General features: G+C 49.4%; 2 protein-coding genes and 2 long non-coding RNA genes across 4 annotated transcripts in view; 2 read left to right on the top strand and 2 right to left on the bottom strand.

Annotated features, from left to right (window-relative positions):
• The window catches only part of LOC128101911 (uncharacterized), a 7,045-nt gene extending 6,439 nt beyond the window's left edge, over window positions 1–606 (top strand). Inside the window, exon 6 of the long non-coding RNA XR_008215225.1 lies at window positions 328–606. This is a non-coding gene — a long non-coding RNA (uncharacterized LOC128101911). The remainder of the gene's footprint in view (window positions 1–327) is intronic.
• Window positions 607–33,554: 32,948 nt separating this feature from the next.
• Window positions 33,555–57,028, bottom strand: Lbp (lipopolysaccharide binding protein). Its single transcript, XM_052723747.1, is given in 16 exon segments — window positions 33,555–33,941; window positions 37,420–37,496; window positions 38,282–38,345; window positions 39,496–39,538; window positions 39,983–40,050; window positions 41,041–41,208; window positions 43,263–43,322; window positions 43,778–43,954; window positions 44,440–44,531; window positions 47,320–47,383; window positions 50,620–50,683; window positions 51,248–51,324; window positions 51,326–51,404; window positions 53,001–53,129; window positions 54,080–54,194; window positions 56,738–57,028. Coding segments are annotated over 16 exon segments (1,446 nt in total). The 5' UTR covers window positions 56,862–57,028; the 3' UTR covers window positions 33,555–33,896.
• A 7,689-nt stretch (window positions 57,029–64,717) lies between these two features.
• On the bottom strand, window positions 64,718–90,116 carry Bpi (bactericidal permeability increasing protein). Its single transcript, XM_052725379.1, has 15 exons — window positions 88,917–90,116; window positions 85,929–86,043; window positions 84,735–84,863; window positions 83,459–83,617; window positions 82,471–82,534; window positions 79,022–79,085; window positions 77,597–77,685; window positions 74,381–74,557; window positions 73,480–73,539; window positions 72,364–72,531; window positions 71,181–71,248; window positions 70,275–70,317; window positions 67,567–67,630; window positions 66,752–66,828; window positions 64,718–64,756 (listed from the first exon to the last, which is right to left on the bottom strand). The coding sequence occupies exons 1-15, from the start codon at window positions 89,296–89,298 to the stop codon at window positions 64,718–64,720; spliced, it is 1,698 nt and encodes a 565-aa protein (XP_052581339.1). The 5' UTR covers window positions 89,299–90,116.
• Window positions 90,117–94,968: 4,852 nt separating this feature from the next.
• LOC128101919 (uncharacterized) lies at window positions 94,969–105,663 on the top strand. Its single transcript, XR_008215231.1, has 3 exons — window positions 94,969–97,299; window positions 97,598–97,759; window positions 104,620–105,663. It is a non-coding gene; the product is annotated as an uncharacterized LOC128101919 (long non-coding RNA).
• The last annotated feature ends 14,083 nt before the right edge of the window (window positions 105,664–119,746 follow it).

The raw sequence follows: 119,746 nt of genomic DNA, 5'->3' as shown, positions 1-119,746 counted from the left end.
CAGGACTCTACCTTGAGGGGTTTTATTCTGGCTCAGTTTTGCAAGTATCCCATGAGCCGCAGTCACATCCTCTTGTGGAACAGTGTTTCCTGCCTTCCATGGCTGCAGAAGGGAATCTTCCAGAAGCCTGTGTGGTAGAAGGCTGGCTGTACTGTTCACTGTCAGGAAATGGGTAAACTTGGGCTCAGGGACTCTGGTCCCCTCTGAGCCTGTCTCTCTCTGACCTGCTTTTAGCCTCCAGTTAGCTAACAGTGAGAGGCTCAGTGGTTACGTAGGTAGTGATTCAAAGCATTGTTCTCATTTTTTTTTTAATTTTTAATTCTCTAGGTGTGGACACCAGAGGGCCAGGGAGTAGACAGCAAGACTACCACTTGAAGTGAAACTAGAGACTGCCCATTCGGAGCATCATGAAACATCTTTTTATTATGTTTAGTAATTGGCTCAGGCATGGGAGACTCCAGCATACAAGGTCTTAACACCAACACCTCAGAGGACTGTGTCCTGTCTCCAAGTCCATCTGCTAGTGCCTGGAAGGACTAGTGACAAGAGCTTTTCTGTTGAACTTGTTGCCAACTGTGCAATAAATAAACCTGATAGATGAATTCATCCTGCCTTTTAAATCTGTGTCAACCCCAGGAGCTTACAGGGCTGGGTGTGGAAAAGGAGGGCTGAAGGGCAGCTCCTATCACTCCTTTCCTGTTCTTGATGTTCTCATGAGGCTTGGCTTTGGGGTGTTGGAAGTGGATAGGTAGGGCTGGTAGCCTTTATACATTTAGGACTTGTGAGAGTTGAGAGGTTGCTGAACAGTCAAGGTCAGGGCTTTGGGAAGGTGCCTGTGTCAGGGTGCTTTATGGCGTGAGGTTGGTCCTGTGTCAGTAAAGAAGGCTAGGGTGTCCCAGAGCTCTAAGACCAGTTGAGGGGCATCCTAGGAAGTGAGACCTCGTTGCTAAAATTAGGGAGGTGAATGGGCAAACAGACTGGGATGTAAAATGCATGGCATCCTGACATCAATTACTGTAGAAAGGTGGGAGTGGTTGCCATGGCAACTGGGGTATGCTTGCTTGGAGGCCCTTAAGGTACCAAAGTGCTCCCACTGGGTGAAATGCCAGGTGGGATGGAGGAGGAGAAGCCCTTTTGATAACCATTGGGTACCAACAGGGCCAAAAGAACAACAATGGCAAAAAATGGAAGGGTGTAATTGCTGATAGGTTGTGACTAGGTCTTTACTGTTTAAGAAGTTAGGGACCCGTGGGATGGCTTACTGGATGATCGTGCTTGCTGAGTTTGATTCCCAGAACACAAACATGCAAACAAATAGTAAATTTAAAAAGTTGTACATTTTTCTTATTTGAAGAGAATTTCTTTTTTTTTTTTTTCTTTTGCAATACAATTTAGTTCTACATATCAGCCACGGATTCCCTTGTTCTCCCCACTCCCGTCCCCCTCACCTTCCCCCCAGCCCCCCCCCATTCCCATCTCCTCCAGGGCAAAGCCTTCCCCACAGACTGAGATCAACCTGGTAGACTCAGTCCAGGTAGGTCCAGTCCCCTCCTCCCAGGCCAAGCCAAGCAATCCTGCATAGGCCCCAGGTTTCAAACAGCCAACTCATGCAATGAGCACAGGACCCAGTCCCACTGCCTGGATGCCCCCCAAACAGATCAAGCCAATCAACTGTCTCACCCATTCAGAGGGCCTGATCCAGTGGGGACCCCTCAGCCATTGGTTCATAGTTCATGTGTTTCCATTCATTTGGCTATTTGTCCCTGTGCTTTATCCAACCTTGGTCTCAACAATTCTCGCTCATATAAACCCTCCTCATTCTCGCTAATTGGACTCCCAGAGATCCACCCAGGGCCTAGTCATGGATCTCTGCATCCAGATCCCTCAGTAGTTGGATGAGGTTTCTAGCACGACAATTAGGGTGTTTGGCCATCCCATCACCAGAGTAGGTCAGTTCGGGCTGTCTCTCAACCATTGCCAGCAGTCTGTTGTGTGGGTGTCTTTGTGGATTTCTGTGGGCCTCTCTAGCACTTTGCTTCTTCCTATTCTCATGTGGTCTTCATTTACCATGGTCTCCTATTCCTTGTTCTCCCTCTCTGTTGTTGATCCAGCTGGGATCTCCCGCTCCCCCAAGCTCTCTTTCCCTCGACCCTCACCTTTCACTACCCCCACTCATGTCCAGGCTGTTCATGTAGATCTCATTCCATTTCTCTGTCATTGGGCGATCCCCATGTCTTTCTTGGGGTCCTGTTTTCCAGGTAGCCTCCCTGGTGATGTGATGAAGAGAATTTCTAAATACTGATTTTAGCTTTTAAATTATATCTATGGATGGAGATCTGCCTGTGAATGCAGTTGCTCACAGAGACTTGAAGAGGGCATATGATGTCCTAGACTGGCTTTATAGGTGGTCTGTCATGAATGCTAGGAACTGAACTTGGGTCCTCTGCAAGAGCAGTACTCACTCTTAACTAATGAGGCATCTGTCCAGGCTCACCATGAAGAGAGTTTATAAGTCTCAGCCTGTTTTCAGTCTGTAGGTGTGGACGGTTAAGATGCTCCAGGGGTTGTGGGAACACAAAAGGTAAATATTCTTATTTTAGAAAGTAATTTTGTTATTCAGTCTGCGTGGGTGTCAGAGGAGCAGCATGTGGCAATTGACTTTAAGAGGTTCTGCCCACCAGAATGCAGGACACTGATGGGTGAATCTTGAATAGCTGAGGCCCCGAGGGCTTTGGCTCCAGGTTGTCCCTTTCTACTGCTGTGCCTTTACATGTTTGCCGCTGCCATTTTCCTCTGGTATCTGGCATAGTGCGAATGGGTGTGGGAGAAGCCCCACTGCCTTTAATGTAGTGTGGTTATCTCATGGAACTATCCATTCTAGTGGGCGTTTATACCTATGGATTATTATGAAGATGATTTCCTCTTGAGCTGTACTGTTTAACTGAAGCAATGATTTTATACAATAATAGTGTTAGTTTAGATAGAATTTTCATGATTAAGAGTTTTTAATAAATATAGTAAGGGATTATGATAGAGGTTAGTTTAGTGGGAAAATTAATACAGGTAAAGGTAGGATGTAGTGTTGCCCCTGCCCCTGATAAAGCAGGGGGTGCAGAGGATAGAGAATAGTACCAAGGAAGTGCCACACAGCTAGGACCTGGGAGTTCTCTTGAGGAGCCGTATAGAGTGTGGTTTAGGGTAATGATTAAGGAAAACTCCTGAGTCCCAGGAGTTAGCTCAAGTTCTTTTTGATATTGGGAAATGTCTTCACAGGTTTCAGTATGCTTCATAGCTAAAAAAAAACTTTCAATAATTGACTTCATGTAACTAGAAAACAGAACTGGATGGTTAAGATAATTGGATAGGACCCTAAAATATGGAAAGTGAAACTAGTAACCTGTTTTTCTAGCAATTATAAAAACTATTGCCTATGTAAGTGGTTATGGCTGAAAGGCTCCTGAACTATGAGGAGTCTAAAAGATAAATGTTTAACTGTATGTGGGTTCTGGGGGATAATTTGTTTTTCACCTGTAATACGTAAAATGTTTAATCATTTAAGGGCTATGGAAAACATGTTTTTTACTTGTATTCATTATAATCATTCACTTAAAAAATAGAATGTAACTAACATTGTAATTTTTATATTATGTTGTAGGTATTTAGGAGAGTCACTGTATATGGGGTAGATACTAGAATGAACAGCTGTTTTTTAGAAGTACTTTGACCTTGAATTCTTGTGGAAAACAGTGACTGTTTTCCTGAAGGGGCTTTGCAGCCATCATTACTTACCCATAATTGTATGATTTCAACATTGGTATAAGGTACTACAGTCTCAATTGGATCCATTCTTGACAGTTGACAAAAAGAAGAACAGAAAATACAGAATGCCTGTATACATAAATTAGATCTCACAGCTGAATGTATTTTGGTAATTTTACCTTCTACTCATTCCCGTACTGGACTTACTATGCAAAGGGAAGATAACGTTTTAGAATGGATATTTTATCTCATGAACAGTAAAAAGTTAAAAACATATATAGGAAAGGTTTCTGAATTGATTATGAGAGAATAAGACTCCGTCAATCCTTGCGTTCCAGGAGCAGCAGTGCCTGGTGGAAACAGACATCTTGCCACCAGCAGATTGTTTTTCAGAGGTCTTCATTTCTATTTGAAGAATAGACAATGGCAGGGCAAGAGCCGGAGCAAGGTAACTAGGGAATAGCCTTCGGCCATTGTGTGAGAGGCATCGCGACTTGGGTTATAGAGGTGGAGACAAGACAGGAGTTCTTGGTACAAATATGGAAGGATGGGGCGTAATGGAAGCCAGAGTCAGAGAAGTACGAAAAACAATACCATATGTGTGCTGAAAATGGGTATATATCTGCTTACGTATATAGATCTATAAAATGGAGAGGTATTTTATACATGTATATAATATACACATTTCTGTATTATACAGTTACATATGTTTTAGTGCTTTTCTATTTTGCTTTTCCTAGTATGTAATCTTTATTCTAGTATGTCGTAGGCTTTTTTTTTTTTCTTTTCTTTTCTTTTCTTTTTTTGGCCAGAAGGAGATCTGAATGCCAAAGGAGACCATAATGTCCATTTTTGACTTTCAAACAGGACATGCGACAAGAAATAGCAAGATGGGCTTCTTTAGGCCTGTTTACTGCTCCTTAATACTGAGGAACAGACCCGGATGACCTGTCCCATGGAATGTTCCAGATATGTGGGGGAGAAGCTTTTGTCCACTATGAAGGCTTAGCTGGGACCAGGAAGAATGTGGATATAATTATGGGCCACAAGAGAGAAGTATATCACTTTCCTGACCTTGAAGGACTGAGGAAGGAGGAGAACAGAGAACTATGTGTCAGGAAGCTAAGCAGAGTTTCCTAGCAGGAGAGCAGAGAGCATGAAGGCTCCGCTTCCCTTGTCTGGACTCTGGCTTGGAGGGTGCAGGTCTGTGGCTGGAACTCTGAAGAAGGAAATTGCAGACGCTGCTTGTCACTTAACATTTGTAAGAAGCCGCCTCTTACACTGTCCACCACCTCAACCTGAAGAATAGCCAGGACAACAGGACACTGGTGTGGGGCAGAGGTCGGTGTATCAGTCAGCTAGAGATGCAGTAGCAAATGCCACAGCCTGGGTGGCTTAGGTTGGTGGAGTTATTCTCTCACAGTTTTGGAGATCAAGTCCAGGGTCAAGGTGCCAGCTGGTTCGGTGTTTGTGGGTGTTTTCTACGTGGCATGCAAAAGGTCACCTCCTTGCTATATCCTCACACGATGGGGAGAGAGAATGGCCTCCCTGGGGCCTTTGTAGTAAGGACACCTATTCTACCAGTTGGCCTCATAGAACCTTCCTTACCTCCCTAATCCTCCTATCCCCAAACTCGGTCCCATTGGAGGTTAGGATTGAACATACAAATTGGGGAGGTAGTGACACTATTTGGTCCAGAGCAAGAGGGTACCTGCAACATTGTCAGCAGGAGCTGAGGAGCCAAAGGTCTGCAGGAGAGCTGGCTAAAAGAGGCCATAGTACCAGATCTGCCTTCTGCTTAGGATCTGGCACTGGCCATGGTGAATGGCACTTGACAAAGACTTATCAAAAGAATCTGTGTGTCATGCAGGGGCTTCCCTAGTTCTCCAGACTCTGGATGTCACAGTTTCCTTGGGTAGCTAGTGTGATAGCTCTTCCCAAAGCTGTTCTTTTCCAGTGCCGTTTTGTTCCAAGCCTCCTTAGGGTCCTGGGCAGTAAGGACCTGCTCTGGCTGGTTCCTACCTCTGCTTCCGCTTTGCATGTGGAGTCCTGGTATAGGATAGCATCAAGATGTCTTCCTGCTCAGAGAGACAGAGTAGATCACAGGGGTTCAGCAGAAAGAAAACAAGATGGGCTGGAGACCAACAGTCTTCTGTCTTGGTGATCAGTAACAGGTCACACAGCTGTAAGTGCAAGGAAGAATTGAAACACGGAGAGGAAGACAGGCAGCAGGGGGCACACTACTTCACATCAGGCACTAAAGCAAGCCACCGCTGATCAGGTGACATTCAAGACACTTGAGGTAAACATGGCTCTATCTACTTAGCTGTGTAGAGGAAGAATGTGCCAGGCAGAGGAAACAGATCAAGGTCTGCCAGGCAGAAGCCTTCTCACGAACTTGGAGCAGTTAGACTGAATCTCAGGGGTATTGCTGTTTTGTGGGGGAGCAAGGGTGTGAGAAGACAGGAGGCCAAGAGCACGGTAGGAACTGAAAGAAGAAAAGGGGCAGGTATTACAGCTTAAGCCATCGGTGTGAACTTGACTTTGCATCAAACCCTGGAAGGCCTGTTAAAGCAAGATCATGGCGCTCCAGCCAGTTCTGGATCGGGAGGTGTGGAGTGTGGACGAGAGTTCTTCCTTCCAAGGATTTATTTCATTTTTGATTATGTGTATGTGTGTATCTAGGTGCACATTAGTGCACGTGCCTGTAGAGGCTAGAGGACAGTGTTAAATCCCCTGGAGATGGAGTCACAGGTGGTTGTGAGCACCTGATGTGGGTGCTGGGATCCAAACCTGGGTCCTCTGGAAGAGCAGCAAGTGTTCTTACCCACCTAGCTGTATTTCTAGCCCCAAGAGTTCATTTCTAATAAGTTCTTGTGGCCGCTCAGGGACCACACTTTGACCTCATTCCAAGCTAGCCAGGAGATGACTCTCCGCCTACCCTGGAGTATCCTTCACAATGGACAGGCGGGCCTGCTCCTTTCAGAAGAGCATGCATCCAGCTGCCTACTCCATCTGTACCATGGCAAAATGTCCACAAATCTCTCAGGAAACACTGATAAGCAACTTGGATCCAGTCCTTCACTGTCTTGTCAGAGGAAAAGAATCCATGCTTGGTAACAAGCCTTTGGCCCTCTGTGTTTTGTTATCTAGTTGACAAATACCTCATCCTATGGTATCGGGCAGACAGCCTAACCAGGTTCCATCTACCCAAACAGCACACAACTGACCCACCACACTGGGGGAGAGTGAGTGAACTTGACCCTCTGAAACCCATCTATTTCTGTCACGATACGAGGTGTGTGGGTCTACATTGTGCATAGGACACAATGGCTACTTCTTCCACTTGCCTATCCCACAGCACTTTGTAGCCACCCCGCACAGCCTCACCCTATACTGAGCATTCTAAGTGGAAGGATGTGGGGGAGACAATAGCAAACACATTGTGACATGCTTCAAGCTGGGCCGGTCACAGTTATAGCCCAGGCCAGAATGAAGGCTAGAGAAATGTCAGCGGTGCCCATTGTGATTAAGAAGAGAGAGACCCCATTTGGGTCTGGGATGGAATTCTCTCTTCTGACACAACTCACAGCCTCCTGTAAGAGGCCATTTACTATTCCTGGTGAGTGCTTAAGCAATTTTCTGATAAACTTTAACAGGATTAGAACCTCTAGGGAAATCAACTACTCAAACACCCAGTGATTTCAGAAGCCCTTTGTCTTGTATTCAGTTTAATAAGGGTTATTCAACCATTATTATTTTTTTTTCCAAGAACCCTCCTTCACAAAAGGAAGCTGTCGACTTGGTTCTGTGGCAAGCTAGAAATATAACTTGGACATATGCTCATAACCAGTTTATCTGGAAAAAGATGTAAAATAGACACCGTTAGAGAACACGAGAACAGTAGCTAAGGCTTGAGTACTGCTGCTTGCCAGACAGTGTAGTGACTCTCCCGGCTCTGTGTAATGAATTGAGTTGTAATAGTGGTTTTGTTTCTGAGGTGCACTCACGGTCACACAACCAGCAGCAGAAGACTCCAGGTTTGGAATCTAAGCTTTCGGGTCCAGGGCTGGGGCCTGCTATGGAGTCGCTCTTCTGCCTTTGCTCAAGGAATTATAGCAAGAGACAGAAAGCAGGATGGTTCCTGTGAGAGGACGGGTGTTGTGCTGTGAACTGTAGAGGAGACAGGGACCTCCTCAGTAGGGGGCTTGGGGAAAAGATGGCCGGTCCCAGAAGAGGATGTAGGGGAAGGCCTTATGGAGGAGACAGAGAGCAGAGCATGCCACAGATCGCGACAGCCTGAGCATGTTGTGAGGAGACTGCAGATCCACAGACAGCCATGCGCAAGGACCCCATCCTTTTAGCACTGGGAGCCCTGTCACCTGGGGGAGTGGACCTTCTGTGTTCCTACCTCTTTTACTTTTTATTCCTCTGGATTCAAAGAGCCCATCCCAGTCCCATCCTTCATCAGCAAGGTGACCCTGGCATCTCCCCGCTGGACTAACGGTTTTCTCACCTGCAAATGAAGGGCAACATCAGCACCTCCTTCATGGTCTGCTGAGAATTCAAGGATGCAGACCTGAAAAGGCAATTAGCAGCTGGGTGGCACCTACTAAGGCCTCCATGAAAGGGAAGCTGTTACTGCTTGAGTGTGACAGGATCCAGAGTGGCATTAGAACACCGTTTATTTTTCATCTTTGAGGGGAAAATTAGCTTGTCATCTTGCCTAATTTCAGACTTTTTGAAAAGTTGCAAAAGCTAGTACAAAGAATTCCTGTACAAGGATTACACAGAGTCAAGACTGTCTACTCGGTTCAAGGGTAGAGTGCTTGTCTCATGTGCATGAAGCCCTGGGCTCCACCCCCACGAGTCTCATAAGTTGGATGTGGATGTGGGGGTTCCCACCTGTAATCTCAGCACTTAGGAGGTGGAGGCAGGAGGATCAGGAGCTCAAGGTCATACTCGACCATATAGTGAGTTTGAGGCAAGCCTGGGCTACCTGAGACCCTATCTCAAGGTAAATATATGTAGAAATACATACAGAATGGCAGGTGGTGGTGGTGCACACTTTTAATCCTAACATTTAGGAGACAGAGGCAGGCAGATCTTTGTGGGTTTGAAGTCAGTCTGGTCTACAGAGCAAGTTCCAGGACAGCCAAGGCTACACAAAGAAACCCTGTCTCAAAAACAAACAAGAAAGGAAGGAAGGAGGGGAGGAAGAGAGAGAGAGAGAGAGAGAGAGAGAGAGAGAGAGAGAGAGAGAGAGAGAGAGAGAGAGAGAGAGAGAAAGGAAGGAAGGAAGGAAGAAAGAAAGAAAGAAAGAAAGAAAGAAAGAAAGAAAGAAAGAAAGAAAGAAAGAAAGGAAAAGAAAACTATGGCCACCATAGACCTTGAGAACCTGGTTCACATCTCTCTTGGCCTGGTCCTCCGAGACCACCTGAACTTGCTTCCCTATCAGATCTGACCAGTTGTCCATTGTGCCTGAAGCAATAAGAGGAGGGGAGCCTTATCATTCCCAGTCATTATTTGCTTGGAACCATGTGGGAACGCCCCCATACCTGGTTTAGTGGGGAGTGAGTGAAGGAGGTGAGGTGCCTCCCATTCCTGGCTGGAGATCCCTTCTTGCTTCTTGGGGGGGCCTCCCCTCCTGGGGCTCCCTTTGTGTGTCCCTGGGTTGTTGCAACAGCTTGTCTGTAGGGCCAAGGCCTGAGCTCCACTCCCGCCCTGGTGTGTTTACATACTCCCAGTATCTTTGCACAAACAGTAGCGAAGGGGGATCTCTAGCTTGTTCAGAATCCTATTTTATATTTTCTTACAGCCAGTCTAGGTAATAAATTTTATTATGAAGGATGGATGACATAGTGCATTTATTTGTCCCATCTCTTTAATCTCCCTGAGTCACTCTGAGTCCCCACCCTTTCTCACATATCTCATGGCTTGAACATTTTGTTTCAAGGTTATAGATCTCAGATGTTTGGGGCAAAGCTTCCAACTACCAGGGGGGCCACATTTTTCTGCACATTTTGTTGAAAACCTTACAATAGGGTCCCAGAATGGGAATAGGTAGGGAACACTGGACCACATGCATGAGGGCTACTATAACTATCCTCTAGAATCTCTGCAAGTGGCCTGGGGTGCTCCAGGTTGACCATCACCCCCAAATTGACTAATTTCTTCCAGATGGGACATTCCAAACACCGCCAGCAGATGACTCTGCTGCCCACATTTTTTGATGCGACTCCACAGGTTTGGAAAGCAACCCCCTGGGCTTCTGGGGATTCAGGTGACTGGTCTGCCCAGAGCCCAGGGCTCCAACACAACCCATTTCCTCCTGTTGCTTCCCTAGAAAGGGAATTCACACGATCCATCTCTTGTGTCTTCAAAGTGACTTTCTGTGGATGCCTTGGGACTTTTACAGGGCCAGAACTGACTTGGGGTTCCTAAGCTAGAGTTGATCAACCCCCCAAAGTGGGACCCTTCTCTGGTATTCCATAGAGCAAGCTGCTAGCTGCTCAAGGAATAGTCCACTTACTGGGGACTCATGGCATTCGAGACACTGTGGCAAATTTCCCATTTACATCCTCATTTAACGCTGAGACTCAGTTAAAGAACTGCCGAGAAGGGCCATCACAGAGAAAGTAACTTACCCAGGGTCACATAGCCAGAATTCTCTGTAGCCAGAATTTGCTTGAGTTGGAGCTGATGAGAACAGTAATGTCCACTTGCTGCCTTGTGCTTCGAGAGCTCTGGGGTGTCTTGAGAAAGGACAGTCTTCCTCCCTGCTGTGGGTCTGGGCGACTGGTAGGAGGTGGTAAGTGACCCACACTGAGCCAGCCTCCTGTTAAAGGGCGGGTTCATATGGTCAGGGGGGCAGCATTGCATGGTCACAGCCAGACTGATGTCTAGCATGCCAAAAGCCTGGAGGACTAAGGTGCTTTGAAAGAAGGGGACAGGGGGGACAATGGGGGACATTCATTCTCTGTGACGTCTAATACCACAGAGCAAGTCATCTTTACTGAGTTTGTTCCCATGTACTCAACCCTTTGCCAACAGATTCTGCATGTAGAGGGCTTTGAAAACAAAACACGCTGTTCTACCACCCAGGGCCATGGTGTTGTCCAGGCCCTGGTGTTTTCTCACTGAGGCTGAGATGCTGCAGGCTTTGGGGGAGAGTGACATGCCTGTGGGTCACTGGATGGTGGAGTCACTGTGGCCTGTGCTGGTGGAACTCGCTAGAATCTCTCTTGAACTTGCCCCTAAATGTTCCTGCATCACTGGCTAACAGCAGTTCCACTGGCTGCTTCCGCGCCCCCAAATCCCCACAGTGCATGCTAGGACAAAAGGCTGGCTTCCTTTGGCTGGTGGCTGCACAGCAGTACTGCACCCGGGGAGCCTAAGGTGCTGAGGCAGGCTGCTGAGTAAGCACCCCTGAGCCAGTCATGGTTGGACTTCTGGGAAACCAACCAAACAAAAAACGTAAAAGAGACTGTGTTCTCGATGTGAACCGATGTACGAACCGCGCTATAAAAGTTGCCTTAAAAATCCCAGCACTCGGGAGGTGCGTCTGATGGTTCCCGAGAGCTCTGCAGCTAATGAACATAAAGCTTCCCACAAACGTGAAATCACCTTTTATCATAGACACACTTTGGCTTTTCTAAATGGCAGGTAGACAATGATTATAAGAATTAAAAAAGAAAATGCTTAGTTTAGGCGGTGGTGGTGCACGCCTTTAATCCCAGCACTTGGGAGGCAGAGGCAGGCGAATCTCTGAGTTGAGGCCAGCCTGGGCTACAGAGTGAGATCCAGGACAGCCAGGGCTACACAGGGAAACCCTGTCTCGGAAAAAAAACAAAAACAAAAAAAAACCAAAACCCAAAAACCAAAAAACAAAAGCAAAACAAAAAAAAAGTTTAAATTGAACAAAAACAGCAAAAAGATTTGCGGATATGGGAATCGCTTGTGCAAAAGCAGGAGAACCTTAAAAACGTGTGGATCAGATGCAGGGGAATGGTTTTGTTGGTAAAGTGCTTGACCTTCAAGCATGAGTTCAAGTCCCAGAACCCCTGTAAAACTCCGGGCCCAGTGATGTAATCTCAGTGCTGGGGAGGCAGAGACAGGCAGATTCTTGCGGCTCCTGGCCAGACAGCCTGGCCTAAAATCAGCCCTCGTCTCAGGAAAACAACTCTGTCTTTAAAAAGAATTAGGTGGGTGGCTCCTCAGAAATGGCACCCGAGGTTAACCTCCGGCCTTCATGTACACACGTGCACCCGTGTGCATGTGAACACACATATACACACATGCCAAAATCGGGGGAGAGGGTAAGATGGCTCCACAGGTAAAGGGGCTACCACACAAACCTGACAACTTTACTCTGGAACCCACATAGAGGTGGAAGGAAAGAACTGACGCCACAAAGTTGACCTCTGACCCCAGGAATGCTGTGACTCATATTCACACCTCTCTCTCTCTCTCTCTCTCTCTCTCTCTCTCTCACACACACACACACACACACACACACACACACAAATGATAAAGGTATTTATTTATTTATTCATTTATTTATTTACTTACTTACTTACTTACTTGAGACAGGGTTTCACTAAGTAGACCAGGCTAGCGTCAAACTCATAGTAGTCCATCTGCCTCTGCTTCCCAAGTGCTGGGGATTAAAGGCCAACACACTTTTAAAACGTAAAATGTGATCGAGTAATGGGGGACTAGCCTGGAGACCAGGTGGGAGATCCTGGCAACAAAATGCACCAATCTTAGGCTGTACAGTGCTAAACATTTTCACAAGGTGGACAGGCACACATAGCTGCTGGGACACGGAAACATGATTGACATGCGTCCTAGAAGCCCCCCTCATTCTCTGCTCAGTCACCACTGAGGGAACTGTGTCCCAACTTCTGACTGCGTAGATTGCTTTGTCTGTTTTGAAAGTTACACAAATGGCCCCACACAGCAGGAGGCCTTTTGTGTCTGCCTTCTTTCTCGGAACATTGTACGGGTGAATTCATCCATGTTGTTGCCCTGGGAACACTTATGCCAATCCCCAATCTCAAGGAGCAGCTGGAGGGAAACGGTGCGTGAGATGGACAGACATTGGGAGAGAGCCTAGCTGGACAGGGCTGAGGGAGCAGGTGTCCATGACCAGGCCACGCAGCTGCTAGCCTATCACATTCATGTTGGAATCTGAATTCTAACACACAAGGCCAAGGTTCTGGGGACAGATGGAGAGCTAATATTCCCTAGATAGCAGCCATCTTTGAACTCATATGTCTTTCAATTTATGTACCCAACAGTCCTTTCACTGTCCACTGCCCCTTACCATACATTGTATATGTCTTAAAACAAATTATTTTATTTATTTATTTATTTATTTATTTATTTATTTTGATACAAGGTTTCACTATGTATCTTAGCTGGCCTAGAACTCACTATGTAGACCAGGCTGGAATTGAACTCATAGAGATCCACCTGATACTGCTTCCTGAGTGCTGGAATTAAAGTTATGTGTCACCATGCCTGGCCAGATAATTACTCTTTAAATATTCATAGACAGGTAAACATCCTTCCTTCTCACAGGTCTCCATGAATCCACAGTCTACAACTCAAGTGACATCACTGAGAACATTTGAGTGAAGTTTTTCCTACACTCCTCTTGCTGCGACATATTTATTTTGTGGCTTCTTATCCAGAATCATCATCTTGTTTTCTTTCTTTTTTCCAATACGGGGTTTCTCTTTGTATCCCTGGCTGTCCTGGAACTTGCTTTGTAGACCAGGCTGGCCTCAAACTCAGAGATCTGCCTGGCTCTGCCTCCTGAGTGCTGGGATTAAAGATGTGTGCCACCACACCCAGCTTTGAGGATATATATATATATATATATATATATATATATATATATATATATATATATCTTCCATTGATGTTTTGCCTGCGTTCATATCTGTGTCAGAGTGTTGGATCCCCTGGAACTGGAGTTAAAGACAGTTGTGAAGTTGTGAGTTGCCATGGGGGTGCTGGGAATTGAACCTGGGTCCTCTAGAAGAGCAGCCAGTAATCTTAACTGCTGAGCCATCTCTCCATCCCCAATTATCCCATTTTCTAAATGCTACTTTCTAAATGGAAGAAGTGAGGCTGGACCTGGATCCTGTCACCACAATGGAAGAGGCTGTGTGTGTGTTTGAAGTGACCCAGGTGAACAAAAGAAAAAGAAAAAGGGACCTTCCTCTGAGTTCTTGACCCAAGCCTGAAGTCTGAGCTCATTTTGGCCTTATCAGTTCCATGGCTGCCGGGTCTCTTTCATGTCACAACTGAACTTGCTGGTTTTCTGGGGCCCAGGGAACAAACCCTGTCAGATCTATTGAGTGAAGAGACCTCGAAGGTCAAGAGAAGTGGCAAATCCCTAGAATCCCAGAGCCCCAGACGTGGTCCCCATATCTGACAGTTTGGCCGTTTGCAAGTCATTATTTCTGGATCTCATTTGCTCACAGAGAGGCCCCAGGACAGTCAGTCAGTGGGCCCAACTCTTTATGTGAGTTTCTTTGAATGAAACCAGCCTGGAGCGGTTGATGCGTAGCTGTGTGAGCATCTGTGTCTGTCACTGCTGAGCCTTCTGGAAATGATGACTTGTTTAGGAAAAACTCATTGGGAAGGATTTGGCTGCCACAGTCGGAAGGTGTTGAGAGACTGAGGAAAGTTGGACAAACCCAAGATTTCACAGGGATTATAGGGACTACAGACTGTGTCATGTCTTGGGCAGCAATGACACAGGAAAGTTCCTCCCCCTGTGCAGGAGAAGGAATCTGTGCCCTAAGGTAGACAAAGATCAGCCTCAGCCAACCGGCGTGCAGCTAGGCTTTCTCAAAAGGATGAATGTGTCAGATGTCAGTCAAGAAACACCTGGAGTCAGTGACTGGCACAAAAGGCAGGGCTGACTATATTAATGACTTTGCTTATTTTATGGGGTTTGGAATGTGGCCATAGTCACCTGGCTGGCAAAATGGCAGTTAGGACCAAGATGGCTTCAGTCACGTCAGGCTGAGACCTTAACATCAACTCTCCATGGTAAGGCCAACAAGCCCATATTGGGTCAAGGGTGACTGAGGACTTACTATGAGCCGCAGTCACAGGTCAGGTGGGGGATCTGAGCTGAATAGCAGCCAGGCCAGTGTACAAGGTAGTGGCACAGTGAGTGATCTGCACACAGAGGCCGTGTTTCTACAGAGACACACACAGAAGCATTTACAAAACAGCCTGGCTGTGGTGACTCAGGTTGCATATTGTCAACTTGACAGGATCTAGAATCATCTAGAAAACAAGCCTCTGGGCTTGGCTGTGAGGGGGGTATCTAGATTAGGTTCATAAAGGTGGGAAGACTCACTTTACCTGTGGGAGCATCGTTTCATAGCCTGGGGTACCAGGCTGAATAAAAAGGAGATAGCAAGCTGAACACCAGCTTCTCTTTTCTGACTGCACACACAATGTGACCAGCTTCTTCAGGTTCCCAGTGTATGACTTCTAAATCATGATGACTGTACCCTCGGACTGTGAGCCAAAACAAACCTGTCTTATGTAAGCTATTTTTTAAAGTCATTTTTTAATTTTATGTGTATGAGTGTTTTGCTTGCAAGGATGTACGTGCACCATATTCATGCCTGGTGCCTGCTAAGGTCAGGAGAGGGTGTTGGATTCCCTGTAACTAGAGTAACAGACAATTGTGAGCCACCATGTGGGTGCTGGAAATTGAACCATGGTCCTCCGCAAGAGCTACAAGTGCTCTTAATCACAAAGCCAACTCCTCAGTCCCCTGGCAGCCACTTCTATCAAGGTATTTTGTCACAGCAATGAGACAAGTGATTTACACGGTGACTAATACAGCGTGTTCCTGTGATAGTAATAAAAGAGACATTGTTAATTAGCAATCAGTCAACCAGAAATTAAAACTAAAATAGAAACGACACAAAGCCCAAACACCTGTAACATTTGATACCCCCTTCTGATCCATTTGAAAACAAAGGGAAGTCAAAATTACAAGTTCAAACTCAAATGAAGAAAAACAGAAACACTGTATCAAAAGTGATGAGGTCCAGGGGCTGGGGAGATGGCTCAGTGGTTACAGAGCATTGGCTCTTCGTGTTCCCAGCATCCATATGGCAGCTAACAACTGTCTGTAACTCCAGTTCCAGGGGATCTGACACCCTTTTTTGGCCTCTGAAGACACCAGACATGCATGCGATGCATAGACATACATGTAGGCAAACAGTCATACACATAGAATAAAAATAATTTTTTAAGTGACGAGATCCAACTAAGATCGAATTGAAAGGAAAACCGTCATTTCTGAAAAAGAAAAAGGGAAACACAGGTGAATGAGTGAAATATTCAACTCGAGAAGACATAAAAAGAGCAAGAAAACAGATGTAGGAAAAGACAGAGTGAAGACAGAAATGAATGAATCTGAGCCCTTAACGGAAATAAACGCGATCAACTCAAGAGCTAGCTGCAGGATGGGCAAAAGGCCTCTAGAGGGAGCTCCGAGCCAGTCTAACAACAGTGAAAAGACGCTACTCAGAGGAAGCGCAATTAGCAGGAGAACAGAAAAAAAAAGCACAGGACACTTAATATGCATTTTAATTGCATAAATAATGCATGGGCGCATGTTTATTGGAGATAGGAGTCAAATAAAAAGAATAGAAGAGCACAATGCCGAGGTCCTCGTCACGCTCATCAGGGCCGCCATGGCAGATTGCCACAGGCTGGGTGTCTGACACTAGCGAAAACGATTTTCTCAGCGTTCTGGAGATTGAAAGCAGGGACAAAGGCCTTGGAAGGCTCCCACTTTTCTGAGGCCTCTCTCCTTGGCTGTCCCTCTTTACACTGTTGTACCTCTGTACGTAAGCACCCTGGTGTCTCCGCACACCTGACTTCTGCTGCTACTCGAGGTCAGTGAGATAGGACCAGGTGCTCCCGATTGCCACATTGTAATACAGTCACTTTCCAAAGGTCATGTCTCCAATCACAGTCCCATTCTGAGGTGCAGGGTGGAAGTGGGCACAGGGGTGAGGCCAGGGCTTCTACACACATTTGGAAGGTCACAGCTCAGCTCGTGACACTCTTTTTCACCTGCACCCCCTCAAATTCTAGGTTTCTTTCCAGGAGTCACATGACTGCCCATGTTTAGCAGGGCCAGCACAGAGTCAGACTAAGGCTAGGTAGGCTCAGCATCACTCCTTCCTGGGTCTACATTCTGTGGTCAAATCCCCTTAGGCAGGAGCAATTCTCTTAGCTGAGCAAGCACGCTACGATAGAGAAGTATTGTAAACTAGAATTCCCAGGCTCCCCTAGAGTTCCCAGTCCACTTGTGGTAGTGAGTCCTAACTCCCCTGCCAACTCCATCCAGCACATTCTGGATCCTCTACAGTGTAAAGTCTACACCCTTGGCCGCTGGTCAAGCCTGGCAGGGGTCACACAGTGGTGTGCTCTCCACCCCAGAGGACATGCCTGGGGTGGGGCCCTCACAGGCTCTGGGGAGTTCCAGGGTCCCAGGCACACAAAGCCTGATCTGGAGGAGGGCTTGGGTTCTACGGCAGTGTGTCCTTTTGCTACATCTGTAGGACAAGTGCCTCTGGAGGGAAGCAGGAGCAGACCCCTACTGGAGCAAGGCTAAGGTTATTGGCTTGGCTTTAACGACAACCCTGCTGTTGGTTAGTATGCAACTTTGCAGATCTGTTGATACCTATTCTATAGGAATAGTATGGAGTTCTATTGACATAGGAATGAGTCAAGTTCCAGGAGAACGTTTTATACAAAAAAAGAATTCTCCATTTTTCTGAAGCTGACTGTATTTCATCATAGCCTGAAGATCTTTCCATCTGTAGCATCTCCAGGTCTCTACAGGTCTACTTTCTTCTCTTCAGTTATGGTATGCTATTATACAGTATTATTTCAGAGGGAAGAAAAAGAAGTATATGAGAGTGCTTACTTAACACAATGCAATACTAATTTCCTTAAACAGTAAGGTCATTTAGTTAAAAAAAAGCTTAAAAATAAAAATTGCCAAAATTGACTTAAAAAAAAGATCTAAACAAGACTGATTAAGATCTAGGAACCAACTGGAAGTGGTTGGAATTAGCCATTGGTCCACCCAAGAGGATAATGTCTTAGTTTCTTCTGATGCTCTCAAAAGGCCAATGAGGAGCATGAGACCCTGGAAGACTTGGGGGAAGAACTCAGCCAAACAGCTCTGAAAACCGCGTTTTGACTAGCGAATATAAGCCTATATATTAAAGGATCTCACACACGTACATTCTATTTTGTACATCTGTGTATATGGCAATCGAGCTTTTAAAAAAAATGAGCACTGAATAATGAAAGCCAGGGGTCTCTGCTAAGAAAAAGAAGTCACAAGGAAGGAGGGTGGGGGGTAGTTAAGTGGTAGGGCACTTGCCTAGCACTTGTGAGGCCCTGGGCTCAATCCCCGGTGTAGCCGGACTTTCTTGTTGGACTTTCTCTTGGGGACCTCCAGCTCCCAAATAATGACATGGAGACTTATTATTAATTTTGAAAGCTTGGCCTTTAGCTTAGGCCTGTTCTCAACTACCTCTTATAACTTAATTAACCTGCTTTCTATTAATCTACGTTTTGCCAAGTGGCTTTTTACTTCTTTTCCATTCTCTGTGTCCGACTTCCTCAGTGTCTTGCTGGCATCTCCCGAATGCCTACATTCATCCCGAGTTCCAATCTCTTTCTGGAAGTCCTGCCTATTCTCTCCGGCCTAGCTATTGACCATTTAGCTCTTTATTAAACCAACCAGAAGGCACCTTAGCAAAGACCCATCTTCACAGTGTACGAAAAGATTATCTCACAACACCCTGGCAGTGCAAAAACAGGTCAGTAAGAAAGAACTAGAGTGGACTCCGTGTAGTCTCAGTTTGTAATCAGGAGTGGTAGTAGAAACCAAGATTTGTAGTAAATAAATATACATACATGTATTATACACAGAGGTAGACAAATCCAAATGCAAACACATGTTTGAAAGCCCTTGCTCTGTCCTCTCAGAATCCCCACAGGCAATGACACCCCAGCAACACCGGGTGCATCGAGACAGCTTGTGGTTGGATCTTGGCCTCTCAGGCCCACTTGGCAGTAAAAGCAGACACAATTGTCTGTGGAAATGAGTGGACCTGGGATGTGGCAAGGCAAGATCCAGGTAAGCCTGGCTCTGGTTATGGTGCTGTCATTGGCACTCTAACCAATGCACACTTGTGTTTATTGCCAGTCTCCTGCCCATGAAAATCTAAAGTTTTTGAAAGTGGGGAGTCAGGGGTCTCTTTTGCTCATTCACATGCCCTAACCATGCAGGACTGTATCAGTGCTGACACAAGCATCTGGCCTGCAGGGTACACTCAATACAAATGTACATCTTGATGGAATTTCCTCTTCCTTTATCACACAGATCGGGACACTAACTCTTCCAACGAAAACAAAAATAGAACCTTCCGGACCACTGAGCACTAAACAGAAGCCCCCTGAACCTCTGCCTCAGAGCATCTGAGACTCACATAGGTGGGCTGGGAGAGTCCCAGGGAAGCCTAACAACCTAGAACATTCCCCCAAGAAGGGTGGCAGCCATCAGCCTGGTAAAGTTTCGGGTGGTTTTTCTCGCAAGGGATGCTCTCTCTGCATGCCTGTGGTTACTTTGGAAACCCCATGAGAAGGTGACTTTCGAGAGGTCAGCTGAAACCCACAGGATTGTTTTAATCTCAGCCGAATCCCTCCCACTCTAGTGAGGTCACTCTGTGGCCACCTGTGGGTACAGAAAAGGAACAAGGACAGCACATCCATGTAACTGGAGTTTTCCTACCTGGCCCACAATCAGGACAAATCTCTGTCACCCACCAGTCCCACAGCCACTCAGACTCAACCAAGTAAACACAGAGACTTATATTGCTTACAAACTGTATGGCCATGGCAGGCTTCTTGCTAACTGTTCTTACAGCTTAAATTAATCCATTTCTATAAATCTATACCTTGCCACATGGCTTGTGGCTTACCGGCATCTTCACATGCTGCTTGTTATGGTGGTGGCTGGCAGTGTCTTCCCCCCTCAGCCTTCCACTTCCCAGAATTCTCTGCTTGTCCCGCCTATACTTCCTGCCTGGCCACTGGCCAATCAGCATTTTATTTATACAGAACGATATCCACAGAACTTTCCCTTTTCTTTTTTTTGAAAAGGAAGGTTTTAACTTTCATATAGTAAAATTACACATGACAAAACAGTTATCTAGCAAGAATTACAGTTACAATATCTAGTCTATTTGTATTTGGCAAAATTAAAGAAGATATCCTATCTCTTCTATATTTGTGAGTCTAAGGTTTCATATCTAACTTATCTTTTATCATAACTGGGGAACAATCTAGTCTTCAACTACGTCAAAGACCTCAGAAGGATATAATACTACCTGAGAAATGGGAGAAGGATGCAAGTAACTTTTGGGAGTCTTGCAGGGTAGACAGAGACAGCTGGCAGCCTGGACAGTCATCCAAAATTCTCTTGTAGTTGGGGCATCTGTCTTTAGCCCACAGGGCTAGAGTCTCTCAGTCATTTTTCTCTGTGTCCTGTAGAATGTCTGGCAGTTTCCTCTATGAAGCAGGAACCTAAAGGACCATTTTGCCAAGCAAAGTTCAGTGGTCACCTTTCCATGGGTCCTGCATGTCCAGTTGATCAAGCAGTCCAGGCAAGAACAGTTTCTTGCCCAAATGGCTATTTTTGCCAAGGCGAAGATAAACTTCATATGGAGTGTCTTCGATGCCCATCCTCCTCTCTGAAGTAAATCCGGTGCTGCCAGGAGCAGACATGTCTTACTGTCCAGATAGTCTAAATTTTTAAAAATATTTTAAATGCCATATTCTGTAGGTCTTTGAAGTGTTTGAAGATTACCTGTCTATCTGAAATATATCTATATATACCTAGAAAACTTAACTAACATGGTACAAGTTTGACTATCATAGAAGACTAATTATTAATTTGTATTTTTAATTATCCATTACAATCTAAATGAATTACATAAACATAATACCTCAAACGAGAATAGAAATATATATACAGTATAACAAAATTAAACTTAAACTTGCATCAATAAACTAAAATCTACACCAATGTAAAACATTTTAAACAAGTTGTTGTTCTTTAAAAGTAGGTTCATTAAGCCGGGCGGTGGTGGTGCACGCCTTTAATCCCAGCACTCGGGAGGCAGAGCCAGGCGGATTTCTGTGAGTTCGAGGCCAGCCTGGACTACCAAGTGAGTCCCAGGAAAGGCGCAAAGCTACACAGAGAAACCCTGTCTCGAAAAACCAAAAAAAAAAAAAAAAAAAAAAAAGTAGGTTCATTAATCTACCCTTTTATCCTATCATTTCTATATCCTATATATCTGTATCATATCCCCTTTTCTTTTTTAGAAAGAGATCGCATTTATAATCAACCTGTTTTAAATAAAAATATTGGTTTTTCTCTGTCCCACACCAGAGGGCTTTTCTGATTTGAGACATAAGAATCTCTGAAACTTTCTTTTTTTTTTTTTTTTTTTTTTTTTTTTTTTTTTTAGCAATATGCCTGGGTTTAGAGAGGGAATGAGCCAATTCCATCTCCAAAGCCAGCTTGGTATATTTGGGAATTTGGGCGTAGCTTCTCTTACTATTTCCTGCTGGAAGGGGGTGCTGTATCTTATGGGGACACAAAGAAAATTTTAGGATTATGGAATAGTCCGTGAGGGTGTATCATCTGAGCCAGTTGCCTTGAAACGGTTCTGGATGTTGGATCATTTGGGCCTTGGTGTCATCGGAGACCTTTCAGGGGGTCTTGGCTGGTCAAACCTGATGTATCTTAATCTGGAACAAATCCATAGCTTCTTGCTTTCTGTGGAAACAAAAGCAGAGCCTCCTTTCCAAAGCAACATATCCTTACATCCAAACTTTGAAGTCAAGGTACCTTTAAAATATACATTTTTGTTTAACTAAACAACTTTTATGATCAAATGTTTTTCTGCAGTTAAAAATCCCAAAGACAACACAATCCAGATTCTCTGTGTAATATTTATCTTTATGTGGCTTATTTTTTTTATATTAATTTTACTGTCTCTTTAAAGACTTTATTTTTTTTTTTATTTTTTTTTTTTTTTTTTGGTTTTTCGAGACAGGGTTTCTCTGTGTAGCTTTGCGCCTTTCCTGGAACTCGCTTTGGAGACCAGGCTGGCCTCGAACTCACAGAGATCCGCCTGGCTCTGCCTCCCAAGTGCTGGGATTAAAGGCGTGCGCCACCACCGCCCGGCAAAAGACTTTATTTTTTAAAACTATGTATTTGTTTATATAACTGTATATATCACCTTTTTTTCTCTTTCAAGCCTACATATATTTTACATACATTGTAAACTATTCCATCTGAATCAGTCTTATTGTGAACCTATTGCTTTAAACTGCAGCATTCTAAGACTGAAATGGCGCTGTGGCTGCTGGCTCCGCCCACTTCAGCTTCCCAACATGGCGGTGGTACATTTTCTGCCAGCTCTGGGAGCCATCAACTCTCAGAAATAGTGGGTCTATGTTTTTATCAAAGCAGCATGTAGCCCAGAAACCTCTTTTTGTTTTGTACTAGCAAAGGCTAAATCCACCACGCAGCTTAATGTGCCACTTGCTGAGGCCTCATTCCCGCCATAGTGCAGGTCGAGTGCGCACGCTAGGAACCCATAGTAGCTCAAATACTCAGGCTGCCGCTAGCTTGAAAGAGACAACTAGGAACTGTTTTCAGCTCCGTTTTAGAATCCTTTTACTCAGGTTTTAGGTGGAAACTCTTGCCAACACGTTGGGCGCCATTTGTAGCTGGAGTTTTCCTGCCTGGCCCACAGTCAGGACAAATCTCTGTCACCCACCAGTCCTACAGCCACTCAGACCCAACCAAGTAAACACAGAGACTTATATTGCTTACAAACTGTATGGCCGTGCCAGGCTTCTTGCTAACTGTTCTTACAGCTTAAATTAATCCATTTCTATAAATCTATACCTTGCCATGTGGCTCGTGGCTTACTGGCATCTTCACATGCTGCTTGTCATGGTGGTGGCTGGCAGTGTCTCCCCCCTCAGCCTTCCACTTCCCACAATTCTCTTCTCTGCTTGTCATCCATATCCTAGGGCTGCTGGATAATGGTGCCACTCACCAAGGGGATTAAAACAACACATTGTCACAGACTTCTGAAGACCAGAATTTAGAAATCTAGGTGTGTCCCTAGGTCACGGACCTTATGTGATGCCCTTGAGGCCCCCTCCTTGCCTCTAGGACTCAAGCATCAGTGCCCGCCTCCAGCATCACACAGTTGTGTCCAAGCCACCTGTCTGTATGTACCTCTAAGTGCCCCAACATAACACTACCAGTCTGATTGGATGAGGGCCCATCCTAGTAACTCCATCTTAGCTTGGCAACTTCTCCCAAGACCTTCTTTTTAAATTGTATCACACTCTGGGGAATTAAAGTGGATCACACATTTGGGAGATCCTGGGGATTGAGGCATCAACATATCTTTGGGGATAGGGGTAACAAACCAACTTGTATCTGTAACTACAACTCATGAGGCTAAAAGAGAGTTTTTCTATTTCATCTTTGCTCTCTCTCTCTCTCTCTCTCTCTCTCTCTCTCTCTCTCTCTTTCTGTGTGTGCACACGCGTGTCTGTGTGTATGCGTATATGTGTGTGTGTTTGTCTGAGCCATGTCCAGACTTTCCTGAAATGGGACATTGTCACAGAAATTCACCAACAGGCCAGCTCTGATAAAGGTCACCTCAACCTTCCAGGCCTCTGGTTCCTTAGTCACCCTCTGCTACTTTTTTTCTTCTTAATGTGCATTGGTGTTTTGCCATGGGTGTCGGGTCCCCTGGAACTGGAGTAACAGACAGTTGTGGGCTGCCATGTGGGTGCTGGGAATTGAATCTGGATCCTTTGAAAGAGCAGTCAGTGCTCTTAACTGCTGAGCCATCTCTCCAGACCTTCAGGGTCACCCTCTGAAATGTTCTTATTTCCTTTGGTTCCACCTCTGGACTAGATAGTTCCAATCCTGTAGACTTCCCAAGATATCTCCTAAAGTCTCTGGAGGCAGTTCAGAGCCTCTGGAAAGACCATGGAGTGGCTAATCCTTCTGTGGTGGTGTCTGTGCTCTGAGCAGGAGCCGTGTGAGGGATAATCAGGGTGGCTGAGTATGTGCAATGTGAACACGCCAGGGATTTGAGATCATTAGCAGCTGACAAGAAATGGGAGGAGTATGAGATGATGGCCCGGAGCAGTCCCATACCACGGGAGGATTGGAGTGTTGAATTAAATGAGAAGAGACTCAAATCAACAGGACACACGAAGGGCCCAACCAGCCCTGCATTGTGTCACAGATGATACAAAGTGCCTGCTTCCTGCCCTCAAGGCAATTATAATCTATTTAGGACTTAGACATAAAACACGGGAGAAATGAGATGGCAAAGTGTTTAAGAAGCAATTCACCACACTGCCACCTCCATTAGCTGTCAAATGAACTGCAGAGGCAATGACAAACAATACTGAATTGTGAACTAGGAGAGGTTATTTGGTTGTTTGTGGCATCAATGGGTGCCTACTTTCTTGCTGGGGGAAATGAAGGGTTAACAAACATGGCAGTTTGGAGAGCACTGAGCATCTGGGCCTCCATTTATTGAGCACTTACTACAGAAGGCTGTAGCCGCAAGTTTCTCCAGTCTAGCCTGGCCCCACGGTCAATCAGGATGACCCTCTTCCACCTGTGTCCCTCAGCCACTTGGTCCCAAGTAAACACACAGAGCCTTATATTATTTACAAACTGTACGGCCTACGGGTCAGGCTTCTTGCTAGCTAGCTCTTATAACTTAACTCAACCCATTTCTATTAAACTATATGTTGCCACGTGGCCGTGGCATTACCAGTTTGCTGGCATCTTATTGCTCCTTGGGCAGCAGGCTGGGGTCTCCTCTCCCTCTCCTTCTCCCATCTCTTCAGTTCGAATGTCCTGCCTAACCTTATTCCGCCTCACCATTGGCCAAACAGCTTTATTTATCAACCAATCAGAACAACACATAGTCACAGCGTACAGAAAGATATCCCACAGCAGAAGACAGCAATTCACATACCTTAATTAATGCCCTTGCCTCCAAGTCTCTGTCCAGTGTATTCTACATTCTGTATGAACTAAAGCCAATGCTCCTGAAACAGACCTGTCTCCGTCTCAGCTCCTAACTGTATCAGAGGTTTATTGGCACACACAGCATGACATGGTACTGGAAATCTGACTAGGGTGATGAAGGAAGGACAGACACATAGACACATGCACAGAAAGTCTGGGATCGGGTGGGCCATGCTGGCTCTGATGGAGTGGTACCAACTATACAACAACCCAGAACCTCACTCAGCGCATTTATTATGCACAGCAGAGAAGGCAGAGCTAGCTAGTCTTGATGGGTGGTCTCTGTCCCGGATCATTCTCAGGCTGTAAACATCCTGGAAGAGGAAGCTGCCATCATGATTTCTGTGAACTCTGTCAATATTCCCATACAGCCTAGAGGAAGGCTTTGCCAATTCCCGTGGGTCTTCAGTATCCATCCTTGTCAATAAATAATACACCTTCTGCTCCCCACAGTTTATTTTTGCTGGTATAATGAAGTCCAAATGACAGTGGCTGTCACCATGGGGCTGGCAAGCAGGAGGTAACAGGGATGAATGAGGGTCAGCATGGAGGGGAGCGATATAAGACTGGAGATGGAGGTCAGGGTGGGGGGAGCAGATCTAGATTGCTGGCTTTGAAGGTGGGAGGAATGGCCATAGTGAGGAGTGGGCAGCCTGCAGGATCTGGGAGAGCTGTTCTCTGCTTCCTCCACCTCCAGAAGATAAGAAGTTCACAGTGTTTTCAGTTAATGAGTTTGTGGCACTTTGTTACAGCAGCTACAGGAGACATACATCAGTTAAAAGAAAAAAAGGTTTATTTTTATGTGTGTGCACTCACACGCATGCCTGAGAAGGCCAGAAGAGGGCAGCAGATCCCGAGAAACTGATGGTTGTGAGCCACCATGTGAGTGCTGGGTACTGACCCTGGGTTCTCTGGAAGAGGAACTAATGTCTTAACCATTGGGCCATCTCCCCAGTCCCTCCACCTTATTATTTTGCTACAGTCTCAGTTAAAGCCAGAGCTCACTGATTAGGCCACTCTAGCCACCACCCAGACTGCCCCAGGAATCCTCTATTTTCACCTTCCAAGGCTGGAATTGCAGGTGAGCTGCCACAAACACCTGACATTTGGATGGCAATGCCTCCTCCCATTCCGTGTTTCTCTCTCTCAGCACCCGAGTCTGTGCTTGTCTTGTTGCCGTGGTTACAGTTCATTTATGCTCATTGCTATCTAATATCCCCGTGTGTGAATAATTTACAACTTGCTTGCCCATTGGTGATGATATTCAGATTATTTCCAGTATAAAGTTGTTATAAAAATTTTATGAAGGCCGGGCAGTGGTGGTGCATGCCTTTATCCCAGCACTCGGGAGGCAGAGCCAGGGGGATCTCTGTGAGTTCGAGGACAGCCTGGTCTACAGAGTGAGTTCCAGGACAGGCACCAAAATTACACAGAGAAACCATCTCGAAAAAAAACAAAACAAAAGTTTTATGAATTGTCGTAGTTACTTTTCTATTTAGTGACAATTTATAAGAGAAAGCATTTAATTTGGGTCTTGATTACAGTTTCAGAGGGTGAGTCCATGACCAACATGGGAGGGAGAATGGCAGTGGGTAGGCAGGCATAGTGCTGGAACAGTAGCTGGGAGGTCACATGTTGAGACAACAATCACAAGGTAGAGAGGGAGAGTGCTAACCTAACCAGGAATGGTTCGGGCTTTTAAAACATCAAAGCCCACCCCCAGTGATGCTCCTCTCCCAATAAGACCACACCTCCTAATCCTTCCCAAACAGTTCTACCAACTGTAGACTAAGCGTTCAACTATATGAGCCCATGGGGCTCGTTCTCATTTAAATCATCACATGAGGATGTTGGCATGTGACTTGTCGAACACATGCAGGCATTCCTGTTGAGTGTGTACTGAGAAGTGAACTTGCTGGGTCATGGGGTGGGTGCATGTTCAATCTCAGCATCTGACCCTGTGCCCATTCTCCCTTTGCCATGGATTGACTGTCTGTGACCCCAACTCATATGTGGATGGTGTCTGAAAATGGGGCCTTTGCAAGGTAATTAGGTCAGGAGGATGGAGCCCTCAACATGGAGTTACTGCCCTTACAAGAAGAGAGAGAGACTGACTTTCTGCCTCTTTGCCCTCTACCATGGGAGGGTTCCACGAAAAGACAGCCACCTTTTAACCAGGCAGACACCCACACAGGGCACTGGGTCTGTCAGCACCTTAACCTTGACTGCCCAGCCTTCCCAACCGTGAGAAATCGCTTATTTCTTAAGCCGGGTACCCAGTCTGGTAATTCTTTAGTGCCGCCGCTGCTGGCTGGACCAGCTGCGATCAGCAGTGCGTGGCTTCCCCACTCATTGCGTTCTTTCCATTTGTGGGAGCCCTTTCTTGACAGCTGTTTTGTGTTGACTCTTAGCACAAGCAGTATGGCTTTCAGAGCCCTGATCTCCCTAGGAAGCCAGCTGAGGGAGAGGGTGGCATTGAAAGAAGGCTAGCCTTGATTGGGTCTGGGGGGTGCAGGTGCTTCAGGGCTGAGACGGGCGCAGCGAGAGCATCCTCCTGCTGCAGCTCACCTGTGCCTGGGGTTTCTGGTGCACAGGCAATGCTTATGGCCCCGTGAGATCACTCACGATGAGGCATACCTTCTTGAGGGAGAGCAGAGCAGGGAGACTTGGATTCTGTAGTGGCCTCAGGTGGGAAGTCATTTTCTTCTGGCTCATAAGGCAGCCATCTGTTCCGCTGTGTTTTACTACCTGCATTCCTTGGAGGGCCAAGAGAGGCAGGCCCAGGCCCAGGTAGACATGCTGCAGGGGATTGATGCTCTGGGCTCCAGCAGAAACCCACAGTGCCTTTACCTTTCCAACACATTTGGCCTGCTGCAGCCTTTCAAATCCAGTGAGAAAAAGGGGTTTGCCAAGCCCACAGTCAGGAGACAGCTGGGCAGTTCAAGGATCTCCCTTCCATTGGGCCAGAAACCGGGCCAGGAACACTGTGATGGCTAACTTTGGTTAGGAACTTGGCACACCTGGGCTGACGGAACCTCAACTGAGAAATTACTTTCATCAGATTGGCCTGTGATCGCATCTCTGGGGAATTTTCTCGATTGCCCATTGATGCAGGAGGGCCCTGCCGAGTATGGGCAAAATCATTCTGAAACACATAGCCCAGGCTGTGGAACAGACATTGCTGAAAGTGAGTCTGGGAGCAACCCGGAAAGCATGGTTTTCCTGGGGCCTCTGCTGTGCCCTTCTGCCCTCAGCCCCTGCCTTGGTTTCCCTAAATCATGGGCTACAACCTGTAAGCTAACCTGTAACCTTTCCTCCTCAAGTTACTTTTGGTCATGGTGTTCATCTCAACCACAGAAAGCATATCAAGACAGCCAGTTTTGAGTCTTAGAGGCTGGTGTCCTTTGGGAGGAGGCAGAGAAGAGAGCAGAGGCTTGATGCCTCAGAGAGGTGCACATGGGAGGCACAGGAGGAGGCATCGAGAGCAGAAGGCAAAGTGGCCGGCCCCGGAGGTGGCCGGGAAGAAGGCAGTGGAAGGAATCTGGGCATAGCTTGGGGAAGACGGCTTCTTTGTTTTGTTGTTTTTGACGGGACCTCGTGTAGACTGGCCTCAAACTCCCTAAGTAGCCAAGGATGACCTTGAACATCTATCCCTCTGCCTCCACCTCCCGTGTGCTGGGATTATAGGCCTGCATGGCCATGCCCAGTTTTATGTGCTGCTGGGGATTGAACCAATCATGCATGCTAGACAAGCACTCTACCAGCTGAGCTGCAGACCTAGCCTGGGGCTGTTGTTATTGTGGGGAGACTTGTGTTGGAGGGGTTTCTCTGAGGGATTTGAGTTCTCCAGAGTTCAGATACTTCTCATTAACACTGAAGAGCACCCGCAACCTAGGAACATGTGGCCACACATTGAGAAGTCTGTTCCTAAGACATGTGCACCAGGTTGGACCCCACACTTCTGAGTTACAGTCGCTCCAGAAGGACAATAGAAACTCCGTTATGCAAATTCTCTGTTCTATAGCTCAGCACAGCTAATCAATGACCAACACCCTGTATGTGGGGAAGGCTGACCTGCAGACTTCTCTAGTCCCTCTTTCCTCAGTGATGATAGTGGACTGAACCTCTGAACTATAAGTGAGCCACCCAATTCAATGTTTTCCTTTATAAGAGTTTTCATGGCCATGGTATCTCTTCACAGCATTAGAAACCCTAAGTAAGACACAAGGCTTAAAAATTATTTTTAAACATGTAGACCCATGTGTGGTGGCTCATATCTGTAACTATAGCTCTTTAGGAGGCTGAGGCAGGAGGATCAATGATATTGCTGGGAGTTGAAGACCAGCCTGGGCACAAAACAAAGACAAAAAAAATGGATATAGCTGGGAAGTGGTGGTGTATGCCTTTAATGCCAGCATCCGGGCTTAGTCCTCAATGCCTGCAGAGAATGAGTTCCTTCCCTGTGAACAAAAGTCCCCATCACAGGTCCCACTGTCAGATTGCATGGCATGGTCCAATTCTCACAGGTTAACAGAAGCGCTTATCAGACAAAGCATCCCAAGGACTTAAAAGATGATTTCTCAGGGTTCAAAAATTACTATGATGGCGTGGGCAGGGACTTCCCTAAACATAGCCAGACCTCTGTATCTAAGGGCTTCACACCCATGGATTTAACCAATTTATGATTGAAAATACTAATACAGTATGACTATTGCCAAAGGTGTTTGTACTGTACTAGGTATAAAAAGTCTAGAGGTGGTTTTAAGAATACAGGATGATGTGTGTAGGTCATATGCAAACACTATGTTATTTCATACATGGACCCCGCAAAGCTGCAGAGTTTGGTATCCATGGGGACAGAGGTCCCTGGAAACCATTCTCCAGGGATGCTGAAGGATGACTATATGCGGGTACCACCTCTTTGATGGTTAATTCTCACCATCAACTTGACTGGTTTTAGAATTACCTAGGAGACTGATGAGGGTATTTCTAACAAGGATCAACTGAGCTGGGAGACCACCCCTGAATATTGGCAGCACTGTCCCATGTGTTGGGGGCCATGATGGGGAAAAAAAGGGAAGAGAAAGTGAAGTGAAAATGGACTGAATATTAGTTTTTTGGTCAACTTGACACAAGCTGGAGTCACTGGGGGAGAGTGACTTTAACGGAAGAAGTCCAATCGCCACCAGATTGGTCTGTGGGCAAGTCTGTGGGCCATTTTGTTAACTGATGATTGATGCGGGAGGTCCCATGCCTGGGCAGGTGATACTGAGGTGTATAAGAAGCTAGCTGAGCAAGCTGTGGGGAGCATGTGAGCAAGCAGTGTTCCTCCATGATTTCTGCTTCAGTTCCTGCCTCCTAGTGCTTCCCTTGGGCTCCTGCCCTGATTTCCCTTCATGATGGACTGTGATCAGAACATGGGAGCCAAATAGACCCTTTTCTCCCCAAGTTACTTTTGGTCATGGTGTTTTATCACAGCAATAGAAAGCAAACGGAGACACTGAGAACCAGTTTTCTCCTCCGTTTTGCTTCTTGGCCCCAAGACACAAACTGCTCAGCTCTGCCATATACAGACAGGTTTAAAAACCGCGTGCCAGAATGAACATTTCCTTTATTTTAAGCAGTTCTGCCAGTTATTTGGTTCTAGTGACAATGAAAAGAATGCAGAGACTTTTACAAAGGGGACTGAGGGAGGGGTCTGCTGAGGGGTGATCTACAGGGCTGTTTCCTCAAGGGCTTGAACTGCAGTCACTGTGGAGGCAGCCAGCTTGCTCAAGCCCTGTATAGCTTGCCCTCTCTTCTCCCTCTTGTTCCCCATTCCCCTCTATACTTCCTGGGGTCATCTTTCAAATACACAACTCAGACTTTCTCTTTGTCTTGGGGTCTGCTTCTAGGAAGCCCTGGGTAAAACAGGTGACAGCCATGTCTGCCATTTACAGGACTTGGCGGTGCCCTGGGCATTCATGGGAACTTGACATGAACCCTCAAAGGCTGTTGTCACCTCCCCAGGGAATGAGCTCTTCACAGCCTCATTTGACAGGTGAGGATACAGAGGCTCGGAGAAACTTTGCCAAAGGCCCAGGGCAGGGCAGGCCAGGCCAGTCGCTGTCCAGACTGACTCTTTCCTGAAGGTCCAAGGCAGCGCTTTCAGAAGTAGAGATCAGAGCTGGGTCTGTGCTGCCTGGTCCTTCTCAGCCAAGGAATATCAAATCTTCATCGTGGCTAAGTAGTCCTTCTGACAGGGGACAGGGAGCGCGGGTAGGCTGTTGTTGTTAGAATTTTACTCTTTTGTTGGGGGGGGGCACCACCCAGCTCACAAATAAATCACACACAGAGGCTTATTCTTTTTTTTTTTTTTTTGGTTTTTCGAGACAGGGTTTCTCTGTGTAGCTTTGCGCCTTTCCTGGAACTCACTTGGTAGCCCAGGCTGGCCTCGAACTCACAGAGATCCGCCTGGCTCTGCCTCCCGAGTGCTGGGATTAAAGGCGTGCGCCACCACCGCCCGGCTTTATTCTTAATTATGAATGCCTGGCCTTAGCTTGGCTTAGTTTCTTGCCAGCTTTCCTTAACTTATCCTGTCTACCTTTTGCCTCTGGGCTTTTCCCATTCTCTTACTTCTGCAAATCTTACTCCCTTGCTGGTTGGGTGGCTGGGTGGCTGGGTGGCTGGGTGGCTGGCCCCTGATGTCCTCCTTCTCTGGCTTCTCCTCGATCCCTTTCTTCCAGTTTTCTCCTTCTATATGTTCTCTCTGCCTGCCAGCCCCGCCTGTCCTTTCTCCTGCCTTGCTATTGGCCATTTCTTTATTAGACCATCAGGTGTTTAGACAGCACAGTAACACAGCTTCACAGAGTTAAACAAATGCAACATAAACAAAAGTAACACACCCTAAAATAATATTCTACTACATTAGGCCACTTTCCTTTCCATAAGGACACAGTTATACTTCATATGGTAGAAATAGTTCATACACACCATTAAGTGTTTGCTTGTTCTGAGTTAAGCTCCAGCCAGGGTGGCATTTCGAGGGATGCTGGATTGATTATGGCAGACACTTAACCAAACTCAGCATGGTTACGAGTGTCTGAACACTCTGCTCTCTCCTTGAAGCCCCTACGGCAAGCACCCACAGAAAAAGGGATGTGGCCAAGGTCCAGCCTTGGAGACCACAGTTGGGGCTGAACAACCGATACTAGCTAAGGCTAGACCAGTGTGTGTGTGAGGGCAATAAAAAGGGTCAGCCAGAGACATAATGAGGGAGAAGTTGTAGAGATAAGAGAGGCACGACACCATGACTCTCGGGGACTCAGCTGACCACCTGACCAGAGGGGCGACACTCAGCTCTGAGATGACCGGCTGCCTTTGCTTCCTGTTCCTGTGTGACCTGCTGACTGGAGATGGAATGCAAAGGAGTTTATTTCTCCTACAAAGTACCTGCCACCTTCTTGGGTCACCAGCCCCCCTGAATACAGTGCAGCTTGAAGACTCAATTCCTGTGTCTGCTCACTGGTGCTAGAGGTGGCAGGCAGCAGGAATTCCAGAATTCTGGTCAGTCTTATACAGATATGACCTAATGATGTGACCATGCAGCCCTAGGATGTGACTCCTGTCACCATTATCGTCATACAAATAGTACGAGGAGGGAGTGACCTGCCCAGGGCCATAGGCAGAAGCCTGGGCCCCTCCCACTCTTCCCAGGGGTGGCAAAGAGGGAGGAGAAGACGCGTGTCACCCTGCCACCAGTCTCAGAGCTCATCTCTGTCATACACGGAGTAAATGGGTCTATTCCCCATGAGTTATCTGCTAGCCAGCAGCGCTATCCATCTGCTCATTAAGACAATTAACAAAAAACAACTCCAGTGAGCCTTCTGACTCCCAGCCTGGGGGCCTAACCATATAACGTGGGAATGACTCTTTATTAAGTCTGATCAAAGGCTTATTGTTCGGTAGTTAGAAATCATGGCCTCTCCTCGAAGGCATGTGGCTTGTGAACAATAGTCAGATGAGCTTTTGATTTGGGTCCAGCCAAAACCTTCCTCGGATCCCTCTCTTCCTCACTTGCACGATGGGGACAGCAGTGAAGGGCTGTGATTTTGCTTTGGCTCTGGGTCTGTTGTTGTGGCAAGCAGGAAGCAAGAAAGTGGTGTCTGTGGGAATGAGGCTGGGAGCCTAGACAGGACAGGGGCTTTTGTGCTGGACACCAGACCAAGTGTGGGCAAGGGGGCGTGTGGAGTCCTCCACTCTCTTGTTGAGACTCTTATAGCAGGGACATCAACAGGAGAGAGACAGAAGCCAAGGTCTAGCCTTGGAGACCACAGCTGGAGCCGAGCATCAAAGACTGGCTGAGTTGCCGGGCGGTGGTGGCGCACGCCTTTAATCCCAGTACTCGGGAGGCAGAGCCAGGAGGATCTCTGTGAGTTCGAGGCCAGCCTGGGCTACCAAGCGAGTCCCAGGAAAGGCGCAAAGCTACACAGAGAAACCCTGTCTCGAAAAACCAAAAAAAAAAAAAAGACTGGCTGAGACCAGACCGGAGGCGAGGAGGAAGCAATAAAGAGATTCAGCTGGAATGTCATGTCATTCTATAAATATTTATTGAGGACCTACTAAGTGCCAGCACTCTGCCAGATACCAAATGATGAATTCAAAACCACAGTGTCTGCTCTTAACCACAGTGCCTGCTTTTAAAGCTCTTCCAGGTCAGTGTGGGGAGAGGACCCTTCCTGGAAGAGAGAGTCAAGTCCAGACTAAGAGGGTGCATATGGTGAAGAAGAGACCTGTGGGGACAGGGTCTACCGGAGCCAGGAACAGAAACATCTCTGTGTTTGGGGACTCTCCAGAGATGTGCTGCCCATCTGGAATTGCAGATGACAGGTCCAGCTGTGGTCTCCTGGGTCCATCTTTCTTCTTGTCCTCAGACTCTTATGTACTGGACATTGGCACCCAAGTATAGGAAGTCCTAGGAAAAAACAGTCAAGAGATGCTTCTGAGTCAGGCATTGTGATATGCACTTGCAGGCCCAGCCCTTGGGAGACTGAGGCAAGAGCATCACGAATTTGAGAGGCCAGACCTTGTTAAGAGAGAGAGGGAGGGAGAGAGGGAGAGAGGGAAAGAGGGAGGGGAGACAGACAGACGACAGACAGACAGAGAATATGAATCCATTACTCCAAAAAGGTAGCTCTGCTGTAAAGAACACAAGCTCCACTAGAAATAAGAGTCAGGTCAGTGTGTAAATCTCCAGCTTCGGTTCCCAGGCTCCCTACCATAGCCTTTGCCAGCTCCCTTCTTCCAGATGGGTCCCTATCTGTCATGTCCCAAGCTGCAGCTTGCTGGCAGGCCCTCATAAATGTCCTTTGTATCATCTAAATTTCCTCTCCTTGGCAAAGGACATGAATTCGTGAGCTCCTGGGCTTCACTTTCTTGTTGTTCTTAAGTTTGCATCATCTGGATGGGGTGGGAACTCAGCCCTCAAGGCCAGCTCGGACTCTTTTCCACAGTGATTCACCATGGTCTTTGGTGGTCAAAGGGCCATAGTTGATCTCAAATTTTTTTTTTTGTTTGTTTTGTTTTGTTTTTCAAGACAGGGTTTCTCTGTGCAGTTTTGGTGCCTGTCCTGGATCTCACTCTGTAGACCAGGCTGGCCTTGAACTCACAGAAATCCGCCTACCTCTGCCTCCCGAGTGCTGGGATTAAAGGTATGCACCACCACCGCCTGGCTTTTGATCTCAAAATTCTAATGAATATGATAATGTGTGATAACTCTGATAGTCTCTTCCCAGGTGTCAGACGTAAATGAAAAGCTTCCGTTCTTGGCCCCTGACTCTCACAAAAACTCAAGGAAGTTTGAGCTATACCCCATGTACAGGGGAGAGAACTGGGGACCAGCTGTGAATGGTCACCTAGCCTTTATTCTGAGCATTGATCAGATGGATTTTGACCGCGGACCATAGCATCTCCAGTGAGGTTCACACATCTGCCAGCCCCATTATCTCATCTTGGAGATGCTGCTTAGAGAGGTAACCGGGACTCGGTGCAGATGGACCACAGAAATGGGTCATCACAATAATAGTCAGGAGAGTGAAAAGCAGGTATATTTCTTGCTGTATTGATGGAGTCAGTCACCATCCTTGTGTCGAATGGGACTGTATCCAACTATCTATCACTGGGCTGGAGAAGCTAGATAAGAGAAGGAACAAGCCCGAGGAATGACCTTTTTTTTAAGGAAAAGAAATGAATCTCGATACTAGGCAGGAAGCTGTCAGAGATGAGGTCACTGAGGAAAACTGCAGACACATCCTGGTAGCTGTGTCTCCTGATGGTTAGGCTGCCCTCTGCAGTTAGGTTGTTTTCTGTGTCAGAAACTGAGGCCCCAGGGTATCTTCTCAGACAAGTGCACTAATGAAGGGTCTGTATCACGTACTAACCCAAGATGAGTCTGTTATCACTTGGTTTTGCCTCCCCCTTTGGTGAGGATCTTGGGAAGAAATGCCCTAAAATGGAGATCTGGTCCACCATGATTTGGGAGGGAGAAAGGTTTACCTTAGTCTAGGAATATGTCACCTATTTCATATTTATAAAAGCTTTCAAAGGCCAGGCGGTGGTGGCGCACGCCTTTAATCCCAGCACTTGGGAGGCAGAGCCAGGCGGATCTCTGTGAGTTCAAGGCTAGCCTGGACTACCAAGTGAGTTCCAGGAAAGGCGCAAAGCTACACAGAGAAACTCTGTCTCAAAAAACCAAAATAAATAAATAAATAAATAAATAAATAAATAAATAAATAAATAAATAAATAATAAAAAAAAAGCTTTCAAATCCACAAAGTAGGTTCTCCTGGTAGCTGGGTACCTTGGGGAAGCCCACTTCAGTTTCCTTGGAGTGTTTATCTAGCCTTTTAAATCACATTGACATCTATCTATCTATCTATCTATCTATCTATCTATCTATCTATCATCTACTTATTTATTTAGTGTGTGTGTGTGTGTGTGTGTGTGTGTGTGTGAGCACCCACATGTGACACGTACACACACCTCATGGTGCATGCCTGGAGGTCAGAGGACAACTTGTGGGAATTGATGGGAGTCAGTTGTCTCTTTCTATCATGTGGGTCCTGGGGATCCAACTCAGGTCATCAGACTTGGGGGCAAGTACCTTCACCCCCTGACCCATCTCGCCAGCCCCTACTAAATAAACTTCTCCTTGAACTCTCTGTCTCTTGACCGAATTCAAACCGCTCCGAACTGAGAGACCCCTGGACCAACACGAGAGCTAAACTGCCCGTGTCTGAAACAAAAATTAAGAAAACCTTAGGGAAAGAAAAAAACAAACAAACCCTAAACCCCCAGGGTCCTGGAGACAGGTCTACCAAATTCCAAACGTGCATGTGGGTGGCAATGGGCCTGCCTTCAGACAATGAAAAACAATGTGTATAAGCTATACCATTGTTTAAAATAGGGTGCTCTCAGCTGCATTTGGGGTACAACTCTTCCACTTACGAATCAAGATGGGGACTGAGGCTGTGGCTCAGTGTTGGAGTGTTTCTCAGCACGTGTGAAACCCAGGACAGCAGAAAATTAAACAAACAAAAACCAAACCAACCTGGGGAATCATAAAACTTACCAGTGACCTTGAAACATGACCTGTTGGCAAGGCTGGGATTTTCAAAATGAGCCTTTTGGGGCCTCGGGCTGTGTCAAATACCTCCTGCCCAATAGTGACAAAATCTGTGTGTTTTATTATTAATTGTGTGTATGCATATATAATTAATATGTTTATTATGTCTGGCACCTGGGAAGTGACTATACAATTTATCATACATTATCATGTTTATTAGAATTTGGAGGTCAACTATGGCCATCTGACTGCTAAAGACCGTGGTGGATCCCGGGGGAAGAACTGAACTTGACCCAGTTCCTACCCGTCTAGATGATGGAAACGTAAGAACAGCAAGAAAGGGAAGCCCAGGAGCGCTTTGTGTCCTCTGTCAAGAAGAAAAATTTAGGTGGTACAAAGGACATTCATGAGGCTGCCAGGAAGCTGCAGTGTGTGCATGCATCTGTGTGTGAGTTTGTGCATGTGAGCCCAGGTACCCACATAGACCAGAGGTATCAGATCCCCTGGAGCTGGAATTACATTACAGGCAGCTAGCTGTGAGTCACCCATTATGGGGGCTGGAAACAGTCTATGGTCCTCTGAAGGAGCAAAACTTGCTCTCAACCCTGAGCCATCTGTACTGTCCCGGACCCCAACCTTGGCTTCAGCCTCATATAACTTCTAAAAGACACTCAGATGGCTTCCTGGCATATTTTAACTCAGGGGGACACTGTGTCCTCATGAGTCTTCCCAGCTGCAGGACTGAACTGGGCCCGACCTCTGAGTGGTAGCTTCCAGACCTGGTAGGCTGCCCAGCTCCCACCCCTCACACCCCCAGAGTCCCACTGACCTTGTGGATCTGGAGGTCAAGGTCGTGGAGCTGAATATTCCTTGGAAGAGGGAGGGGGAAGCCCTTGGCCAGCTCACCTGTGGGTTGACAACACCATTGAAGAGATGTGTTGATAACTGACATCAACAGACAAATTTTTACCAAAGGCTCAGCACTCTACATACGCTTGATGCAGTGTGCTCCCCTTCAGTGATTGCCTAAGATTGTGAGGTAGGTGTTATCACTATTCCCATTTTACAGATATGGAAACTGAGGCACAGAGTGACCAAGTAACTTGTTCTAGGTTCCAAAGCAAGAAAACTGTAGATTTGAACCCAGAATGGCTAGCAGGGTACCTAAGCCACCAGACATGGTCTGATGGAGGAAGTGGCAGGTATGGGGTAGCAGAAGAGTGTGATGAGCAGCGGGGAGCCCTCTGGCCTCCACCACCTGCTTCCTGTTGTAGCCTGCTGAAGCTGTATGTCACAGAACTGGCCTTGGGTCTTACAACAATTTATCTGACTATGGAGTTGGGCAGTTGACTAGAAAATACACATTCAAGGTGGTTGCCTTGTCCACTATGACCCAATCCCTGGTCTTTCACCTGTCACCTCTGGAAGTATGGGCATTTCCGGAAGTCTCTCCTTCCCCATAGGAGTTAACTGTGAGTCAAAGAACTGTCTCAATCCCAAATCCCCACTGGGGCCCTGGAAGAACATGAGGCTGCCTTTAATATTCCATCCCACAGCAGCCATCAAAGCTCTGACAAGTGACTTCTCAGGTCACTCAGCTCTCAGGAGTCCCTGGCTTCCAATCCATGGCAAAGACTCTCCCCAGAAGTGGTGTCTACTCCAGACCTGGGAAGTCCTAGAGCCATTCTTACCATTGACATCAGGGTAGAGGGTGTTAAGAAGGTAGTAGTTGAGGAATGCCTGAAACAGGTTCACCTGGGGGAGAAAAGGTGCACAGTGACCACGCTGCCATTTTGTGCCCCAAATAAACAGTTACATGTAGTTTACCTCAGCTCATGTGGTAATGGTGGAGCTGACTACAAATCTTTGCTCCTTTAATCCCAGTACTTGGGAGGCAGAGGCAGGTGGATCTATGAGTTCGAGGCCAGCCTGGTCTACAAGTGAGTTCCAGGACAACCAGGGCTACATAGTGAGACCCTGTCTCTAAATAAAACAAAACCCACAACTAACCTTAAACTAATGAGAGCTAGTTTAGGAAATTTTTTTCTCCAGAAAAATTAAACTACAGGAGATTCTCGGGTTTGCTACCCATGGAAAGCACCTGAATGAAGCCAAGATGGATGAAATTAGACCTGAGGGATGGGCAGAGGCTCTTGATGCACAGACCTGAGCTCCTGGATCCAGCTCTACTTGAAATGCTCACCCTTAGTTCTTATGCTGGTAGTTGTCTTGTGTGTGTGTGCATGCAGGTGTGCGTGCATGTTTGTATGGGTAAGTACATGTGTGTGGGTGTGTGCATGTGTGTGCATGCGTGTGTGTGTGTGTGTGTGTGTGTGTGTGTGTGTGTGTGTGTGTGTGTGTGTGTGCTTATGAAGGACAGAGGTCAGCTTCAGATGTCATGCCTCAGGAGCCATCTACCTTATTTTCTGAGCCAGGCTCTCTTACTGGTCCTGGGGCTCACTGATTAGGCTGGCCTCTGGGCTCCAGGGGTCCACCTGTTCCTCCCTAGCACTGCAATTACCATGCTTGGCTTTTTACTTGTGTGTTGGGGATTTGAACTTAGGTCCTCATAAATGGCAAGCACTTTGCCAACTGAGCCATCTCTCAAGCCTTGCGTTTTATTTTTAGTTACATGACCCTCTGAATCCCACCTCTCTGCTCAAGACAGTCTGAGGTGGATTTCTTTTCATTGCAGTTAAAAATAATTCTGACCAACAGCTAGTCTTATATTGGGACATAATTATTCATTGACCCTGTATTGCATTCTTGAGAGGTTCGACAGGGGCCCGGGCAGAGATCTGCTCTTCTATTCCCATTCCTATTCTGGGTGCCATGGCAACGGCTTCAAAAACATCCGCAATTAACTGGCATCTTAATCATGTCGTAACTAAGGACAGTGACTCACGTTGAATATGCCGACTTTGGACTCTATCAGTTTCACTTGTGCCCTGTAAGAAAGCAGAATCACGGGGGTAGGCCTCATGGGGCGGGGAGTTGAAGTGGGTCCCCAGAGAGGAGGAGGGGCAGGAAAAACAGACACAGTGATGTTGGGAAGACCAGCGGCGACTGGGCAAGTGTCAAAGAGCATTTAGCGCTCCAGTAAGTCAATACAGCTGAGAGCTGAAATTCACAGACTAAAAGCATAGCAAAAGCAGTGTGAGTTATTCAGTCATTTGAAATTTGTGGGAAAGTACAGCAAAAGAATTAAACCAACCGGAGTAAGTAATATTTATATTTTCAACCCAAATGGCAGGCCCTCAACATTGACAGGAGTGTCACTTCCCGCCCCTCCCCCAATCACAGAGTCCAGATGGAGCCTGGCTGGGCACCCACGCATAGCTCCCCGCCCCGCCCCCCGCGCTGTGCCGCCCACCCCTGTAGAGGATACTTACTTCTCTGGATGCAGCATCCCGGTGACCTTGCTGTTGTTGAAGGTCAATGAGGCAAACACATTAGCGACCTGGAAGAGGCAGTAGAAAGAAACAAGCTTTAATGATGGTGGTTGTCATGCTAGGGATGAGGGCAGGAATTTTCCCACTGGACTCAATGTGTTGATCAGTTAGGGACTGAACTTGGACACGAACAGCTTTACTTGAATTTGCTGAGGGTCACAGCATTTAAACTTTGAGCAGGGTACCAAGAGAAAACCTGGAATTTGCATCCCTAGTCAGCTGTTAGAGGTCATGGCTAGGTACCCCCAGGGCTCAGCTCTAATAATGATAGTGATGAGTTCTATTTCATTTAAAAACAATTTGATATCATCAGTAACACTCCAAAAGGCAGACACACGCTCTGAAAGGAACTGCCCTTCAGCACTTTGGCCTTGTTGAGTTGAAGCCTGAAACAAGACAGCAAATTCTTCATCCAGTGCACAGGGTCCCCCAAAGGATTCTGAAATCCATGCCCATTAGCCAGGAGCCATCCAGAAAGGAAAAACACTCTTGGTATTTAATTTAGAAAGAATTTATTACAAGGGAATGGTTATGTGGGTGAAGGACCCTTAAGAGGCAAAAAAAAAAAAAAAAAAAAAAAAAAGGTGTGGAAGGGGGCGTCAGAACTTTGTGAAAGCAGGAAGCCAATGCTGCTATTGGCCGATAAAGCTGGAAATCAAAATGCAAGGGAGCTTGGGAAATGTAGTCTTCAGGATCGGCTACATTGCAGAGGCACCAGGACAAAGACCCTCCCCACCACAGCCCTGACTTGGAGGGAGACATGTACATTATTAAATAAATCTTCAAATAGCTACACAAATGCCTGGGCAACAAACACCATGAAGAGAATTAACAGAGTGCTACAGATTTAAAAAAATGCAAATGATAAGACAGATTGGTGGAAAGAAGAAGCAAGAGAGCCCTTTCCGGGGTTGTAATACATCAGTTGAAACCTGAGGAGAATGAGGAGCAAAACGCTTATGAAGAGGAACAGCCTTTGCAAAGGCTTTGAACCTTACCACACCAAGCCGGAAGATAGGCTCTCGGGTGGAGCTGGGCAGGAGCACGAAGCCTTCAATCTCCATTTGAGGGGCCAAGGATAGATTCCCAGGACTGACATGCAGGAGCGGGGTAGAGACCACTGTTCCTTGGAGCTCCAAGTTCATGTCGGGGTACCTTCTGGTTATCTGGGGTAGAATGTGGACATTACGTCGGAAGAAGGAAATAGGTCTACAGAGTCTAGAGGGGGAACAAAGGGGACACTTTGGGTCTGGTTCTACTTTCCACAAGATGTGCTGTACCCTGTGCCTTCTTAACAGCAGAGGAACATCTGCCCGAGTAGACACCTCACCCCCACCCTCCCTGGCCAGTAGGGAAAGGGTGCACCGTAGCATCTGTGTTAGCTCTCAGAAACCAAACCTGACCAGATCTCATCATTCCAAGGGAGCTCAACATTTTATTGAATTATGGTGGCCATAGAATTTAATCTGGGACAAGACTGGGGAGGGCGGAGTTGGTGGAAGAACAAACTCCCATGAGCCTTTGGTTCTATAAGAGCAGATCCATCTGTTACTGTCGGGGAATTTGGGAGCTGGAGGAGGTGGGGCTGCTAGTCATTGAGGACACAGCAGGGGGCCACTTTGATGGGTGATTATGGTGATGACAAGAAGGAGGTAGGTCAGTCAGGAACCAAGGGGTGCTGGAGCCAGGGTGTCACCAAGGATGCTTCGGAACTAGCTGGGACAACTCGGTGACTTTGAGGAGGGCCAGGGCCTGACAATGCAGGACTTGGACATTCAATTCCTTCTTAAATTTTAATTTGTTTTTAGATTTATTTATTCTATTTTATGTCTACGAGTATTTTGCCTGCATGTATGTCTGATGCCCAGAGGTCAGAAGAGGGCATCAGATCCCTTGGAACTGGAGTTGTGGATGATTGGGAGCCACCATGTGGGTGCTGGGAACTGAATACTATCTTCTGTAAGAACAACAGCTGCTCTTCTCAGCTGAGTCATCTCTCCAAAGCAAACATTTAAATTCTTTCTTACCCTTTTAATTCCTTTCTGTATAGTACCAAGCCTTCTGCAAGGCATGGTTGGTAAAGTTGAGCGAGGAACCAGTGGGAATCTGGGGGACCAACTGAAACAACATACAGAAAGGTCTGGGGGCGGGGCACAGAACCACAGGGATATTCACTGTGATGCTGGAGTCACCAATGGCTGCAAACAACCCATGAGTCCTATGGAGACTATACCCACACAAGAGCAGGTTGTCTCACTGTGACCAAAAGGGGAAGGAAGCCACTTAACTTCCAGTATGGAGGGTTTCCCACAGACAGGAAGGTCGGAGAGTGCAGAATACCACACCCGTTTGTGCAAAAGAACCTGGGGGAATGCACACTGCCTCCTGCAGAGACTATGAGAGAGGGGTTGGGGGGGCACTGGAGAGAGGGCTGAGTGGTTAAGAGCATATTTGCTTCTTGCAGAGGACCCGGGTTCAAGTCTTAGTACATGCAAAGGGGCCTCACGACCTGTGGGATCTGACACCCTCTTCTGGAATCTGACACTATTGGGAACCTGGAAGCCTTTTCATGGGAAGTGGGTCCCAGGGGCCAGCAGGGGCCAGGACTACTTCCTTCCATCACTTTTATATCTCTGGAATGGTGAGATATGAGAACTTCTTTTCCATTTGGAAAAAATCTCAGTACTAGGTGTAGTTGGTGCACAGCTGTAGTTCCAAGTTCTTGGGAAGCTGAGGCAGGAGGATTGTAAGTTCAAAGCCAGCCTGGGCTACATATGAGATCCTGTGTTAGAAAACTGAAGGCTGGGTTGTAACTCAGAGGTAGTGAGCTTTTGTAGCAGATGTGTACCCCAGGTCCCATTCCCAGCCCCTCAAATGTTGAAAGAGCCCCCCATAAACAAGCTGAGCATGCCTGGCTCCTGGTAAGCCCTCTCTGGTTGCTAGGTGTTATTAATTAGGTGCCCTTCCCAACATTCCCTTGGAGTCCAAAACATCAAAACCAGACCAGAAAACCTGAGGAAGGCTGATTAGGGGAGCTTAGGCCCACGCTGCAAGGACTCTGAACGGAGCCCTCAGGCCTGCAGTTCCCAGGCCTTCCCCAGGGTCTCCTCACAGCCCTCTGATTCTGGGTCAAGTGGAGAGGGTCACAGAGGTTCTAGAGAGAAACCTTGGCAAACGGGTGGGCTCAAGCTGCGCCCATGGAGGGTGGAAGGAGCTTTACCTGGGGAGTGAAGGGGCGGAAGGCCTTGGTGTTCAGCCGGATGTTGGAGTCAGGTGGTAACTGCAGGAAGAAGACAGGGGGCTTTAGGGTGCTTATTAGAGGAGAATTGTGGAGACGGACGGGTCAGTCACTTCTCGTTGCTGTAACACAATACTTGACCAAAGCGACTGTAACACAATACTTGACCAAAGCGACTTGAAGAAGGATCATTTTGGCTCACAGTTCAAGAGTATAGCCCATCACGGCAGGAGCTTGAGGCAGCTGGACACGCTGCCCCCATAGTCAGGAAGCAGAGAGTGGCCCTGGCTCAGCTCACTCTCTCCTTCCTGTTCAGCCGGGAGCTCAGCCTACAGAATGGTGCTGCCCACAGGTGGCTGCGCCTTCCCACCTCAGTTAACCTAATCTGTATAACCCCTCACAGAGATGTCCAGGGATTTGTCTGTCTTCTTGGTGATTCTAGAAGGAAGGATGAGCAGTGCTGTCCCTGGGGAGCACGGCGAAGCCCACGTTCTCACCATGTCATCTGTGATGGAGAAGTTCAGGTACCCAGCCTGGTGATAAACCCGGCTGGCTGTGTTGAAGGCCTGATCTGAGATGGCAAAGTAGACCATTAGTTTACTGTCTTCAGGTAGGTTCATCGTCGGAGTAGGGGAGGCAGGCGAGGACTGGCGATTCCGATTAAAAATTTCACCCTGGAGAGAGAAATGGGGACAGTCGGATTGTTTGAAGTCTATCCCATGTCTAGCCATGGAGCTCAGGGGTTACCTACGACGGCTGATGATTGGCTCTGACCAGAAACACCGTCCTTAACTGCCCCTTTAATGATGAAGTCCTTTGGGCAAATTGGTGTCGCTTATGGCATAAGGGGCTTAGAAGCTTTGCTTTATGGAAACAGCAGGATGTGTGCTGGCCAGCCCCTCTGCTCCACCCAGTTCTGATGCCCTCCCCCAGCAGGGCGGGCAAGGTCCTGGAGAAGTTGGGGAGAGCAAGTGGGAGTTTTGAGGCTGAGGGTGGTGTAGAGACACTGTGTGACTCCCACTTCTGGGGATACTACCCGCCACTTCATAACTCTGGGCCCTAGGCAGAGCAAGAACCCCTAAAAATGAGAACAGCCCTGAAGTTAGGGAGCAGAGTGGGCTGACTGTCCTGTGGCTAGCTCCCATTCTTGCACCCTCACCTTAAACATCACATCTAGCACCTGGGCCTTTGCGCGGGGAGCCTCCACCAAGCTGTAGTCAATGCCCAGGACATCGTCAATCTCCGCTGTAACTGTAAGTTAGAGCAGGAACAGAGTGAGGGGCTACAGCAGGGCCAGGGGTGGCCTGCAGCAAGTAAAGAGAGGGTGAGCCCTAACTGCTCCTCTAAATACCCTCAACCTGGGGGCTGCAGACTCAGTGGTTAAGAGTGCATCTTGGTCTTCTGGAGGACCAGATTTCAATGCCCAGCACCCAGGTCAGGCAGCTCACAACCATCTCTGTACCTCCAGCTCCAGGAGGACCTGGTGCTTCTAGCCTTCCAGGGCATCTGAACTCATGTGTACATACCCACACACATACACACAAATACATGTAATATAAAAATAATAAAAACAAGGCCGGGCGGTGGTGGCGCACGCCTTTAATCCCAGCACTCGGGAGGCAGAGGCAGGCGGATCTCTGTGAGTTCGAGGCCAGTCTGGGCTACCAAGTGAGTTCCAGGAGAGGCGCAAAGCTACACAGAGAAACCCTGTCTCGAAAAACCAAAAAAAAAAATAAATAATAATAATAATAAAAACAAAACCTTAAAAGACCCTCCACTCACCCATCCCATCCATCCCAGTTCCCAGGCCATACCTCTCCAACAAAGGGACATGGTAGACTTTTCCAGTCCCATGGTGGAGAAGCTGTGGTGAGGGCGTGAAGTTCAGCCTAAGGCCTAAGCAGTTTCCAGAGTTGGGTGGTTACAGCCAGCCAGAGGGACACACACACATACACACACACACACACACATACCCTTCATGCTAAGCAAAATGACCAGGACATCCAGGTATCTCCCAAGGGCCTTGTGGGAATATCCCTTCCCTGTCCTTGGTTAAGGGACTGTTCCATGACCCACACACAGTCAGATGTGCCAGCCCCAGTCTCAGCTTCAGTTGAAGGCGTGTTAGCAAGTGCCACTCAGGGGCCTGGGAGCCTCATCATAGAATGCACAGACCCTTTGTCAAGTGCAAACTTTCCATATACATCCTAGAACTTGGACTCCAAACATGGCTGCTCCTCAGATGCACTCTTGAATGTGGACAAGAAATGAATGCAGGGCACTCCCTGCTGCCTTGTGGCCATTGCAAAAAATAGCAAAACTAGGCATCTCTGGTACCAGGGAGTGGTACTATTTGAAAGGATTAGGAGATGTGGCCATTTTGGAGGAAGTGTGTCACTGGGGGTGGGCTTTGAGGTTTCAAAAACCCATGTCAGGCCCAGGTTCTCTCTCTCTCCGCCTATGAATCAGGATATAGCTCTCAGCTACTCCAGCACCTGTCTGTGAACCACCATGCTTCCTGCCATGAAGATAATGGACTAAGCTTCTGAAACTGTATTCAAGCCCCAATTAAATGCCTTCTTTTATAAGAGTGGCCTTGGTCATGGTATCTCTTCACAGCAATAGAACAGTGACCAAGACAATGTTCATCAGTGGAACCTTCTAAATACCTGAGGACACCCTCAGTGGAATACTACACAACTGTTAAAAATCGTGGGGCTGCCTCAAGCGCTCTGGAAACCCTTTGGCAGGATACAGTTCTGAGCACCTGAGCTTGTGACATCATTCACAGGTCTATACCCTAAAACCTGAAGCCACAGATCCTAGAACATTCAATGCAGCCCAGCCCAGAACAGTCTGTAACAAAAAACTACCCAATGAGCCTTCAACAGCATAGTGGGAAAACGGATGGAGGGACAGCTGTGTCCCCAGCAAGGGGAATACCCGAACATCCCTGGGCAGCATGTGGCTTTCTTTTAAAGAAAGACTTGGAAGGTCTCAGAAGACAGTGAGGTTCACTCATGTACCGTGCAGAGCTGGGACAGGCAGGGGCAGTGCTGACAGCTGCTGAGTAGTGACTGAAGGGGACCTTCTAGGTCAGGAGGCTGGCTACGTTTAGGATTTGAGCATTTTCCTCCATCAATGCATGTTGCTTTGAAGTAGGGTTTGTTTTTGAGACAATCTCATGGAGCCTGGACTGGCCTGTCGTTCACTATGTACTGGAGGCTAGCCTTGAACTCCTGGTCCTCCTGACACTATCTCCCAAGGGCAGGGATTACAGAAGTGAGATACCATGTCCAGCAATAAAAAGTCATTCGCTGACACTCCTTCACCTGAGGCCCAGGCTGACCCAGCTGACTATGTGTGGGACCTGGAACATTCTCCCAATCAGGGCTGTGGAGGAGGGGCGTTCCAGTGTGGGACATGCTTGGCCTTCCTGGGTATGGGCTCCCCATGAAGCTTCAGGCTGCCAGAACTAGTCTGTGTTTGTCTCTCTGTCTCCCTGAACCTACATATACTGACACAGAAGTTTCTCCAAGTCTCAGGAATTTCAAGATCAGAATAATATCTATATTGTGTATACGGAGAAGTAAACATTCACAGTCAGGCAACACACATATACTCAGGCCCAAGAGAACATACACCTGTGGGCTTATGTGTCATTATATTTTTGTTTGTTTTGTTTTGTTTTTTTTCCAAACAGGGTTTCTCTATGTAGCTCTGGCTGTCCTGGAACTTGCTTTGTAGACCAGGCTGGCCTCGAACTCACAGAGATCCGACTGCCTCTGCCTCCCAAGTGCTGGGTTTGAAGGTGTGTGCTACCACCACCCGGTGTGTCATTATGTTTTGACATGAAAAGAAATTATGTGAAAAGATCCACCCAAGATCAAGGCTACCTCTTGGCAGAAAAGCTGAGGAGAAAAGAGGATTGTAAATCACTCTCTCTACTCTTTTGTCTCTGAATATTTGATAGGATTCAAATATGGGCTTATGAAAAATGAAGAGAAACAGAGTCTCCAGGGGCACGTGGGTGTCCTACCTGGCAGAGTTTGGAGATAAGGCTGCAGGTCGGAGGTCACGGACTCCTGGATCAGCTCACAAACCTGAGAAGAACAGGAAGGGAAGGCTGGTGAGTCCACACCTATGCAAGCCCTCAGTGACATTTGCTCAGTGGTCATCGACCTGTAATATCCATAAATGCTTAGCATATACCAGGTGCCACCAAAGCGCAAGTGATAAAACAAAAAATATCATGTCAGCCCTGACATGGACTCCAACAGGGTCTGAGCGGGCTGTTCAGAGCTGGCTGGATGTCTGCAAACAGAAAGGTACTGGTGGGAATTGGTGCATGAAACCCCACCATTACGGGCTTCTTAGGGCAAGCCTGGGCTGCCGGAGCTCAGAGCTGAACAGCTGACCCTGTCTAAGCAGGCATAGAGGTCCTGCAGTTGTCAACTACTGGCTGTCACTGGGTGGTGGCGACTTGGGCCGCCCCTGCTCCCTGGGTACCCATAGGAAACCCAGTGGTCGTGCCTATGAATCACTTACATGCAATTTATTGCCACCAGTGGGGCTGTGAGCGTCTCAAGAGCAGTAAATAAATGTCTTCAAACCTGTTTGCTGTCCTGGATGCTGTGATCACTTGAGTTATTTATTATATAAGCCAACAAAATATGACCAAGAAGAAATGTTTTCAAGAAAACCAGAGATAAATACTCTGAAAGGCGAGGTGCCAGCCATGCGGTTCCCTCTGGACAACGAAGAAGCCAGGAGGAGGAGAAGCGTACTAAAAACAGAGCTGGCGCCTGGTGAGGCGGCCAGCGGGTAAACAAACTTGGGCCCAATCCCGACATCCTGAGTTTGATACCTAGGACCCGCAGAGTGGAAGGAGAGGCTATCTCCCACAGGTTGCGTCTGGCTTTTATACGAGTGCCACGGCACACGTGGTACTCCTCCCACAAATAGCAAGTAAATAAATAAATGTCACCACCATGCAAGCGAATTCTTCATGTGCAACTGGTTGCGACAAGCTGATCCCACAGGTGAGAAAGACCAGGTGCTGTGTCTGCCGGGAGCCCATCTCAAAGAACAGCTCTGTGTCCTGTGCCAGTTCCCCTTGACCTACACCTGAGTCCATGCGTGCGTAGTTTCTTTGTGTATGTGTGCACAGGAGACTGGGAACTTTCAACAGCATTTCTCCGCTTTCTTCTGTGGGTGTTGTATGTTGCGTGCATGTGTGCACGTATGCGCACATGTGTGCAGGAGCACTCACCTGTGCATGCAGAGGAAGCCAGGGGTCGACTTTGAGTGTCTTTCCCTCTCTCTCTCCACCTCAGGTTTTGAATCTTGACTGCTCTCTCTCTGAGCCTGGAGCTCACTATTCAGCTGGACTAGATGGCCAGCGAGCCCCTGGGACCTGCCTGTCTGTGACCCTGTAGCACTCGGTTACAGATGCGCCACGCTGCTGGTTTCCCATGAGGCTGGACATCTAAACTCAAGGCCCCGAGGCCTGCACAGTGAGCACTTTCCCCACTGAGCCATCTCTGCCCTGCTCCCCTCCATTTTGGCAGATTCTTCCTGTGTACCCCAGGCTGGCCTCAAACTTGAGATCCTCCTGCCTCAGTATCCCGAGTGCTGGGATTGCGGCTGTGTGCCACCGTGTCCTTTTTGATTTGTGAGTTACTGCCGATTGCAATGTATCCATGTGTGCAGTGAAAGGGAGAGACATGGAAACTCTCTCCTGCTGCAGTCACAGGTGGCTTCTCCGAAGAGGACAGCCAGGTCTGACGCACATTTAAGGACAATGGTTCCAGAGGGCTGTCAGTCAGGTGGTAGGCAGTGGGGAAGGCCATGGGGACTGGGCGGGCAAGGGTAATAGCTCATCCTTTCTTTGCAGCTGGGAGAGAATGTCATCTGTGAGATGCCATGGAAGGGATGGTAGTCTGGAAGATATGGGGTGCAGCTGCGGAGCCCAGAGAGGCTGCCAGCCCCACCTAGGGTTGCCCCTTCCCTGGAAAGACAACATCCCACCAAATTCCCCAAATCCTGAGCCTGGGCACCCTGTTATTTCAGAGACCTAATGCTTGTGGAGGGGAAATGGCGTCCTCCATTCCAGATGCCTAGTAGGGCCTTCTGGAGGCATGGGAGAAGTATGGCGGCTAAGGGTGCTGTGAGGAGGAGGAAGCCCTCCCTCTAGATTTAAATCCTCATCAGTAGCCACTGGCCCTGCGACCTCTGCATCTCTGGGGTTCTGGCTGCTTGCTCACAGGACCTGAGCCCAACCGCTTCCTAGGTGTTTGGGGGTACAGGGCAACAAGACAGCATGTCTTCCAGAGCATGCCTTCTTAGCCTCACTGATTCAGAAAGCGCATTCTACCCTGAGCAGCAAAGAGTGAGTCCTGTAGCAGCCAGAGACAAGAGCTTGCCGGAAAGAGATGCCTGAAGACTCATAGAGAGCAGGGCCAAGCGGGATCTTCAACCCTTCCTAGACACTCAGCTCTCCTAAGGCCTTTGGCATCTGGCCCCAGTGCTGGGACAGTCCCCATCCTAGTCTGACCAGGTAGCACTGGTTAGTTTACTACACACACTCTTCTGGGCCTCCCCAGTCTCTCCTTCAAAGTCTGAGGTCAATCCCAGTTTGGTGTTGATGTTTATAACCCCAGGAACATCTTGGCTTGAGGCCAGCCTGAGCTATATAGTAAGACTCTGTCTCAAAACATGAAAAGAGCTGGACGGTGGTGGCACATGCCTTTAATCCCAGCACTTGGGAGGCAGAGCCAGCAGGAGCTCTGTGAGTTCGGGGCCAGCCTGGTCTACAGAGAGAGATCCAGGACAGGCATCAAAACTACACAGAGAAATCCTGTCTTGAAAAACAAAACAAGAACAACAACAAAAAAAACCCCAAAAAACATAAAAAGAAAAACTGAGGCCAAGATTATGCCTTAGCTCATTATTCCTGGCCAAAGCACAGGACCACAAAACAGCAGCTGTTCTTTATAAATAAGAATAGTATATTCTGCACTAATTATGTTAATTGAGCAAAACAATAATTATACCACTGTATTTTGTGATAAAATTATAGCAACGTATATTGTTATAAGATATATTGCTAATCATTATCAGAAGCAGCAGCAGGGAGTGTAAGTCACTTTGGTGATATGTCATGGGTTCGAGGCTGGCAGGTTTATCAAGTTCACCTTGACCCCGGGACCACAGTGTGTGTGTGTGTGTGTGTGTGTGTGTGTGTGTGTGTGTGTGTGTGTGTGTAACAGGCCTCTGCAGCCTGTCCAGAGACAGCAGCCTGTGGAGAGATCCACCCGAGCCCCCTGGCCTTAATTACCTTCTTCTCCAATACTTTTCGGAGCTTGGATTCGATCTGGTTGTGGAAGAGATTCAGCAGCCACCTGGGCAGGGGACACAGAATACAGTCAGTTGTCTGCCACTGGGTACAGGGACAGTGGGGATGGAGAAAGCCAGGCCCTGCCACCTGGAGATGGAGAGATGGCTCAGTGGTCAAGAGCACATACTGCTCCTCCAAAGGATCCAAGTTTGGTTTCTCAGCGCCCACATCAGGGGTCTCACAATAGCCTTGCCATGGCCAGTATGGCTGGCTCCAGCCTCCTGCCATATCTGAGAGAACATGCGATTTGGGGCTGGAACTAGAGTCTGGTTTTCTAGCCAGGGGAACTGAGATTGGGAGGCAAAAACCTAAACATAGACTTGAACTTTGCCCAAAGCCACATGTTCCTCCACTACCCAAAGCTTCCTCCCCGACAAGGTCCCCTAAGTCTGTTGGCTTGTGGAAATGGTACCTCAGCACTTCTGCCTGGGTCTGTACCTGTCTGTCCCAACAGGGTCCTCGAGGGATGGTCTCTAGTGTCTGTGGGGCGCTAAGCATTCCACCCAGATCTGGACACTTATCAGAGCCCACTGAGGACCATACCCAGGGGGTCCCTGTGGTGACTCACCCCACCTTTCCTGATATGTCCACATTCACATCATAGATGCGGCTGCTGCACCTGGAGGCGGTGATTGTGGGCCGCCCCAGGGGGATCGCTGCCCAAGAGGAGGTCCACTGAGATGGTGATACCCTTGACATCCAGGTCAAAGGAGCCCTGAAGTTTCCTGGAGGTCAGAGGAACAGTTATTCATTGTGGCTACGATCTGCTGCCATTGGAGCATAAACAGGAACCTGGATTCTTATTCAAAGCGAGTGGACATGAGCAAAGATTTATGACTTAATCACAAATAAGAAAAAAAGATTGATATGAGCAGACACGGAGGCTCATTCCTTAATCCACACAATGAACAAAGGAATAAGAAAGGGAGAAAGCAATGAAAAGAAACTCAAGCTCTGCGCAGCTCTAACACAGGAAAAGTTATGGAAAATGAACCTACAACAAAGCCAGTTTCCACCCAAAGTTGAGTAAGAATTAGTAAGATTTGTGCGTCCCCATCCCCCCGCCCCCACTTACACCAAATCTGTAAATGTGGCCATTTAACTCTTCTGGTGGGGCTCTGTTTATACTTTGCAAAAACACATGGCTGGAAGCTGCCACCAGGCTGAGACTGGTCCTGGGCTGAATTGTGTCCCCAAATGCACAGGTTAAAGCCCTGCCCCCAGTACTCCTTGGTGGTCACACCACATGGAGACAGACGTGTTGGTGTGATTAACAGAGGCAAAGAAGGCAGGTCCTCACAGGACAGTGGTTCTCAGCCTTCCTAATGCTGCGACCATTAATACAGTTCTTCATGCTGTGGTGACCCCCAACCATAAATTGTTTTTGTTGCTACTTTATAACTGTAATTTTGCTACTGTTATGAATTGGAATATAAACATCTGTGTTTTCCACTGGTCTTAGGTGACCCCTGTGAAAGGGTCATTGGATCCCAAAAGGGTTGCAACCCATGGGTTGAGAACCACTATCACAGGAGGTCAGGATGTAGGAAGGGAGAAACCCGTGTTGTCAAGAGCCCACATGGGAGTGTGGTAAACACTGGCCATCTGCGAGCTGAGGAGAGAGGCCCCGTGGGAAGCCAGGCCTGCTGCCTCCTTGACCTTGGCCTTCTGACCTCTAGAGGCCTTAAATCACCTGTGTGTGTTTTGTGGGGCTGCCCCATCCAGGGGCTGGAACTGAATAGTCCTTGATGCAGGGCAGAAGAAGGAAGGGTGAGCAGGCTGAGCTGGGGACTTCTGGGTATCTCTCACAGTCTCCAGCATCCTGTTCATGAGCTCCAACTGTCCCTAAGCTTACTCCTCCCATTCTGTGCCTCCTTCTGAGGGAGGGGACATGTGGAAGGCCACTTCCCGAGGACAGCCCTAGATTATGGGAGGTCCTGGCCTTGGGGTCTAGATCTGTGGGAAACAAACAGGGAATAGGGCATGTGGTCTTGCTTAGTCCAATCAGAACCCTTAGGAGAAGCAGGCCTGGAGAGAGAGAGAAAGAGAGAGAGAGAGAAAGAGAGAGAGAGAGAGAGAGAGAGAGAGAGACAGAGAGAGAGAGAGAGAGAGACAGAGAGAGAGAGAGAGAGAGACAGAGAGAGAGAGAGAGAGAGAGAGAGAGAGAGAGAGAGAGAGAGAGAGAGAGAGAGAAAGCGAGCACGAGCGCACATGGACTCTGGTCCACACCGGTCTGCCCATCATGTGGTCTTTCCGAAGACCCAGGAAGAAGGAATGAAGGCTAAGACCACAGACCCGGGGGCAGATGGGACTTAACTTACAGGAAGGACTTGCGTGCCTTCCACTTGCCTTTGACCTCAATGGAAGAGTCGGAGATGTCGAGACTCAGGCCCTGGCCTGGGAGTGGCTTCAAGGAGGAGCCACGCAGTTCACAGTTCTGGACCTTCAGGCTGCAGGGAGACAGGAGGGAGGCATCAGGCTGGTGTCAGGACATGGCTGGCCCATGAACCACGCTTCCTCCTTCGCAGCCTTGCCTGGGACAGCACCAGGCATGCTTCAGACAACCCTCCTGATGTCACCGGGGTCCCTGAAGCAGCCCGGTGCTGCTTTGCCCTTTTTTACAATAGAGTAGCTACATTCTGAGGAAAGGGTTCAATGGGTCCAGGCACACAGGATTGGGCCCCGTGAACCTCGGGGCTGGTGACAGTATCCTGGGGTGGGCAGATACTCTCCATCAGATGGCAGATCCTTCTTCCACCCCTGCCCTCCTCATGCCCAGGAAGGGGACCAGATTTAAGAAAGCCTGAGATAGCCCTCAGAGAAGACTGGAAGGGGCCAAGGCTATCCATGGGAAACAATAGGTCCATTCCTTTTGGGGTGGAGGTGTTGGAGGAGCTTGGTACACAATAAGTGCTTAATAAATGTGCACTAACAAAAAGAATAAAAGAAAGGAACACCAAGCAAGAGGGCGTTCATAGGCTGCAGGCCTGACTGCTCTTTCCGCTCTCCATCTTTTATGCCTCTTTAAAAAAGAAAAAACAGGAGGCACTTACATCTAGTAAAGCCTTAAAGACTCAGCCCGGGTGCCCCCTCCTCTGGGAAGCCTTCCCTCACTGCTCCATCCACAAAAGGCAATGTTAGTGGTCAGGATACTTTATTTTAAGTTCTAAGCCTAGCTTCCCTTCCAGGCTACTTGACTGGCGGGATCCTGAATTAGCCCTCTAAGGGAGAGAGAGCACAGCAGCTCCACTGCAGATGAGGAAACTGAGGCTCAGGCCACACACTCAGCAGGCATTAACACTGCTGCATGTTGAATGCAGAGACCCAGCTCCCTCCAAGAAGCCCCCTCTGCACCCCCATTGCATGACCCAAGAGGCTCCCGGGACCACTCCCCAGTCACCTATGAAACTCGTAATGCCCACGGCCCACAGGCTTGATCTTGAAGTCCCCGGTGAAGTCGGGCAGTGTGATCTTCTGCAGCTCTCTCTGCAGAGCCAACACCCCCTCCTTGGCCGCTGCAGACAAGGAAAAGCTGGGGTCAGCCTGGTCACCCTGGCCCCATTCCTGTTCTCTAAATTCTTCAGTGGCTCCCACCTTCCCTGGATAGAGAGGCCGGTGTCCTTGCTGACATACAGCACAGGCTGCCCAGCCCACCAGAGCCAGGCAGCATGGAGCCAGGAGAGCGCCTCAACATCATGCAGTTGTTAGGCTTGTGCCCATTTTACAGAAGAGAATGGAGAGGTCTTTACCAACAACACGACCAGGAAAGGAGTGCTGCCCGCCTGGGGTGTGGCAAACACTGCCAGAATTCCAGGGCTACAATCCTGGCCATGATGTCTTTCTAACCGAGTGGCTTTAGCAAGTCCCCAGACTTCACTTTCTCTATCCCTCAGTGACAACAATGACACCCTCCTCATGGGCGTGATGGAGCCCGGAATGTCACACCAGTGCAGCCTAACCAAACTCAGAACACTGGGCACACAGTGGCACATGCCACCAAACTCAGAGCACTGGGCACACACATGCCACCAACCCCAGAGCACTGGGCACACACATGTCACCAACCCCAGAGCACTGGGCACACACATGTCACCAACCCCAGAGCACCGGGCACACACATGTCACCAACCCCAGAGCACTGGGCACACACATGGCACCAACCCCAGAGCACTGGGCACACACATGGCACCAACCCCAGAGCACTGGGCACACACATGGCACCAACCCCAGAGCACTGGGCACACACATGGCACTAACCCCAGAGCACTGGGCGCACACATGGCACTAACCCCAGAGCACTGGGCACACATATGGCACTAACCCAGAGCACTGGGCACACACATGTCACCAACCCCAGAGCACTGGGCACACACATGGCACTAACCCCAGAGCACTGGGTGCACACATGGCACTAACCCCAGAGCACTGGGCGCACACATGGCACTAACCCCAGAGCACTGGGCACACACATGTCACCAACCCCAGAGCACTGGACACACACACGGCACTAAGCCCAGAGCACTGGGCGCACACATGTCATCAACCCCAGAGCACTGGGCACACACATGGCACTAAGCCCAGAGCACTGGGCGCACACATGTCACCAACCCCAGAGCACTGGGCACACATATGGCACTAACCCCAGAGCACTGGGTGCACACATGGCACTAACCCCAGAGCACTGGGCGCACACATGGCACCAACCCCAGAGCACTGGGCACACATATGGCACTAACCCCAGAGCACTGGGCACACACATGGCACCAACCCCAGAGCACTGGGCACACACATATGGCACTAACCCCAGAGCAATGGGGTTTCCAAACAAACGCAGTTAGCGGCCCTACTGTGCCTCTGACAGGAATAGAATCTAGGTGGCTGCCCCCAGCCGGGCTGGGCACACAGGTCACTAGAGGCTTCTCTTTCACCTCTTTCAATGTGACCTCTTCTTTAGGGTGTGTGCAGCAGGAGCCCTCTGGCAGATTGCCACCCTTTGTCCCTGGCTAGTTCTCATAGCCTTTTCTACTTTACCTCCTCCTGGAAGCCCTCCCTGATTTTACCCTGTCCACAGCCTGTCTTAGATCCCAACATCCCCATCCACCTGAGGGAATGTTATGACCTCCAGAAAGAAGGCAGTGGAGGCTCTTCAGATGTGACATGTCTGGGCTGTACAAGCACCCCAGCTCCCTCATTCCTCGGACACAATAATTCTGTGGCATCATCTCAACATCTTGTCAAAAAGTCTTCCCCAGGTTTTAAAGTTGGGTCAAGCCTGGTGGTGCAGAACTGTAACCCAGGTTACTTTGGGAGGCTGAGGCAGGACTATCGGGACACGTTCAAGTCCCGCCTGACCTACAGAGTGAGTTCAAAGCCAGCCTGGGTAACTCAGTGAGTTGCTATCCAAAATTCAAAACTGAAAAAGAGAAGATGTGGTGGTCGAGTACCTGCCTAGCATGTGCAAGGCCCTGGGTTCGATTCCCAGTACTGCAATAAATAATTGGGGAAAAAAAGCCAGGAGTAAGATGAGCATAGGCAACCGAGGAGTGCTCATCTTGAAGGTACCAATCAGTACATTTTAAAGTTTGATAAGCCACGTGACCAGCACGCAGATCCCGATGTGGCACACCCCATCCTCCAGCCAGCCTCCCTTCGTCCCTCCCAGTCTCTAACTGCTTCCAGCTGTGACTTGTGGGTTTTAGGTCACGTTTGAAACACCACCAAGACTCTTCCTGAGGGAACCGTCCCAGGCCCCTCCCTGCTGTTCCCCAAGCTCTCTCCTCTGCCTTCTAGTCCTAGCTCATCTGCCTCTGCTACCTGCCTTTCTCTCAGCCACCTCCTGCTTCAGCTACCCAAACCTTCCTCCCTGCCTGGGTGCAGAAATCAGATAACACAAGTCAAGTGTGCTGAGGTCACACCGCTGGGGAGTGACCGGGCCAGAATCGCAGCTATCACCACATGACCCACGTAGCAGCCTCCCTACCAAAGGTACAACGTCCTCCATGTCCTGGCTATGCCAGGTGTCGGGTCTCCTAGGCCAGCCTGCAGTGCGGCTTCTTACCGTACTCCAGGCCCTTGTCGGTGATCCGGGCCACCAGGGCGGGGTTGGCACCTCCAGTCCCGGGTGTGGACAAGAGCAGCAGCCCCAGCAGTGTCGAGAGCAGAGGGACAGTCCCAGCATCCATCCTGGACCCTCGGTGGGTGAGTGGGAGCTGTGTCAACGTGGGCTAGCTCTGGTGCCCTTAAGTAGCCAAGGCCCAGGGTTAGGGGCGGTTCTTGAGGGAGGGCGGGCTCCCGCAAGCGCAAGCGGGAAAGGGAGGCCCGTGGACTGGAACCTGCTTGCGACACTACTGGGGTCACTGTTGTTACCACTGCGCAGGTTGGGAGGGTGGGCCCGGCCCCAGGGGGTAAGCCCCGCCCACACTCCCTGGAGGTTCTGCCTTGCCTCAGCCAATCTTTTGACCACTCTGCTGGGAAGGCCTGGTGTCTCCGGCAGGAAACTGAGGCTCACTCAGGGTCACAGCCCAGGCCCATGAAAGCTGGAAGGGATAATAGGTGTGGCTCGGTCTGGACTCTGCTTTTTTTCAACTCTGTTTGTTGAAATAACCACTTCTGCTTCCAGCCTTGCTGTGGCATAATTGTCCGGACGGCAGCTTGGCAAATCTTCAAACGTTAATTTCCAGCATCAAGCCAAACCAAACACCACCCAAAAGCTCTCAGAACAGCCTTGTGCCCCTGACCCCAGCAATCTTCCTTCTGGGACTTGCTGTGCATAGCTCAGTCAGTGTGCAAATGTGTCAGCTGCAGCGGCGCTGTGTGACCCAGGCGGAGCAGTGAGCCCCAGCTAAGGTGTCAGGGAAGAGGGGACTGCTCACGTGCATTTTAACTCGGGGGGGGGGTCCTTTCAAGCGAGATTGTAATGGCACCACTCCTCTAAGAGCTGGACTTGGCAGCTCATCCCTACTTTCCCCTTTTTTACACTTTGTAAGGATCGTACGTCCTCCCTGTTTCCTGGCATTCTAGAAAATTCTTCAGTTTGTTTGTTTCTTTGATTTTGGAGACTGGGGGCGGGGGATGCCTCCTTATGTAGCCCAGGTTGGTCTTGAACTCTTGATCCTCTTTAAGCCCTTTCCACTTCCCTAGTACCAGCATTTGAAATTCCAAGAAGTTGTAGCTCGTCGTACAGATGTTAAGTGCTGAACACTCTCAGATTCACAGAATAGAGAGCAATGGGGACCCTCACAGGACATCAGAGCAGGCAGTGCCTGACTTCTTTGGTTTTTCATTCTGAATATAGACTAACACAAACCCCTGAACTGCCTGGAGGGCTAACAGGAAAGTCCAAAGTGTGTAAAGAGAATGGAGAAGGGCCATGGCTCTTCACGATACAGTACTAACCCAGCATGCACGAAATCCTGTGTGTGTGAGGACATAGGAACTAGCCCCATGAGGCCCAGGCTGCCATGCTCCACAGCCAGAGAATATAGGAAAATAAGAAAGACTCACACCCAGGGCCATGAAGACCCCGAGAAGCAGGTGGTCTTCCTGCCCACAGCCTAGTCTTTTCTCTTCCTGTGAGACCCCTTTGTGCTCCTGAGTTCTATGTGTCGAAGCTCTGAGGGCGCCAGCTCCCTGCACCGTCCGGGTTGCCGGCCCTTGAATGAATCGGACTTCCTACCCACCAGCTCTCATTTCCCAAGGACAGCTTCCAGGAGGGGAGCGGCCTGCCTCTGGGTCTGATTTGGTGACAGAGCTGCAGATATAAATGGGAAGTGTCATTTCCAATGACACTACAGTGTAAGGTTCTATGCCTTACAATAATCAAGATCAAAATTATCAAGGAGTTCTGAAGGTTGCCCCTGTTAGTTGGGTAGGATTGTGGGTATTTGGGGGCTCACCCAGCACACACAAGACATTGAATTTTATATTTTATTGGGTACTGGGATGTAGTCCTGGATATATATATATATATATATATATATATATTTACAGTAAGTAAAGATAATAAAATTTCACAGCAGGAAACACAATTTACAGTAGGGATGGTCCTGTGTTTTTGGCTTTCACCCCATCATTTTCATTATTTATAAACTTTGCTCCACCCTTGTCTCCAGGACCACTCCCATGTTTCCCTGGGCTCCCAGAATCCCTTGCACCTTCCCACCATGGTGTTAACTACACTCGCTTTGTGGTAACTGTGGTCACTTAGAAACGTGATTGCAGATCCTCTGGTGTTCTTGGAGCCTGGGCTGGAGAGGTGGTTCAGTAATTAAGGTGATTCACTGGCTGCTCTTCCAGAAGGAGCTGGGTTCGATTCCCAGCACCCATTTGGTAGCTCACAACTGTCTGTAGCTCCAGTCCCAGGAGATCTAATTCCCTCTTCTGGCCTCCTCAGGCACTGCACACATGTGGTGCATAGGACATATAGGCAGGAAAAATAACCATACACATAAAAAAAAAACTAATTAAAAAACTCCTTAAAAGTGGAGCCTGTTCACGTCCCCTGGACTTGGGGATGCCTCAGAAACTGCATCAGACTGAATGTGGAGGGAATAAGGGTGTGGCTGCTGTGGCTCACAGGAAGGACTGAAGGCATTGGGGTTAAGAGGAAACTCTGCATGTGCAACCCCACAGTCCAGGACTGTCTGCTCTATGTACTGCATTGTTGTTGTCATGGGGCAGCCCCCCATGTGGGGCCTTTGTCTCTGGGCCCGCCCCCAGCCTGGTTATTTCCGGATGACCATGTATGTCTTCCACCCTGTGGCTGCTGCTAAGGATTGATGGGGATTAGAAGGAAGGTGTGTTTATCGAGGGTCTGAATATACCAGACCCTTATTGGTCAATCCTGTACTCCTTCCTGTGCCTGCCCAGTCCCCTAGGGTGTGCATTCTAATCTCTGGTGAATTCTAATCTCATCCCAGGCCTCGGTTTCCCCTGTGTGAAGTGCTGGGACTGAACAGGAGGCTCTTCTGGGCTTTGCAGCTTAGAGAACAGAGAAACACTGTCGGGAGAGCGGCAACTTGGTGGGGACAGGAATTCATTCTTCCTATTTCAGGTGACTTGAGGATGGTCCCAGCGTGGAGCTCTTTGTGGGAATGGGAAATTCCCACAGCAAGGACCTTTGGACCTCAGAGCTGCCAGCTAGTGTGCAGCTGTCCCAGGTCCAGCCTGCCCCCCCCCCATGGCCTTTCTGGTTTCGGTCCCCAGAGCACATGGCACTAATGCTGATGTTGGTGACCCCGGAGTCTTTCTTCCAGCAGGCTGTCTACCCACATCCACAGAAGTGGTGGCCACACCCCCTTCCTTGTTTGCAAATGTGTTGGCTGGAAATTCCAGGAATGGGAATTCACGGTGCGCAGAGTTCACAGTAGGAAGTAGTTGAAGGATAAACATTACGTGGATTTTATGGGCCTAAGGCCTGGCTCTGTGTTCTTTATGACTTAGTTTCCTCATCTAAACTTGGGCTCAGCCAGAGGACAGAGTGCATGAGGTTAGAGGTCAGTCTGGTAGGGGTCGTGTTTTCCGGGTTCACCAGTGTCCACGTTCCTGCCTTCCTGTGGTTTAGATACCCAGTTTCTCTCTTGCTTCCAGGAGGCTCACCCTGACTTGAGCTCCTGAGCTTGAGCCCCACTCTGTAACAGCACCTCATTCAGGTTCCTGCCTGGACTCTGATGGACAGCTTGGTGCCACTGAGCCCTGCTTCTGGACTTGGGGACCCTGGGTGGCAGAGCTCTCAAGCCTTTCCAAAGGCTTAGCTGGTGTTTTGGGAGCAGTAACCACTGAAGACAGAAATGTAAAAATCCCAGCAACTGTGCTCCGCCAGAAGACCCAGGAGCGCTGGAGAAGGCTTGATAGAGGTGACATGGTGGTACTGCTGGATCTGTGGTGGCTGGGTTTGCCGAGGAGGCATGGAAGGGCAGCGAGAGGAATGCCAAGAAGACATTCAAAGAAGGCAGCGAAGCCCAAGTCCTGCCTCTCTCTACTTCCTTGAGGTTCCCCTCTGTCCCCCTGCGGAGGAGGCGGGGCCTGGGACAGGGGCCTGAACCTGTGGTTTATAGCACAGCACCAGAGAGTTCATGCAGATGTAAATTCTGGCTCTAACCACTTCATGGGGCTTCTGCTTGGAGAGTGGGGACAAGTGAGCAGAGGCCTCCTGGAATTTCTAGCAAGAACAGGTTCTTTAACATTTGTCCACACCCATCCTTCCCTGAATTCAGACAACCCTTGGTTTTCAGGGGGCAAGGACTGAGCCTGGAGAGGGAGAAAGTCACACGGGGGGGGGGGGGGGGGGGCAGTTCCTGAGCCATCGAGGACAAGCACATCTGAGCCTCCCTCACACACAGTGGCTTTGAGTCACTCAGCTATGGGACCAACTCCAAACTCCTTTCAAGACATATTTCTTGGGCACCTAGTGTATGAGGGACGGTGATTAGCCAAGGTCCCGGCAGTGTGGCCAAGGTCAGTGTGGTGAAAACTCGGCATTCCAGCTGAGAGAACTCGAGACCAGAGAGTCAAATGACTGCCTGAGGCCACACAGCCGACAAGCAGCAGAGCTGGGATTTGAACCCAAGGTGCCTGGGACCACAGTTCATGCTCTTAATTCTGCCCAGGGAGCTTATCAGTGGTACCACAGGTTCCTTCCAGCAATGTCAGCTGAAAAAGAGGTCAGGATTTTATCTCCTGTTTTCAAAGACAAAAGAAGCTTCAAGAGGCAAATGACATTTGTGAAGTCACACAGCATGGGGGATGGGGGAGGAACGCTGGGTTGGTGTTTGAAACCAGGCCCCGGAACTCCATGGCTGGGGTTCTGAACATTGAGGTGAGCCCAGGCCTCATGACCTCTCTGGAGACTCTTCTAGAACATGAGGTGCCCTGTCTAACTTGGGCATTGTTGAGGGGACCAAATGAGATGAAGAGCCAGGCCTGGTCTCCTCCTGCCACCAGTGAGATGTGACAAAATGGCAAGCCAGGGGCTGGTCTTCTGTGGCCAACTTCGCCCTCTCTCCCCACACGGCACCTCTCCCCACCTGTTATAAATCAGTGCTTGACCCACTGGGGAGCTGCTGCATCGGGCAGCATTCAGTCATCCTGGAGTGGACAATCCCTTTTGCTTTTTAATTTAAAAAAAAATAACTTCTTGACATTATATTTTACTATATCGGTTTGGCATCATGGTGATGAACTACCTGATATAAACAGCTGAAGGGAGGGATGATTTCATTCAGCTCACGGTTTCAGAAGTGTCATTCCATCATGGCCAGGAGGGCGTGGTGGAACAGGGCAGCTGACATCATGGCAGAGAAAGATTGTAGGACGAGCTAGAGAAGCAGCCCCAAAGACATGTTTCCAGTGACTTGCCTCCTCCAAGCATGCCTCACCTCCCACCTTCCACCCTGCCTCCAACTATCACAGTCGGAATCCATTAGGAAATTCATCCATCCACTAGGTCAGAGCTCCTATGATCCAATCCTATCTGGAAACACCCGGAATATGCTTTACCTGTCTCCTGTTTGTTAATCTTAATAGGTTGACAGCACAACCACACATAACACACTCCATAACACTCACTTATGCAGAGCATGCGGCCTGGGGGGCTTTAGTCTATTTAGTCTATCACAGAGCATGGCAGCCACACTGCCATTTAACTTGAGAGCCTTTCAACCCTGGAAGGAACTTTGGGCACACCAGTGGTTATTTGCACCAGGAGGTCCCTGCCTGGAGGAGAAATGGCTCAAACAACTACTTTGCAGATGACCTGATCTGGGTCTGTGTTGGGGAACATGCCTCTCTAATTCAGACCATGCTGCTGTTCTTTCCCTAACACTGGAGAGATGTTCTTGGGGGAACTGTGTGCTCCACCTGCCCATTTAGGGCCCAGACATGACTGTTCTTCAGAGGGTAAGGCAGGGGTTGTCATATATGTTGGAAAGTAACCAGAAAGCTCAGGAGAACCTTAGCTAATCACCACAAGAATGATGGGAGAGAGGGTGAAGGAGCAGAGGACTGTGTCTCCATGTGTAGCAGCCCAAGGAGAGACTAAAAAAATGAGTTGGGCTCAGTGGTAGCGGCTCATGCCTTTCACCCCAGCACTCAGGAGGCAGAGGCAGGCGGATCTCTGAATTCCAGACCAGCCTGGGCTACAGAGTGAGTTCCAGGACAGCCAGGGCTATACAGAGAAACCCTGTCTCAAAAACCAAAAACCAAAAGGGTTGGCTCTCTCTCTCTCTCTCTCTCTCTCTCTCTCTCTCTCTCTCTCTCTCTCTCTGTCTGTCGGCACGTGCATGTGCATGCAGGTGCCCACAGAGGTCAGAAGAGGGCTTCAGATCACCTGGAGCTACAGTTACTGGAGGTTGTGAGCTGCCTGAGGGGAACTGAACTCTGGTCCTCTGCAAGAACAACCAGCTTTCTCAGTGGCCGGGCCGTCTCTGCAGCTCCGGATTGTGTGGCTCTTGTGCTCAAACGCCCCACAGGCTTCCCTTAGCTTTTGAGACCAAAGCAGCCTCATCTCCACGGTGCCTTCCTTGCCCTCCTCCTTCCAGCCTTCCTGGCTGCCCCTCTGGTCCTAAGCCAGGTCCTCCACTAGCCATCAGCAAAAAGCAGCAGGTGTACCTTCCTGGTGGACAAATTAGAGGTGTTCAGAACAGAAGTTTCATGGGCTCTGAGGAGGGCAGGAGTGTAGGAACCCCAGCTTGGCTACAGGCGGGGCTTGTGATTGGCAGTGAGCTAATCTGAAAGACACAAATGAGTCCCAGGATGAGGGAAACGTAATGCATTGAAGACTGAATGAGATCCTCCTGGGCTGGGCTGGCCCTGTGGGTTTGGGTTAGCGGCCCTAGAACCTCAGCCTCCATGTAACAGAGTCATGTCAGCAGGTGTGTGCATCCTTCTTTAGGAAGGTCACTCATCTACTCTCCACCCCCTCCCCAAACACTTCTCTCCATCTTGGCCATCATCAGCCTGGCTGAAGTCTGAATTCCGGACCTCTCCTTCTGGTCACTCTATTCCACTTTTGCCTTTCCAAAGCTTTCAGATGTCACTGAAATACCATTTTAAAAACTAAACTGATTATGGTACCCAGGCTCCGCCGCTTGCCTCAATCTTTAGATGTATTCTTGTTCATCATCCTGGTCTCAGACCAAAGGTCCCCAGCCCAGAGAGGCCTTGGGGTCACTTGACCCGTATAAAGTGCGTCTAACAGGCTTGGGCAGTCCCATCAGATATCTTGAGGAAAGGAATGTCCCAAAGCCCCCAGCAGGATCCAGCACCAGTCCTGGAGAGCTTGGGACTGATGGCTCCCACACCAGGGCCTGGAGATCATAAGATGTGCTGTGTACACCAAACAAGAACTGCATACCCTGGTCCGTGCCTTGCTGAGGTACAATCAACTTTTCGGGTCATGTGTTCAACAGCGCCACCACGTGGTAGTGAGGAACAACAGTCAGCATCGGCCGCAGGAAGTCAATAGGCTGTACAGGAAGGAGTGAGGCAAAATAGTGGCAGCATGTAGTAATGACAGGAACAATAGTCCAGTAGACACAGCACCTCTCAAAACTGCGGGACCCTAGAAAACCAGGCTCATCCTTTCCGATTAAGAAAGACCCGAGGACACTTGCAACAGCGGGACTTTGTGCTAACGTAGGTGTCGGGGACTCAAGAGCATATGTGCAGGCCACGCTGGCTACAGCCAGTGAGTGCGCTAATGAATGGACAAGAAGCCACACCAGCACACAGAATACGCAGGAGGAAAAAAACCAGATGTTTTTGCAAAGTCCAAAGTAATGTCACAGTTCCAGCAGAAATGCCAATGCTGGAGGGGCTTTGCTGAAAGAGGCGTGGGGCCCTGGCATTCAAACCTCCCTCTTTTCCTGTGCTCAACTTCCACTAGCTTGGGTTATTTCTAGAGCTGAGCTTGGGGAAGTGAACAGGGGGGGGGGGGGGGCAAGGGCCGAAGATGAAAGGATTCCTGGAGCAGGCAGGCTATCCTGCGAGTGCGGTGGCCCCCTGGGGAGCGGCTGCAGAGCTCCCAGGCCCAGGTCATCTCTCAGGTCCGGTGGACATCTGCTCTGAGCACCAGGAAATTCTAGGGAGAGACAGACACCATGAGCTCAAGTGCACCCTTGCTGCTGGGTTGGGATTTAAGAGGGCGACCTGGCTGAGAAACTGTGTCAGCACACAAGGTCTCAGAGAGTGACAGATGAAGACACTCCACGTCACCTCTGGCCTCCACATGCATGCACGCACACACACATGTTCACATGCACATATCCGTGCATCCACACACATTCAAACACACAATGTGCAAGCCACACACACATACACATATTTAAGAAAAGAAAACTTGAGGGACCTGGCTAAGACCTGGGGGGCGGGCAGAGTAAGGCCATTCTGTTTGAGAAAGGCAGGAGGCAGTGGGACCCTAGGGTATCAGCAGTGGGTCTGTGGGACTGCAGTGACAGCCGGAGACCCTGTTAGCAGTTTCCCTGGTAGGGGTTCTCTCGGCCACCTTGGGGGCCTCTGATGTCATGCCTGTCCTGCAGCAGCTCAAAAGACCTGGTTCCAACTAAGGCTGAAAAATTACTCTCGACCCAGAGTGTCCTTCCCTCTGTTTCTAAGTGAAGAAATTAAATTTTGCTGGGGGGGTCTTTTTTTTTTTTTTTTGGATGACCTTGATAAAATTCAGGAACAGAGATGCTGGGAGGGTGGGGACAGATTCCTCTGCTCTGTCACCTGTTTCCCAGTCCCCCTGGACTAGGCCTTAGAGAGAGGAACTTGGTGATGTAGTTTCTCATTATGGTCACATGTCAGAAAAGCAAGCTGTCAACAGAGGCAGGAACTCAGGGCCAGGTCAGGGCTTCCCTGTGGGGTTGTGGGTTTCTTGGGATGTTTAGGGATGAAGGGTCCGGGGCCTTGGGGTCCAGACACTGAGGAAGAAAAGTGGCTAACATGGACAGCACAGAGGAAGGCTGGTCCCATGGCTGGGAAGCTGGGTGGTGGCTGCAGGGCTTGAGGAGTTACTGAGAGTGACCAAGAGTGCCAGTAATATGCCAATAATAATGCCAATAATAATGGGGAGAAGATGCCTGGGGAGGAAGGCCGGGATTGCTGGTATGAGGGGTGGGGGACAGAACAAGAAGGGGAGACTGGAGCAGTTGAGGGAAAGGCCCCAGGAGCCCAGGGGCCTGGAAACTCAGAGGAAGGTACACAAACCTCAGGGTGTCACACACCTGCAGGATAGGCTCGGGAGAACTTTCTGTAAACATACCAGGATGATGCTGGTACATCAGCAACACACACCATACATGCTTTAGGTGACAGTTTCCTGTCACTCTTCCACAGTGGCCAACAAAAGCCTTGCAAATGAGCAAGACACGGGGCATGCCTGGGATTCAGAGGCTGAGACAGGAGGATCATGAATTTGAGATCAACACAGACTCCTGAGACCCTGAGCCCTGACTCCAAACAAACAAACAAACAAACAAACAAACAAGCAAACAAGCCAGGCACGATGCCTTTAATCCCAGCATTCAGGAGCCACAGGCAGGTGGAAGGTGGACTCTATGAGCCTGATCTACATAGTAAGTTCCAGCCCAAGACTACACTTCCCAGCTTCCCTTGAGGACTACAGAAGTAATTTCCATCCCTATAAGAGGCTGCATCCTATCTTCTCCTGTAGGCATTTGGCCATCCGCACATGTAGGTGACAAAGACGCCCCCTATCTGTGCATGAACATGATCCCACCTCAGGTCAGACCAAGCCTCTCTTTCTTCCGCCCTCTCTCTCTACAGCGGCTTTTTAAAGTAATCTGATATTAGGCACTTAGACACATTCACCTAAAAAGAACTATGTGTCTACTTGGTGAGCCCACGTTTACAGAGACAAGCGACAATGGCATAAAAGCGAGGAGCCTGGCTTAGACCGTGAACTTCACTGAATGCCCAGGTTTCCTAAGCACCAGCTCTCCTTGTGTCCTGGGATGTTGTGAGGACAGGAAGGGCTCAGTGCAGAGTGTGGCTTGGCAGCGGTGGGCGGCTATTCTTATGGGACATTTGGTGACCAGAGACCTTGGGGACTTACCTGGTAGGACTGAAACATGATGTTGTTGAGCTTGATCTCAGCAGGCAAAGGGAGAGGGAAACCTCTCCGCAGCCTCTCTGTGGTGTGAGACAAGAGGGGGGTGGTGAAGCAGGGGCGGGCACGGGTTTGCGTGACAGGAAGGAAGGCTGCCCTGGTGTCTGTGCCCAGCCCTCTTGTCCTCCATTGGCCCCCAAGCCCACATGCAGGACCTCTGTGGGCCTCTCCCCAGTGACTTCCCTCCTGAGGGTCCACACCTTAGTGAAACCAGGGGCCGCATACACAGAGCATGGACCTGGGATTGGGGCGTCTGTGCACAGAGCTGCTCTATGCTGCAGATGAAGCTGTGGATGGGCAGTAGCTGGGGTGAAAAACCCTTGCACCCCATAAACTGAGATGGAACTGAGGTATGAAAGTGCAGGGGATAGTTTAGTAACTGGGGTGGCTTGGGTCAGACCTGAGGAATTTGTCATAGACCCATCTTTCCCATGAAGATGAACTTGGGTGGGTCAGTTTCGGGGCTGCTGGTGTGAACCCCAGCTGGGGATAGATTAGTTTTACACTATACTGAAAAAGTCACTCAGTAATCTATCACCACCACCACCACCTCACACCTCATAAGGAAATGGAGCAGAGGAGGAGCCCAGGGCATGTGAGTTCCTTTTGTCCTCCCAACTTTTGGGTCAGATGTCATTTGGGGTCATTTGAGGGGCCCATCCTCTGCCCTCTAACCTGGGCCAGGAATCAGGACCTGCAGACAAGCAACCCCACTGTTCTGACCAGGACTGAAAACCATTGGTTTCTCCAAAGCTTCTTACCGTTGATCTTGGGCACCACCATCGTGGGCATGAGATAGTTTATGACAGCTTGCAGTAACTCCACCTTCAGATGGGAAAGGTGGGGTGGGGCTAGGTCATCAGGGCAACTGCTCTTCAGTCACACCTCCTCTCCCTGCCACCCGGCTCTCCACAGCCTCCTAGCCTGGAGAAGCACCCAGAGCCGGAGCAAGTTACAGGAGACACCAGGAAAGTGGGCATCCGGTAAGGCCGCAGGGACTATGAAAGGCAGCTTTTCAGAACTCTTCCACAGTGGCCAACAAAAGCCTTGCAAATGAGCAAGACATGGGGCATGCCTGGGATTCAGAGGCTGAGGCAGGAGGATCATGAGTTTGAGATCAACACAGACTCCTGGGACCCTGAGCCCTGACTCAAAACAAACAAGCAAACAAGCCAGGCACGATGCCTTTAATCCCAGCATTCAGGAGCCACAGGCAGATGGAAGGTGGACCTCTATGAGCCTGATCTACATAGTAAGTTCTAGGCCAAGGTTACAAAGGTAAAACTTTGTCTCAAAAACCAAAAAGCAAAGGAGGAGGAGGAGGAGGAGAAAGAAGGAAGGAAGGAAGGAAGGAAGGAAGGAAGGAAGGAAGGAAGGAAGGAAGAGAGGCAGGGAGGAAGGCAGGGAGGGAGGAAGGAAGGAAGCAAGCAAGGAAGGAAGGAAGGCAGGAAGGCAGGCCTTTATTTCAAATGTGTGTTTTTGGGGCAGTAACGGACCTCATGCATCCTTCCTATGAGGGGTTGGGTTCAGAGAAAGCAATAACATGGGATGAAAGCAAAACCTGAGAAGCAGGAGTCTTTCCACAAGACAATTTAACACAAATAATGAACTAACAAAACTACTGAGTCCAACAGCAGGGGGACTCACTTGGGGACATGGCGCTACTTTGATACCAAGAAATAGTAGGGAGCCATTAAACAGGATATTGTAGAAATGTAACCATCAGCACAGGGCTGGGCCAATGTGTGAGACAGGAAAAGGAGGCTCTCAGAACCAAGGAATTCTGAATTTTAATTAAAGAAGCATACTGAAAAGCCAGGAAGGCTATATTCTAAATCACAAACCGAATGCTAGGAGTACAAATAAGTTTCATTGCTTGGGTTTGCAAAAGTGCAGGTCTCCGGGTGCTTAGCGCTGCATATGTGTTGTTTTGAGGATAAATAAATAAATAGTAACGTGAAGCCACATCAGGATGCCTGCCTTGAGCAGTGACATCGAACCCCACATTTAGGGTTGTCCCTGAGAGGTGCACACTAACTTCTTTTTCTTGAAGGTTTTTTAGTTTACTGAGTTAAGGCTGAGTGTTTCCATCCTCACTGGTTACTCTCCTAATAAGAATATGACAGATGTGTACATGAATGCGTATGCTTTTGTTTCTGGAGTCATCGTGCTTCCTTCCCGGGCTGTGCTCCTGGGGGCACCTCAGTTCCGTGCCCTCCTAGCTCTGCATCTGGGAGAGCCCAGTTTTCATTTTCTGCAGGAGCAGAAGTTAGTTCCCAGGAAGTCAGCCTGGGCGGGGGAAGCTGGAGGAGCCCCAGGAGGGGAGGGGCAGGCTGGCCTTCTGTTTGCTATTATCCCAGATGGATTCTTAGCAGACTTGGAGATCGCAGGCTGGGACCATGTGATTCTGGAGCTGGGGAAGGCAGGCACTCTGCAAAGCAGTGGGAAGCAGGGCTCTGCCAGTGCTCCAGGAGCCTCAGCCTCAGCGGATGTACACTGTGTGCCACACTGATGGGTCTGTGGGCAGGGCTGAGGGACAGCCCTAGAGCAGCCAAGTGGCCAGACCTCTTCTAGGTCATTCAGTCACTCAGCCACAACCCAGATGCCACCATGATGCCTTCCCACAAACATCTTCTCCCATCAATTCCATCTAAGCCCCCTCCAAATCCCTCCTCCAGCCCACCCTCCTTCCTCTCTTCCTAGCCTCACACCCCTGTGGTCACACTCTTGTGTCCTGAGGCTGTTCCCCTTGTCCAACCACAGGGCCCTAAGAGTGGCATAAACCACAGCTCTCTGTTCCCTGACAGGTTCCCTGAGACTGCTTCTCTCCATCTTCTCTCCTCCATTTTAGCTAGCGGGGGTGCCCTGGGTGATCCAGTCCCAGCCTGCTTCACTGACAATATCTCTGGTCCTCTACTAATTGTACACCAGCCACCCTAGTTTCTTACATTCCCCACACATGCCAAGATGTTCCTGTCACAGGGCTGCTGGCTCATACTCACAGCCAAATATCACCTCCTCAGGGTGGCTTTCCCTGATCTCACTCGCCTGCCTCGTTTCTTTGAGGCATGGTCTCTCTATGTAGCCCTGGCTGGCCTAGAACTTACTACGTAGACTAGGCTGGTCTCAAACCCACAGAGATATGCCTGCCTCTACTTCTCAAGGGCTGGGGTTAACGAACTCATCTTGATCTCATGATCTAATATCTGGGGGGGGGGCGCTCAGTAAAGTAATTAATTTGTCCCTTCAACAAACACCCCAACAAACGCCGTTCTTTTGGGTGTGTTTTTTTCCCAGTGGAATTCCAGCACAGGAGCTCAGGTGAGGAATGAGTGAGTTCCGAGAGGGATGTGACTGGCCTAGGGCTGCACAGTTTATGCGGGGCAGGGACTCTGGCTCAGCTTGCCCGCCCACAGGGCAAGCTTTGTACGGCTGAGCCAGGGGCTTCCTCAGCAGGGCCCAGACTCACCTTAAAAGAGCCGAAGTCAGAGCGCTTCAGTTCCAACATCAGCCTGCAGGGAGGGGAGATGAGGTCATCTGGTGGCCCAAGTGGCCCAGGACCCACCCGTGGACACCACCCAGGCTTCTGACCCAGTGTGCTTTCCCAGCATGCCCCAGGCTCTCCCTTGGGGGGAGTCACACGTCCCCAGAATGGTTAGTGTTGCTGACCAAACCCTAAGCTCTGAGCACAGTCCACCTCCCTTGCTCAGTGCTGAAAAACATACTGCCCGGCGGGAGCTGGTCCCAAGGCTTCTAGAATAGCAAGTGAGTGTCTCTCTCTTGCTGTATAGGATGCTGCCTGTGGGGACAGCATACAGGGAATGAAGCCAAGCCCCAGGGGACAGCAAACCAAGAGGCAGAGTGACTCAGGGTCCCAAGGACATCACTGGGGCACCTGGCTCTACTCAGCCTGGAAGCTTCAGGCTTGTCAGTTAAGCTGAACCCACAGCCTGCTCACTAAAGCCGGGCCGTTTCGAGTAAACTGGAACGCGCGGTCACTTGTGTACGAGCCTGGGTGAGTCACTTGTCTTTGAGCATCAGTTCGGTTTCTTGTTTGGTTTGGCAGTGCTGGGGAGGAAACCCAGGGCCCCATACATGCCAGGCTAACACTCTACCACCAAGTCATATTCTCGGTCCTTTTCAGCTTTGCCTGGAGACAGGGTCTCACTAAGTTGCCCAGGCAGGCCCCTGAGTATCCGAGTCGCCACCACACCTGCCTTTGAGCAAACGGGCAGTGTGCCCACTGCACACCGTGTGAGGCTTGGGCAGGAGGACCAAGGCCAGGGCTGGGTGCTGAGTGTGCAGGGAGACCACTACTTTCCTGCAGACCCGGGAACGGAAGGGCGCCCGCCCCCTCCTGTCCCCACAAGCTTACTTTTCTAGCTTCAGCTCTCCAACAAGTCTGTCTCCTTCAGCGTCCACTTCCATAGAGGCATTTGTATTCTGCAAAGCAAGTGATCCAGGTAACTGGCCTGACCCCTGGCAGGGGAGGGCCAGCAGAGTGGCCATACCTCTGGGTCATACCCACAGCGCCCAGGAAGCAGGGAGAATGGCTCTGGCCTTGTGGTTCTGAGAATCCTGGATTGTCAGCCTGGGATGGGGAGGAGGCACGGGCTGGAAGTCCTGGCTGGCCTGTAATCACATTACCACCCACTGCTTCACTCAGAACCTACTAAGGAAGAGAAGGCCCACCTCGGCTCATGGTCTACCTAAGGTAACCCTATCAGAACCCATTTCAGCTGCCAAGTGAGTTTAAGCTTGAAGACAGGCAGATCGGCCACAGGTCTCTAGCGCCCCCTGCTGGGAGGCTGTAGACACCACCACCACCACCACCACCACCACCCCCCACCACCACTACCCCCCATCCCCCCACCCCCCCCCACCCCCCCCACCCCCCGCCCTCGTAGGTACTCCACAGGCCTCTAGCGTCCTCTGCTAGGGGAGATGCTGGACACATACAGGGGCCACAACCGTTTGTTTGTGTAGCAACAGGGTGAGCCAACCAATGAACACAAATCAGCAATGGAATGAAAACTTGAACAAATTAAGGGTTACGCAAATGCGCAGATGAAGGAATACTCAGAAGATACACGTGGCTGAATGATGGATGAAAGACCCACTGGCCAAAGGCTTAAGCAAAGGAATCCGTGAATCCTTGCCTAAGTGATGGCTGTAGGGGCCGGCAAAGGTACAGCATATTTCACGTAAGAATGAGTAATCGAGTTAATTAAAAATTGGACAAATAGGTGAATGGATGGATGAAAACCACACACACACACACACACACACACACACACACACACACACACACACACACACACACGCATAACTGAGTCACCAAAGACAGGCTGCTGGGAACTGTTTTATGCCATGAAGTAATGAATGACTGAATGAATTAAAGGACAGAGGAGTGACAGCCACACATAAATAAGCAAACACACAGAGGACAGCTGGTGATAAGTGCCTGTGGGAGTGTGAGCAGGTGAGTCCGTGTCTCTGGGCCCAGTCTGTAGAGTCCACAGTATTTGGGCTTGAATCTGGGTCCGCACCCAGCTTACCATGTGAAGCAGGAAAAGAGGGACCAGGGAGGAGTTTTGGAGCACCGCAAAGGCCTGGGTCTCCAGGGCAGGTTCGAGCGAGAGGCCTGAGGGCTGTATGGTCAGGCGTGGAGCCTCGGAGGCGGTGATCAGTAGCTGCACCTCTGTGCTGGGGAACTTCATGGCCACCTGCAGTTCCCGGGTACCAGTGACAAGCGACAGAGAGGTCCTTTTTTATTGAAAGTTCCTGAGACCCATGCAAGCTGTCCATCCTCCCCCCAGGCGATCCAGCCGAGGTAAGAGCAGCGACCACAAGAGGCCAATGTTCAAGACAGACCTCCTGGACACTTCTACCAGCCACACCTCCTCAGCCACCCTCTCCTGGTCGAAATTTCTAGACACTATTGTAAGTGAAATGCTTGTGCTCCTTTTCTGCAGTTCCCGTTATAGCTTAGAGATGAGCCTCTATGGAAGCCAGGATGAATGAGGTCATGAGTGCAGGGCTCTGAGCTGAGGGCTCTTCTCCTTGGAAGAAGGAACACCAGCGCTCTCCTCTCCCTCCCCTCAGACTAGTAGCTGGCAGACTGCTCTTCCAGAACCCCAATCTTGCTCTTCCACTCCACAGAACTCTGAGAAATCGATTTCTGGCTTAAGCCATTCAGCCTGCAAAAGGAACCTGCCTGTCCACCGTCTATAGTAATCTCATCTACACATTGGAGTCACCGGCACAGACTGCATGCATGGTTGGTTCATCTAACAGCCTTGTGCGCCTGGATGGAGAATTCCTGTCTTCACAGCACTGAGAGAGGCAGGAAGCAGAGGAACATGAAGGAATCAGGGAGGGGAGGGAGGTTCAGGGACAGGGGGAGGCAGAGGAGACAGAGGTGGGGGACAGCAGGTAGGCAGTCTATTCTGTTGGTCCCCAGCTCAGCAGAGATTTGAAGGATGGGTGAGCCCTGCACCCGGCCTCACCCTCAGGGCATTGATGGGACACTATCCCTGGGCTGGCCTACGCTGGGTCATCTCCGCTCTCTCTTGTTGTCTGTAGGCCTGAAGGGGGCTCTCATCCTATCAAGATGGTCCAGGCCACCCTGGCACGCTAGTGAGCTGAGTGAGGAGACAAGGCCTTCTTCCTACCTTGGGCAGGAAGGTCCCAAGGAACTCAGTGTTCAGTCGGAACTTGGAATCCTTTGGCAACTGCAGCGAGGAGGGGAAAGGATATTGAGAGATTGTTAAAGTTGAGAAGAACAGGTCATGCCAGGCCAGGGGTGAGACACTGAGTATCAGTGCACACTGGGACCACTGCGGCAATACCACCTGGTGCTACAACTTGGTTAGCTGTCGGCTAGGAAGGGTGGGCATGGCCAGTGACTGCCATCTGCTGCCAAACCGATCCCAGGATGCCCTGCATCATTCGGCCTGCCTCCACGCTACCAGTCGCGCTGTGAGTAAGCAGCCTGGCCCCTGGGTGGTCTGTGTTTGCTTCTACAGTGGGTAGTGGGCATTCTGCATGTCTTCTTATACAGAGAGGAGAACCTGATGGTTTTGAGGCATGCTGTAAGAGGGACCCAGGATGCAGGTGGCCAGGCTGGGATGGCTGTATCTCCCAGGCTGTAGAGAAGGGGGTTACTTCATCATGTACAGATGGAGAAACTGAGGCCCAGAGTGATTCAGCCATGAACACGTGGTAAGAGCCAATGATGCTGAGTCAGGGGTGGGAATAACACATTGATGGGGGTGTGACTGCTATGCACTGAGCCCTGGCCTCCTAGCCTCTCACGCTGCTATTTCAGTTAATACTTACAATGGATTCTGGGGAGGACACTGGTGTCGGTGGCTTACAGGTGAGTCTGAGGCACAAGGATACATAAGTGACCTAGAGTCCCTCAGTTGAAAAGGAGTGGGACCAACACTTGAACCCAGGGCTCCTTGCCTCCTGACCCTCACAGCACACTGAACTCCACCCCTGTGAACAAAGCCTCCCACCTAGGTCTACTGGACTCGGACTCCAATTCTGTGCTCAGTTAGCCACACTTACCATTTGGTCCCTCAGGGTTATTTTCAAGGTTCCAGACTCTTGATATGCAAGTCCTGCGCTGTTAAAGAAGTAGTCGGAGATGCCCAGGTGCACCATGTGGTCGTTGTTTGGGGAAAAACTCATTGCTGCTGGGGTAATAGGAAGTGAGCTGTGGTTTCCCCGCCAGAAAAACTCGCCCTGGGTGGAAAGAGCAGAGCAGGTCTGTGTGTCCTAAGATTGCAGGTGAGCATCTCTAGTCCAGTAAAAGCTGGGAGAAAACCAGCTGGGCATGAGCAGGAACTGCTGCTGGCAATGTGGGGCACCTGGGAGCACTTTTGAGAAGGTCACAGGGCTGATAAGTAGCAGAGGCATCCAGCCAACACCTCCTCCTCCCATGTACCGTTCCATCTCCCCCTTGCCAGTCAGCTCAGTAGTCATCAAAAGAACAGTGGCCTGCAGGTTGCCTCCTCTGTCCCATTAGCAGAATCAGGAAGGCTGAAGTGTGTGGTTTTGGTAAGAGTTACATGCTACCAGAAGGATACATGTTCCTTATGTCTCTAAAAAGCTATTTGACTACGTGTAGTGAAAGCAGATTGTTTATTTAGAAAGAAAATTAATGTCGAGCTCAGGAAAGCAAATTATAGATACATATGGTAGAATACCACTTATATAAAAGTTAAAGAGCACAGAAAGTCTAAAAATGTGCACCAAAAGACAAACATCATAGTCAGTGCGGTGCTTGGTGTGGGCAGGAGGGTCGTGGGGAACAACCCTGAACCTTTGGTGTCATACAGGCAGGTGGGCCCTGTGCCACTGAGTTCCCCCCAGCCCCGTGCTCTGAACCTTTGACCCATGCTGTCCTTTAAAGTTAATGTCCACGTTGCCCACACTATGGAAGGTCATATAGTTCCTTTTTTCTCTTTTCTTCTCCTTTTGACTTCCTCCTTCCTTCCTTCCTTCCTTCCTTCCTTCCTTCCTTCCTTCCTCCCTCCCTCCCTCCCTCCTTCCCTCCCTCCCTCCCTTCCTTTCTTCCTTCCTTCCTTCCTCCCTTCTTTCCTTCTTTCTTTTTGAGACAGGGTCTCTATGTAGCCCTGGCTGACCTGCAACTTGCTGTGTAGACCAGGCTGAACTCATAAAGATCCTCCTGCCTCTGCCTCTGATACCTGAGTGCTGGGATGGAAGGCATGCACCACCACACCCAGCTGGTCAGGCAGTGGACACTAACTTCAATACACATCCTTCAGAGAGAAATACGAGCAGGACAGCATCATCCCCCATGCAAAACAGATCATGTTTGCATACGTGTATATTATATGTGTGCAAGTGTGTACATGTATGCATGTGTGTATGTGTGCATGTATGTATGCCATAGGTATGTGCATGTGTGTGTACTATGTATGTGTGTGCATACATGTGCACATATGCATGTACTCAGGTTTATGCACATGTGTGGAGTGTGTGTGTGCACGAATGTGTGTCCATGTGTATGTGTGTGCACTGCTTGTGTGTATGTGGGTGTTTTGAGCATTCAGTTTTGTCCAGCACCTCTAGAGAGTAGTCATGAGTGGACAGAGAGCTGTCAGGATGGTCCCTGTGGACACAACTGCCTGCTCTTTCTTCTGCCCCAAGTTCCTTGTTTTTCTGTCCTCTATCTGCCCCTGGTTAACCTCCCATCACCTCTCCCCAGGTCCCAGCCCATAAACGTCCCCGAGTTCATCCTTGGGGAGAACGAGAGACCCAGGCTGCCTACTCACACTTACCCATCAGACGAATAACTTGTCATTTTAGTAACCGGCATGCCACACAGTGGACAAAATGGACCTGGTTCAGTACCAGCTGCAGCTCTGGTTAGCTGCATGGGACACCTGAAAAAAGTCCAACTGTCCCGGGTGGGTGGGGCCTTACTCTGGCTGTTCACTGAAGCACAGAGTCACCAGTGAAAGGCCACAGGAGACATTTTGTGGGTGGCTTGGAAGTGTGTACGTGTGTGTGTGTGTGTGTGTGTGTGTGTGTGTGTGTGTGCGCGCACACGTGTGTTTGCATCTGTGCTGTGTGGATCTGTTTCTATGCCTCTGTGTGTGCTGTTGCTCTCTCTCTCTCTGTCTCTCTCTCTCTCTCTCTCTCTCTCTCTCTCTGTCTCTCTGTCTCCCCCCTCTCTCTTTGTATGTTGTATTGCTGTAGAGAAGGATTGGAGGGTCTCCATTAGTCTCGATGGTGCTTGTTCCTGGATGGTATGATTTAGGTCAGTAGTTCTCAACCTGTGAGTCGTGACCCCCACAGGGATCACATATCAGATATCCTGCACATATACATTATGATTCATAACAGTAGCAAATTTATAGTTATGAAGTAGCAATGAAATAATGGTATGGTTGGGGCTCAGTCACCACCTGAGGAACTGTATTAAAGGGTCACAGCATTAGGAAGGTTGAGAACCACGGGTTTAGGCAACATTGCTCCTTTTCTTCCCTCTGTTGCCTTACCAACCTTTCCTTCCTTCCTTCCTTCCTTCCTTCCTTCCTTCCTTCCTGAGCACCTACTCTACACCAGACATATTTCCAGGTGCTGTACATACAATAGTGAACAAAGCAGTCCCTGCCCCCTCTCGCCATAGCACGCACGTGTGTGTGTGTGTGTGTGTGTGTGTGTGCGTGTGTGCGTGTGTGTGTGCGTGTGTGTGTGTAATTAGTTCTGCTGAGACAAAGGCAGCGTTGGGGTACAGTGGGGGGGGGCGCTATTTCAGCAAGAGTGGCTGGGGAAAGCATCCCCAGGAAGATTTCCCTAGGAAGGCCTGTTTAACCAAGAACTAGAAGGCACAGGGAGAGCGGTGTGGAGATCTGCTGCAGAGCACCCTGGGGAGAGCCGTGTGGAGATTTGCTGCAGAGCACCCTGGGGAGAGCCGTGTGGAGATCTGCTGCAGAGCACCCTGGGGAGAGCCGTGTGGAGATCTGCTGCAGAGCACCCTGGGGAGAGCCGTGTGGAGATCTGCTGCAGAGCACCCTGGGGAGAGCGATGTGGAGATCTGCTGCAGAGCGCCCTGGGCAGAGGGAAGAGCTAGTGCGAAGGCCCTGGGCACGGGGCAGGCACAGTGAGTTTCTGGATTATTGGAGGCAGCCAGCATGGCTGGAGTCGGGGATGCAGGTGAGTGTAGAGTGGGGTAAAGCAACTAGGAAGAGTCAGTTTCCAAGGTTACAGGGCACACATTTGAGCAGGTACTTATCTCTGTGAAAGCCTCACCTTTAGCTGCCCCTCCAGGAACTCAGCTGTGGTTGTTAGAGCCATCAGACTGTAGTCAATCCTGGTCACTTCGTCCACTCTAGCTATCACTAGACACAGAGAAAATGGGTTGTGAGCTGGTTCCAGTGGCAGAAGCCCGCACAGCTGCAAGGGGAACTGTGGCCTCTTTCCATGACCCCTGCGGGGACTCCCTGAGATTTCCATAAAAGAAGTGAAATCTGGTGATGGAGATTGGGTTGGAGCACCTAGTGGGCCAATGCCAGGCTCTGGGTTCAGTCTCCAGACTCATGCACACATGTACACACAGACACACGGCACACACACACACAAACACAAACACAGACACACACACAGACAGACATACACAAACACAGACACACACAAACACAGACAGACACAGACACACAGACACACAGACACAGACACACACAAACACAGACACACACACACACACACACACACACACACACACACGTACAGATAGCAATGGCTCAGTGAGGGGACAACATGCTTGTAACCCCGTCATGTGGGAGGCAGAGGCAGGAGTTTGAAGGCAGCCAGACTGCTGAGAGTTTGAGGCTAGCCTGGACGAGAGAGAGAGAGAGAGAGAGAGAGAGAGAGAGAGAGAGAGAGAGAGACAGAGACAGAGACAGAGACAGAGACAGACAGAGACAGAGACAGACAGAGACAGAGACAGAGACAGAGACAGAGACAGAGAGAGGAGGCTGTTCTTTGGTCCTGCACCAGAGCATGCATTGTGGACCAGCGGTACTGCAGTCCACAAGGGGGCAGTCCTATCTGAGGTTTTTAAGATCCCAACTTCCGGTGGATATGATTAAGACACATCATATAAATGTATGAAATTGCCAAAGAATAACGTTTTTATCTCCATACTGGGATCTGGATTCTTCTAGATGGCTCTGGGACTTCAAACAAGTGTCTGCTCCTCTCTGAGTCTTGGTTCCTCCAGGAGTGAAGCGATGGGGCTGGGGCAGGAGGATGCCCGCCAGCAGCAGCTGCTGCTTATTACCATTTGCTGTGTATAGAGATATTGTCTCTTTTGCAGGGCGTGGGAACTGAAGTCTAGAGAGAAGTGGGTAGTCTCTCATCTCAGGTTGTGTGTGTCATTGGCCTCAGAGAGCCAGGATGCAGGGGTGGTGGGGTGTCGGGGTGCCAAGGTGCAGGGGTACTGGGGTGCCAGGGCATGGGGTCCTGGAGTGCTGGCATACCAGGGTGTTTGCCTTCTGCCTGACTGGAGTTGCCTTCCATTTCACTTCTGGCTGCACAAGGAACTGGCCCAATGCCAGCTGTGGGACTGCAGCCCGCCCTGCCCCTGGCCACCAGGCCCAGGCCTGCTCCACCCACTCTGCCTCCCTTCCAGCTGCTGATATCCCCTTCCATCCACAGCCCACTCCCAGCCCTCACCTGGAAGAGTCTGGATATAAGGCTGCAGCTTGGAGGACACAGAGTTGGTCACGATCTTGCAGATCTAGGGGCAACCAAAGAAACGCCAGTGAGCTTCAGAAGCAGAAAGTGCCCTCCACAAGTGAGAGTCCAGACACACTGTCTCCATCTTTTTTCTGTGGCTATGGCAAAATACCCGAGACCAAGTAATTTACAGAGAACACAGGTTTATTTAGCTCATGGTTTCTTCAAGTCCACAATAAGGGGGAGTGTCTGCTAAGAGGCTTCAGATTGTAACACGGTAGAGGGTAGAACTTGGCAAGATAGAGGCATGTGCTAGCTTAGGTCCCCCTACCTCTTCCTATAAGCCACCAAGGCCACCACGGGGGCTCATTTAACCCTTATTGCTGCCCACAGGCTGCACCTCTAACACCATTAACAGATTAATTTGGGGATTAAGTGTCCAGCACATGAACTCTGTGGACACAAATCCAAACCACAGCATACACGCTTTCTCTTCCTTTAGTGTCTTCTTAAAAATCATGCAGCTAATCAAGCTTCCTTTTTGCCTTTGGCCACAGGAAGCTCAGACACAGTTAACTGCATAAGACTATATTGCCTGCATGTCTGCATCCTTTGTCTTTCCTGAATGTAAAACTTCCCTGAGGGGTGTTTGTGTGAGCTCTGCTAGAGTGCTGGGTTCACTGTTATTTTCTTGTTCTCTTGACCTGTCTCCTGTTGTCTCAGATCCTTCATGGAATGGGGCGGTGAACAAGTACAAGATGGCTCGTGGTCAGCCTTCCCTTCTCTGGGCTTTGGATAGCGCGGCAACCTCTAGGCTCGGGTGTGTGTAGGTGCCCTCACCTTAGCCTTGTGGCCGGAGAAGCCATTTCTGGCAGCTTCCCCACACCATGGCGCACAAGGGAAGACACGCTGGCCTGAGAGCTGGCTGGACGTGTTGCTGAGGAAGTCTCTCCATTTCTCTAGAGCTCCCCTGCCACCCCCCCTCCCCCCAGCATGGAACAGAAGAATAGCAGCAGCCTGGATAACCGAACCTCTGCCTTGGGCAAAACTTCTGTTACCTATAATCAACCACAGTCTAAAACTATTAAATGGAAAATTCTAGAAATAAGGAATTCTCAAGTTTTAAATTGAATGTCATTTTGAAGAGAGGATGAACTCTCACCCCACCCCACCTAAGACCCGGATGACTCCTTTGCCCTTCATATCCAAGCCGTATACACTACCTGCCTGTCAGTTACTGTGGGTCATTAGACTGATCTCCGTGTTTGTGCTCAGGCAGCTGAACTGGACTTGAAAATGACTCCAAGGTCAGGCATGCATTGCTGCTGGAACTCTGACAATGATGTCTTATCAAATCCGTGCTGCAGTGTATGTTCATTTAAGATGTGTTTCATCCTCGTGCAGGGACAGGGCCTAAGATTTGGCCCTAAAGGCAAGTAAAGGCTGTAATGGGGTGACACCCATTCTATGGGCTGGGTCCCCAACTGGATAAGAAGAACGATATCCCAGCATTCATCTCTCTGCTTCCTGACTGGAGGTACTGTGACCAGACACCTCAGTGTCTTGCTGCCCTGACCGCCCTTCCATGATGGACTGGGTCTTCAATCCACAGCCAAATTAACCCTCTCTCCCTTTGTTGGGTTTTGACCCAGCAATGAGTAGGGTAATTAATGCAATCACTGAGAGACTAGGCCAAGAGGAAAAAGGGATGGTGGGAATTGAAGACAAGGTTGAGGGAGTAGCGAAGGGTGAGGGGTTATGACCATATCCAAGACCTCTGAGTCAAGATGATGAGACAAATGGGTGAAGAGGGAACCGAGACAAAGCTAGGGTGAGAAACCTACTCATTTAAACAAAAACAAAAATGATACAAAACAAAAAGACTACAGCAGGAAATTCCCCCAATCTGGGGAAAGAAATGACATTTAAGTACACTAGGTATTTGGAACCCTGTGCAGATCCTACCGGAAGAGAACCATTTCAGGCCATATAGCTAAAGCCAAGAAGCTGGAACAAAGACAGAACCCCGGAGGCTGCAAAAGAGAAGGCGCTTACAAAGGCCGAGTTACCAGGGTAAAGGCGTACCTGTTCGCAGAAGCCCTAAGGCAAGGAGAGTGGTGAGGCTGTGTTTTCAGCCCTGAAACAAAGACCTGCCATCCTAGAGCACTAGCTGGTAAAGCTATCCTGGGACAACAAAGAGGGAGCTAAAGACCTTCTAGACATCCTCAAACTAAAGCCATTCCTCCCTACTAAACCAGTGCTGCAGGCAATACTTAGAGGAATTGGGGGGGGGGGTGCGGGAGGGGGTGCATGGCACAGTAGAGACACACAGTAGCAGGAGAGCTTGGGCAAGGATACATCTCTCATATTCTTATCAGAAGAACCAGTGAGAGGACGGGAAGACAGCCTTAACTCACTAAACCAGCAAACCTTCAAGAAAAAGAAGTTAGTGTGCCCCGCTCAGGATGGAGGAGGATTTGGGAAGGAAGAAGGGCAAAGGGAAGAGGTAGAGGTGCTGCCCCTGGCATGTGCTTCTGTCACAGGGGGCCCTGGAGCCCCAAGAGGAACTGGACCACCCTTCTCTGAGGCTCCTGTGCCACAGCTCTCACTGGCCCAGGCTGGGAGGGGGAGCAGGGATGGCCGAACACTTCAGCTGCCCCTCAGGCACTGTGTCCCACTGCCCCGTGTTTTTTTTTTTTTTTTTACCCACAAGGCCAATGGGGGGGGGCTTCAAATCAGCAAGTCTCCTGGAGCCCAAGCCTCCCATGGCCTCAGCTCCCTTCTTGGCCGACGCCCCAGCCCACTCCAGCCTGCTCAGGCCCACTTACAGCCTGTGGCACCTGACTCCTTACTGTTTCAAGCCAAGGCTGCTGCCAAGCAGGATAGCCTGCTGGGGATGACCTTCAGGGACCCAATGCCAGAGTGCACACACACACACACACACACACACACACACACACACACACACACTCACAGAGAGTTCTTGGAATTATGCTAAGCCATGTCTGCCCTCAGCATGGGGGATACCCCGCCATCTGCACCCTCGACATCCCCCTGCTCCACACTCCACAGGGGTCCCTCCTAGTGGCAGCAAGAAATCTTGTAGATGCAGCATCTTCCTCCTCCGTGCTGTGTGTTCTGGGGCAGCACCAGGCAGGGGAGGGGGGGGGGAGGGCAGCCAGGGGAAGACAACAGAGGCCGGCTGTTCCTCCGTGAAGGAACTGGGGTAGGGTAAAGAGAAGCTGCTTAGCAGGTACGAGAAGGCTTGCTGGGGAGGGCGCCACCCTCCCCTGTACTGTCTGTGGGACTCTCTGTAAAGCACCCAGCTGGGCCCTGGATTTAAACGCTCTGTGGATGCTGAGGGGTTGAGATGAAGGCCAAGGTGCCCAGCAAGGCTAAGCTGTCCCTCGGAGGCCTCAGCTCCTCACCGACTGATGCCCTCCTACCTTTTTATAAATGGTGTTTCTCAGGGAAGCCTCGATTTTCTTGTGGAACAGCTGGATCAGCCACCTAGGGAGGACATGTGGGGACATACAAGGGACTTTCAGGTGTGCCTGGGGACCCTGGCAGCTCGCCCTGGGTTATGTAGCCTTCATTAGACATTTTTTCCCCATTGGCAGCAACCTGTTTACGGGACTATTTTCTTAGCAGCTACAGACACCTGCCCTATCCCATGCCCACCTCCCCACGGCCCTCCCTCTCTGTAAACCAGCCACATTGGCTTGCCTTGTTCCCTGGTACCCTCCGCTTCCTCTCACCACAGTTTCACATGTGGTACCCCCTGTCCAAAACACCCCATCGCCAATTTCCACCTACTCACTCTTTTCATCTCAGTTCAAATGTCATTTCCTCCTGCCCCCAGACTGGGCCAGGTCCTCTAGCTCTAGGTATCTGGGGCACTCTGTACCTTTCCTAAGTCTAGGTTCTTATCGCCCTACGTGAACCCTTCTGATGTAATAACACCACTAAGGTTCCCCGCCCCCCACTGCCCCAACCCCCATGGGCCTAGTGCTTTAAGAGCACAGGCTGGGCTGCCTGAAGGGCCTAGGGTCAGACAGCCTGCCTTGACTGCTCCACAGTGGTCACGAGACCTATTTTAGTTCCCTGGGCAGATGGCGTGAGAGCAGGAATATGCTGAGCGGTGTTGGCTGCACAGCAAGGCTCTGGTTGATGAGGTACTTGTGAGGTTTCATCAATGCCTGGCATCCTCTGTGCATCCTTGGTTCAGAGCCAGTCTTACAGGTGATGGTAGGTAGGAATGTGGACGCCCATCAATACTGAGCTGTGCCTTGAGACAGTGTCTTCTCCCTGCTCCCACCCCCACCCCCAGGCCCTGCCCTTTTCACACCCAAGACTCTGTAAGGGGTCTGTGTGGAGGTGAGTCTACAGCTATGCTTTCTGAGGAAGGGCGGGCGTTTGCCCCCGGAGACCTACCCCAGCATGCTGCCCGAGATTTGGAGATGGATGCTGTCGATGTGACTTTCGCAGGTGGAGCAGTTGACAGTGATATGGCCTGAAGAGCTCTTGCCCAGCTTCAGGTCAGTGGAGAAGGATACGCCTTGGATGCTCAGGCCAAACTTGCCTCTGGCTTTGCTGAAAAGGAGATGGAGAGAAGTGACCTGGAGCAAACCCTTTCCTCCTCACACTTCTCCCGTTAGCAGGGGACCTCAGGTTCCCCGTTGGCCCCACTCCAGGGGTGGGGGTGCATCAGAGAGAAAAGGCAGCTGTGCAAAGCTCCCAACCCTGGATGTCAGGGTTCTAACCTGATATCCCAACCTGTTTTCACCTGGTACTCTGCCTCCCCCACCCCCCAACCCTTGCTGTGTGGCTTTGTGAATGTTTCCTAACCTCTCTGAGCTCCTTTCTTCACCCAGACCTTGTACTAGCACCTGAACATGGGGGTGTACATCTCAGTTTTGTCACTGAAAATGTAAGTGTTTGGTGTCGTGACTTTAAGCAATTACTGACCCAGTAATTAATTAATGAACTTAATTAATCACCTCCCCTGTAGGAATGAAGTAAATTTATGGAAGACAGGGGACACAAATGTGCATGATCAGCTCTGTCTTTTGTACTTTTTCTATCACTAAGACTACACTCTGGGTGACACACAGGACCTCAGAGAAGGAGCTACACCTCTCAGCTGGGCCTAGCTGAGACACAGGTACAGACAATGCATCATGGTTACTGTTTCAAGCCGCTGAGATCGGGATGTTTGTTACACAGCAACAGTAGCTAGCTAATACAGGAAGAAACCAAAAGTCCCACTTAGCTTTCCCTCCTGAGCCACACACACTGACTCAGCCTTGCCACACCCTGTACTGAGATGTGAACCAACTCAGCTGTTCATGCAGGGTAGAGTGTTTTTTTTTTGTTGTTGTTGTTGTTTTTTGGTTTTTTTTTTGGTTTTTCGAGACAGGGTTTCTCTGTGTAGCTTTGTGCCTTTCCTGGTACTCGCTTTGGAGACCAGGCTGGCCTCGAACTCACAGAGATCCACCTGGCTCTGCCTCCCGAGTGCTGGGATTAAAGGCGTGCGCCACCACCGCCCGGCTAGGGTAGAGTGTTTTTAAGTGACTTCCCCTCCTCCCCACAGGGACCCTGTGGTGACACATGTCTATAGACAAAGCAGAAGTGGATATTCCCAATACCCTGGCTCTGGGCCCTGCAAATGCCACCAGTCCACCCAGCAATCCTTGCACATGAGACTCACAGGAAGTTCTTCTTTGATGTCCATCTGCCACTGATCTTGATGCTGGCATTCTTGATGGACAGCCGGAGGCCCTCACTGGGCAGCAGACTGATCTGGGGATTAGGAATATGAAATCCTTCCACAACCATGCTGTGGAGGAAAAGGTCCCAGTCAGCATCCTGGGCCAGGAGGGCTTTGTGAGGCCCTTCACCCACATGCCACCCTGGTTGTGTCAATCGGTCTCTCTGCATCTTAGGCTCCTTGGGTTCACAATGGACAGGCAGTCTCCATCTTGTAGGGTGAGTAACTGTCAACAAAGGTGGAAGACTGCTGAGCCTTGACTGCCGGCTCTGTATAGGGGTGGAATGTGTCCACCTGTTCTCACTGTTGGAATGTGAAATCTGTTGCTGTGACAATAGTAGGTACTTCAGATGTCTGCGGAAGACACACAGTAGGTGCTGCAGATGTCTGCTGAATGGACTCGGCATAAAATTCTGTAGGAAACACTTGGGGGTTTTCTGCCCAGCAGCCTCATCCCCTTTCTTGGGACAGCAGACCTGCAAATGTACTTTGGGGAGCCCGACTCACCCAGTCCATGCTAGGATCCCGTCTGTCTTTCTTGGGGGCGGGACTTAAGCTTAGTCTATTGTTTTTTTTTTCTACTCGTCTGGCATAGTGATTGGTTCAGGGGCATGGACATTATTTAAACTGGGTCAATCAGAGTGTACCTCAGAACTTTGGTTTGTGTTGCAAGGAGAAAGAAGGCTTCTTCCTGGACAGAGAGCTGAAGGGATTGTGCTCTTAGAATTACCTGGTAGCTCTCTTGTCTCTGGAAGATTGAAAGGACCTGACACTGAGAGGTGGCAAGAGAGACCAATGGTCCAGTGACACACGAGCCCAGCTCAAGCGTGTCAAAGCTGGACTACCCAGTCATGTGAGGCAATGCCTTCGGGCACAGGCTGTTTTTCTGTCCCTGAAATACATGTGTGTAGCACAGGGGTTTGGTTTCAAGATGTCTCCTGTGGGAGTGGTGGAGGGTGCTAGAAAGACAGTTTTGGTGGCTTCCTCTATGCTTAGCCTGAGGTGCGGTATCCCCTCAGACTGGTGTGCATTCTGCCTGTGGAGTGTTGAAGTCAATGAGCTGAGAACTTGGTGGCCACAGGACTTAGGTCCCCACAACCCATGTCTGGAGGACTAAGCCTTCGCAAGCCTCACTTGTAGAAGTCGTAGTAACCTTTTCCCAGTGGCTTCATCTTAAAGACTCCAGAGAGATCAGGAATTCTGATGGCTTCTAGCTCCTTCTGCAGCACGATCACACCCTCCTGGCATGCTGGAGGACAGAGCAGAGACAAGCTCAGAGCTCAGCTCTGGAGCAGGGCTGGAGGTTCCCCAAGGCTCCCGACCCCTGGGCCTGTCCTCAGCGATGGCAGTGGGATGGGCGGGGTGGAGCAGGAGTCTGTCTTCAGACAGCCAGCATCTGGAGCCTGTGGCTCACCCATTCCTCCCACACTGTGTGCCACTCTGGTATCACTGAGGCAAAGACAGGAAGGTGGCCATGTCCCGACACTGCGCTGGAAACCCTGGAACAACCCTTCGTGTGTGGTGGTCCATTCTTCTCTTGATTTTTTTGTTTAAACCATTTGAACTACAAAGACCATCTTTAAGGGGTGTGTGGGTGCACCTGTCATCCCAGCATTGGGAACGCTGAGGCAGGAGAGCTTCTATTTAAGGCCATATAGCAAGACCCTATCTCTAAAAACCAAAGCAACTGCTTGGGGTTGGCTCAGTAGCTAAAGTCACTGCTGCACAGGATAAGGACCAGAGCTCAGGTCCCCAGGACCCACATAAACGCTGGATGGTGTGGTAACTTGTCTATAATGCCAGTGCCTAAGAGATGGAGACAGGGTTCCCAGAGCAAGCTGGCTGGCTAGAACAGCTCTATCAATGAGCTCTGGGTTGAAGATTTGCCTCAAAATGTAAAATGGAGAGGGATCAAGAAAGTCGACACACAGTGTCATCTTCTGGCATCCACATGACACATGGGCACCCTCACTCACACACAACCATGTATGTCCCCCCTCCACACGTGAACATGAAGAATCCCCACCCACCCACACACATAGTGCATGGTTCCTCAGGGACAACACCTGAGGTTTCCCCTGGCTCCGAGAGGTACCCACACATGTGTGCTCACCCCCATGATCATGTACACACATACACCCCTTCCAAAACAAAAACCTTACTAGCTTGTAGGTCATACAGAAATATACAGCAAACCACACTGAGCCTTTGGGCTATAGTTTGTGAATCCTGGTCAGATATATCACTCCCAAACATCCAGCCAAGCATCTTTCTCCGCACCTTACTCTGGGCTGTATTCGCACTGACACCCACCCCATTCCTCCAGACAATCTCTGCAGGGTCTTTGGACATGCAGCTCCTGCTATTCATCCACCTGTTCAACTCCTAACTTCCTGCAGGAAGCTTCCCTGACACAGACAGTAGTACTATCTTCGCAGTCTTGAATGTCTCATCTGAAGCACCCATCTTTCTCTGTAATTAGGCATCTATTCACCATGACTCTGATTGATGTTGCTCTCCTTTGCTAAATGAAAGTCCCCAGAAGCTAGCTGCACTGTCAGTTTTTATGTATTAATGCGTCTCTGGTATTTACCGTGGTGCCTGGCACTTACTATTTGTTGGGTAAATAAATGAATGCCCCAAAGGCAGGAATTCTGCCACCAGTGACGCTGTGGCTAACAGCGTCAAGGATCCAATTAACAGGCAAACATGTCGCCCGAGGGGAGAGGAGGGAGGCAGAGAGGTGAGCTGAACACTTCCGGTTTCCCAGGAACCAACTGGGAGGTAGTCATAACCAGCAATAGCCACAATAAAATGCACGGAATCTTCCTGCCCATCAGGCACTGCTTGCTGCAAAGCTGAGCAATGCTAGGAAGAGGAGCCTTTCACCCCCTTCCACCCCCCACAAGAGGAAACAGGCTGGGGAAGGCCAGTGCTTTGTTCAAGAGCTCACAGCTGACCTGTGGTAGACAGAGGCAGGGAATGCAAGCCTCTTGTTCCCTGAGCTCAGGCCCCAGGGTCAGCCTTTGGGTGTGGGGCATGGGGAGCAAGGCACATATATGAATAGGCTTGCCACACTTCCAGAAACTCACTCCAGTTGCCACATGGGACATCAGTAGAAGAGAAAAGTGAAGCAGCTGTAGCACATGAGGACTTCTGGCTGAGCCTCTGATCCCCCAAAGCTGTCAACACATGCACTCATGTGAGTACATGTACACACACACACACACACACACACACACACACACACACACACACACACATCAGCTCTGGGTTTAAACACAACCTTCAAAGCTCAATGGGTGAATCTGTCTGCATCCCTGTGATTCTGAAACATCCTGCCTAGGCTGGAACATGAGTTCTGGAGTAGGACAGCAGATCCCCTGGCCACACTGGTTTTGAGGACCTGTCTCAGCCTCGTCTGGTTTGAGCTGGGATCCTGAGTTCTGCAGTTCCTCTCTCTGTCACCGGGGGGCAGCACCAAGAAGCTCCGTGGAGGACCTCAGCGAGGACCTGAGCTCAAAGGCAGATGCGGACTTCTCAGAGCCACTGCGCTACTCGCGACTCGGGTGGGCTCACCTGCAGGAGTGGACAGGAGTGGTGTGTCCCACCCAGTCCTTCAGTGGAAGAAACGGGACCCGGTGGGTCTGTGAGGCGCCGGGCAGCGAGGGCAGGTGAGCGGATTTGTTACCTGCCTGGTTGGGGGAGTAGTCAGGGATGGCTTTCTCTGGGTCTGCCAGCTGAGTTTGGACATCTCACTGGAGAGAGGCCCTCTCCCAGCCTGCTCAGCCTCTAGCAAAGGAGGCAAGGCAGACGCCAGGCTTTGGAAAGAAAGGGCCTAGAAATTTGCGCCAAGGGACAGTGTAGAGAGAGGGGACCATGAAGACCTTCAGGGTCGGGGGGCATTTGGAATCTTTTAGAACAGTGGTCCAGCCCCAGCTCTGCTACTTCCAGCCCTAGGAGCTTGTGCCTTAGTTTTCTTCCTATATAAAACAGAGGGATGGGGGTCTCCCCAGCAGAGCTATGAGCTTGCCAACCACCAGATTTAAAGGGCTGTACACCCTAAATGCTCAGTAAGTGCCTCTCAGGATAAAGGAGGAAGGAAGAAAGGCATCCAATTACCGAAGTCCAGACCCTTCTGGGAGATTGTGGCCACGAAGCCAGGGTTGATGGCCGCAGTCAGGGCTGTGCCCATTATGGCCAGAAGCGCCAGGGTAGACCATTTCCGCACGTTGTCAGGGCCCCAGGCCATGTCCTCCAGGGCAGCCCAAACCTCAAGGCCTCGGAGGGGAACTGGAGACAAACGAAGAAGCCGTCTGTGGAAGGGCAGGGCAGTAGTAGAAAGAGGAAGGAGGAAGGCACCCGTGGGGGCGGGAGGGGGAGGGCAGCTGCGGTTCCCCATCAACGTTGGGGACCAGTCCAGGGGCTGCCCCAGTGGAGCCTGGAGGTCTGTGCGAACTTGGGCATGTGCGCATGTGCCGTGCACGTGCGCGCGCACATACATGCATGCACGAGCAAGCCTGTTGAAGCCTGTGGCTCTGGGGCTGATCCCTCTTCCTAAGCACCCCCATCCCCTTCCCCGAGTCTTCCTCCCCACCTCCTTTAAGGCTTTCTTCGAAGCTGGGTGGTGACCACATTGAGAAACACTATCTATTTTCTATTCCTTTGGTAATTTTCTTAGTAAGATGTTTCAGAAAACAGAACCTTTGGAGCTTTCCTCCCCAGCACCCGCCACCCCAACCTCACTCCCTCCCCCAACCTCCGGTCTGGGAGGCCTTAGGGGAATTTTTTTGAAGGCTCTAATTCTGGAGTCTCGTCCTTGATATCTCTGCTACTCTCTAAGGTTGACATTAGACAAGTCTCAGCATCTCTGAGCTTCTCTGAACGTCGGTTTCCTCTTCTGGAGAATAGGGAGACAGACTATCACCTTTGTCCCTAGCTTAACGTGAGGACTGAATGGCCTTACAGCAGGAAAAGCAGGGAAAGAGAATCCAGATGGCAGCATTAGCCAGAGCTTCCGAAATAAACACGAGAATAAGTTACGTGGACTCTTCTCCAAGAAACAAGACCAAACATATTTTAATTTTCTCCTGTCCTATTTTTTTCCTGGCAAGCGTACTTGGTCTTGCCTGTTTGTTTTTCTCTCAGAAATGGGATCACACTGGGTAGCCTTGCAAGGTCCCCTTTTTCTGAATAATAAGCAGCGAATGTTCTCGCCCAGAATTCAAAATTTCATCATTTCCTCAGCCCACAGTTTTCTTAACCAGGTATTTGTTTTCACACATTTCACCCCTCTTGCTGGCGATGAGAACTTGAGCTTTGAAAGGACAGCAGGCTATTCTTTTTTTTTTTTTTTTTTTTTTTTTGGTTTTTTTTTTGAGACAGGGTTTCTCTGTGTAGCTTTGCGCCTTTCCTGGAACTCGCTTTGGAGACCAGGCTGGCCTCGAACTCACAGAGATCCGCCTGCCTCTGCCTCCCGAGTGCTGGGATTAAAGGCGTGCGCCACCACCGCCCGGCAACAGCAGGCTATTCTTAATGCCAAGATGCTCCTCATGCCATCGGGAGCCGGGGGCGCCTGGCTGGAGGGGCAAGGTGGGGACCTCGAAACCCCTTTCAGCTTTGCTCACAGGACAGGGTAGTTCTACAGCCCCTGCCCTGGGACTGCAGTAGCTTCAGGCCCCCGGTGGGCGGGACCCCGTCAGGCTGTCCAAGTCTCCATGGTGACCAGAAGGGGCTGGGCTTCAGAGGCTCAAGATTTCTCACCCCCTGGATTTTACGAAGTCTAAGGAAGCCTGGGTCCTCCCGAGGTTTCCTTTCCACCTGGTTCTAAGCGGTCCCCCCTCCTGCTGTCTGCCCCACCTGGTTCTAAGCGGTCCCCCTCTCCTGCTGTCTGTCCCACCTGGTTCTAAGCGGTCCCCCCTCCTGCTGCGTCTGTCTTAGCTGGAGTCTCCCGCCCTGCATAGGAAGGAACACAGAGCTGTGTACACAGGGCCTGCCAGATGTTTCACGGGGATCCTCGCCAAGGCTCAGGGAGGGCTGGCTGCTGCTCCCCCTGTGCGACCATACCGAGTCAGGTAATGGTCACTGTCTTTCAGGAGGAGGTGAGGGGGAGTTTCCAGGAAGACTTGTCCCTGGGTTTCCCCCCTTTGCACCTCATCCAGAACCTCCCTTCCATACCCACAGGCAGCCCGGATCCATGACCTGTCATAAAATGCCATTTTTAGAAAACAATCTTGGACACTTTCACATACAGACATACACTCAGGCAAAACACTCATGCACACAAAGTAAAAATAAATAAATACATCTTTGAAAATAAAATAAAATGTAGAGTGATGTCAGAACACACACAGAACAGATGTCCCAGGTTCATGAAATCTTGACACTGTGCATATACCCTGGTGTCATTTCTTTTATTCCTATGGACTTCTGGTCTTCCTAAGTTAAAAAAAAAAGTGTGTGTGTGTGTGTGTGTGTGTGTGTGTGTGTGTGTGTGTGTGTGTGTGACTTCAAAGGCCAAAAGAAGGTGTCAGATCTCCCTGAGCTGGAATTACAGACAGTTGTAGTAGTGGGTGGCTGTTTGAGCCATGCCCTGAAGCATCGCCCCCTAGTGAGGGGACACAGGAAATCTTTAGACTACAGTTGTAAGATGTCTGAAGTGGGTGCTGGGTGTCGAATCCAGGTCCTCTGCATGAGCTATGATACATTCTTTTAACCACGGAGCCCTCTCTAGCCTGGACTTTTACTCTGCTCAGAATGTACGCTTGCTTCATCAACACTCCACACCCTGTCCAGCTATCCGGACTCAAAGCGGCTTAAGTGATGAGCAGAGCCCTCCTCCTCGGTGGGTGCCTGGCTTCCAGTGTATGCTGTGGTAACTCCCTGATCCTGGCTTGGGGTGCAGGTATAGAAGTGTATGTGTAGGATATGCGGGCGCAGGGCAGACAGGCTCTTGTGGAGAACTTAGCTAATGGAACAGGACCCAAGGGACATCTGACACTTTTTACTCTGACAGTAATTCGAGAGGGCCTCCTCTACTTTGCTATGCTGCCGAGTGTAGCTAGAGTTTTCCTGCCTGGCCCACAGTCAGGACTAATCTCTCTCACCCGCCAGTCCCGCAGCTGCTCAGACCCAACCAAGTAAACACAGAGACTTATATTGCTTACAAACTGTATGGCCGTGGCAGGCTTCTTGCTAACTGTTCTTATATCTTAAATTAAACCATTTCTATAAATCTATACCTTGCCACGTGGCTTGTGGCTTACCGACATCTTCACATACTGCTTGTCCTGGTGGCGGCTGGCAGTGTCTCGTTCCGCCTTCCTGTTTTATTTATTGACCAATCAGAGCAATTTGACATACAGACCATCCCACAGCATGCCGAGTCTCTCCTAGATTCCAAGGGGCCCTTTGAGTCACTTGGTACTAGAGGACACCAGCCTCTTGGACATTTGGCAATTAACTGAAGGCTATTCTCTTCCTGGTGTTGCTCCCTGACTTGGTTGAAGCAAGGAAGGCCTGCTAGGAGAGGCATAATTCCAGCATGGGACAGCTAGGCCTTGAGAATAGCAAGTGGGAGACCCACTGTCCCACCTCTCATTAGAGTTGCTTGGTTCCTTTTCATTCTCACCACCTATGGCTCCTCAGGGGACTGGCTGCCTCAGAAGCCACCTCCTTTCTCAGCCCTAAGACCCCAAGACCTGGCTCCCCTCAGCTCCTGGAAGTCTGAGGGCAGCTGGGAGAGTGGCTGTCTCCAAATACGTCCTCCATGTACACCTCATGGCTACAATGCTGCCCTGGGTTCCTCCTTTGCTTCCCCTCTGAGCACTATGGACTAGATCTACTAGGCCAAGCTAGAGCTGCAGGAGTGATGATGGTGATGGTGATGATGATGGTGATGATGATGGTGATGATGGTGATGGTGGTGGTGGTGATGGTGATGATGGTGATGGTGATGATGGTGATGATGATGGTGATGATGACGGTGGTGATGGTGACGATGATGATGATGATGGTGATGATGATATGACGGTGGTGATGGTGACGATGATGGTGATGGTGGTGATGGTGACGGTGGCGATGGTGACGATGATGGTGATGATGGTGATGATGGTGATGGTGGTGATGGTGATGGTGATGGTGATTGTGATGATGGTGATGGTGGTGATGGTGATGGTGGTGATGGTGATGGTGGTGATGGTGATGATGGTGATGATAGTGGTGATGGTGATGATGGTGATGATAGTGGTGATGGTGATGATGGTGACGATGATGGTGATGATGACGGTGGCGATGGTGACGATGATGGTGATGATGATGGTGATGATGATGATATGACGGTGGTGATGGTGACGATGATGGTGATGATGGTGATGATGGTGATGGTGGTGATGGTGATGGTGATGGTGATGGTGGTGATGGTGATGGTGATGGTGATGATGGTGATGATAGTGGTGATGGTGGTGATGGTGATGATGATGATGACATGACGGTGGTGATGGTCAAGCTGAAGAAGTGAAGGGCTGTCCTGCAGCCAGATTTTCCTGCCAAGCTCTGCTGCAGGCTTCACTGTGCCCCTAGTGGTACAAAGGAGCTCAAACCAGGAGCATAGAGCAAAGGACAGGAGGAAGGAAAGGAAGAGCCTGCTCATGAGCTGCATGCTTGCCTCCTCAGGCTCAGTATACCCAGATGTCTCAGTCCCCCTCTGGGTTCCAAGGCCTTAACCATAAGAACAGCCACCATCTTGGAAGGGCTGAATCTATTCCAAAAACAAAACAAGCGAAGAGCCCTCCAAGGCCCTGACTGACACTCTCTTTTAATCATCCTCTGACTTCCAAAGCTATCAGGGGGTGGGGCTGGGGTTGGCCTGGGGTGGGGGTGGGGAGGTGGGGGGGTTGCTTCACAGATAGGAAGTTGAGCTCAGAGAAGTGAAGTGGCTCACTCAGACTCTCAGCTGAGAGGCATCGAAGGGCCAAGGAGGGAAGGAGGGCTTCTTGGATCCCAGGAGGCCCCACAGGAACACAGGAAGAGCGTGGAAGGCAGTTAGTTGCCAAATGTCTGAGGGTCTCTCATACCTACAGCGTCCACAGTCTTGAATTTCACATTGGGAAATTCAAGAGTGACTATGGGATGCCAGGACTCCTGGTGTCACATGAAAGGCATTTGTAGGCAGCAACAAAAAGCCAGTGTTTCCACCTCCAAGCTGGTATGGCCCAGAAACACCCCAGAGACCTGTCCTTCCAAATTTCTAAGGCCTTGCCCTTGCCCTTTCTGCTACCCAGAGAGCTTCTTTCCAGAACTCCTACACATGCTTCAAGGCCCAGCGTCACTTTCTATGGGAAGCCCTCCAGGTACTCTTGGCTCCCCTTAGACCCTGTCTCCATTGATGTTGCCCTGACTGGTGTCTGCTTCCTGGGCTCAAAGGGCTGAGAGCAGAGCTTTTGCCGGCTAGCATGGCCACCTGTGTTGCTTACATACCGTGTGACCTTGGAAGAGCAGAATTGACCTTGTGTGGTCAGAGTTAGATGAAATGAGCTAATGTCATAATACAAAATAGATGCTTAGTTGTGGCAGCCATTTTATTATAGTTTTTGGTTGTAAATGCTCTGAATTGTCGGTCCACATAGAACGGGAAGGTCTCAGGGCTGAGATGGGGCTTCGAGGAGGGAGGGAGAACTAGACATTGCTGTAGACAAGCAATACAGTAGATGGAGATCTGAATATGATAGAAACAGGGAAGGATGGGAGTCCCTCTAGAACAGTGGTTCTCAACCTGTGGGTCATGACCCCCTTGGGGTCCCCTATCAGGTATTTACATTATGATTCATAACAGCAGCAAAATCACAGTTTTGAAGTAATAACAAAATAATTTTATGGCTGGAGGTCACCACAACATGAGAAATTGTATTGAAGGGTCATAGCATTAGGAAGGTTGAGAACCTTCTTTAAGAGTGAGAAAGAGGCCAGGTGGTGGTGGCGCACACCTTTAATCCCAGCACTCGGGAGGCAGAGCCAGGCGGATCTCTCTGAGTTTGAGGCCAGCCTGGGCTACCAAGTGAGTTCCAGGAAAAGGCGCAAAGCTACACAGAGAAACCCTGTCTCGAAAAACCAAAAAAAAAAAAAAAAAAAAAAAAAAAAAAGAGTGAGAAAGAGAGCCAATTCAGGAGGCAGAGGCAGGAAGTTCTCTGTGAGTTCCAGACCAACCTGGTCTACATAGAGAATGCCAGACTAACCAGGGTGATGTAGTGATACCCTGCTTCATAAAAAAGTAAGAATGGAGGAGGGGCTTCAGAGTTCCTTCTGAACATTCTCCCTGGGGAGTGTCAGACCAGTTCCCAGAGCAAAGGAGAGGTCTGACCTTCTATACCCTTTTGTCACACGGCTTACTTCATCATCGCATACATGACAAAGAGCACGGCGGAGCCAGGGACCATAAATTGAGAACTGTCAAGGTACGGCAAGACTGCTTCCTCACTGCCCAGCTGCAGGGATGCCTGGCCTGCCTGATGCAGGCTGTGGGGTCTGGCCTAAAGTCCAGGCCTGGGTTCTAACAGACAGAGCTCAGTTGGTAGAGTGCTTGCCTAGTGTGCACAACACGCTAGGTTCCATCCCCTGTATCACATAAAACCAGATGTGGTCAAGGTCCTCCTCAGCTACACAGCTAAGTTCAAGGACCATCTGGACTACAGCAGATACCATCTTAAGACAAAAGAATAAAATAAAATCCCTCTTAATTTATTTCTTAATCATGAAATAATACCAAATTTACTGAATAGTTCCCTAATGGCACTGGAAGTTTCTATATAGAAACTCATGAGGCTGGTGAGATGGCTTAGGGAGAGTCAAACCTGAGGGCCTGAGTTTGGATCCCCAGCACACACATAAAAGAGAAGCCACATATGACAACACATGCCTGGAACCCCAGTGACAGGGGAAAGCAGACAGGAAAATCCATGGGGCTTGCTGGCCAGCCAGTCCAGCTGAATTAGTGATCTCTAGGATCGATGAGTCAGCCTGTCTCAAGAAAAATGGCTCAGCAGTTAAGATCATTAATGCTCTTGGGGAGGACCTGGGTTCAGTTGCTAGCACCCACATGGTGGTTCACAACTGTGTAATTACAGTTTCAGGGGACCTGACACCCTTCTCTGGCCTCCGTGGGCACCAGACAGAATGTGGTGACCATGAATGTAAACACTCATACACATAATATTTTAAAAAATGTTTTAAAAATACAGAGAGAGATTGAGAAGACTCTTGACCTGCAAGTGCGCAGACCTACACACAAAAATTTCAGGCACATGGAGTTATTAACAGTTCAAAACATTGTCTTATGCACCTATAAATCTATTGCATATAGATGTATATATATTTTGCTTTCTCAGAATTACTTGAGAATAAATGCAGTATGTATTTCCTGGAAACAAGGGCATTCTCCTACATAATCACAGCACCAATGTTGATCCAGAACTGGCAGCCAGCTCATAGATCCCATTCAAGTCTTACGTGCAGTATCCACAGGGTCCTGCCAGGACCCAGGATCCCTGCAGGATCTGCTACTGACGTCACTTGTGTCCCTCAAACCTCCTGTCAGCTGAAACAGTTCCTCTGTGTTCCCTTGTGTTTCATGACCTTGACATTTCTGAAGAACAAGCCAGCTGCTATCTGAAGAATGCCAGTTGGGGAGGGTCTGAAGTTTTCTGGGGGTTAGAGCTAGGTCACACATTCCTGCAGGGGACCTGGTGATGATGCTGCCTTCCCGGTGCATTAGTCTGTGACATTAAACTGTCCCTTGCCAGGGATGTTGCTGTGATTCGGATGGGTTGGTAAAACATGAGGGGGGCTGGCAGGTGGGGCACCTGCCCACAGGTGTCAGCATGCCCTTCTTGTGAAACTCAACGGATTTATAGTCTCAGGTGACAAGGGAGTCACAAAAGCAGGGTGGGGGTTCTGGGAAGTGTCTGAGCACCATGTGGCAGCTACTGTCCTTAGAGTAGCAGAGCCCTGGCATATATCCTGAAGTCACCCAAGGGCTATCTGGCTGGTGGGTATGCTCTCAGCCTGACACCCTCCTGGAACCAGGACCTCCTAGGACAAATCTCAAGGTTCTCAGAGCACCTGGCTTGGGAGACAGAGAGAAGGAGTGAAAAAGACCCCAGGGGATAAATAGAGGCTGAGCCTGGGAAGACAGCATCACATCCCAGTGCCTGTGAGTACAGTACCAGAGTTCCTACAGGAGGCCTCCCCAACCTGACCACCCTTTCCTAACATCTTGTGCTTATCCAAAAGTCTCTGAAGCACCAGGCCTGGGTCACAATGAAGTCACTGGCTGCTCCGTCCCATAAGGTGCGGGACAGGTTTTAGGAAGGGCTGTCACCTCATTTAGCCTGGGTCTCCTCACTTGACAGGTGGGGCAGTGATACTGGCCTCAGGGAGCCTGCCTCAGGAGGAAATGTAATGGCAGTATACAGTGCATGGCCACTGAGCTGGGACATGGGGGAATACTAATGTGAGTATGGCTTGCTTTTCCCTTCATTCCCCTGCCTCCAAGCCTATCCAAAACTGGAGCTGTGGGGGAGGCAGGAACTTTCATAATTTGGATTCCATACTTGCAAATTCAATGAAACATGGGTCAAAACATTCAGAGAAAACAATCCAGAAAGTTCTGTAAAACTTGAGTTGGTCCCATGCTAAATGCATGTGAGTGTAGTAGTGTGTGGGTGTACGCTGCCATAGCTCCCCCTCAAGGCTCCTTACTCTCCAGCCTTGGCCTTGAACAGTGCTGGCCTCATGTCTCTTTGGCACAGTCTGCTGTCTGTGGGGGTCCTGGGACCAATCCTCCTGAGGTACTGATGACCTGTGACCTCCTGGGGGAAAAGTGAGGTGGGTCTTCTGGCCAAGAAGCTGTACTGCAGGCCCTCTGATTCATCCAGCGGCCCCTCCTGCTTCAGAGAAAGGATTCAGGCTTGGTGAGTTTCCCTGGCCCAGGAGGCCAAATCCTCAACTCTCCCGATCCCCAGGAACCTGTACCTAGAAGGTCTGGCTCAGAGGGCTAGACAAATATCATGACAGGCTCCAAAAAACTCAGTTAAGAATTAGGCCTCAGTTCCTGCTTCTTGAAATTGAGCAGGCCACTTCTGAGGAAGTCACGAACAGAGGACAATCAATTGTCAATGCCCCTCACAGTAGGGATGAGGGAGGTAGCACATACTGGATCTGAGCAAGCCCCCCCTCCAGCACATAGTAGGCCTGAGCCAGCCCCCCACAGCAGCTCAAGGTAATAACCAAATAAGGACAAAGCCTGGGACTTGTCTAGCCTGCCCCCAAAATGGAAAAGCTATAGCCTTAGCCAGCCCCTGCTAGCCCTAGCCAATTAGGAATGTACCAATATGATTCCCACTCGTGTAAGCCAGTCATATCTGAGACGACCTAACTGTCCCTGAAACTCCTCTTAGCTGTGCATAAAAGGAGCCTGCAAGCCTCTCTCAGAGTTGCCATTTTGCCTTTGTGTCAGATGTGTGGTCCCAGCATGCTGGTACCTTTATTCTTGAGATAATAAATGCTCTTGTTGATTGCATATGTATATGGTTGTCTTTTGGGAGACTTCCCCAGGACCCTAACACTGGCACCATCTGATAGCCAGGGCCTGTGTCCTGCCAGAAGGACTGATGCTCTTGAGAAAACTCAGAGGAGAGGCAAGAGTGTCCTAATGGTGACACACAGGATGGGTGGGTGGGGTGGGGAGGGGAATACCGAGGACCAGAAACTGTGACAATGGCGTTGCCATAGCACAAGTGGGACCTATGCAGCCAGCCCACAGGAAGGCTCCACTCACTTGGTACCTGCCCTGCAGTGCAGAACAAGCCCTGGAGGCAGGGACAGGCCACCCAGGGGAGGGAACCTTAAACAAAGGCACCGAGGATGAGGTCCTTAGGGGCTATAGTGTGAAACTGCAAGAGGAAGGAATTGGGGATGAGACCACAGGGGCATGTTTTGGTCTTGTCCTTTGAGGCAGGTGACTCTACAGATTTTAAGTCTGAGGGTCCTTCTGGATGCTAGTTAGACTTATAAAGCCCTGATTTGGGGAAAGGGAGGGGACATTGCAAATTTAACATATTTGCATTCTTTTGGTCTCCAGTATAGATCCTGAACCAAGGAGCCCAGGGGCTTGTCTGAGGATACTGGATGGAGTTCAGTCACTAATGTAACAGGAGAGTAGGGCGGGAGTGGGGTCAAAATCGTCATGAGAGAAAACAGTTTGGAGATAAAGACTGGAACTGCCACACACACACTGATAATAGATAAGTCCTGTTTTCAATTCTTTACCAGCTGCTGCTTGTTTGTGAAGGTGAGTACAGCTCCAGGGTCCTGCAAGCCTTGTAATTAATTTCTCTCTCTTTCTCTCTCCTTCTTTCTTCCTTCCTTCCTTCCTTCCTTCCTTCCTTCCTTCCTTCCTTCCTTCCTTCCTTCCTTTCTGTCTTTCTTTCTCTCTCTCTCTCCTTCCTTCCTCCCTCCCTCCCTCCTTTCTTTTTTTCTCTCTTCCTTCCTTCCTTCCTTCCTTCCTTCCTTCCTTCCTTTCTTTCTTTCTTTCTTTCTTTTTCTTTCTTCCCCCAAGACAGGGTTTCTCTGTGAAACAGTCCTAGCTGTCCCGGAACTCACTCTATAGCCCAGGCTGGCTTCAAACTCACAGAGATCCGCCTGCTTCTGCTTCCCAAGTGCTGGGATTAAAGGTATGCACCATTACCACCAGGGTGCCTTGTAATTTCTAACTAGCTGCCTAACATAGAGAGATTGGGAAGGATGAGAGTGAGATGGGCTTGGGAGAAGCAGAAGCAGGGAGGGGCCTGTGGCCTTCTAGCCACCCAGAGTTTAAAAAAAACAAAAAACAGACAAAACAAACCCAAAATCAAATAAACACTAGAAAACCTCTGCTACCAATGTCACAGTTCTGGTTTCTCAGGGGAGAGGAAAGCAAAGGGAACAGAGCAGCTGCAGAGGTGGAGAGAGAGGGTGAGCCTGGGGACTGTTTATGGTTATGTGTGCACTTATTAACGGGTTCTAAGTGTCCATTCCCACCAATGTATCTCCACCACACAGCAAAAGTAACTTGCCCATGCCTAAGTGGAGTGATTACCCCATGACAGGAACTAAGGCTACTATTGGTGAAATTATTAAGGCCACTCCACGTAGTTAAAAGGGAGGTTTATTTTGTGGGGTAACTTACAAGTGAAGGGATAGATAACAGGGTCTGGGAAAGGTGTGGCACAGTCCGGCAGTATTCTCTGGAGAACTCTGCTCGGTCTACCTCCAGTGTCCAGGGTCCAGGAACCAAGAGAGCCAGCGCATCCAGATCTCCAGTCTTCAGGGTCCTCTCTCCGCCCTGCCTTGTAGGCATGACGGTTACCAAAGCCTCAATGGGGGTTGGAACTTCCAGATCAAAGCTGGAATGGCTCCCCACTACAGGCTACCCCTCATGTAGGAGCAGTTACCTCATGGTGGGACAGGGGCTGCCCCCTCTATACAAGCAGATGTCACAGTAGGAACTAAATGGAGGTCTGCAGAAGCAGGCCTGAGCTGTGATCAACCAGACCATTTTCAGCAAGGCTGCATGGTTGTGCCACTTCTTTTTGCCCCCTTCATTCCTTTTTATGTTTTTGGTTGCACCTCTGAGGGCAGGCTGAGGACTCAGTACCTCTGAAGGCAGGCTGAGGACTCAGTTCCCCTGAAGGCAGGCTGATGACTCATTTCCCCTGAAGGCAGGCTGAGGACTCAGTTCCCCTGAAGGCAGGCTGATGACCTGGTACCCTTAAAGGTAGCTTCATCCCCCCAAGGCAGAAGTGAGGATGCCAGGCCCTCTGTATTCCCAGCACAGGTGTGCCAATTCTGATTCTTGTCCCGCCTTTACTGCTGCTTGTCCCCTTGATGGGCATCTTGGGACAGGTGGTAGGACTTAGTCCCTTGGGACGTTGAAGTCAGGGTCTTTGCCCTTAAATAAGATGTAATTTTACTGTTAGATTATGTTTTTTTTGACCACTTACTGTTTGAAAAGTATGTTGTGGCATACACCTCTGCTAATGTGAAGAAGGTTGGCCTGTCTTCCCCATGAGCCGAGTCAAATCGGATGCTCTTGATGTCCCTTCTGCTCAGGTCAGGCACAGTCACTTTCTGACGCTGACAGCTGGGACTACAATACCCACGGATGTCTGTGGTGCCCAGGAGCATGGGTGTGGCTGAGTAACCAAGGTAGCCACTCCAGAAGAACCACCACTGGCAGACTCCACAAGAGCCACCACTGGCAGACTCCACAAGAGCCACCACTGGCAGAGTCCTGGGGGTCTTTCCTTTGCGTGCCTTCTGTTCTGAAGGTGGAGGCTTCCTTCCTGTCCTTGCTAGGTTTACAAAGATCACTGTGATGAAACACCATGACCAAAAGCAACTTGGCTTATACATCCTGAATCAGTCCATCACTGAAGGAAGTCAGGACAGGAACTCGAATTGAGCAGGAACCTGGAGGCAGGAGCTGATGCAGAGCCATGGAGGAGTGCTGCTTACTGACTTGCTCCCTATGGCTTGCTCAGCCTGCTTTCTTATAGAACCCAGGATCACCAGCCCAGGGGTAGCTCCACCCACAATGGACTGAGACCTCCTACATCCATCACTAATTAAGAAAATGCCATACAGTTTTGCTTCTAGCTGGATCTTACGGAGGGATTTTTCTCAGTTGTTCTCATCTCTCAAATGACTAGCTTCTGTCAAGCTGACATAAAACTAGCCAGCACACTATCTGGAAGAAAAGGGAGATGACTCGGGGGAGGGGCTTGCCTTTGTAGATGAAGAAAGGAGTGTCATAGTTTTAATTATCAGCTTGACACGATGTAGTATTACTTGGGAAATGAGTCTCAGTGAGGGGTTCTCTAGATCTGGTTGGCTTGGTGCATGTGCAGTGGTGGAGGTTGTCTTGACTGCATGAACTGATGTGGGAAGACCCAGCCTAAAAGTGGGCAGTACCATTCTCTGGGCTTGGGTGCTTAACTGTATACAAAACAAAGGGAGCTGAGCAGTATGCCCATACTTATCCTCTCCCTGCTCTTGCCTGTGGCTGTGACTAGCTGCTTCAAGCTCCCACCATTTTTGACTACCCCTGGGCTGTAACCTGAACTGGTTAATGAGCATGTAAGGGAGGCCAGTGCAGTTCGAAGGGGCCTTGTGCATGTGCTTATGTGCAAACTGTATACAAGACATCCCAAAGAGACAGGCACAGTATCTACCTCACTGTTCTAGATGCAGACAAGGCACAGAGCCTCACCGCTAAGTTGACCCAGTGAACAGCAGAGAGTGCCCTCCTTGTGCTCATTCATAAGAAACAGCCACTGACCAGGAAGGTTCTGAGAGCCCAGCTGCCTGGGGACATCTGAAGGGTCTTCTGAGCCTGGATTCATGTCCATGCTTCCAGTCTTCAGCCTTGTCCGCCCAGGAGGAAACTAAACATTGACAGGGTGGGACCCAGCGTTCATCTGCAGCTGCTGTTTTCCCAGCTGTGGAGGGGCAGCCTCCTCCATCCTCCCTGAATCAGTCCCGGACTCTAGTGGGTCTGGAAAGCCGGGGCCAAGTGTGGCCATTTCGAGGAAGAGAGGACAAAGAAAATAAAGAGTAACGGCCTCAGTCAGTCCACACAGACTGCTGAACAGCTTCCCTTTGCATGTCCTGCAGGCTTTTTCCAGGTGTGCCTCTGTGTGCACGCCTTTGTGCTCACAGTTTACCCCTCCCATGGTTGTGCCACAGATCTTCCTTGACAGTTCTTTGAAAGTACTCTGCGTTAGGAAGTGCTCTTACATGGCACATTTTTCTTGAGCTTCCACATTTTTTTTTTTTGGTTTTGTATTTGTTATTTTTTTTCCATGCTGGGGATTGAACCCAGGTCCTTGTACATTCTAGTCATGCTTTCTACCATTGAACTACATCCTTACCCCCTTTTCTATACACACACACACACACACACACACACACACACACACACACACACACACGCACACGCACACACACGCACACACAATGTGAGACATCACGCCAAGGCTGACCTTGAGATTGCAATCCTCCTGCCTCAGACTCTGTAAAGGCTAGCTGTCGTGCTTCTCCTCCAGGCCAGCTACCCATCATTGGCTTATTTTAACTTACAGAGGCACTGAATAGAGCATCCTGCATTCTGTCAGTTTTGCCAAACCTATGGTCATGTCACAGACGGAGCAGGACCTTCACCTTACACACATCCCCTTGTGCCTCTTTAGAGTTCACTGCTTCCTCCACCCCACACCCTGTCCATGTTTTGTTTTCCTACCAGTATGCACTTTCCAGAATGTCATATAAGTGTACTGTGGAGCCCGAGTCCCTTGGATCTGGCTTCTACCATTTACTATCACACACCGGAGCTTCTCTATGGGGTTCTATCTCTCAGGAGTGCTGTGTTTCTTTGCAGAGTGAGAGTCTGGTGTGTGGATGGAACTGTGTTTGCTTATGTGTTCATCACATGGGTAAATACAGCTGCACTAACAGTCACATACTGGCTTCCAGGTGAACATACTTATTTTATTTGAGAAACCATCTAGGAATGGTATTATTGGGCCCTGCAGACTGACCCTTAGCATATGCAACATCATTTTGTTGTTGTGTTATTGTTGTTGAGACATGGTCTCCCTATGTAGCCTAGGATAGCCTCAAACTCACACTCTTCCTGACTCAGTGTCCTGAGTGCTGGGATTATAAAATGGTCACCCATGTCTGGGGTGTGTGTATGTATGCTCTTGTGTGTACCACAGGGCAATCCTCCTCAGATACCATTCACCTAATTTTTTCAGCAGGGACTCTCATTGACCTGCAACTTTAGGATTCCACTGGGCTGGCTGACCGACTGGTGAGTCCCAGGGACCCACCTGTCTTTGCTTTCCCAGCGCTGGGATTACAAGCATGTGTCACCATGCCCAGTTCTTACTGGTTCTGGGGATTCCATCTAAGGTGCTCATGCTTGTGCAGGCAAGCACATTATCAACTGAGTACCCCCTACCCCCAGCCCCTGGATCATTTTTTTTAAAACAGGAAAAACGTGAATTGTGTTTTCCTTAGGGTAATTGCATCATAAAAATTCAAACACTTCCAATGGGGTGCTGTCAGCTCTCTCTGTCACTGTGTGACTATGCCTCTGGGTTGAGGACAGAGGACTGCTCTCTCTGTGTGGCTCCTCCATCTGTTTTTTTTTCCCAATGCTTTTTCCATGTCACTACAGTGGAGCATCCACCTCTTTTTAGATTAATGTATGGTGTTCGGTTGTGTAGAGACAAAACTTCACTAAACAATCCTGTCTTGTTGGCTACACTCTTGGATTGTCATTCTAGTTTTGTCTCTTAAAGTAGCATCCCTGTGTCAGATCTGTTTAGCATTTGCAATTATGTCCCGAGGATAAAGTCCCAGATATGAGCCTGCTGGGACAGAGTTAGTTACCTGCCATTCATTCTGTCATCCTCTCATAATGCTCCTCTTCCTGGGCATATGTGGAAGGCTTTTACACAATTCCCATTGCATGTCCTGGAAGGAAAACTGGTCTTTCCAGCCAATAATTCCAGAATAATTAGCTCTTCATGTGAACATGACCACCATATCACACTGCCTGTTAAAATCCATTGTGTATGGATTATTGATTTAAATGTAGGTGGTAAAACTATACAACTTTTTGATGAAATATTGGAGAACACCCTTCTTGAATGAAGGGGGCTGGCTAGAGGGCTCAGCAGGTAAAGGCGCTTGCTGCCAAATCTGATGACCTGAGTTTGATCCCCAGGACTCACATGGTGGAAGGAGAGAAGCATCGAAAGCCTGGATGAGGATCACGACAAGATGCTGCAATGCACACTTTAGATGTTCACAGCTCACGGAACTAACCCATGGGGGGCATCTACCCTGAGAGCAGGGAAGATCCATGAGCCCTCAGAAAGATGCTCTCCTTCACTGTCCATCATGGAGTGCAGACAGAGACCAAGGAGAAACCATCATAGACCCACCACCTTTGGACATGCCAGAAGTCAGACAGCACTCGGCAAGCCAAGGGCCTGGAAGAAGCTGGAAGCAATTTCAGACCCATCAATAGAGCTATAAGTATTGTGTTGGGATTTGACCATCTGCACATAGGAATCACCCCTCTCAGACTTCCCAAAGGAAGCTCTCACAGCTGTGTGTCAGCAACCCATGCAGAAACGCCCAGGGAAGCTCTGCTTACCCGACAGAACCCCCAAAGCCATTGACGGCTGCAAGTAGATACATACCTGGAACATACAGACAGTGAAACACTATATGGCAGTGAACATGAATGGGCCCTGATGCCTGTGTCTACATCGGTGAATATCAGCTGCAGAGTGGTAAGCAGAAGGTGAATCACAGAGGGATGTCTTCAGCAGATTCCATCTACAGAAAGCCTGGGGACAGACAAAGCAGTAGAACATTCATTCTGAAGATATATATATGTATATGTATATGTATATGTATATGTATGTGTGTGTGTGTATATATATATATATATATATATATATATATATACTGTCTTGCTATAGAGAAAAGAGGGTTAGACAAATGGCATAGGGAGGGAGGGGCTGTGTGGCTCATGATTTTTATTTGTTTGTTTACTTTGCTTGCTGACTGGGCAGAGGTTACTTGTTGTGGAATATTAGTTGAAGATGTGTTACATTTGTTTATGCTGTGGAATATTTGTTTAATGATGTAAAGATGTGCTGCATTTTTTTTATGTTGCATTTGTTTAACTCTGTGAAGCTGTGTTACTTTGCCTGCCTAAAACACCTGATTGGTCTAATAAAGAGCTGAATGACCAGTAGTGAGGCAGGAGAGAGAAATAGGTGGGGCTGGTGGGTAGAGAGAATAAATAGGAGGAGAAATTTAGGGAAGAAAGAGAACAGCAAGAAAAGGAGAAGGAGAGGGTGACGCCAGAGGCCAGCCACTCAGCCACAAGCTAGCCACAGAGTAAGGAAAGAAAGTTATATAGAATAAATAATGGTAAAAAGCCCAGAGGCAAACCGTAGTTAAAGAGAAACAGAATAATTTAAGTTAGAAAAGCTGGCTAGAAACAAACCAACAAGCTAAGGCCAGGCATTCATAAGTAAGAATAAGTCTCCGTGTGATTATTTGAAACCTGGGTAGCCAGCCCCCTAAGAGTAAAAACAAAACAAAAACAAACAAACAAAGAAAAACCTCCAAACAACCAACAACAGTGCCTGCTCTGGGCTGGATTAACAAGAAGGCTGTCTGGAGTCAACCTTCCACTTGCAAGAGAAGCAGCCCCAGGCCTGTGCTCAGCAGCCCACCCTTGATTCGTCCACAGCATCTGCCTGCCTGACACCACACCAGAGCAGGGATGGGAGGGGCAGACAGCTAGAGACAGGCCTTGAGCCTGGAGTCTGCAGGTTCTTTCCTCTAGCTACTCGCGGGGACTTGCTCTGCCCTGTCTCCCACCTAATCTGCCCTGTGGAACCTAATGACAGCTCCGGGCCTTCCCAGCCTCATGCCTCCCGTGGGGTATGCCATGGCATACCCCACCCCCTGTGGGCAACACATTCTTTCTCCATGGCCTTAGTGTCTCCAAGTTGTCACTCAGTCACCCCCACAAATAAACTTCCTGGGAACAATCACTGGGCAGGCAGGGGAAGGGTAGGTACGCTGCAAGGTTTGGTTAACGTAATATCCTGTCGTATCCATGCACTGGGGGTACCCACATGTCACTGTGTCTGTGGCATGTCTCATGTAACCCAGGCTGGCCTCAGATTTGCTGTGTAGCTTGGGATAATCTTGAACTTCTTGTTCCTCCTGACTTCCCCAAGTGCTGAGATTACAGATGTGGGTGACCAGGCCTGATTCATGCAGTGCTAGGGACCAAACTCAGGGCTTGGTGCATGCTAAGCAGGCACTCTACCAGCTGAGCTACACCCCCAGTACCCATAATAATTTTACTTACTCTAAAATATATATTATGAGGTGCCGAGGCAGAACCCAGGGTCTTGGGCATAGTAGGCAATCTGTGCTAATAAAATACATCCCCTCTCTTCTTTCTTTTTTATTTTGGGACAGGGTCTCACAGGTTGCCGGAGTTTAGCCTGGACTTTTCATCCCTCTGAGTAGCTGGCACCACAGCCCTGTGTCACCGGGCAGAGTACAGGTAGAATGCATGAAGCGCCTTAGGCAAATATCACCGTGAAGTCCAACGTTTGGTGCAGTTAATGTACACTAATAAAAGGTAGTGAGTTCTCAGGAAGCTGGATTCACGGGGCCCCAGAGGCCAATCTGAGATGTTTGGATCTTGTTATCTGAGCCTTGGGCATCCCTGAAGAGTTTTTAAAGGACAGGGTGGAGCAGGGCCCAAAGATGTGATAAGGTGCAATGGGATCTCTCTCTCTCTCTCTGGTTTTTCGAGACAGGGTTTCTCTGTAGCTTTAGAGCCTGTCCTGGACTAGCTCTGTAGACCAGGCTGGCCTCGAACTCACAGAGATCCACCTGCCTCTGCCTTCGGAGTGCTGGGATTAAAGGCATGCGCCACCACTGCCCGGCAATGGGGTATCTCAAGAATCTCAAATATTGTCCTAGATGGGAGGGGAGGGGAGCAGAACTTCCCTGAGGCATGAAGAAGGCATTGACCCTGACATGCGGCAGTGAGAACGTGAAGGGGGAGGCGGGGAGAACAGAGCTTCCATTGACCAGCTGGGCAGCTGGCGTGGGGAGAGTCCTGCAGACTTGTTCTAGGAGAGGCTCTGGGATGGGAAGTGGGAAGGGAGGAGAGACAAGGAAGGCCAGAAGTTGCAAGAAGGGTGGCCCGAAAGCCAAGAGTGGGCTGTAACCTCCATCTTCAAGTTTCCCTGTGCCTTCATCCCCCCCAACCCCACCCCCCATGTCAGCCAACACCTCACCCCAGCAGGAGCACACACCTGCCTCTCTCCTCAGCCCTCCTGTCTCTCACTGCCAGGAGAGCCCTGGCTTCCAGATGGGGCTAGCCCTTCCTGCTTAGCATTTGAGTCTTCTCAGCTTATGGGATTCTCTGTCTTACAGTCAAGAGAGACCTCCCGAGTCCCACGTCTCCCTCTGGCTGACATTCTTTAGCCAAACCCCCTCAGAATTTCACTTGTCTTCTTATTCAGCTTCCACTCTGCAGAGCCCATTTCCGGCCTACAGTGGCCTACTTCCTGCCTATAGGCTCCCTCGGTGGTCCAGGGCTGTGGGTACCTCCTCACGCTGGAGACTACTGCTTGGAAGCCCTGGCTTCCGGAAGGCCAATTCTAGGGGTAGAATTGTATTGCTCTCTCATAATTCGTACACGGAAGCCTTAACCCTCAGGTCTACAGAAAGTAGATGTATTGGAAGAAATATTTATCCATGATGTTTTGTTTGGCAGCCCTGGCAAGCTGACCCGGCATGCAAGGGTGGCCAAGTGTTGCTCTCCTCATCGCTCCATTTCCTGTTCCAGAAAGCCTGTCTGCCCCACAGACGGAATTCAGTAAACAGCGGTAGTTTGAATACACAAGAGGACATCTTTCCACACTCAGTGGCTACTGCTCTGGGTCATCTGATACTTAAAAAAGTGTGTGTGTGTGTGTGTGTGTGTGTGTGTGTGTGTGTGTGTGTGTGTGTGTGTGTGTAGGGGTGGGGGTGGTTGTGGAAGATACAGAGAGGAAAACTGTGGAAGCCAGGCTTCCCAGATCTACTCCAGGAAAGCATCAACCCATAGCTGTCAGACGCAAAGAAGCTGGGTGGCCTTGTAACTATGCCAGGGACTGTTCTGTGCCTAATTTGTATTTTCTTTGTGGAAACCAGTGTGCAAGATGGCCTCCTTTCTTCTCTGTCCTCCTAGGGTGACAATCTGGGGCCGTGACGAGATCTGAGCTACAAAGAGGGGTTGGAGTGTTAGGTCTAGGGAAAGGACCTGGCAGTCCCCTCCCACGCTGACTACCGTCAGCCAGTTAGAATGTTTCAGACACAGACTGTGGCTTCAGATATCGGGTCCTCACCCTTGCAGCTTCCAGTCATCTTATCTTGGGGTAGGTCAGTGCCACACTGCAAAGCAGTCCAGTAGTCCCAGGTCTATGTGGAGAAACCGAGGCCTCCTGCCCAGCTAGGCGCCACCCCTCAGCCACGGAGGGGAGTCATGCTGGCAGTGGATCTGTCAGCCGTCAAGCCTGCAGGCAGTGCAGTCCGCCAACATCTTAACTGCAGCCTCATGAGAGAGGCTTGTGGCCAGAAGCACCCAGCCAAGCTGTTTCCAAGCTTCCATCCTTACAAACCGTGGGAAGCTAAGTTCCCTGCTGCGGGAAGCTGCTGAGCTAGAGAGGTACCAGGCACCCAGGATCCCACCTCATATCACCTTGAGATGAGCTCTACCCAAGTCCTCTCACTGCTGACAAAGTACTTTGGACATATCTGTCCATGCCTCTGAATCTCTAGGGGCATAGCTCTCCCACCAAAGCACCCTGTGACCTTACCCAAAGGGCTCTAGTCACTCTGCTTAGGCTATCGACCACTCAGTTTTCCTGTGGGCTTCTGTTCTATTGTTTAAAACCCTTTCTGCAGTCTGGGGTTCCAGCCTGGGCACCCTCTCTTCCCTCTCAACAGTCAGAGTCACCAAGAATAGAAGGGGGCCAGGTCCTCTCCCCAGACCCAGCATGGTAGGACTTCTCTGTAGCTTGGATCTCTCCAGCATTCTGAATTATCATGTCCATGATAGAGACAACCCACAAAAGCCCCATCACTCCCCTCCCCAGCCTGCTCCTCCATCTCAGTAGACCTGCCTCTACTCAACACTTTTCATTCTTCTTTCTGCTCAGCAAAAGCAAGTGATCTGGCCCTGGGAATATGGCGCCCATAGTTAGCTCCATCTCCTACCCCTGGCCCCTGGCCCCATCCACAGTTCAGGCCACCATCACCTTCTGTCTGGACCTTTGCAGCCTTCTCATTGGCTTCTGCCTGCTCCATTTTCCACACCCTAGTCAAAGAATTTTGGATTCTTTTTTTTTTTTTAAAGATTTATTTATTTATTACGTACACAGAAGAGGGTGCCAGATCTCATTACAGATGGTTGTGAGCCACCATGTGGGTGCTGGGAATTGAACTCAGGACCTCTGGAAGAGCAGTCAGTGCTCTTAACCTCTGAGCCATCTCTCCAGCCCCAAATTTTGGATTCTTAACTTGACCATGTTCCTTCCAAGCCCAGACCTTTGGTAACTTCTTATGCTTTACAAAAAGTAGAAAAGACAGTATTTTTAGCATGTTACCCAAGGGCCTCTGCAACCTACTCTTGCAGGCCTTCCTCAGTCTCATTTCACTCTTGCCTCAGGACCTTTGCACCTACACCCCCCTCTCTGGGACACCCTTAGTGAAGCACCTGGTGAAGTCAGCACTGGGGAATGGTTTCATCAATGAACGAATGAATGAATCTGTCAATGAATGAATGTATATCTGTCAATGAATGAATGAATCAATGAGTGAATTGGCCTGAGCCTAGCCACAGCTCTTTGTCTATGATCCTAAGCAGATCTCTGTTCTTCTCTGGGTCCCAGTGTTTCTCAGTTTTCCCAGTCCCATTGATGTAGTCAATGGTCTAACTGACCAGCTGTGTTTATTACAAATATAGTGCCCAGCTGAGATTGTCATATGCATCTACAACCCCAGCACTGAAGGAGTTAAAGCAGGAGGATCACAAAGAGACTAGCCTGGACTGTCCAGTGAGTTTGAGGCCAGCCCAGAGCACATGGTGAGACCCTGTCTCCAAAACCAAAATAGCCTCCACGGTTTCCAGGCTTAGGTCCCGTGATCTAACCTTGCTGAGAGACAGTGCGTGCATGCAGAGCACCATACAGTGCAGGCATGCAGAGCACTGTACAGTGCAGGCATGCAGAGCACTGTACAGTGCAGGCATGCAGAGCACCGTACAGTGCAGGCATGCAGAACACCATACAGTGCATGCATGCAGAGTACCTTGTAATTCGGTCACTCCTGTGAGCAGCCAGTGACTTCTCAGGCCTCTTGCTAAACTGCAGTCCTGAGATAGTGCCTTATCAGGACCCAAGGGTGGAAGCAGCACCCAGGCTCTGGAGGACCACCCCAGGGGCATCCAAAGGAGGAGGCACAGAATGAGAGGAGAGTATGCCCTTCCTGCCTGGGCTGAAGATGAAGAGAAGAAAAACCTTGAGAGCTGAGGTGGTGGCTGTACCAGAAAGGTTGGCCCTCCAGCTGGAGCTGAGCTCTCAGTGTGGGAGGCTGAGGTCCCAGCATGTGCTGGCCACACCCTGTTCCCATCCTGAAAGTCACAGCATGAACAGCATCAGTCCAGCTTTTAACACTTCAGGGAAGAGGCCTGGGGTGTCCTGCAGTGGTTCTAAAGCCATACCTTCCCTGCCATAATGGCCTGAAGTCCCATGAAACTCTGAACCCACATAACTCTCTCTTGGGGTGATTCTGTCAGGCACAGGCCATAGGAAGGCAAAGGTAATTAATACTGTTTTGTTGTTATTGTTCTTGTTTTGGAGACAGACTCTCGTTACATAGCTTGGGCTGACCTTGAACTCTAGTTCTCCTGCCTCCACCTCCTGGGTACTGGTATTTCAGGTGCATCTGCCTCATGCCCAACTCACTGATATTATCAATTTGATATGCAGATGGGCTTATGTCTGTCTTCTTGTTTACAAGTTTGAGGTGTATGCTTTTGCCCTCTTATCTAGTTTTCTGGGCCAAGTAAAATGCTTGCATGGTTAAAACTCAGGGCCATCTAAACATTCCCAGAGAAAACTCACTTCCACGTCTTCCTTCCAGAGCACACTCCCTCCGACTCTGTAGGAGCGGCCTTTCTCAGTTTCTTTTCTTTTGCATAATTAAGTTAATATGTGTGTTTTCTTTTTGTTTGTTTGTCTTTTCAAGACAGGGTTTCTCTGGGTAGCCCTGGGCATCCTGGAACTCTCTCTATAGACTAGCCTGGCCTCAAACTCAGAGATCCTCCTGCTTCTGCCTCTCAAGTGCTGGGATTAGAGATGGGTGCCACCACTGCCTGGCTTAATTTCTTTTTGATTTTTTTTTTCTTTTGAGACAAGGTTTCTCTGTCTGTGTAGCCCTGGCCTCTGCCTCCCAAGTGCCGAGATTAAAGGTGTGTGATACCACTGCCTGTCATGTTTTCTTTATTAAATTATCTTTCTTTAAAGATTCATTTTAGTGTGTGTGTGGTATGGTGTGTGTGTGTGTGTGTGTGTGTGTGTGTGTGTGTGTGTGTGTGCCACATGAGTGCAGTGCCTGTGGAGGCCAGAAGAGGGAGTCAAATCTCCTGGAGCTGGAGTTAACAGTACTTGTGAGCTGCCTAATGTGGGTGCTGGCAATGAGCTTGGGTTCTCTAGAGGAGCAGCAAGTGCTCCTAACTGCTGAGCTACCTCTTCAGACCCCATTCTGCTTTCTTAAATGAAAGGTAGCATACCCTTATATTTTACTTTTTGCTTATTAATAACCACTAGAAATCACTCAGCACAAGTGTATAGAGATCCTCTTGCTTTTATGGCTACCTAAGATCTCCTGTGTGTCACCTATCAGTAGTGTCATGGTTAATTTTCACTGTCAACTTGACTGGGGTGATACTCACTTAAGAGACTGAGGCATCCCTCTGGGTGTGTCCATGAGGGTATTTTGGGGGAGGATTAGTTGAGGGGGAAAGACCTTCCCTGCATGTGGGTTGCTCTGACTGGTGGGCTGAGGGCTTGGGTGGAATTTAAGGGTGAAAAGGAGAAAGCGAGCTGAGTCCGGACGTATTCTCTGCCTGGCTCCAGGTAAGAAGCATTCACTTTGTGCCTCTGCCTTTGGCCACCAGGCTTTCCCCACAAGAAGGGCCATGTCCCGTAGAACCATGAGTCCTGCCTAACATAAGTGTTGTCTTAAGTGTGTTTGGTCACAGCCACAAGAAAAGTACTAACAAACGGACATCTGAGTATTTCCAACATGTTGCTATTATAAATTCAGGGAATAAACTGTGTGCCAGACTTTTTTCTATTTGAAGAATTATTTTGTTAGAATGTAACCTAGAAGTAAAAGGATAGAAAGGGGGTGGGGGGTAAATGTGTCTACTGTTTTGTTAGATCGTTTCCTTTATGATGCACTCCCAGGACTTTAGTCAGACTTCTGCTACTGTAACAAAGTCAGAGAGAAGGATAAAAGGCAGAGAGGAGGTTTATTTGGCTCCTGTTTTCAGAATTCCAGTCCACAGTCATCTGGCCCGGTTGCCTTTGGACTTGTGGTGAAGAGGAACCCCGTGGCAGAGGGCATCCGGTGGTAAAGGCAAGCTGCTCATCTCATGAGAGCAGCGAAAGAGAGGAGAGGAGGGAGGGGGAGAGGGAGAAGAGGTTGGATTCCCTTCCAGGATATGCCTTCTGTGACCTCAGGCCCCTCAGATCCTCACCTCCCATCTTAGTCATGTTCTATTGCTGTGAAGAGTCACCATGACCAAGGCCACTTATAAAAGAAAGCATTTAGTGGCTTCCTTACAGTTTCAGAAGGTGAGTCCATGAACATCGTGGTGGGGAGCACGGTGGCGGGCAGACAGACAGGCAGGTATGGCACTTGAGCAGTAGCTGAGAGTTTACATCCTGATTCAAAGGTTGGAGGCAGAGGGCGGGGGCTGGCGTGAGCTTTTGAAACATCAAAGCCCACTCCCTCCAGTGACACACCCCCTCCAACAAGGCCACACCTCCTAATCCTTCCCCAAACAGTATAGGGACCAACCATTAAAATATACGAGCCTATGGGGTCATTCTTTTTCAAATGACTACCACACTTCCTAAAGACTATACCACACATAGCAGCACCAAGCTGGAGGCTAAGCCTTTCACACAGGTCTACCACAGCCACCAACACAATGTGATGGTGCCCAATGCCAGGATTTGGAACCTCTACCAGCATGCTGGAAGAGGTATAGCGTGTTAGTGTGGTCTGGGTTTACATTAAGCCTTCTCTGTGAGTGTGTCCCAAGACACATGCTAGGTAATCCCAAATAGCTCCAGGTTCCGGGATCTTGGGCTCACTTCAGAGCCCTTTGGAGGGTGGTAGCTGTGGCTGCCCACCACATCTTTGGATTCAGCAGACTCTCTGCATAGGGTCACAGCTTCTCACTTCCCTTCTTTTTGGTCCTTGAATGCAACCAGTCCTGTCCTGAGTTCTCCTGACTCCTCTCCCCACAGAGAGCCAAACTGCCCTCCCGCTGCACACACACACAAAGAACGCTCTGAGTGAGGAGCATGACGCAGTCTCTGAGAAACGCTGGAGCCCTGACTTCCTGCAGGAGTCAGAGGCCAGCTTGGCTGAGGAATGGCGGAGCCAGGACCATTGGGAGAAGTGGGGAACAGGGCTGCTGGAGAAAGCTGGGGTGGGACACACAGGGTTTCCTGTGGCCCTCTTGGTTCAAACTCATCAGCTCTGTCCTCCCGTTTGGCTGCCTGGGTGACCATGGCACTCCATGATGACAAACTTCTTCCAGATTTCCAGGGCAGTAAACTTGTCAGGATTGGAACCCTCGTACTTTGCCAACAGAACTTCTAACACTACCTAATGCATTCTTACCCATCCACCCACCCACCCACCCACCCACCCACCCATCTACCTATCCACCCACTACTCATCTATGCACCCATCCATCCATCCATCCATCCATCCATCCATCCATCCATCCATGTGTCCACATGTTCACCCACCTACCCATCTATCTACCCACATATTCACCCATTCATTACCCATCCATCCATCTATCCATCCATCCATCATCTATCCTTCTATCCATCTATCTAACTATTCATTACTCATCTATCCACTAACGTACCCATCCATTCATCCATCTACCCACTTACCCACTTATCCATTCACTATCTACTCATCCATCTATCCACCAACCAATCTGTTCATTCGTCTACTCTTCTTTCCACCCAGCCACTCATCTACTATCTACACACCTGTCAATGTGTCTATCCATCTACTATCCATTCACCCATCCACCAACCCACCTATCCATTTATCTGAACATCCATTCATCCATCTATCTACCCATCCATCCACCAACCTACCTACCTATCCATCCATCCATCCATCCATCCATCCATCCATCCATCCATCCACTGGCCACTATTCACCCACTCATCTACTTCCACCTATATACAAGTCCATCCACTATCCGTCTATCCATCCACTCACCCACCCATCCATCTCCATTGCTAATCTGTTAATACTGTATGAGCTCTCTCACAGCTCAATGTGGAATAACAGTAAACTTTTCTTGTTCCTGGAGTTTCTGTGGACTGAGTTTTCGGGAGCAGCTTCATGGGGTGGCCCTGGCCCAGGGTCATGCATGGAGTGGCAGTCAGGTTGCCATCTTGAGATGCAGCCACTCAAAGGCTTCCCTAGGATGAGGATCTAGGGGAGATAGCCCTTGGGTGCTGACCAATAACAGCAGTCCTCAGGCCTCCTCATCTGAGCATGTCCACAGGGATGCTTGAGTGTTCTAGCCATGTGATGTTGGTGTTCCTGTGGCACATCACCCGAAAAGCAGCAAGAGAGAGCCACATTGTCTTTTACGACATTGTCTTGGAAGTCACACCTCACCTTCATTCATGTTGAGTTCTCCACTTGAGTCTCAAAGTCTAGTCCATATTGAGGGGCTTCTGTCCTCAGTGAGAAGAGTAAGGAATTTGTAAGCATTGTCTTAGTTAGGATTTCTATTGCTGTGAAGAGACACCATTGTTGTGGAATATTATTTTAAGATGTGTTACATTTGTTCATGCTGTGGAATATTTATTTAATGGTACAAAGATGTGTTTCACTATTTTGTTGCATTTGTTTAACTCTGTGAAGCTGTGTTCCTTTGCCTGTCTAAAACACCTGATTGGTCTAATAAAGAGTTGAACAGCCAATAGCTAGGCAAGAGAAAGGGTAGACAGGGCTGGCAGGCAGACAGAATAAGTAGAAGGAGAAGAATGTGGAATTGAGCGAGAGAAGGGGAGGAGAGGAGGAGGCTGGGGACCAGCCATCCAGCTACACAGCCAGACATGGAATAAGAAGGAAAGAAAATATATCAGAAATAGAGAAAGGTAAACTCCCAGAGGCAAAAGGTAGAGGGGATAAGTTAAAAAAAAGTTGGCTAGAAATAAGCCAAGCTAAGGCAGGACATTCATAAGAAAAAATAAGACTCCATGTGTTTATTTGGGAGCTGGGTAGCAGGCCCCCCAAAGAGCAAAGAGAAACAAAAACAAAAACAAAAAACTACATACCATGACTATGGCAACTCTTATAAAGGAAAATCACTTACTTGGGGTGGCTTACATTTTCAGAGGTTCAATCCATTATCATGGTAGGACATCATGGCATGCAGGCAGGCATGATGCTGGAGAAGGAGCTGAGAGTCCTACATCTTGATCCATAGGCAACAGAACGTGGTCTGGGACACTGGGCATGGCTTGAAGATATATGAGACCTCAAAGCCCACTCCCACAGTGACACACTTCCTCTAACAAGACCATACCTATTGCAACAAAGCCACGCCTCCTAATAGTGCCACTCCTTTTGAGCTTATGGGGACCAATTACATTCAAAGTACCACAGCACGTTTTAAAATCATCATGCTATTCATCCACCTACTAGGCAAACATTTATTGAGCACTGGCTGTTTGCCTGGCCCTGAGAACAGTTCATAAATAGTCCAGACTCTGCAAGAGCAGATCATGTGGAATCAGTGGTGCAATTCTGATGTCCACTGGGTGCAGGGGGCCACATGAATGAGCAGATGAACAGCTGTGAGCTCTGGTGAGCTGGAGAGCAGGTGCCCCAAGTTTTGATAATCTTTTTAACTTTCTGTTTGCCTGGTTTGATCCACTGCCTGTCTTGAAACTCTGATGCAGCCACACCAGAGTTCTGTCTTCCCCTCAAACATTCATTCAACAAACATTTACGGGCACAGAGCCCCTTTCCAACCTTAGAGAAATGGCTAGCAATGGCCAGCCTCATACATTGTGTCCTTGGCTTCACGTGTCTGTTCGTCTTTCTCCCCATAGCGAATTTACATTTCTCATTCAAAACCCTAGGGCAAGTGTCCTTTTCTCTGAAAAATCTTCTCTGACTTGACCCCTAGGAGGGGTGATTGGGTTCCCTCCTCTAGACTCCAACTATGTTTGTGTCCACAGCTCAGCCATGCCTGATGTAGCCTCCCACAACAGAAGATGAACTCCTGAGGGGTGAGTGAAAAACCCTGAGCAGTGACGCCGCTAGGCAGGACTTCCCAGAGGTCTTGGTCCTCCAAGGAGGAGTAGGTATTGTGAAAAGGTGATCTTCTGGAACAGGGCAGGGCAATGTGGGAAAGCAGGAAGCCCTAAGTAGTGCTCAGGGCGGGCAGGGCTGCTGTCCTCTCTCCCTCAGCTGGCAGCTCATAGCTGCCTCTCCAGATGAAGAGGGCCACCACCTGCAGGCCCTAGGGGTCCGTGGCCATTGTGTGCATCAGCCATGGGGTCTGTCCTCCAATAATGACAGACAGCGCTGGGCTGGAAGGAAAAGAGAAGTTACAGGGTATAGGACCCAAGGGCAGAGGCTGAGGAAGGGCCGGGACTACCTAACAACCCTCAGAGCCTGTGGGATCCACCATCCCGGGGCTGATGGTTTCTGGCTCCAGAGCAACCCCCACTGCCTTCTAATACCTCCCCCACCCAGCGGTTAGAGGGATCTCAGGGCAACCCTTCTTTAGTTCCCTCCCAATTTCTCATGCCTCCCAGGAGAAAACTCACACTCCCTGTCACATGGCACATGCTGCCCCTCCTGCCTGTCATACTTTTCTCTGGTGTCTGCTATAGTCAACACTTGCATTATCTTGAAATCTCAACTCCAGCTCTTGAAGAGCTGAATAAACCTCTTTTCTTCATAAATAGTTCTGCCTCAGGGTACTGTGTTGCAGCCACAGAAAATGTACCAGGGAAGATGTTCATGGAGGGCTGCCCACAAAGCTGATCCTGAAGGTTCCCAGGACTCTGGCTCTTATTGAGGGGGTCTCCATGGATTATATTTGCCACCGATATAGTATCTCCTCATTCTCACAGGGGTCCTAGATGTATGACTTGTATCTGCTTTTGCTATGCTGGGGATAGAATGCAGGGCTTCCTCACACGTGCCAGGCAAGTACTCCACCACTGAGTCACACTCCCAATCTATCAGAGGTTTTAAGGCAAGACTCAGAGCCAAATCTTTAGCCTTGGGAACCTGTGGTGTCTTTCTCCATATCAACCCACACTAATGTTTCAGACCACAGATGACAAATGAATGTCAGATCCATGATCACTGTGCTGACTGGTGGCAGCTGCTTGTGCTGTACATTGAGGAGGATTCTTCAGCTGCCTCTATGTTCTACTGGAAGTTGTGTGATTGATTAGTAATGTCTGTCATGGATAGGGAAGGGTAAGCACATAGACGAGTGCCAAGTGTCTGGCATCCTTACAATAGGAACAAATATTTAGTAAAGGAGTTAATGAATTCTGAATCCCATGACATTCCCCCTAAATTTGGCAACTCCCTTTTCTCAAGATGAGCCTGTCCCTCTTGGAGAAGTGTCGTAGCACCTGGCCCCAAAAATCTCAAGGTCACAGGCAGAACTCTCAGTCACTTAAGACTTCTCATAACCGAGACTTGGTTTTCACCCTTTCATTGAATTATCTCAGGGAATTCCCACAGTTCTCCGCCAGGAGCATCTGGAAACTCCATTGCCCGCTGAGGAAACTCTGGCTCCGGGTGGGATGCGATCTTCTCAGGACCACCCAAGGAATTAGCAACAGAAACTCTTCCCATGTCACCTCCCATCCTCCAACAGATGTCAGACATGAGTGGGGGTGGGTTTGGTTTCTCCAAGTCTAGCTTAGCAATTGGACATGGTTCAGTTACTCATTGGCTGAAGGGAGAGGATGTGAATACTTAATCAACCCTTGGGAATCCCCTGGAAAGTCCAGAGGGACCAAGTCTAGCCCAAGAGTTTGGGTATTTGGGGGTTGATTTTCACAACCATTGGTCCCTGCACAAGCCACACTTCTTTATGTCTAAATACTGAATTCTCCTTTGTTCTTGGCACTGAACAGAGCCCTTGATATTTGCGTGCTTGATGAAGCCCTATAGCAGTCCTGGGAGAAGTGGGATTCTGCACACAAGAGAGGAATCTGGGGCTCAGGAGGGCATTCTATGGGCTCAGACCATGTAAGTTGTGTGCACGTGCACACATGTGTGCACAAACAGAAATGCATGCATGAGCAGACACACTCTTGGGTGCCTGTCAAATTGTTACACCCAATCAGTACATCAGTACAGCACATTTTTGGAAGAGCATACATGGGCATAGGGTATGAAGGATGCTGAGAGGCCCAGCAGTGGACTGCACTGGTGCTTCCATTTAGAGGTCCTCTTGGGTGACCAGCTCTTACTCAGATGGATAACCCTACTGGATTCTGGGCACATGTAGGCATGGCCTGATTAGATTGTCCTTGTAAGGCTTTAGAATAGTGACCCAAGCAAGAGGAATGTCTGGGATTCATTCAGGCAGCACACCAAGGTAGTTAATGATGTGATTTCTAGAATAGATGGCCTTGTTCAGTCCAGGAATGCAGCTTTCTACCCTGCCTGACTCTGCCTCAGGCTCTTCATCTGTAAAATGATGCTAGTGGCTGGACCTGTCCTGTAGCTTACTTGCAAAAGTGTCTGATGAGCAGAAAGTTATATTTTAGTGTGCTCACAGCTTGAAGTAATCCCACTGGTTTTCAGGGGCTTCCAAGATCATTTCCAACAGTGAGACTCCTGGAGTATATTTGCTCCCCTGCTTCCCAGAGGAGGGACCCCAGATTTCTCACAGGCTCTGTGAGAACCTGAGACCTTTTCAATCCATT

Source organism: Peromyscus californicus, unplaced genomic scaffold, assembly GCF_007827085.1.
Source record: "Peromyscus californicus insignis strain IS unplaced genomic scaffold, ASM782708v3 Scaffold_7__1_contigs__length_154581171, whole genome shotgun sequence".
NCBI lineage: Eukaryota > Metazoa > Chordata > Mammalia > Rodentia > Cricetidae > Peromyscus > Peromyscus californicus.
Note: the sequence above shows the minus strand (reverse complement) of the source record. Positions and strands in the feature narration are given on the sequence as shown.

Bases quoted from the DNA above. Each gene is read 5' to 3' on its own strand.
- Bpi (XM_052725379.1), bottom strand. From the start codon at position 89,298: ATGTATGTGCGCGCGCACGTGCACGGCACATGCGCACATGCCCAAGTT. The intron at 82,535-83,458 runs GTAGGTCTCCGG...TGTCCTCCCTAG, and splicing joins ATCTCGGGCAGCATGCTGGG to GTGGCTGATCCAGCTGTTCC. The intron at 77,686-79,021 runs GTGAGGGCTGGG...CTCTGTGTCTAG, and splicing joins TTATATCCAGACTCTTCCAG to TGATAGCTAGAGTGGACGAA.